This window comes from Anabas testudineus, chromosome 2, assembly GCF_900324465.2.
Source record: "Anabas testudineus chromosome 2, fAnaTes1.2, whole genome shotgun sequence".
NCBI classification, from domain to species: Eukaryota; Metazoa; Chordata; class Actinopteri; order Anabantiformes; family Anabantidae; genus Anabas; species Anabas testudineus.
Window position 1 is genome coordinate 28211709 of NC_046611.1, and position 144179 is coordinate 28355887.

The 144179-nt window shown below is 40.4% G+C and overlaps 6 protein-coding genes across 9 annotated transcripts; 4 read left to right on the forward strand and 2 right to left on the reverse strand.

Moving 5' to 3' along the window:
• The first annotated feature begins 1351 nt into the window (after positions 1-1351).
• LOC113164641 (putative ferric-chelate reductase 1) lies at positions 1352-8932 on the forward strand. The gene is made up of 15 exons (XM_026364025.1): positions 1352-1409; positions 1706-1836; positions 2394-2491; positions 2631-2763; positions 3138-3335; positions 3959-4060; positions 4204-4348; positions 5669-5779; positions 6278-6393; positions 6516-6602; positions 7035-7126; positions 7487-7545; positions 7698-7841; positions 7960-7979; positions 8065-8932. The coding sequence occupies exons 1-15, from the start codon at positions 1352-1354 to the stop codon at positions 8164-8166; spliced, it is 1596 nt and encodes a 531-aa protein (XP_026219810.1). The 3' UTR covers positions 8167-8932.
• A 700-nt stretch (positions 8933-9632) lies between these two features.
• On the reverse strand, positions 9633-37489 carry cubn (cubilin (intrinsic factor-cobalamin receptor)). The gene is made up of 67 exons (XM_026362973.1): positions 37322-37489; positions 36785-36911; positions 35833-35925; positions 35606-35644; positions 35420-35521; positions 35152-35255; positions 34854-34980; positions 34396-34564; positions 34076-34207; positions 33691-33786; positions 33443-33567; positions 32892-33084; positions 32616-32734; positions 32260-32494; positions 31807-31988; positions 31342-31504; positions 30808-30998; positions 30514-30670; positions 30057-30232; positions 29793-29958; positions 29004-29229; positions 28584-28714; positions 28281-28470; positions 27935-28095; positions 27656-27837; positions 27332-27488; positions 26966-27156; positions 26434-26593; positions 26009-26190; positions 25617-25785; positions 25066-25247; positions 24706-24862; positions 24328-24444; positions 24127-24240; positions 23830-23958; positions 23581-23713; positions 23187-23392; positions 22729-22910; positions 22188-22380; positions 21892-22089; positions 21590-21736; positions 21120-21310; positions 20582-20750; positions 20224-20398; positions 19783-19961; positions 19401-19610; positions 19140-19280; positions 18629-18813; positions 18131-18302; positions 17752-17955; positions 17162-17311; positions 16912-17033; positions 16510-16735; positions 15917-16104; positions 15512-15668; positions 15146-15295; positions 14855-15037; positions 14488-14617; positions 14051-14268; positions 13458-13657; positions 13132-13294; positions 12718-12926; positions 12343-12487; positions 11721-11902; positions 10951-11116; positions 10620-10855; positions 9633-10502 (listed from the first exon to the last, which is right to left on the reverse strand). The coding sequence occupies exons 1-67, from the start codon at positions 37441-37443 to the stop codon at positions 10395-10397; spliced, it is 10884 nt and encodes a 3627-aa protein (XP_026218758.1). The 5' UTR covers positions 37444-37489; the 3' UTR covers positions 9633-10394.
• A 1352-nt stretch (positions 37490-38841) lies between these two features.
• On the reverse strand, positions 38842-43860 carry trdmt1 (tRNA aspartic acid methyltransferase 1). 2 transcript variants are annotated; one of them, XM_026361291.1, is made up of 11 exons: positions 43777-43860; positions 43184-43293; positions 43014-43090; positions 42648-42719; positions 42144-42209; positions 41894-41963; positions 41712-41786; positions 40649-40974; positions 40310-40367; positions 39970-40099; positions 38842-39298 (listed from the first exon to the last, which is right to left on the reverse strand). In XM_026361291.1, exons 1-11 carry the CDS (start codon positions 43838-43840, stop codon positions 39198-39200), a joined length of 1149 nt encoding a protein of 382 aa, XP_026217076.1. In that variant the 5' UTR covers positions 43841-43860; the 3' UTR covers positions 38842-39197. The 2 variants fall into 2 exon arrangements, with proteins under 2 accessions (XP_026217076.1, XP_026217077.1); XM_026361292.1 differs by having other exon boundaries at positions 43764-43860.
• Positions 43861-45458: 1598 nt separating this feature from the next.
• rsu1 (Ras suppressor protein 1) lies at positions 45459-72317 on the forward strand. Of its 2 annotated transcripts, none has more exons than XM_026362608.1 (9): positions 45459-45593; positions 45724-45842; positions 46068-46118; positions 51658-51778; positions 53719-53837; positions 55941-56023; positions 56474-56588; positions 56925-57057; positions 71270-72317. In XM_026362608.1, exons 2-9 carry the CDS (start codon positions 45734-45736, stop codon positions 71370-71372), a joined length of 834 nt encoding a protein of 277 aa, XP_026218393.1. In that variant the 5' UTR covers positions 45459-45593; positions 45724-45733; the 3' UTR covers positions 71373-72317. The 2 variants fall into 2 exon arrangements, with proteins under 2 accessions (XP_026218393.1, XP_026218392.1); XM_026362607.1 differs by having other exon boundaries at positions 45729-45842.
• Positions 72318-78857: 6540 nt separating this feature from the next.
• Positions 78858-89281, forward strand: c1ql3a (complement component 1, q subcomponent-like 3a). Its single transcript, XM_026363561.1, has 2 exons — positions 78858-79463; positions 88980-89281. Exons 1-2 carry the CDS (start codon positions 78873-78875, stop codon positions 89157-89159), a joined length of 771 nt encoding a protein of 256 aa, XP_026219346.1. The 5' UTR covers positions 78858-78872; the 3' UTR covers positions 89160-89281.
• A 35733-nt stretch (positions 89282-125014) lies between these two features.
• Positions 125015-129813, forward strand: dtx3l1 (deltex E3 ubiquitin ligase 3L1). 2 transcript variants are annotated; one of them, XM_026361271.1, is made up of 5 exons: positions 125015-125158; positions 126788-126870; positions 127131-127279; positions 128485-128696; positions 129128-129813. In XM_026361271.1, the coding sequence occupies exons 2-5, from the start codon at positions 126789-126791 to the stop codon at positions 129195-129197; spliced, it is 513 nt and encodes a 170-aa protein (XP_026217056.1). In that variant the 5' UTR covers positions 125015-125158; position 126788; the 3' UTR covers positions 129198-129813. The 2 variants fall into 2 exon arrangements, with proteins under 2 accessions (XP_026217056.1, XP_026217057.1); XM_026361272.1 differs by having other exon boundaries at positions 125041-125146.
• Positions 129814-144179: the final 14366 nt, after the last annotated feature.

Consider the following 144179-nt stretch of genomic DNA (forward strand, 5'->3'; position numbering starts at 1 on the left):
AGAGATCCCAGCCACCAGGCGCTCGTCTACGTGCCCCAACCCCAGGCCTGGCTCCAGGGTGGGGCCCCGGTGACGCCAATCCGGGCGACGTATCCGACCTTGATCTTTCACTCGTCATAAGGGGTTTATGAACTGCTCTTAGTCTGGCCCGTCGCCTAGGACCTGTTTGCCTTGGGAGACCCTACCAGGGGCTTAAGCCCCCGGCAACATAGCTCCTAGGGTCATTCGGGCACGCAAACCCCTCCACCACAGTAAGGTGGCAGTTCAGGGAGGGGACTTTTAAAACCTATTTTATATTTTGTGTGCTAAGGGTTGCTGTTCTATGTTTAAAGAGCTGATACAGTTTAGTAGAAGCGAGAGAACCCATGCAGATGCAGGACTTGTAAATTTTAATTATTATTATTTAATAATAATAATAATTATTATTATTACTATTATTTATTGTTTATAATCGTAGTCTGTCTCTCTCTCTCTATACTAATATATATATAATATGTATGTATATAATTAATGCTATTTAATGTACCACTATTTAACATAATTTTTCATATAAACATGTTTATTCTAGTGTCCTGTTCTACTGCTAATTTCCTGAAAGTACACACACATAACATCAGCAGTTTCAACATGGTGAGGTGTATCTGTTTGGCTTGCATCAGTGAAAACAGCGATACCACTTGTTGTTCCTCTGTTTCAGCTTTTTGCTTCAATAGTTCAAAGAAATTCTGCTGTGTCAAGGTGTAGACGTCATTTACTGGCACTGCTCACACGCTTACCCCCACCACTCCACCTGTTTTATGTTTCATGAACCGTGGTGGTTTTGGCTTTCCTTCAAGTTGCTGTTGTTGTAACATGCTACAATCCACAACAGTCAAGCGATCTTAGTGATGATAATCAACAATGCAATCACAATTCTTGATAAGAGCTGATGATCAGCAGGTAGAAAGACTCACAGATACAGAATCACTGCCCTCGTTTCAAGCACACATGAACACACACAAAGACTTAGCAGTTTCATCTTCGTCTCTCCCTGCAGGGAACATAAAGCGGTTGCTAACAACAGACGTATGTGTCAGAGATGTATGCGTCTACCTGTAGCCCCCGCCCACTCTTGTAGCTACTCCCTCCCTTCCTCCCTTCCTCTCAGTGATTGTTTTGACATGGACACCTGAGCTCCTCTCAGCTGAATAGTAGCATCAGTCATAGTGTTGGTTCTTCACAAGCTGAGTTTATGAGCAGAGGGGAAACACATCATTTTATTGCAATGGACCGCGTTGTGTTGCTGCTGCTGTGCTTCACTCCAGCTGTTTGGTGCTATCCCTCAGGTTTAGTTACAGCCAGCTGTGATAACATGACGCCCCAACCATGGGGCGAGCACACAGACTGGATCAGCACCCTACACCGTCACTGTGAGCCAGACCAGCTTCAAACTTGGAGATCAGGTCACAGGTAAGAATCTATATCTCTATTTTTAGATAGTTCTCAGTGTGTCTGTCCAGATTTTGACATATCTGCATCAATTACTACAAAGATTTGTTCACTGTGGCAGATTAACTAGCTAAAGCAAAAGTTTATGAAGAACACCACTTAAATTCAGTTTATCACTAACATCATTATTTAAGTACAAAGCACTTTTCTGTCTAAATGCATTGTCAGTAGAGCTTTTCTTTACATAAATACTAATATTAAATTTTTTTGCCCACAGTTCAGCTCCAGGGATCAAGCTCTTTCCGTGGTTTCCTGTTGAAGGCTGCAGCAGTGGGGAGCCAGACTGCTGTGGGATCCTTCAGCGGGCCAATTACGGGAGCTCAGCTTCTCACCTGCAGTCAGAAATCTGTGAGTATTATTAGTGTAATGTGAACATAATACAAATGTATACCAGGTAAAACAATACTTCGTGTCATTTGAAGTTCGAATATGTATTAATTTATCTGATGGATGGGTTTAAACTGTAAATCTGGGTCATATTATAATGTGTTTACCATTAGCTGAATAATTCTTTTCACTGCCACATTACAAACACACAAAATATGGATGCTGGTTGTATCTTTTGTTGAACATCACTCATCTGCCAAAACTACCTTTAAAATATACCATGTAAATCTGCTGTGCTTTAGTTTTCATGGAGTCAGGAAAGGACTTTGTTTTTTGTATCAAATTGCAAAGATGCAAACAGCAAAATGCATTTGACACTGTTTATAACATTTAAATGAATATGTTGGATTGTTTTTATTTAAAGTCTTAGCAACATGACATCAGTATGTGCTTGGATTCTGCATACACAGCACAGTGTACCTCAATCTGCCAAAGGAAAAAAAAAACAACAAGTGATACACCTTTTGCTTTGTGTGTGTGTGTGTGTGTGTGTGTGTTTGTGTGTGTGTGACATCCAGAACTCAGCAGTATCCCAAACATCTGCGTCTACTAAGACGTCCATTCAGGCGACATGGACAGCTGATGCATCAGCAAGCGGGACATCTATTCAGTTCTCGTAAGGTTCAGTTTAGTAATGTTGTTTTATTCCAGTCTGTTCCAGAAGTAATTGAATAAACTGAGTAATTTCTTTGTCATTACTGCATAATACTTGTGGTATCCTTGATTTATTCAAAGCATCTCTTTTGCTTCTGCAGTGCAACCTTTGTACAGAGTACAAGAACTTTCTGGGTTGCTGTTAAAAGTCCTGTCCTGACCTTCACTGGTGAATCTGCAGGTTCTTCCACTTCACCAGCGATAACTACTTCCACCACATCTGTAAATGCTTCTGTAAGTAATGTTGGCGTAAAGGTTAGAGAAGAGATGGCCAGATTGAAGTGGAAAAAGGCAAGTTTCAGGAAGGTTGTTCTCAGTGAAACCACCTTAATGCAGTAGTGATGTGTAGGAAAGGGGCATGAAACCAACAAGTAGGTCCACCAGCTAAATGCAGCATTAAAAACTTCTTCACAACAATGTTCAATTAAATGGACACTTACTATTCAACTTTATCAACACAAAAACAATGATATCAGACATTTCAATAATTTGTTTAAATAACATATTTCTGTGAAACATTTTCCAGTGTGCAGGGTGAATGTCCGTTGTACTCTCATGAGTATGGTTATATTAACATGACTGTAAAGCTTAAGCCCTTTTTCCTGCAGATGAGTATCTCCAACGCACAATGCGGTGACACAAAGACCTGTTTCAGTCAGCCTTTCAACTGTGATCCTTCAGCCAGCTCAGACTGTTATTTCATGTCAGCTATGATGTTGTCTACCAGCAATGGAGCTATTCACTATGAGATGACGGGTCCTTCTAATGGATACATCGCTTTTGGATTCTCAGATGATCAGATAATGGTAATGTAAAGAAAAAGGATAGTATAGTACAGTAAAGTATATTGATGAAAGGGAACATCTCTATCACCAATATCAGAATATTTTGAATATATATATATATATATATATATATATATAGTCATCTCAGGCAGAGTCCAAAGCGTGGTGTTGACCACACATCCTCACCCACTGCCTCCACAGTTTATCTTTGTAATTACTTCCTAACTCACTCAAACACATAATTTAAAACAAATTTACCATGAGCCTAAGATACTGAATGAGCCACAGTATGAATGTTTGAGTGAATAAAGTTCAATCATTCGTTGGTTAATTCCCCCTTCTTGTTGTACCAAATTCAAACAACGTCAAAATGTCTAACGTGAGCCTAAACATTTTCCAAACTAAATGACACGATTTTTGTGTTCCATGTGACGACCCTATCTGTGCTCTAAAGATGACGACAACAGTTATTTCCAAAGCAATAAAAAAACCAAACACGTATTTTGTGTTTTTTGTTCATGTTCGTGTTCTCAAGAGGTCACTGTTTGAGACATGTCGACAGTACTGTTATTCTAATCTTACATGTTTGAAACAAATGGACCTAAAGTCAGTTCTGATGTTTGTTTTTAACTCTGTCTTTTCAGGGAAACGATGATATTTACATTTGTGGCATGGACAGTAGAGGTCTGCCAACCTTGCAGCATGCCTACTCAACAGGAAAAACAACTCCAAAAACAATTTCTCTGGTAATGATGTTCTTCTGAAACCAGAACTCATATCTGAATTCTTCTTGTCAGACACAATAACTAATGCTCTGTTAGCGCTCTTTCAATAAGTGAACTGTGGATTTGACTTGACATTGAGTTCTTAAGTGTCAACTCTTTATCAGGGGGATGTCTCTAATTTAACAGCAACAATGCAGAACAATGTGATCAGCTGCTCCTTCATCACCACGAACGCTATATCTACACAGAGGTCTATCAGCTCCAACCAAAACTACTACATCCTGTTTGCCTATGGACCCAGCAGCAATGGTAATGTAGACATTGGGCATTATGGGAGGAGAAAACAGTCTTTGTTTGTGTTTGTTGGGCCAGTAGGTACTGACCTAATGAAGTTTACTGGTCTGATCATTTTCACCATAACTTGTGCAATGAAAACAGAAACTCAATTCTATTTATCTCATTTTTATAGTTTTTGCTATGTAAGCAGCTAAACCAACACTTTAATTTAACTTTAACTTTAACTTTAATTCTGGTTTTCTCATCTTAAGATCAAAGGGTTACTGCGGTTAATTATGGCAAATAACTGCCAGATTATAACAATAAGGTTTATGATGAGAGTTTGGTGAAACATTTGGTAAATATGTGGATGTTAGTCACAAGTGAACTGTGAACACACATTTCCTTAGTATACACTACTCAATGCATTGGCACTGGATATAATGTGAGCAATATTGGGCTGATCTGACCATTGGAGGGAAAACCTGTCACAGAGGTCTCAGCTGCCTATTTGTCTCTCTGACCTTTGTCGCCCTTTTCCTTAGTACCTGCATACACCAACAAAGAAACCTGGCCACTCCCTCTTTGCTTTACACGCTCACTCACCTGCCCTTCCCCCATTCGTCCTCCAGCAACACAAACTCTGATGCTGATCTGCTAAGAAAGCCACAGTACTAAAACACAGTTTCCATTTGGCTGTTGCCAGTTGCCCCATCGTCATTTGCACTTATAGTGAAGTAAACCTAGTCCTCTAGTTTGGTTCCTATGTTAATTTATATTCACCTTCTTCCTTCCTGGTTCAGCCCTGCTTAGCCCAATCTCATTTTTTTTTCCATTTTTGTTTGATGTTTGTTACAATCCACTAACCACCTAAATTTATGTCTTTTCTCACCCAAGTCAATCATATTTCTCCTGTTTCACCACATTTAAACTCTCCAGTTTAGGCAAGCTTCACTTCTGTCATGGTTACTTTTACATATTTATGTTCATTATGTTCAGTTCTTCTATTGAAGGACACACTTCCTGTTTCAACGATGCTCTCCTGAACTTACTGTAGTTATGTGGACACAGTTTATCTGCAGAAAGTTAGCTTTTAGTGATATCACTGGACTCCCAAATTTCAGCTGTTTAATAGCTTAATGTTTACACTAATTTGAAACTAACACATTAAGTAGATGGGGCTTATATGCTGCTGTTTGGGATGACAATAGGCTCAAAGTAACATGATTTACGGTACCACAATAAGCAGCAGTTATTAGGAAAATGAAAGGGTGTAACTTTAACCCACTGTCATTTACATGTTTTCAAGAATACAAACGACATTAATGCCTGCTTCATGTTTCTCTCCTACAGGACAAATCACACCCCACACAGGTACCTTCACCAGCTCTGACAAGATAGACTTTTCCAAAGTTCAGCTTCTTGCAACAAAATCCGAAACACCTGCCATTGTCAAAGCACATGGTGAGACCCCGAACATAGGAATAACTAACTGAATCCATACTGTACACTCTTAGTTTTTTATGTTCCAGCAGCAGAACAGACACATGCTTTACATTGATTTGTCAAACACAGCTCCAACAGTGTTGCTGGACTGTGATCTAAAAAGATCATTAGGATTCAGAGGATGAGTCTTAATAATTTGTTGAAACCTGAACTCATCTTAACGCCATCCAAGGGGACAAGAATTGTAGTGAGGACATTCTTGCTTCCTGAAGATGAACTCTTTTCGTTTTGTAAATTGCATGGACAGATTCAGTGATGTGAGTCACCGTCATTTTGTCAATGACTTAATGACACAGAGATTAAATCCCTGGGACCAACAGGATTGAAATATTTATACAGCCACTGGATATAGTGTCATAATAAAATGACAGATATTTATTTTGGCAGTATGAACTGTAAACATACTGGTGAATTCCTGAGTCTAATAAAGCTTTTAACATTCAATTTCTGTTTCAGGAGCACTGATGTTGATATCCTGGATGACCACTGGGTCACTGGGGATGATTGTAGCTCGATATCTAAAAGGAATGGCTAGAGGTCACAAGATGTTTGGCAAAGACCATTGGTTTGTGGTGAGATGATGTTTCACTGAATTCTTTTTTTCTGATATTTGATCAAATATTTGTTTTTCTATCTAGCAATCTCTAATGCAAATCATATACAGGATGAAGTTGTACTGTTTGTGTTCCTCCAGGTCCATGTTCCAGTGATGTGTGTGACAGTAGCAGCAACAATCATCGCCTTCATCATCATCTTTGTGTACGGCCAGGGCTGGGCCGGGGTCAGTAAACCAGCACTGCTGAGACATATTGTTGAGGCTCTGTCTTATGAAACAGTCCACTTCTCACTGAACGCTGTTGTCATCAGAATACACAACGACCCAGAACACGGTTACTGTAGCTTACAATAAAGACTGGAAGCAGCAGGAAACAGAAACATTTAGACCGACTCAGTCCACAGTTCAGTACAGTTACTATCAGAGTAACATTGTACAATGACTTCAATTACAAATCCCATCAGATATGTTTGTAATACATAAGAAAACATCTACTACTGTCAATATAAAACAGAATTTATTATGCAGTATTTCACTTCAGATGTTACGTTAGTCTAATGACTAACACTTCAGTCGCGGTGTTTCACCTGTTTTGTTCAAATATTCATTAATCCTTGTGTGTCAGTGACTGTCAGTGTTGCTGTGTGCTGTTTTCAGGGAGCCCATCCTGTGTTAGGCTGCCTGATTATGATCCTCTCCTTCATCCAGCCCATAATAGCTTTTCTGCGCTGTGGACCCCAACATCCCACGTACGTACCCTGAACAAGTTGGGCCAACCTGAACTGTCAGAACATCTAGCCAGTCTTCAAGCCGCTATGAGCATGCACAGCAATCACCCCACAGTTTGTGTCAGTTACATTTCTGTCCTACTTGATCCCATCATGTTATCAAGTGTAGTCAGTTATAACCTCAATAGATCAGGGTGGCTGTGGTTTATGGAACCACGTCGTGCAGCTGCTCTTCACTAACTGTGAGACCACAGGACATGATGAACCGGAGCTGGAGCTGACCTAGCTTTGTCAGACCACTGTCTTCAGAGTTAAACCACACATGACCAGTGCTGCTGTTCTTATTTCAGCTGTTGATGATTTTCCTCTTTTCTTTGACAGGAGATATGTGTTCAACTGGACACATTCTTTAAATGCACTGGTAATAAAAATCTTAGCAGGTAAGCTCCTTCCTAAAAGCCATTTCTAAAAGTTGTCCACACTTGTTTTTTCATTTTATTAATTTATAGTTGTTGACTACACACACACACACACACTGTCTCCTCCTGTTGACCTAGTCTTAAATACGTTTCTTCTACTTGCTGTCACACAGTGGCAGCCATATTCACAGGCCTGGAGTTGATTGACGGCAGTGACAGCCAATGGATGGTGAAAACTATGAGTGGTTTTACTGCCTGGGAATGTTTATTCTACGTCTTCATGGAAGCTCACTTCAGATGGAAAATTCATACTACAGGTAGATACACTTATTATTTGTGTGTAACTGACTACAGACACAGAACAGAATAAAACATTAAGAAGTTGTCGAAGTATCTTGCAGCAGCTTTAAAACTCGTCTTTTCTTTCGATAACAGATACAATTGAATCGAAAACGGTAAGACAAAAATAAATTATATTAAAAACAATTTAAAAAAACAACATGCTGCTGATTTCTAATGTAAATTGCTTTGTTTTGTCAGACAAACACTGACAACCTGCTGGTGGTTGTTTACTTCCTGGGAAACATTGCATTTTTGGTGGCACTGCTGATTGGAATTGGGACAGCAACAGTGGTGCCATGAAAGAGCACCAAACCCTTCTCAAGCATTTCTGTTATTATGGACCAGGAATTGACCAAAAGTTCAAATATACCTATAAATGAGTAAATGCTTGAACAGAATGTCTATTATGTTATATTTGTTTATTGTAAAGCGAAATAAAGCCACAATTTGTACATTGTAAACATAGTTAAAGTCAAAATGTATAGGTATGTATGCACACATGTGCTTTATTGAAATGGATGAGAATGATTAGGGATAAAAAACTTCTCTTTGATTTGTATAGAATGTACAGATATTTGTTCTCCCCCCATCCTTAATATATTGTTTGTTTCATGTACATTTTCAGGATTTCATATGGTTATATATCAGCTCTGTTTCTACTTTTATTATATATACATGTACAGCATCAAAGAGATGGACCTTTTAATTCTCCTCCCCAAACCACCAAGACACCTACTTCCTCCCAGTACACATCACCTCATTGAAACACTGTCAAACCCTTTGGGGCCACGGAAGTGACTAAATGCAACACAACAGCGTCGTGGGAATTTATATCTCTACAATGTACACTGGATCACAGACTAATAGAAAACAGACCTGTCTGTGTTTTCTCTTTACCTCAAAACACTCCTAGATTACGACTTAATTTAAAATTAAAGGAATCTGGTAACACTGCTGTGTCTACAGGTCCACTAATGGAGCCATAATGACGAGTTGTGTATGTAAAGTTGATCATGAAGCTGGCGCTTCTTTCTCAGAACCCTAATGACTTTCATATAACTAATCAACCAAGTGTCTACTGTATTTTATACTAATTTGATTTTAATTTTGATACCTTATATTTACCTGGTGACATGCTACGTTGTGGGATCTATGAATATATGGAAACCTAAAAATACACTTCTCAGGAATATTAGCGGTCCAAATACATATATCAGTATAATAAAATAATAGAGTTTTGTATTTTACCAAACCTTCTTAATGTATGTGAATATGCAAGTTAATTAAACATGGGAATTTCCATAATGCACTCTGTTTAGTATCAGCAATGAAAATATCTAATTAATAAATATATTTGATTGGCTTTTGATTTGTGAATCAAAAGAAGCATTTTAAAAAAGACAAGAAGACAAAACTGGGCTGGAAAAAAATAATGGTATATATATATATATATATATATATATATATATATATATATATATATATATATATATATATATATATATATATATATATATATATATATATATGTATGTATATGTATGTATACATACATATATATTTAAGATAATTGATCTGCTTATTTATTAGTCACAGATGAATGAGCAACATGCTTTCTGTGTTTTGGTATAAATTATTTTCATTTGTATACTGCTATAGTGACGCTGGTAATCCTGTGGCATTAGGTCATTATGTTTTCAGTATATTAAAAGTTTATAGATATTGATTTTTTAATTGTTTCCTTATGGTTTTGTTGGGAAGCCAACTTTCAGCTAGTCTCGGGTTGTTTCCCTTTTTGTAGTTAGAATCAGGACTAAATTGTGCTTCCGAAAAACAAACGGCAACAAGTCTGCAGGGATTACTCCTGCTGAGAAAAACTGTTCATGCAGAAGGATCCCTGTTACAGTAGTGGAGAAAGAATGTCTCTTAAGAGACTGCAAAGGAAAGTGTAGTGTGTGGCTTCTCTGGAGACGAGTTCGCTGAACAATTTAATATGCCTGTAGAGTTTGTTGATGTACACCAGTCCTCACTAAACCACCCACCTGGTCGAAACTAGTATTGGGTTTGTGCTGTTAATATTAAGTTGTTTGTAGATGACATGATCAGCCAGCTGAAACCTTTGTACCTGTGGCGTGATATTTTTAATAATTAGACTGTGTAGACTTTATCAAGGGCACAATGTGAGTAGCTTTCCACACAATTACAGGATACAGTAAAAGGAGCTGGTTACTTTTCAGAGGTGTGCAGCCTGTCACCTGCAGCTCACTACTCACTTAAGACACTTTATCATTTCTGGGGGGCTGTTGCATTATAAGGGTGTAGACAACTCGCCAAGAGAGTTAATTAGTTACATGTAGTGACAGTACAAAAGCCTCTCTTTAAAATCATCTATTTATTTTAACAATACAGTCACATTATTATTTACATTAGCTTGTTTACAAAATAAATGAACCATAAGTGTTTACCTTTAAAACATTGATTACGTAATGAGTCAGCAACTTCGTGTGTGTGTGTAAAAGCACATCGTTTCAGCTGCTCCAGGTGAGTCTGAAGCCTGAAGGGAGGGTGGAGTACTGGGCTTGGAAAATGATGTGGACTTGATGGGAGGAGGATGTGAATGGAGCAATGTTGGTTTCCTGAGCAAACAACACAAGGAGTAGAAATAAATAACAATTAAGATAATAATAAAATAATGGAAAATAGGAAATCGCCTCATATCTGCTATATTAGAGTTTGTTTGATGAATGACATACCGTTCCACAGTAAGGTCCAACCGGTGCTGAGGTTGTGTCTGGACCATCGTACAACTTCAGGAAGTTGTTCTGGCAATCTCCAGGGTCATCAATACTGATCTGAGTGAAAGTAACTGTCACTACACGACCTCTAGGTGCCAAGATGTCCCATTCACAGTGGGTATTGTTGGGATAGGTGCCTGGGTAGTTGGGACTTGCAAAAGATCCATGGCCTCCATACAGAGTGCCTCCACAGCCTAGTAAATAAACATATTAAACAAGGATTAAAGAATACTATAAGTAAGAAAACAACCTGGTTTAAAATCATTTGTGGAAACAGTTCAGTTCTGACCGTGAGGGGAGGATGTCCATGTCGCGTCAAAGCCGTCTCGGGCACTGGAGAAGTCACTCTTGAAGCGTAGGTAGAGAAGGTTGGACTTTGGGAAGATGGGGCTGGGCAGGGTGCTGCCACAGAACGTACCGATCAGCGGTGAGTCTGCTGTGCTGCCGTTACGGACCTGAGAGACAACACAGTGTTGTTATGTACTGAGTCCCTAAAGGCGCTTTTCCTCTTTTCCCTCTAATGAAAGGAAATTAATTGTAATTGTACACTATAGCGATATTGTATACAGCAGGAAAAGTTTCCTTTTTCTGTTTCACCATGAATATTCTACTGTGGCCAAAGCCAGAGGCTTAAAGACATGGATTTCTTTTTTGATGTTGTTCCTGTGTTAGTGTGAAAATGGCCCTTTACAGATCTCCAACCTCAACCTCATCATCTGTAGGAGGAGACAGCTCATCAGTGACTGATCTCACTAATACGTCTGTTAGCTAATGTTAGAGCAGTAGAGTGTTTCCAAAGTTGGCTATAGTGTAAGATGATGTGACAAACATTCATGTTTATTGAATTGAAACGTTAATATTCTAAAGACTGACATATTTTCACAATGACTAATTCCAGAGCTGTACTCAGGCAACCATACAATTTACTTTCCTATTGATACCTGTATTTTGTTGAAGTGCTGAAAATCCCCTGAAGTGAGGAAAATATGAATAATGTAGAGACGCTAACTGATTAACATCTGTCAAAGTGTGTGTACAGCTTCATTTGTAGTTGTTTACCTCCAAATAGTCAAATCTGCAGTCAGTGTGACTCTCCAAGTCAAAACTGTTAAAGAAGAAGGAAATGGAGTTGTTCTGCGGTGCCTTCAGGATGATGGTGCAGTCTATGTTGTGGGGATAGACGTCAGGCCAGCCCGGGCTCTTCAGCGTACCGTAATCCTGTTCGTAGGTTCGGCTACAGCCTAAAAACGACGACCATGTGAGGCAGAGAACTTATCTTGAACTAGTTTCATAAACTATTGTGCATTTCTGTTGTAACCAATGTAAGGAGTAACTGAGAGAAACAGGAACACTGTCAAAGACTGATGTGAGCAGAATTAAATTCAATCTACCTCCACTGAATAGAAGTGTGATAAGAAATCTCAGAGAGAGATCTCCTAAGACCTGCACAATTAAGCTAAAACTGTCACAACTCAGTTTGGTTTGCTGATGCAGCCTTTTCAGTGTAGCAGATTTCACATCATTTACTAAACTAAAAAGTAATTTCATGGGTTGCACTCTATTGATGGTCAGTTACTGAAGCACAGCATGTGTCAAAGTTTCCACAGATTACATTGTCTGTTTTAAACTAAACCTGAGCATGTGTGTGTGTGTTTCTGTGTTTACTACTACAGGCACCTACCAGCGACCTGATAGGTGAAACTGAGGCCATTTCCTGTCACAAAGGCCTCTGATTTGAAGTTCACGTGGATCGTTCTGCCTTGGCTGTAGAAGTCTGGTGGATGAATGTCTGCTGCACAGAACTTGTGTGATTGGCCATAGTTTCCCTAGAAACAAAAGTATCACCTCATTCAGAATGGATATTGGATAATATTGTGTCAAACGTGCTGGAGGAGTTGCTCGTTATTTGAATGCAAAGCACAGCAACCACAGGACTGGTCAACTGATCATTACTGGCATCACTACTACCAAACCTCACTGTTCACCAAATGATCTTAGAGATCACTGGGATCATTTTTGGTGCCCTTTCTGGTCAAGTCCATCTCTCTGAGCTCACCATAGGCCAATCTTTCATCTCCAGGTAGTTTGTGGAGCAGCTTTGGCTGGGTTGGAGCACAAATGTCTGGACAGACACTTTGATGGTTTCCTGGGCTGGAGCATCCAGGATCCAGCGACAGGAAGTGTAAGGAGGATAGGCGTTGGGGAAGGAGGGTGTAGTCAGGGTCTGGATGGTGGACGTAGCATTCAGAGTTCCACCACAAAACACTGAGAAAAGGAAGAAACAAGAAATCTTTATACATATATAACTTCTTATTTTATATCTTGTTTTCTCTCTTTAAAGTTACCATGTAGTTTAACACACCACTCTGACTAGGAGTGCATATTTTATAGAAAATATATGAGGGAATGATTAAGAAACAGTCTTTGGAAGTTTCTGAAGTACAGTGCAGTAGAGGGAGAGAAGTCTTACATGGCACAGATCTGTAGGTAGCGTTGAAGCCTCCTCGCTGTACTATGCTGTCACTGACAAAGCGAACTGTGAGGAAGTTTCCAGCAGATACAAAATAAGCAGGGATGGAGTTTCCGCAAAATGTCCCAGCCAGAGGGAAATGAATGTTGTCTCCATCATACACCTGTTGAGATACAGACAAATACAGTACTGTACTGAAGACATAAAAAGGAAATACTAAAGAATATAGGTCTCAGTTATACTGTAACAAAGAGAAACATCAACTGAAATTAATTCAAAGTGTTTTTCCCATTAAAACAGTACTTCAGTGACCGAGAGTTCTTTACATTGACATAGTCATAGCGACAAGTACTGGAGCTCTCCAGATCGAAAGACATGAAGGTCAGGTTAATAGCCTTGTTGATTGGCATCTCAATGGTCCACAGGCAGTCCATGTTGGGTTCATAGCGCCCGTCCATGTTTGGATCTGGAGAACCGAACATGCCCATGGGCATCGACAGGTAGCCGCCACATCCCTGTGCTGGACCTGCACAGACCAGACAGAAACAGACCCATGATCAAATCTGCTGTTGTATAACAGAGAAGTGTGGTATAGCACTAGAACTCTGCAGGTGGAAAACAATGACTATGATGTGAAAAATATTACTGTGTAAGAAACTAGTGTCACAAAATAGCAAGTAGTGAGTTATGATGGTTGAATTTATCTTCAAGGAAATACACAAGTAAACAAAAGTTAATCTACAACACACTAATTACAGCACATTTGTTAGGGAAGACAGATCACAGAAGGACTGCATCAAATGAAATCATAATGCTGCATCAACACCTTGTATATGTGTCTTTCAGTGACTTTAACATCGATACAAAACACTCAATCGGACAAAAGAAAATCTAATGATACCGAAGATACCAAACCTACCAAGTGTCTGACTGTAAGTAGCTCTCCAACCAATCCCATTCACTGACGAGTCAGTCACAAAGACGATGAAGAGCTGGTTAGTGGAGGAGCGCAGATTGGGCGGGAGCACTGCACCACAGAATCTCCCAAGCAACGGTGCCAAAGTGTTCGGTCCATCGTAAACTGCTACATAGTCAAAGCTACAGGTGGAAGATGCCTCTAGGTGGAAAGTGTTAAACCTGTGGAAAGAGAAAAAGGAGAACATGAAGGTACGAAAGAAAAAACTTGGAGCTAGTTTGAAATGATTGGCACCGTCATCCTCATTCACAGTTTTAACTAAGATGATGCTATAATTTTATAATAATCTGCTAAGTAATAACAAACATCTCTGTTCCTTTTTTCCTTTCTGTATTTATTGATATACGTATTTAAAAAGTATGTGTGAAGTCCCGTCTTACTTCAGATCTATCACTCTGTCTTCTGTGACCATGATATGGTAGGTACAGTTGATGTTGTGGTGGTAGTTGGTCATGGAGAGTGTCGGACTGCTCACTGTACCCATAGTGCTGTTGAAGAAACCACCACATGCTGTAGACACACACACACACACACACACACACACACACACACACGTGCACACTCAGTATGATTGCATATGCAGTATACCTATACATGTACATACAGTATGTTAAATGTCCAAAATATATATTGATAAATACATCTTAGCAAAAAAACCTAAATATTTATTAACAGACTACATTAACACAGCCGGTCATGACTTAATCTCACACATTAGAACATAACAAGTATTCCTCCTCTACTTACGAATGGCTCTGTATTCGGCCATGAAGCCACTGTCGCCCACCACAGAGTCAGAGTAGAAGTTGAGCAACATGGGGCCAAAGGTGGAGAAGGGTCCTGGGATGCTGGAGCCACACAGTGTTGTAATGGGAGGACCGCCGGCCAGATGAAAGATCTTCAGCCCATCGTACAAACAGGTGGAGTGTGCTAAATAACAGACAGGCAGGACACATACTCAACACATTTATCTAATGTTTATATCATTATTATGATTAGGATTCTTTGTCCGTGAGTAGCTAATGCACAAACGCTTGCCTTCTACTTGGAAGGTCTGAAAGGTGAGGACAATCACAGTCTTTTCTCCAGCGTTTATAGTGTAGTTGCAGTTGGAGTAGTCAGGGTAGTCTGCCGGATAATTTGGAGAAACCACACGACCACTGGGAGCTGTGAAGTTTGCGCCACAACCTGATGAACAGAAGACATTACAGTTTCTTTGGGACTGGCCATTTCATGCCTCATTCCAACACTGAAATGATCTACAGTACAGAAATTATTTTTACTATGTAATATGTCTTCTGTAGTCTCACATGACAAAAGAGTTTTGAAAGAAAGAGTTCACGGAAACATTCAAGGTTAAACCATAATCATAACATAAAGCTGTCTTGGATGGTAAGTTCTTACGGGTGCTGAAGGAAGCTGAGAAACCTCTGCCAGTTCCATCAGTGGCCTGGAATCTGCTTGTGATGATGTTATATGGAGCGATGACGGGGTTTGGGGCCACTGAGCCACAGCCTGTTGACAGCAGTGCCTCAGTGTTTTCACTCTGACCTGACCAGACCTGTAGGAAAATAAAGACTGATTGAGAATGTGTTGTTTTCAGTATACAGTGCATACAGTACACAAAATAAATAAAAGGAACTATTATATCAGAGTATAGCATGAAGTCAAATAACCCTCTGGGATATTAATCTACTCAGTTAAGTAGCAGCGGGTTGTTAATCAGTTTCAGCTGCTTTGGTAATAATTAACAACAGGTGAAGTAGAGGGGCAACAATGAGACAACCACCGACACATTAGTACTGGTACCTTGATGTAATTGTTCTGGCAGGTCCCAGTCATGTCTGGAATCTGGAAATCACTGTTGAAGATCATCTCCAGGTGACTTCCCTCATGGGCAATGATCTGCCAGGAACACTCTACGTTGGCTGGGAAGTTCTGGGGGTAGTTTGGAGACTTGATTGTTCCTGTATCAGCATGGATCACCCCTCCACAGCCTGGCAGAAAACAACTATGGGTGAATATACATTTCATGTATAAAATGACCCCCCAAATAATATGTAAAATAAGTATGTGAAAGTTCTGAAACAAGTGGAGTGAGCGAGTGAATGGACTGAAGTACATTTATTATAGTACAATATTTCTGTTTTTGTTACATCTTAAGGATGCAACTGGTGAAAATATGTCTTACGTTTGTAAATAAGTGAGTTCAGTTTTTAATTCTCAATAATTTTGCACAATTTTCTAAAAATCCAGTTTTTACTTTGTTAATATAGGTTATGGATTGGAGAGTGAGTACAGCTGTGATCAAGTGTGTTTCTTAATACTTTTTGAAGTCATATTTTATCTCAGCAAATCAGATCAGTAAAGATCCTGTACAGCATTTTGATTTGCCTTCACACCTGAAGAATCAGTAGACCATGAGGCCACAAAGCCTCCAGAGGACACGCTGTGGTCAGCTAGGAAGACTACAGCAAGCTTGTTGGATCCTGACTGGATGGTTCCTGGGGATGTGTTACCACAGTACTGGCCAATGATAGGGGATCCAGGGGAGGCTCCATTGAAGATGGTGACAGAATCCCAGCCGCATGTGGCATGGGGCTCCACGTTGAAGTAGGTGAAGGTTAGCTGCAGTAATAAAGGAGAGGAAACCTTTTTTATGTGGGTGAACTATTGAAATGAAACAACCTATATGTGGAAGGAGATAGTGAGGCCTGCCTGAGAGTTAATGTTTTAAACACTGCAGGCTGTATATGTATATACAGTCCTTTCATTGTTTGAGTCAATCTATGGAGCCCACTCACCTTAATAGTGTGGCCCACTGGAGCTTCAAGCAGCCAAGCACAGCGACTGGGACTGGGGTACATGTTGGGGTAGTTAGGACTGGATAACGCCCCTCCCTCGCCTGTCTGCCAGCCTCCACACTCTGCAAAAAGAAAATGACCCAGATAGGTATGTGATGCTAACATCTGCTAGTTAAGCCAAATATTGCTCTCATATCTAAATATAGCGTCTAGTGCATGAAGTTAACAAAGCCTTTATTATCTGTCATACCAGAAAATAAGTATTTGGCCTTGAATCCCAGGTCTCCATTGGTAGTGTCAGTCTGGAAATGGACCCAAAGCTCTGGGGTGAACACCACAATGGGAGTGCTGGGGATGGTCGTCCCACAAAACTTGGCCAGCTGCTCCCCGTAAGCACCACCTGAGGGAGGAGGTAGAAACAAGTATACTGTTAAACCCATCTAGCCATCTCTTGTCCTAAACCAACCTTCTTTTACAGTTAATATTCAGGCATGTGCTGCAATGTAGAAGTCATTGAAAACAGGATATCAGTAACTGGATGTCATAAAACATTTTACAGCTCAAAGCCAGAAGGCTTCTGAATGGAGGGTGAAACATCTTCAGGGACTTAAAGCAAGTCCAGCTGCCACTGACAACACTTGATGTGATAAACACAGACAAATCCAATATGTATTAGGATTCAGTTTTAAATTTGGTTGGCATTACATGTTTCAGAATCAGTTCTATTAACTGTTCAAAAAATGTACCAAGAGGATTCAAAGAAAGACTTCAAAGAGGAATATCTGTGACTTGTGATCTTCAAAAGTGTTGAGAGGCAAACATTTACAGTGTGATATTCACCTATGCGGAACTGGAGGAAGTCTGACTGACAGGTCTGCTGGTTCTCAAGGTGCATGTCTTCTATCAGCACCACAATAGAGGAATTGATGTGGTTTGGGTTCTGGATCAGCCACTCGCAGTTAAGATTGTTGCTGTAGTTGGACACCAGGTACCCGGGGGAAGTGAAGTTCCCACCCGCCGGGTTGTTCAGGATTCCACCACACTCTAATAAATACGTGAGGTTCAGTTTTTCGTAACAAGAATGAGATTTATGGCTCCTTCCCTTCTTGCTCCAACACAAAAAATATTTTGAGGCTGATAGAATAACTATTTACTAGACTCATAGGTTTGATACTGAAGTTACAGTGTTTCCTTCAGTTCCTTTAAATAGAAAGCTAACCTGCCGGCTCCTCAGAGGAGTAAGTAGCCATGAAGCCACCATTGGACACAGATGCATCAGTGCGGAACACAACAGTCATTGTGTTGCCAGAAGAGCGAACCTGGGTGCCGGCTGGTACTGTACCACAGAATCGGTGCAAGCGTGGCGCACTGTCCATCAGCCCATTCAGTACCTACGAGACAGAGAGGCTGTCACAGAGAAACTGTGGCACTGGAGAAGCAAAATTCCCACGATCAATGTTTATCAAACTGCTAAAAGAACGATTAGTAAAAGTAAAACTGTCATTGTCTGAGTATGGTACTAACTTCTCTTTATTATCTGATTTCTACAATGATTATAGAAATGAAATGATTTCTCACATGTCTCTTAAGAATGTTCTTGAGTTTTTAGTTTAATGTGTGATGTGAAAAAGGTAATGTAGGTTAAATGTAAAAAGTTTGTAAATGAGGTACACAGTAGTTGGCAAAGGTAGAGAGTGCACATCAATGAAGGACTCACATCAACATAGTCATATGCACAAGAAGCACCAGAATCCTCCAGCCGTAGGTCGTTGATGGTGAGAGTGACCCGGCGGTCCGGTGACATCACAAGCTCCCAGCGACACAGCCGACTATGTGGGTACAAGTTGGGGTAATTTGGAGAGGAGATGGTTCCCGAAGGAGCGTTCAGCTCTCCTCCACAGGCTGCAAGAGAAGGAGAGAAAAAGTAAAACAAAGAGAGAGACAGACATTCAACACGAAATCCTAAAAGCTTAAGATTCTTATATTCAATGCTGACTGATTTACTTTATAATAGAAAATGGGGCTCAGTAAGTATTTAATTGCTGTTGTAAGCTAGAGGAAAAGTAGTTAGTTAAAAATCATCAGTAATTATTTTTTTAGTTTTCATCCCTGGTGGCTATACTCACGTTTCTGTATTGCTGGTGTACAGTAAATGCCCTGTAAAATGTATTAACAACAAACTATTTGAACACAATCCTTTTCTAATAACCTCTTGTGAGGCATCGTACCTTCAACACTGGCTTCAAATGACAGACGGAAACCACCTGCATTCACACTGGAGTCAGTGACAAACTTGACATAGGCAAAACTGTCAGATGTGTCTATAGAAGCTGGAAGGCTGTTGCCACAGTGTCGTCCTAGTAGGCGCCCTACACACACAGTACAAGATGGCAACTGTAAGCGTAATTAATTTTTGAAAGTTCTTTTACTAGTTAATTAATTTTATACTCAACAAAGAAAAAAAAAAGAACACAGAAGCTGAACCTCACCTGAGGCGTTGTACTCTCTGATCTCCACGTAGTCAGCAGTGCATCCTGCAGTGTTCTGCAGGTTGAAGCTCTCATAGCTAAGGGTGAGGTAGTGCCCTGTGGGCGCCTCCAGGTACCATTCGCAGTTGGAGTTGTCAGGATAATTGGATGCTGGGAAGCCAGGGCTTTGGATTGAGCCACTCTGACCTACGTATGTCCCTCCACATATTGCTGTGTGCAATTGCAGATACAGAATGCGAGTAGGGCCATTAGTGTTTGTAGCAGCAGCTTGAGCTTTTTGGGCCTGAGCCAACTACAGTGTATCAAAATTAAATATGGATTAATTTACAAAAACAAAAAGCTGTGACTGAAAAAGTGCAGGCGGTGACTGTGATTTGTTTACCTATGGAGTACTTTGCCTTGAAGCCCTTGTGCGTCACACTGGTGTCAGTACGGAACCTAAGCATCATGGAGGAACCTGTTGAATGCTGGGTAGACGGTCGGGTGTTGCCACAGAGCCGGGAAATTAAGTTGGCATTAGATGTCGAGCCGTCACGCAGCTCCAAGTAGTCATATGCACAACTGAGAAATACATAGAAACATTTTTTTGTGAAATTCCCAAGAGCTATTCAGTATAAAGCACAATCAGAACATTACACCAAAATAACTGTAGTTTGGAGGCTCAGTGGTACAAATACATTTCACTCCACTGAGGCAGTGAAAATACAGAGACCTTTGAAAAGCCCAGCAAAAATACAAAAAGGCAGAATATGTGTTCATTTTCATATATTATTACATTATTAGAACCTAAGCCTGGAGCCTAAGCAGAAGGTAGCAGCTGTACCTGGTTGAGGGCTCAATGTAGAAATCCTCCTCAAAGTCAATTTGGACAGCTTCTCCTGTGGGCACAGTGATGACCCAGATACAGTCTATGTTCTGGGGGTAGTTCTGAGGATAGTTGGGTGAAGTGATGTATCCTGGAGGATCATTATCACTCAGCTCAATGGAACCGCCACAAGCTGCACAAAGAGGAAGAGCACATTTGTTTATACTTCTTCTATACTTCTGTGTCCCATGCTCTAGTCTCAGGTCCTTGATCACAGATTTTATAAATCCACTAAAACCAAATGAAGTTTATGTGTCTAATTAAACTGTGCTATCACTGGTATGGAAACTATTTCATACTTTAAAATACAACATACCCTGACTGTGGGCCTCAAAGACCAGCTTAAAGCCGGTGGCCTCATTACTGGCATCAGACACAAACTGAATAAAAAGGTGGTTGTCAGTCGTCTGTAGATTTGATGGAGGACTTGCACCACAGAGACGCTGCCCCAGAGGAGGGGATGAAATATCTGGACCATTCCTGAGCTGTGGAGTAAAAAAACAACCATTAGTGAGCTTTATAGTCATTTTTTAGATTTACTCCTCGATCCAGAACAAATGTCATGATTTAATTTTCATGAAAACATCAAAAGTAATCAGTTTTAATTCTAATAAGGAGGATAAAAAAAATCTGCTCATAAGGTCAGTCCTCTGAGTATCACTGTGTTGAAACATTTTAAAATCAAGACATGTAGAGGTACTAAGACAAAGCTTTTAATTGTTCTATAGTCATATAAATCCAGTGAGACACATATCTAAATAATTACAATACTGACTTGTTGAACGTCTAACCTGTAGCAGTATTTTAAACACCTACTCATGAAATATAGAGCTCACTAACTCTGTGTTGTTTACCTGTAGGTAGTCTCCTGTGCTGCATACGGTTCCAAAGCCTTGAACCTGAAAGGGGCTCTGGAAGCTGACAGAAATCCTGAAGCCAGGCGTCACCATCACATGCCAGTGACAGTCCAGATGAGGCAGGTAGTTCTGCGGGTAGTGAGGACTGCTCACCACACCCCTGTCTATATGCATAAGGCCACCACAACCTAAAAAGACAAAATATTGTTATTTGATTATTAATATGATTAAATAAAAGAAATCAATTGCATTTCACCTTTTACCACAAGGTTATTTGGGGGTTATACTTTTTAACAAGAACCAACAAATTACTAAAGTTACTCTGATTTTAAGACAGCAACTAATACTTTAACTAATACCCACTGGGATGCCTGAATTATGTATTATTATACGTTATATATTTTGCATAATACTGAGAACAGCAAGCGCTTTATATGATGTTTAATAAATTGCTTCTGGTGTATGACCTTTGGAGTAGGAGGCATTAAAGCCACGGCCACTGATGACGCTGTCTGAGGAGAAGTGGATGTACATGGCGTCTCCTGTTGAGTGGAGAGAACCTGGAGGATCCCGACCACATACATTGGCCAACACGGGGGATAAACTGTTATCACCTGGTAACAAACACAAGCAGAAAGAAACGGATTATCAGACAACAAGCAGAGCTACCACAGCAGCACTGTGCAGTTTCTAATCATACACCAACATCTCCATTCAGATTTGGTTCACGGTCTTTCACGGCAGCAGGTTTAATTCTAAAAAAATGTACCATCTCTGATGACGAGACTGTCGAAGTAACAGGTGGGGTAGTCTTCCATGTCCAGAGATAAGATGTTGAACTCTACAATTGAGTTTGGAGACCGTATCAACCAGGTACACTCCTGGTTAGGAGGGTAGTTTTCAGGCCATCCAGGAGAAAAGAGGAAGCCGGGAGTCTCTCCTGTCATTATATATCCACCACAAGCACCTGGCGCACAAAGAGAAAAAACATAGACAGGGTCATTAAGATAATGGACGTGAGCTACTGACTTTAGGAGTGTAGTTTCTGTGATTGTTGTGTCTGACCTGGTGCGATAGTGGGAGGTGGTCCAGAGTTTTGGATAGCAGTCCATTCCACGAGGAAGCCTCGTCCACCCACCACTGTGTCAGACTGGAACTGCAGAGTGAGGGAGCTGCCAGAACTTTGTACGGGAGGGGGTGAAGCCAGACCGCAGAATGTCCCAAGGGGATAGTGGTGAACACTGGAGCCGTCAAATATCTGAAGACAACAAGAGCATAATGGATGATGTAGCATCATTATGATTGGATTGTCAACTCCACCACCTGACTCAGCTTCTATAACCTACACTTGTTACCAATTTTTTTTTAAGGGTAGAAGTGACTACAGTGCAGACTCATTATTATTTCTACTGATATCATCAATGAAAAAAACAAATGACTGATCTGAATAGATTAATGAAAATGACCAAACTTATTGTTGAAATGAAGTAGTAAGAAAAACAGCACGATGCAACTCCCAATAGTACAAACGTTCTGACTGTAACTGTTATTTAACTAAAAGTTAAATCATGAACACCACTGGATTTCACATCATACTCAGTCTTACTTTAAGATTATCATAGTAGCAGTCCAATAGGTCCTCAATGTCCATGTCCAAGAAGCGGATCTGAATGTAGCTGTCTCCTGCCACAGTTATGGTCCAACGGTAGTGGGCATTATTGGGGTACGTTCTGGGATACAGTGGGGATGCTATCTGACCATACTCTCCCATCACATCATTACCATACACTGAGAAACAACAAGAAGGCCAAATGTTAGGTCCCACTGTCTCTCAATACTACTTATGTTAAGTAACATAATATTACTTTTATCTATGTCATTTTGGTCAGACGTAAGATCAATTCCTCCTATGATACTATCACATCAGTAAAATGTGATAGTATCATAGGAGAGAGAGCTGATATGTGAGATAAGAGGACACAGTTTTTGAGATTTTCCCTCATGTATATTACATAAAATAAAGGAACTCCTTTGTTCCATGTCTCTCTTTACAGTGACACTCACAGTGAGAGAAGGTGGCTCTGAATCCTGCTCCACTAATCGTTGCATCTGAGACAAACTTAACCCACAGGATGTGACCGATCAGAGAGGTATAGTTGGAGGGGAGCGAGGCTCCACAGAAGCGACCGACCAGATGCCCAGTGGAGTTGCCCTCTCGGATTTCCAGGTAGTCGTTCTGACAGCTAGCATCTCCCTGCAGGTGAAATGTACTGAAAAAAAAAAAAAAAACACAACAAGACTGACTTCCAGAACAATCAGATCAAATAAGTTGTTATATATATATAGTTATATATATATTTAAACCTGATAATACTGAAAGAAAACTGGGTTTGGAAAATCACAAATACTATGCATGTGCCCAAGTCAAGAATAAGCCTCCAAGCTCACACTGACTTACACAAATGAAAGCTGGAGACGGTTTCCTGGGGAGCTTGTGATGGTCCATACACACTCCACATTAGAAGGATAAGCACCTGGATAGTTAGGACTGTTAAATGCGCCAGTCTCCATCACTAGATCGCCACCACAACCTGAGTGGAAGAGATGAGGAGAATGTGCTTACTCTGAAATCTTGTAAAATGTGAGAAAGGACTGATTCTGACTTTGCAGTGATCAGCTGTGAGTGGTGTGTCGTGACATGTCTTACTGGAGGTGGATGCTGAGTAAGTGGCTCTGAACCCTTTTCTGGAGACAGACGTGTCGGAGATAAAGTTGACCACCAAAGCGTTACTGAAGGATGTCACTGGGTGAGGGATTTCACTGCCACAGTAGAGTCCTGACAAAATTTCAACATTTTAATTTGAACTTGAGGCAACAAGCGATGTCAACGTGTTACACTTAACCAAATTCAGCTCAGTAAGGTGTCATATTACAGGCTGGATGTAACATGATGTGCCCTAGTGTACGTACAACACACACAAACACACACACAAGGTTAAACTACCTATAGAAGGTGCCAGGTAGTTGTCCCCATCCAGGATGTTCACAGCATCATGGGAGCAGTTAGAAGTGATCATCTCTAAGTCAAAGTCCGTGAATGACAGGGTCACGTGGTTGACTGGACAAAGGACAAAGTTAAAGTTCAGCATTACGTGTACAACAATCTGTGCATAGCATCACAGCAACCTTGATTAACGCAACTCACATGGTTCCTGTGCTTTGATGATCCAGCTACAGTTCTGATTGGGTGGGTATGGTGATGGATACCTCGGCGATGCAATGGCACCACCTTGATCGTCTGTTATGATGGTGGTGCCACAAGCTGTTGAAAATAAACAATCAAAACGAGATGGTCAGTGTCAGATTGACCTACCTACAATACAGTAATACATTTACTGACTGTGTGTGAGGCACACGCATCACATCTACACCAGAGAAACTAAAGCATCTGAATTTTGTTTTTGGGTTTTCACAGGACTATGCACCTAAAACAAACAACTTGAAAAGAAAAGGGGACTAAAGAATGGCTTGATGGAGTTATTATATAGCTATAGGAGCTATAGAAATAGTTAAAGAGACCCACCCTCTAAGAAGCGAGCACTGAAGCCACGGTGGTTGCGACTGGAGTCAGATCTAAAGCGAACGTATATGGTGTTCTGGGTGGCGGTAATGGAGGGAGGAAGAACGGTGCCACACACACGGGCCAGCAGAGGAGAAGATATGGTGGGACCATCGTGGATCTATAGAGGGACAGACATAGTTTAATTTCACTATAAGTGTTAAGCATTTCTAAATAAGTGACCATTGGGAGATGGACAATAGCTGTTTAACTTCTATCTCCAATTATCAATTCATCAGTGATGTAAGCTGCAACTGACCGTTGAAGGAAGATAAAGTAGCTTCAATATGTCAACTTTTAAATATTCCTACATCAGTTACTTACGTCCACGTAGTCCAATAAGCAGCTGCCATGAAATTCAATGTCCAGGTCAGTAAAGTTGAAGAACACGCGATGGTGGGGATCAACACTGATGACCCAGGAACAGTCCACATTGTTGGGATAGCTATTGGGATACAAAGGCGAATGGATCTCACCTGAAGGAGCTGTGACTGGGCCTCCACAGCCTGCATGAAGGAGTACAGTTTATTAGATGTTAATTAAAGCACTGCTGAGAATTCATGCAAAATAATTCAGCAAAAACAACACATGGAAGCAGCCGATGAATCACAATATATAAAAACAACTGCGTGTCAAACTCAGTCATGTTACATACATTGTTGACTATCAGATATAAAGAGAATTCTGGTTTGCAGTGGTGTCGTGGTATTGGTAGTTGGAAAATGTTCAGTGGCTATAAAATGATTCCTTCGGTCAAAGTTCTGATTTCTTTGGCCCTTATCTTACTCAGACCAGAGATGGAATTTTGATACCAAAAACACTAGCTACTCTGTCCCTCCTGATGATATACGGTTTTGCACTCAATGTCTACCCACCTCCCTGCACTTCAGCCCAGCTGGCATTGAAGCCTCGGCCGCTGACATAGGCATCAGATTTGAAACGCACTGTGAGCATGTTGCCAGTGCTAGAGACCTGCATCGGGTTGGATGTCGTGCTGCAGAGCTTGGCCAGCTGAGGGGCTGACAGGTCTGGGCCTCCATACACCTGAAGGAAAGTCAGAAACAATAGTTGGATTAAAGAAATTAATCAATGTTATATTGAAAGGTCATGGTCGTGCAGAGTCAATAAGTAAAAGTTGTAAATAAATTTAAAAGTCATGCATACAATCTTCAGATTAGTCTTTTTTATTCACAATTTCTCAAAAATGGATTGGTGTAGGAGGTTGGAGGAGGTTTACCACACATTCATTCATGGATCAATGCCTTACTTCTAGCACATCGTAGTTGCAGTCTTGGTGAAACTCCACACTAAACTCGTGGATGGTGAGGGTGATGCTGCTGCCAGCTGCTGTGGTGATATACCAGATACACTCCCTGTTTTCTGGATACTTGTTGGGGTAGCCTGGGCTATTGAAGGAGCCACTGGGACCTGAGTATTCCTCACCACAACCTGCAGGGACACACACCAAGTCAGAGGGTATTGCAGAGAGCCAGCCACAAAATCACCTAATGTCAGTCAGCACAACTGAAACACCTTAAGCAAGAATCATCTGACACTGATTTGTCTTTTGAATATGAATATCTGCAGTATCACAGTGTTGCTGACAGCCTATGTTGAGCTTGCATTGTACAGTTTGAATTGTAAAATGTGGTCTGGCCTGGTCCACAATAGCAACAGTCATGTTACTCTCACCATTCTGGTACCACATCATCTGGAAGCCGGACATGGACACAGATGAGTCTGTCCTGAACACCAGGGTGAGGGATGAGCTGGTGGTGCTGTTGGCTGGAGGGGGCGTGTTTCCACAGAATGTACCAATCAGAGGAGCCTGCTCGTTAGGCCCGTTATAGAGCTAAGTCAGAGATATCAAGAAAGTGAGTGGAGAGTATAATACACACTCATAACAATAAATGGTAAATGTACATAATGGTTTGAAAAAATAACACGATCACCTACAGTGCTATGACACAATGATTTAGAAAAGTTTGGCTTTTTTCCTTTGACAAAAGAAGATGTGATTGAACAGCAGTCTATAAAACTAACAAGCCTGTTTCACCTAGTTTAAGTAGAACAGCCTTTCAGAGACATTTCCAGTTTATTAATAGGTGTGTCTGAATTGTACAATCATGTTGGACATAATATTAATATAGTAATTTATTCCTCATCTGTGTTTGGTATGGCTGTTTTTTTCTATGACATGGTTGAATAGTCTGGGTCTTTGTACCTTGACGTAGTCAAAGCTGCAGCTGCTAAACATGGACTCGAGGAGAAAGGCAGTAAAGGTGTAGCTGATGGTGTTTCCACTACTGGCCTGGATGGTCCAACTACACTGGGAGTTGGGTGGGTAGTTATTGGGAAAGTTCAGTGACTCCACCACTCCTCTGTGTCGGCCTGAGATGAGCACGCCATGGCATCCTGAAAAAAACAAATACTTGTACACAATACAATACAACGCAATGGATTTTTACTTCCACCAGAGCATGTAATATTTTAAGTAACAGTACTTTTACTTGAGTACACTTTTGGCTTCTCTAACCATCTGTGTAACTGACCTGTGTGTGTGTGTGTGTGTGTGTGTGTGTTTTCATACTAGTGGTGTATGATGCGAGAAAGCCTCCAGTGCTGACGCTGTTGTCAGTGCGCAGTTTGATGTGGAGCTCATGCCTGGAAGAGTTGATGGTGGTGGGAGGCTGAATGCCACACAGCTTGGCTAGCTCTGGAGAAGTACTGCTGTTACCATCATAAACCTGTACATACACAAGACACACAGGGCAGATAACATCATCAGTATCAACAGTCATCAATATGACTGGTACATTGCACAGTGTGACTGTAAACTCATTGTAACAGCTGTAACCTAATCACCCTAAAACTAATGCATAACACACCCACACGCTTAGAGATTTGTACTCACGGCAAGGTAATCAAAAGTGCATGTAGAGCTGGACTCTAGGTGGAAATCAGAGAATGAGAGGAGAAGCACACTGCCTTGGCTGGTCCTGATGTTCCAGTAGCACTCAGCATTAGGGTGGTAGGGCAGAGGGTAGTTAGGAGAGGAAAATCCTCCAGATGCAGTTGTCAAAGTCCCTCCACAACCTTAGAAAGAGGGAAAGTACATAAGCTTGAGTGTTTACATGTATGTGTGCACGTGTTGTTATGTGGACAAAGTTAATACAAACTAGTTACCACTCACCAGTCTGTGTGCCGTCCCAGTGGGCAGTGAATCCCCGAAGCGTGATGAAGGAATCAGAGTGGAATCTAACCCAAAGACGGTTACTATGAGACACCAGGACAGGAGGCTTTTCACTGGAACAGAACTTACCAATCAAGGGAGACGTCTCATAGCCACCATCCCTGCGAAACACAGTGGAAGTTCAAAATGTTAAACGTATACTATATATGCTGATCTGTATAATGTACTGTGTGATGTGTGTGCATTTAACCAAGTTTCTGTTTGACTAAAGCAACAGCCTGCAGAGCAACCTAAAGAAATCACATCCAGATGCAACAGGTGAAGTACAAGAACATTTTCGGCTCACCTGATCTCCACAAAGTCAAACATGCAAGAAGGAGGGGAGCCCTCCAGCTCAAAGTCGGTGAAGTTGAGCATAATCTGCATGTTGACCTCCACAATGATCTTGAAGATGCAGTCTCTGTTGAAGGGGTAGTCATCAGGGTAGTTGGGTGAACTGAAAGATCCTGTAGGGGATGTAAACGTCTGACCACAGTCTGTTGAGAGAGAAATGTTTAAGTCACTGAAACTGAAAATAAAAAAACCCAAACAGAACTTGTATCACTGTTTTAAAATCTGAAAATATTCTGTTGGCTGGACGTTTGTGTACCTGTTGCAGCATTGATGGAGACATAGTTGGCAGAGAATCCCTCAGTAGCTAAACTCCGGTCAGTCACGAACAGCAGAGTCAGCAAGTTGTTAGTGCTGGTGATGGATGGAGGCACTGAACGGCCACAGTACCTAAACAAATATAGCGCATCAAGTCTATCACCAACCACAACAAATGAATGGGCAACTTGAAAATGTTCAATGAAAATTAGAGAATAGTGAATGAAGCTTCTGGTACCATATTAGCAGTGTTGTGGGCTATTAGGATACACGGTTTGAGAAACATGTTACACACTGTATATTCTAACTTTTATTCATTTAGTAGTTTAAATAGGCATGTACTAATGTATGAGTCCATAAAAATGGGCAGAAACCCTGAGACCTCTTAACATTTTGCACACATTGTTATACAGTGATTTACCTGCCAACAAGGGTTCCATTCTGCACGGTGCCGCCATCATAGACCTCCAGGTAATCAAGGTAACAGTTATCATGATATTCCAAGTTGAAGGAGTCAAACGTCAGCCGAATCAGGTTGCCTGGGTCAACACTGATGAACCAGGTACAGTTGGCACCATGTGGGTAGCTGGTGGGGTGGCCCGGGCTTGTAATGGTGCCTGAAGGACTGGTTAGGGTGTCACCACAGCCTGGTAGAGGGAAAAAGGGACAACAGCTCGAATTTACTGGTAGAGATTTTGAACACTCTGATTTAAATATTGCTGAATATTTATAATGTTATAATAAACTGGGAGTTTTTTCTTCAAAGAATAAGGATGATATCACCATACATAGCTTAACACAGATTATCAAACATTCTTTGTTGAAACTAGGGCTGGACTCAATGCATCTGTCAATTTTACCCCGACTCAACTCAATAGGTTTGTCTGTCGCTTCATAGAAACAGATTATAACAAATCCATATCAATAAATAATATTTAATATCCAGCTAATACTATTAGATGTACAAAGTGTGAAGTGACAGCCCTAGTTTAGTCTTATTAAAGAACCTCTCCCTACTGACATAGCTGTGAAGGTGTTATAATAGGAGACTGCAGCAAAGGACAGTACCCATCCCTCAAAAGTAGCAAAATGCAAGGAAGCAAGACGTCACAACAACACAATCCATACATTATGGTGCTGTGCATCATGTGGCTTAGTTAAAGTACCAAATCTCAAATCTAATTATATCTCATATTGATGCTACTCCCACCTTGCAAGGCAGAGTCATATGCAGCTTCAAATCCATGGTTGGTCACAGAAGCATCTGACTTGAACTTGATGTACATTGACTTCTGTGTGGACTGGAGCCTGGGAGGCATTTCAACGCCGCAAAAAGTCCCCAGCAGAGGAGAACTAGATGTGGAGCCGTCCCTGACCTGGAAAACAGAACAAGCATAACTGATCCATTATCCTCCTCTCCCATTCTGGCCAGTTGAACGGTGTTATTGTATGAATTGCTTTAACATTCATTTACCTCGACAAAGTCAAAACTGCATGAGCCTCCTTCAACATCAAACGACAGGAAGTTAAGGGTGACCACGTAGCCCTCTGGCTGGTTAATGACCCACTCACAGACCTTGTTGTGGGGATAGGAGTTGGGGTGGTAGGGGGAGCGTAACTGCCCAGTCCCAGATAAGGTACCTCCACAACCTGGCAAGAGAGAATGTTAATGGCTGTTCAGTAGCTAACAGGCCAGACAAACATTACTGTTTCATTTGAATACAACTCTGAAAGGTGAATGTACTACTCAATACAGAAGTACAAGGTTCAAGATCTTGTTCCACTTGCTGACTTGTTGTATCATTCTATGACTTGATTATTATTGCTTTGAAATCTTAACAGGGACAAACTATAGAACATATGTTGTAGGTTTAGTCATTTGAGCTACATACTGACATGACACACGTGTATGTGAATGTGTAAAATCTCACCAACGGTGTACACAGCCCTGAAACCAGCCCAGCTGACTGAGCTGTCGGACCTGAAGAGAACCCACAGAAAATTGGTGGAAGAGAGAATGGGAGCCGGCAGGGAGTTCCCACAATACCTCCCAATTAGAGGGTCAGTCTCCATCCTTCCATCACGTACCTGGGGTGAAGAAAGGGCAAAGGGGAAGAGGAAGGAGTAGCATTAAGAGGCTGTGAGATTGCAGTACGCTAAGTTGTTTAAGCAGATTTTTAGAAACAGATCAGGCCGTCTGCTTGTCCAACATAAACACATCTTACCTCCACATAGTCAAACATGCAGTTGCTGTGACTCTCCAGATTCATGTCAGTGAAGTTGAGGGCCACCCTCTCTCCCGCTGGTATCCTGATCAAATAGAGACACTGGCGGTTGTGGGCATAGTTGTTGGGCCAATTGGGGGAGATGATAATACCCTCGCTGTCCGTGAAGGTACCACCACAACCAGGGTCACCTGATGCAAAACACACACAATTGCACAAAATAGTTTCAATAATCCTAGAGTGACACAGTGGCTGTGCTCTAGACTGTTTGTAGATAGAGAGGGTGGCATTAGTTTAACAGGCCAACAACTGCTCTAACTTTGTATGTCCACCTAAATAAGTTTAGATTTATATTGTGAAAATCTGTCAAATGTTTCCAATTTAACAGTCCTCGAGCTTTGTATAGCAGCACCATTCCTTCTCCTGAAAGCTAATGGCAGGATCACTGACATAATTAAAGCCTAGTGTCGTGCTGTCCGCTTCCAAAAAAATGTCATGTATACATAATGTTCCTTGGTCCGCAAAGGTTCTTACTCGGCGATGTTGTGTATGTAATGTGGAATCCTCCGTCAGAGGTAGTGAAGTCAGAGTGGAAGTGGACCCATGCAGATGGGCCTGTAGTCTGCAGAGGAGGAGGTGAAGCACTACTGCAGTACCTCCCCAGGACTGGGTCTTCAGGGAGAAGACCATCTCGGATCTACAATATTTAGACACACATCACAATAAAAGGAGGAACAACTGCAAGAGGTTATATGGTTTTGCTACATTGTGGGCTTTTTGGTTGGAGAGGGGTCAATAATGAAGTACTGAATACGAGCCTGAATAAACAGCAAACGGTGTAAAAGTACTTTGGACTCAACACTAAGCTAGCTTTTCTTTATATGTAATCCAGTTAGTCAGTTGTTGCATTTGATAAGAATTAATTTACTTCTGAGTGACTTCTATTAATTAATTTTGCCACATGAAAAACATTCTGAAACAAATGGTAACATTTCTCACCTCGAGGTAGTCATAGTTGCAGTCAGGGTGATGTTCCAGGCTGAGAGTCCCAAACGCAAAGGTGATGAGCAAACCGGGATCCATCGTCAGTCTCCAGTAGCAGTCCCGGTTAGGTGGGTAGTTTCCGGGGTAACCAGGTGAGTTAATGTTGCCGTAGGCGGCAGTTAGGTCACCTCCACATACTAAGATGAGAAGGAGACTTCAGGGAATGATGAGCAATTGTTTCACAGTTTTTCCTATAACAGCCTTGTGACAGCTGGTAGGGTTTATCTATAGTGGGGGTTGGGGTTATGTGGGTTCTGCTCAAGGTATCATCTCTGTGTACTGTAAGCATTGTACCAAATTCAAGACCTCTCATTTTATAGACTTTTAGCTTTTTAAATCAAACTTCTAAGTCTTTCAAAGACTGCGATCACTCATTAACCAAAACAAATGAGAAACCCCCCACTGTACCTGGGTCCTGAGACTGCCAAGCAACCGTGAAGCCGCCTGCATTGATGGTGTGGTCAGAGCGAAACCAGAAATACAGAGAATTGTGAGAGCTATACAACTCGGCTGGGTTATTCTGGCCACAGTATTTTCCAAGCATGTGAGCAGAGGCGCTGTCCCCATCATGGATCTGAAGGAAGTCAAAGTTGCAGTTGGCGCTGTTCTCCAGTTGGAAGAAAGGGAAGGTGATACGCACGATCTAAACAAAGCACACATAATGCAAAGGATCTCTGTCATTATCCCACACTGAACAAACAGAATCGCTTATGCAGATGACAGCTGTGTCACTTTTAGCTCTGTTTTGATAAACAGTGACTGACCTTGCTTCCGTCAACACGAATCACCCAGGCACAGCTGACCTCGTGATCGTACTGATCGTGACCTGGTGTGTTGGGATAACTGAAGGAACCTTCAGGGCTACTCAGGAAACCCCCACACTCTGAAACACAAATTCAAACTCACTGTAGCATTTGGTGACATTAGAGCAGTTACACCCTCTGTGTAGGCAATTGACACAACAAGTGTAGATACTCTACAAGTAACATGAGCTTAGCATCCCAGTACCTCCACACACTACATTTCTGTCGTGCCAGTACCTTGCTGTGCAGTCTGGCAAATTGGGCCTGTCCACTGGGCAGTGCAAGTACATGTGAATCCATTAATGGCATCATGACAGGTTCCTCCATTTTGACAAGGGTTGCTTGCGCATTCATTGATATTCTGGTCACAGTTTACTCCTTGCCAACCAGGGCTGCAGTTGCAGATGTAGCCTGGAGATGATGTAGTGGCCTATGGATAGGATAGAAGTAGTGCACTAGTCAGAGGCATTCACGTGTTGTAGAGAAAATCAGTAACAAAAAATCAAGGTGCCATTAGGTAGGTATGCAAAGATTCAGTAGCAATGACACTAAAGTAAATACAAAAAATATAAACACTATGTACATTTTTATGTGTAAAAAGTGACTTACATCCACAGCATTTGACAAACAACTGTGCATAACAACATCTCATAGTATTACTCAAACAGGAAGATGTGGTGCATTTGATGGGGACAACTTTCAGCTGTGGGTTAGTGGTTTTCTAGTCAATAGCACAAAACTACAGAGTGTAATATAGTAATAGAAAATACACAGTCAAACACACTCACCACACACTGTCCATTGACACATGGGTTGTTGGTCTGACAGATGTTGCTGGTCTGGGTGCAACCCGTTGGTCCATAACCATTACCTGTGTAGTCTGGAGGGCAGGTACATATAGGGAGGCTTGAACCTGGTGAATGTGGAAAGAAGAAGTAGAAGATCATGGTCATGCCTCACATTGCAGGACCCAAAAAAGGTACTGCTCAGAAGACACAGTAATAACAATTTCTGTATCCATGATGTTTGCTTTCACCTGGGCTGGAAGAGCAAGTAGCTAATGGGTAACAGCCTCCATTGTTGACAGAGCAGATGTTGACCTGAGTGCAAGTTCGTCCATCACCCTCATAACCTGCACACATGAGCTGCCTTTAAAATCACTATTTACATTTTGGTTAAATCAGCAATAAATTCTAGTATGCAACATCCATAAGCAGCTACACATGCCCAAGCTACAACAGCACCACCACTATGTTTGAAAGAGATGAGAACTTTTTTAATTATGTCCAAGTAGCCAGAAATAGACACAAATGGAAGAAATAAAACAAACAGACGTGCTGCAAAAGGTTGTTAATTCTACATTATCCAGAATATAAAGAATTTCTGTTACAAACACAGATCTCCTTTCCACCCGTCCATACCTGATGGGCAGGCACCACAGTGGAAAGAGCCCATGGTGTTCAGGCATTGCACCATGGGAGTGGTGGAGCAGCCGCCATTGTTGGTCAAACATTCATTCACATCCTGACAGCTGTAACCATTGCCTTGCCAACCTGAAACATATTATACGCAATTAGAACACATTTTTATTTAATCTGGATATACATTGAAGGATAAATCAGTTTTATTATAGGCTGGTGTATTTTTCTAAAATGTGGGTAAACTAAGGCTATAATTCCCTTACAATAAGTAAAAGAGCAGGGTCAGTACAATCAGATGAGATACAAAAATTGAATATTACCAGCTGGACAGGCTCCACAGTAGAAGGAACCCTGAGTGTTGTAGCAGGGAACGACAGGGTTGGTGGAACAAGGCTTGTTGGGTAGGTTGCACTCATCAACATCAGCTACACAAGCCGGGTTCCCAGCGGGAGCCTCCCAGCCACTGTTACAAATGCACTGATATTTAGGCTGTTTATAGGGGGAAAAGAAGACACAGTGTGAAAACTCAAATGTCTACAGTGAAACAGAATCATTTCATTTTAAAGGGGGAGGTTGTGTTAGAATTTAATAGTGACTTCTTCACATGAACATGTTTTACTGTTAGGGCAACATGCGAGGGAAATTATAGGAGTGAATGGTTGTACCAAAAGCACAACTGTGAACAGAAAATGTTTGTGTTGGGTTTAGTTTAGTTGATCGTCATATTTCTTCTGATGGTAAAAACAACGTCCAGTAAACTGCTTTAGTGACTGGTTACCTCTCCAGTTGTGATCCGGTCTGCATCAATACATGTGCCGTGTACACACAGGTCCTGTCCTGCATTTCTGCAGTCATCATAACGCACAGTGCAGAGAGGCCCGGACCATTCTGGAGAACAGGTACAACTGGACAGAAGGAGACATACAGTACGTAGCAAGAAAAAATTCTAAGGATCATCAGAGCGTCCAGTACAGTATATGTCATAATACCTGTAGGACAATGCTGATCAAATTTTCAAACATCAATGCCGTGAGCACCAAATGATACCAATGTGTTCTGACAAGTTTAGGACGTACGTGAATGATCCTGGAGTGTTGGAGCAGGTCGCTCCATTCTGACAAGCTGCTGGCGTTCCTGCATTCACCTGACATTCATTTACATCTGTTCCACAGTTATGACCCTGATACACACACACAAACACACACAAAGAAAGTGGCTGTATCTCATGATATTTCAATGTCCAATATCCACAGTTTTTAATATTGAACCATAAAACCATAATAGCACAGGAACATTTGTATTTGTATGTTTTGGGGCAGGATCTGTCCCAGTCATCGGACTCACAGCCCAGTTGCTGGGACACAAGCAGTGGTACGAGTTGAGGAGGTTCAGACATGTTCCTCCATTCTGACAGGGATTACTGCTGCAAGACACCTCCTGGACTGTCTATGGGACAAAAGAGGAAGGGAAACATGAAACCCCTGGTTTTGAATTTGTGCCATTGTGACTGTTGGCTCTCAAATGTCTTACCAGTTCAAGCGTGGCCACTTTACCCTCAAGTGTTGACGCCTGGACAGCACGGGAAGAAGCACAGGAAAAACTTTTTATGATGTTGGCTTTACAGTGCTTTCACAACATTCAGTAAATCTTATTTGCATAGAGAAATTCTAAATGGCATTTTAGCTTTTATTAAATGAAATGTAAACGATGAGCTGTGCTAATTAGATGGTCCATCTTGTACTGTTTGAATATCCTACCCTGGTATCGAGCTTGTTTAGTTTGTCGGTGACATCAGGGGGAACTGTACCATGAGACCTAATGTCATCTATGTTTTCTTTGTTGGTTTTGATCTGAAATCAGACAAAAGCAAACAGTTCAGCTGACAAGACAAAGCTGTTCCTTGTTCAAAGAAACAAATGCATAGTTTTTTCCTCATTTGTGTAACATTAAAGGCATCTGCTGTAAAAGTTATTATTGTTCAGCAACTAGATCCACATCTAGAAATGCTAAACTCCGGATCCACGTAGTCTGATGCACCTGATCCCTGATCCTTGACCCTTTCTGAATTGCTGTGTCTGTTTCCTAACATGTTAATCATTCATCAACTCATATGAGCAGCAGCAGCTTTCAGAGGTGTAAAAGGTGATAAGAAGTTATAATGAGACACTTACAAAGCAGGATTATGACTTCTCTCCGATTTGTTTGGATTAGCTAATGACTTCAGCCTTAGGCTGATGATGTGCTGGAATTGCACCTTCATTTAACCAGGCAGCATCTCAATAAAACGGACAGCCCAATAAAACAGCAGATACACAACAAACACTCTGTAGCTAATGAAGAATAGGTGACAGTGTGTGAAATATCAAACAGGATATTATAAAAGAATAATAATGAAAAAACATCAAGACTTTTGGTCATTTACATTTTGCACACTGTCCGAAGTGTCTGGTGCAGGAAACAGACACAAAGAAACCAGAAGTCCTGGGATCCATGATCATGATTGGAAGATGAACTCAGAGTTAATATTGGAAGAAAATCATAACACACTGAAACCAGATTTTCCTGATGTCCACAGAAAATCACAAAGTCTTAAATATAACTTCAGTCAAATTTCATTCAAGTAACATCCCTTGTTGCAATGACACTGAATTAGAAATGATCTCATGAACCATTGTATTATACACCATGAGCATGTTTGTTGGAGCTTACCTGAACCAAAAGCTGAGTGAGGTCTTCATTGTTGATTTTAACTTGGCCTGCTGTTGTCTGGAATCGGATCTCTTTGCTTTCCCCAGTTGTGAACACGAGGTGACCATTATCTGACAGTATACGAGGCCTACAGAATTGAACCATCAAAGTGATATTAAAAAAGGACTTTACATTTAGATTAGAGTTAAACCTACACTGTATAACACCTTCAGGGTTTGTTTCTACAAAAATACACAGTCCTCCAGCAATCCCACTACAATAACATTCAAAGAACATTAATAATCAGAGGGATAAGACATCCAAATAATAATAAACTAATTACCATGATTAATGCACAAATCAAATCAAATCAAAAGTTAAAACAGTGCATAACTTTTGAGACCTGAACCCCAAACATGGCCAAAACACATGCAGTGAGGAAGCTGGCTCAGACCTTCATCTCATCAGCTCCTCAACTGTAGAAGTTTCTGCAGTATTGTAAAAAGTAGTATATGAGATGAGCAGCGAGCCACTTTAATATCTACAAACCCAACTCACTGGTCAGCGTCAACGGTCCCCTTGTTTTGTCTTTGTCCCGTGTCCCTTGGCTCTCCCTGAAGTCCCACCAGAAGGAAAAGGAGCACGAACAACAGCCATGAGAGCCTCAGAGTCCCAGCCATAGATCAGAGATGTGTTGGCCTGGACACTCGAGACAACTGTACTGTGGTTCGATGTGCTGCCACACTCAAATGCTCACTGGCAAGACTTTGACCTGTCCGTCCCACAATAAAGCCCATCTCCATTTACCAAAGCTGGTGAAGTTTATTGTTAAGTGAGAATGTCCCTCACATGATTGCTGGAGATGATCAACTTGCTTCGTTTGACATTGTGTGTTTGTGTGTGTGTGTGTGTGTGTTGAAGACAGCAGAAGCAAGTTAACACTGTACAGCTAAATACAGGCAGAAATCTTTATTATTAACTGTTTCTAATAGAAACTTTATAAAACATAACTGATCAATTCTTGAAAGAATGAACAGGTTTATTTACCATCTCTTGTTTTCATGTTTTTTTTCTTTGACTTCTTCATAAGAAAATAAATAAAAAAAATAATTATAAATCACTCTACCTTGTGAATTTTAAAACTTACTGAAATTGGTTTAAATACTACATAACAGCCCAGTTGTCACAAAATGATGGCCCTAATCTTGTCAGTTTAGGTTTAAAATTTTCCAAAACCCATTATCTCAGATTTTACCTTCGTAAATTCTGAATGGATTACGGCCCTGTCCTAATGATTCCTAACAAAGTCATTATTTAAACATCATGGGTAATGCTTTTGGTATTAAACCTTTTTAGCGGTTAAATTTGAAATTGAAATTATAACTACTGATAGTATTATTGTTTTATGTAATTTTTACTGTTGTAATATTTGGTAATTATTCTTGAATGATTACTTTCTTTCTTATTTAGGTAACTTCTGTTGGTTGAGCAGCTAGTATTATGTACTGTATCAACATAACCTTGGAGCTTGTTCAATTGTTCTATTTCAGACTTAATCACTAGCGCAAAGCAACAATCCTGACCAATGTACAGAGTGCTTTTTACTGTGCAAGCTTTACTAGAACAATCTTTCACATCCAAATTTCTTTATGATGTCTATAATCATCTGCGTGCAATGATCTCAGATGGCATCTTGTAACACACATACACTTGGAGGAAGTTCATGATCTGCTGGAATCATGTGAGACACCTAATAAAGTCCACTTTGCTAAACTGAGATGCTTTATGGTGGAAACACTAGGCTGTCTAAAGTACACAACAGCTGGACAGTCGCAGCCAGCAGTAGGGCGATAGAGATTTTGCATCTAACAGTGTCAAAGCCTCCTCGTCTTCATGCATGATCAGCACGTAGCAAAGAGTTAACTCAATTCTAGTTGTTGATCTTGTATATTTTAAATGAGTTCAAACTTCTGTGTGAGTTGCATTCAGAGCTAGATACGGCACAGCAGCTTTTAACAGGAACAGACCTGGGAAAATGTACGGGTGTAAACAGCAACACAAACATTTGACAGGTTCCTTTCTTTATTTTTATTTTCAATATTAGAAAAAAATGTATCATAGTTTTCATAGAAAACATTTATTTTTCACCAAGAGAAACGAAATAAATGTACATCATTTAACTGAATGTTGCAAATATACATTCAGCTAAACACTGTACATAATATTAGTGTATTATGTATGTATATTACTGTAAAGTATTTACAACACAGTCATGTCACCAAAAAACACGTAAAAGCATGTAACACACGGGTTGGGTCCCTGTGAAGTATTTTGACCAACATCTGATCAGTGAACATGGCAGCAACATACATTTTCAAATACAGCCAGTGAGCATGAATAAAATGCTCTTCTTCTCAGCCGTGCTGAGCTGCTGCTAGGACACCAGCAGCTGCAGGAGTCTGGACACCACCACAACATTGAGGCTGTTTCCAAGAACTTTGTACTGCTGTTTGCTGGTGATCTGCTCTGGAAAGGCTGTAAAATACAGTGAAATGCAATAAAGAAAATAAGTCACACCAGGTTGAATCATGTGTTAGGTTGAACACAAAGCTCAGTCACATTGAGACAATTTGGAGAAAAAGATGAGACAAGAGAAGCCTAAAGTCTCCATCCATCCAACAGTGACGCTAATAGATGTAAAGTGTAGTGTAGTAGCTTAAGATACATTACAAGAAATTAAACAGTGAATACGTTCTGAAGCCACTGCATACACTGCCTAAACAGGAGAAGAAGGAAGAACCAAATTACTGCTAGCCTACATGAACGCTTTACTACAGCTATAGCTGCCTGAACTGAGCTCTATGTGGCCAGAAAATATACAAGTTGAGACACTTACTGTAAAAGCATTGTATTGTATTCGTAATGCCTGATATCAGGGGACAATGCAGCCTTGGCACCAAACACTTAGAAAGATGCAGGTTTACATCAGGCCAACCTTGACTCAGCCTCAAATTTTCATGTCTGTAGTTTTCTGTATTTTTCCTAATGTCAACAAAACCCATTTAAAATCTACAACATTAAAGCGCCCTATTACCAAATGTGTGTATTGTTTACTGGTCTGGTGAAACTATTTCTAAATAAAAATAACAAAATTAAAGAAAAACCTGCAGCCTTAACCTTTAAGGGCAGACAAACGTTTAACTTACAGAAGCTCTGAGGGAAACCCATGAGGTTGGCGACTTCTCTTGGAGTAAAGTAACGGAGCTTCAGTGTCGACAGCCGCTGAAGTTTCTCTTCTTCGGAGCATTGGTCCAGACCAGCAAACACACTCTGCATCTGCACAGAACACAAAGCAAAAATCTCCAACACACTACTGAGGAAATGTTGTTTTTGAGACGCAGAGCAGAAATCAGTGAAACCAAGGTGGGATAACAGATGGACTTGGTCAACTAGGTAAAAAAACACCACCTTATTATTATTCATTTATTATTCATTCATGCTCTTTTACACTTCAAATTTACTGCAGACATTTAAATCAAAACGTACCTCTGTTTCCATGCAGCACTGCAGCACTGAGCCAGTTCCCTCCACATACCGTCCATAGCTAAGGGAAGAAAAAAAACATTCTTCTCACAATCAAATGACAAATAACAAAAAGTTAAATATTAACAGCGATCAACTAATCAGATAGAAACACTGTAGCAGACACTATGAACCTGTTTCTCAAAACAGTTTTAGGGCCTTTGGATTAGAGGTAAACCTGACTAAAGCTGGACTGGTCATATTATAATGTGTCTGTCCGGGTATGGTAGGGTCTGGTTCTACTATTACGAGTCTAGAGGCTGTCAGTGTGTCTAGCGTTAGATCTGTTAGTTCTGCACCTACCCTTTGGTAAAGCAGGTTGACCGTCTGCATGTGGGCTGAACAATGTCCAAGATCAGAGCATATCGCAGCAGTGTTTTAGGAGGAAGGAGATAGTGTTCCAGGTTTACTTCCATCTGTGGTTCCAGGAAGTCCTGGACCATCCTGACAGACTGAACGCTGTTTTGCTTCATCTTCCTTTGGAGTTCTGTCCCTGTCTCGAGCTTATACAGGAAATGATCGTGCTGCATTTCCTCTTCAGGCTGGCAGGCAGCAGGGTGTGTAGAGCTCAAGACTGTGGGCTGCTCAGGGGAGTCACCTTCAGCAGGATGTGGGAAGGCATCTAAAATCTAGGATTAAATACTTCTTACTGTATATATGCACACATAAGACTTGTGTCGTGACATATATCAAAATGTCCTAATTAAAATAGTCAGGTCATTAAAATAAAAAAATATCATTACATGAGGACAATTTCTTTGGTAGAAGCAGTTTGTGGATCATCCCGAGTAAGTGTAACAAGTCTAAGTTATAAGAGATTTGCAAATATGTGAACCATTTTTAATTCTTGACTATTAGTAACATCTATAAAAGAGCTGTATTCTTTGTAAAGGGTGGTTCCTAGAGTTTCCAGATGTAGAATGGGAAGCAGAGTCTTTAGCTATCAAGCCCCTCTCCTGTGGAACCAGCTCCCAGTTCAGGTTCTGGAGGCAGACACCCTCTCTACATTTAAGACTGGACTTAAAACTTGCCTTTTTTATAAAGCTTATAGTTACAGTTGGCTCAGGTGACTCTGAACCATCTCTTAGTTATGCTGCTATACATTAGTCTGCTGGGGGACCTCTACTGATACACTGACCTCCCCTTCTCTTCTCCTATCCTCTCATCTATCCATTCAAATGCCACTATTGCACATCATTTACTTTGATGTTTGATATTTGTGTCTTCTCCCTCCCGTAGTTGTGTTTCCACCTCTCTGTCTCCCTCTCTCTGTACTTCTCTGCAGGTATCCTCAGCCTTACAATATTCTGATATATGCAATGTTAGCTCTGAAGGTCAGCTTTGGTTGACTGTCAGCGAGCCTCACCTTCTGGGAGCTAAAGTCTTCTGGTGAAATCTTAGCAATCATGAAGTAACGCAGTCTTGAATTCGGGATCCCAACCTGGGTTTATGACCATAAAAAAAAAAAAAAAATCACAGAAATAGAATTTAATCTGTCACTGTCACAAACAAGTGAATGAATTAAGTTACAAAGTGAGTCCTTCTTACACTTGTGGGTGAGACCATGACCTCTTTAAAAGTGTAACCACATTCCTTCAGTGTTTTCACCAAAAGTTCCCTAAAGAAAAGAAACATGACAATTAGGAGATTAATGCAGAAATCTGCAGTGTGGTCCAGAAGTATTTGGACAGTGACAAAACTTTCACTACCACAAAGAATCTGAAATTATGCAACCAAATTCTTCTTTATTGTTGCAACAATAACCGACTGTTATTGGTTAAACGGTGTCCGTCATTACCTGGCTGAGGAGCTCTCAAAGCCTTTCACATTCTCCAGCAGGATGAAGCGGGGCAGCTTACACAGCCTGGCCACACATCAAACACATACAAGTTGGAAAGAAAACATGAGAGGGTTTGTTAATAGAAACACATTCACCCATGGACCCCAGCAAGTAAACAGTTGAGCGCTACATCAATATACAAACACCCAGTGCCTACATTTGTAAAGAAAAGTAAAAAGGCTTATGTTTGCGTAAAACCATATTAGAAAATACAAAATATACATTATTGTCAAAAACACAGGGAGCTGTAGCAAAAAAGCAGCCAAGAGTTTGTTGTTTGTTTTTTGGCAACTCATGCTATTGTTGATTAAAACAGTGGTGGGCTAAAAGATTTCTTTTATGGCTAAAACATTCATAATATAAGTTAAAGTCTAATATTAAAAAATGTGGTGTTAATATAAAGAGATATATTCCCCTGTTCAGGCTGACCAGAGTGTTAAAACAATTCTAGAGGCTAAGCACCTTGGCAGTAGATCAAGGATATAGAGGAAGCTCTTTGTTCTGGAGTCACGAATGTCCCCCTGAAGTCCGATCCTGCACAGAGAGGAGAAAGGTATAAAATGGTATATTCATTATCTATGATGACAATGATCTGTATTGCAATAAGACAGACATTTATCACGTTACAATTCATTATTCATTCTTACAGACATCATGTAGCTGTGACTGTTTGTTACAGGTCTCTATTGATGTATTACTCTGACGACCTGCTCTAATGCACAGTGGATTATTCCTCCTCTGTCCTCTGTGCGTGTTTGGTAACACTGGAATTTGCCTTTTAGATTCATAATGTTTTGGATCAAAGTGAATAAAACGTAGAGGACCTACCTGGTGAAAGGCTGGCAAGGAGGGCTCATCAAAATCATGTCAAAAGATAATTTATTGAAGTCATCTAGTGATATGCCCTAAAAATAAAACAACAAAATACATTTATTTCAACACAGCAAATCTGACGCTCAAAAGTCTCTTCACGCTTGCTACACACTTAGATCACCCACCTCAATGGTCTTGTTCCACAGGGGGGTGTCAGGGAAATTGTGTTTGTAGATCTGATTGGCTGTGGTGTTTATGTCGATGGCAGCCACCACCTGGGCAGGTATGCCACTCTCTGGAAGAAGAAGAAAGAACTTTGTAAATTTAATTTAGTTACTGCTGTTTTATTACACTTCCTGAGAATAAAGCTGCGTGACTCCTTCTTGCAGAGAACCACTTCTGTTTTTTCTTTTTTACAACGCCTTGTTTTGAGCCCTCGGGGCCACCGTACACACCATGTGAAAACACCGATCGTGCAGATGATGAACATCATAAACAATAAGAGGAGACATACAGGAACAGCTTTGTGCTTTCGTTCTACGTGTCGCTAGTAGATCTAAAACACACAAGTTATGATTATAAACCAACCCACGCTGTTTCCTGCCCCCTCCTGCTTTTGCTCAACCCTTGAGAACACATTTAAGAGCTGAGTTGGTGTAAACCGGTGATACACATGGCGGTCTGCTCCAATAAACCACATCGTGGCAGAGACAATCTATCTCAGTTTGAACTTGTGATGAAATGACAACGTGCTGAGGATCCTACCTGTCAAACTCACCCTTTAAAGCACTGTGCATGCCTCCTATCCCGCTGTAAAGCTCCACAACCCTCAGAGTCTCCATGACACACGACGCAGCCTCGCTTCTGCTTCTTCTTTATTTTTGTGGCTGTGGACACAGATCGTCTGAGTGCGACAGCGCCACCCACTGGTAAGGAGTGTGGATAGCGTCTGAACAGAGCATCTGTGAAACATCTGTGAAATCACGTTTTACTCTTACCTTCTTTTTTTCTGTTTCACGTTTCGGACACTGTAACATCACCAACTGTTCTAATGTTTCTTCTTGCCAACGATAGTTACACCTGCCTGTGTAATTTTTCCCTTAACGTCTGCATTTTATAAAGTTCTTGAGACCAGTGTGTTGTCGCTCCTGTCTCCTCCTGTACATCTCACCTCTCCATCTTATCTTTGCATTCTACAAATCCAATGTCTTATTATTCCATTGGTATCATGAAGAGCACAATGTTTATTGTTGCTTTTTCTGATCTCAACCCAGAAACAGTACAGCCATCAATATATATACTACATAATATGTAACACAGATGAAGAAGTACAAAATATAAGACTGATGATCACACATCACCCCAACAACAGAAAGTAGGTACTGTGGAAGGGTGGACATTATCACATAAACCACTGTGGTCAAAATGAATCATATGTAACTGTAGCTTACATGACCAGATGAGAGCTCACAGAGGGATGCATTCAAAGACACACCAGCACCAGACTCTGCTCTTCTCTCACTGCAACCCGTCTCAGCTCTGCTGTTTGTAACCGTATGCAGTCCTGGCTGCTGTGTTTCCACCTTGCACCTTCCACCAAAATGTTTTCTCTGCCAAGTCCTCCTCTTGTCAGCACAGTAATGTTTCTGTTTCTGCTGTGTACAGTATGAGGATGCATTTTTCAACCCAACCCAAGCCTGAGAGTGTGGTGGCTGATCCCAAATTCAACGTGCTGGAGTTCATGTAGTTGAGTTTGTGTTTTGTTTCTTTCTTAAGCAGCATGGCCACCTCACCATTTAGATTTTTATTGATATTAAACTAAAGCTAAAACATGGATTCATGTAGTCTTTTTTTTTTTAGTTCACAACAAGTGACATTTAGGATCAGCTTCTGGATGTTCATTTTTTTTGTTGCCTTTTAAAAAAATAATCTAATAACATTAAATAAAAACCCTCAAGTCCCTAAAAAGTTTGAGTCACAAAAACATGAGATTGAATGAATATGTGCCCCTTGTTTTACTGTTTGTATTTGAGTTTGGGTTATTATTTATCATCACTGTTTATTGTCTGTTCCTGTTTGTTGCTGTCAGTTCTTCCACTGACTTTTCATTTACAACAGGGCCTTGATGGATATGACTGACAGCACATTGGACCAATAGAAAAGCAGCACAACTTCACCGCGCACAGGCCCCGCCCTTTAGATATTTACCGTAAAGACCAAATTACGAAAAGCGCAAATGAAAAACTACAAAAAACAAAACTAAACACACAAAACAAAACAAACCAGAAGGCAAGATTTACATATTGTTCTCCCTGTTATGTTTGGAGCATGGCTTTGTTTTTTTTTAAATATGAATTTGGTCTGATTTGTTCAACCACAGCTGTGGTCATCCAGCTGTGCGCACACACTCGGAGCATCGTGAGATTTGGGAGTTCACACGGAGCCTGAACACATCTAGGAACAGGAAGTATCCTATTATGGAATAGAGGCTCCCACATAAACTTCCGGTAGGGTGTGAGCTGCAGGCGAAGTCTCTACCAGGATTTTAAAACCTAAAGCTTTTCCCCTCGTCATTCCTGTTTGTTTTTACAGTCGGTGAGCTTCTTTAGGACTTTTCCGTGTGTCCGCACGACTTCCTCCACTTTCTCGTGTCCCTGAACGCGTTGTGGTCGTTATTCAACTGTGCTGTGTGCGAATAACTGGTCGCTGTGCTTTTTGTCTTTGGTCCAGGAAAAATGTCCAAGTCTTTGAAGAAGATAGTGGAGGAGACTCGGGACAAGAGCCTTTCAGAGGTGGAGATGTGCGACAGGGGCATTTCCAACATGCTGGACGTCCCGGGACTGTGTAAGAGAGCGTTACACCCTCAGTTACTGGAAACGCAGCTGTAGCCATTAGTCTGTAGTTTACATGGAGCCAGACGACACACACGCACACACCAGTCCTACTGAGAAAATGGTGTTTTTACACATTTGTTAAACTTGTAAAACTTCACTGTGCACCATTAATTGCAGTCCTGTTCGCATGAGTAAACAAAGTGCTGTGCTGACTTGATGCCCCCTGTCGTTTCAGTCACTCTCTCTAACATCACTCAGTTGGTCCTCAGCCACAACAAGCTGACAGGTGAGCTGCTCCCTCTGTCCTCTGCTCCCTCACACACACACACACACACACACACACACACACACACACACACACACCAGCTGTCACCCAGTGGTGAAAGGAGGCTGGAGAGATGGCCACGAGAAGTGTCACTGCCTTTGGTCTGCAAATCTATAGGACTAGTAGGGAAATGGTAAATGATGCCATCATCCAAACGCTCCTAAACCACTTTAGGATCAGTGAAAGTCAAACTGGCTATTAGTCAGAAAATATATATGAAATATTAGTCAAAAACCTTCTGTTATAGATGTGTCCTAGATCAGTAGACTAATAAAGTTTGGTCAAGTGAAGCATTTTATGTAACAACAACATTAGTAAACAGTGGTCAAAAACTGTGTGGATTCATGTCAGCTCTGTATGAAAAACATTCTCCTATTTGTCTGAATGTTGCCGATGAGGTTGGACGCCGTGCAGAAGAAGAAGAATACATCCACTGTTTATCTCTCAGTTTTAGTGACAAAAAGATAAGACATGGCTTTAAGAACCTGTGTGTACTGTAAACCAGCAGAGAGGAACCTTAACATTCACCGATATGCCTCTCAATCTGGACTTCATAGGTTGTATTTCCATTTCTTGTGTAGCTACCTGTAGCAGCACATATTATCAGCACAACTCCTCGTGTTGTTTTATTGCAAGACCTATTTTGGTCTGAGCTGCTGCTAAGAATGAAGAAATGTGAGTCAAAGACAGGAGGTCTCACCGCTAAAGAGACTGTGTCCCTCTTCTCTACGCTATGTGGTTCTAGCAACATAACATAACATAATGTGCTAGTTTTTAATTCCCCTCTACTTTTGAAGAAGAATACACTTTATTTAAAATATTATTCAGAGACATTAAATTGTGCTATGATAATGCCCCATGTCAAATTCACTCTTCACCTTTTGGAGCAGTATGTGGAACCAAAATATTTTAAGTTAAAGGTCCACTTACTAGCCTTTTGTAGCAGACACTTGCATTTCAGTGAATGGAGCTGTAGCAAGTGGCATCACATGACCCTAAATTTGGAGCTATGTCATGTGATATGAGGTTGTGTATATATAGTGAAGATCGTTGTGTATAGATGTCCTGTCTGTGGCTTTGGAGTCTGTGTTTACTGGCAGAGATTTTATGGTGTCAGATAGTTTTCAATAAGTGCAGCCAAATAAGGGATTCCTACTGGGATGCTTGTGGTGGTCCCTATTGATTTATCAGTGCTCATGCTGGACCCTTGGCTTTCATCTGAAGGACATCAGCAGCACATCCTATGTTCAACCATTAGGGATCATGTGAGTGATGTTTTACACCAGAGTCAGTCCGAATGAGGGAATATAGCACATCGTATCTGACTGTAGTCACAGGCTCTTACAGTCACCGCTTATTCACAGTATGTTGCTAATGGAGATCAGAAACAGCTGACTGGAATGAAGGGATGTAATGGTGATTTGCACCAGCAGAGGTCATCGCAGGTCCATCTGTGCTTTAACTGGGACTTGAAACCATTGAATCACTAAGTAACTTAATCGGGTTATGGTTTATTAAAATAATGTCTGTCACATTTGACTAAACAACATGAAAGCTAATATATTATTATGAATTAAATTGGGTTCACATGATTTCCTGTTTTCCACTGTTTTTAGGTTCTTTCAGTTAAACAATAAATCCATTATTTGAAAACTTTAATTTATTAGTAGCTAGAAGCATTTTTCTGACAGTATACACATTTAAATGACACAGTAGGAAAGTGCATATAGAAATGGATGAATTTGGTTGTTTGCAATCATTGCCTCTAAAGGTTATGCAACTTATTTTGTTTATTTGCCTTTTTCTGTTCTGTTTGTTATTTCACAAGTTCTTTTGTGCTCTTATTTTTCCATAGAAAACTGCCAACAACTTTTTAATCTGTCCCTAAATGTGTAATATTTCAGAATTCCCATCTCAAAAAATATAATGAGGCTAAACAGATCAAAAGATAAAATAACTTGTTGTAGACATTTGATTTGTATTTAGTTTCCGTCAGACTTCCTCACAGATTCAGTGATAGGTTCCGTTTTTGATATATTTTCTAATCTGCTGTTGTAGATGAAAAGATTAAGAACAGCTCACTCTGCCAGGTTATTTATGGCTCAGATCAGACAGAAATGGCGATAACATAATTGGCATAATTAAACACCTGCGGGTGCTCTCAAGAAATGCTCCGTAACTTCAGTCTTGTAAGGGAACTCGGTTGTCCCACCCTGGTAGCAGCATGTGAACACAACAGAAAGTGTTACTGCGTGTATTATTCCATCTCTTCCTCTTCTTCGTATCCAGTATCACATACAGCTGCACTGTAGCAGCCTGAGTGAGATGACCTTGCTGCTGTATGAAGGTGGTCACCTTAATACACAGCATGGCTGAGGAGGCCGTATGGTAATCAATATAATGTACTGTATGGAAGGCCTTATAATTATTGTATGTTTGTCCACCTGAATGGGAGGTTGTGATGTTCCATTAACTGAACTCTGGTCAGTGGCCCATAGGGAGAGAGGCTGGCTAAATGAAATTGATTCCTGACATCCTCTGTGAAACAGTGGGATCTTTAAATCAGCCACTCTGGTGAGATGAAGTCTTTACTGACTCTCACACACACCACAGACCAGGCCGCTTCGCAACATTTTTGGTGCCTTAGGTGAGATGTTGTATTGACACACTGAGGTGACAGGTTTTTTATTAGAGTAATTATGATAATTATTATAATTGAATTGATACTGTATAACTGCAATTTTACTGAGTTTATGTCATCATCTTCTGTCAGTTGCAATACATTTAAAACAATTTAAATAAATAGTAAAGCGAGTGCCTAATTATGCTAGTTAGCTAGTTATGTGTTATCCTGGTTAAAATTATATTAGAATTATATAAAATAACATTAGTCCCCATATAATTTATAATGCATATATATACACTGCCTGTAGAAAAAACTGTCACCACCTGGATTTAACTCAGCGAATAGGTAAGAGCCTCCCACTGGATAATTACTGCATGGATGATTATGTTTCAGCTGGTAACAGGTTATTTAACACTAACTGATGCAGTGAGTAGCTTCTCATTTCTTAAAAAACTATGTCACAAGACACATCCTGTGGTCATAGAAAAGATGTTAATTTTCAGAATTATAATGTTAATTTTTCAGTTTCAGAGGGGTCAAATTATTGACATGAATCAAACAAAGAAAACATCTAAGGAGACTGATGAAACTACTAAACTGGGTTAAGAGGTCAGCTGACTACCTGAATCTACTGAATGACCAGGTTATTCCATCTATGGATTTCTTTTTCCCTGATGATACGGACATATTCCAAGATGACAATACCAGGATTCATTGGGCTCAAATTGCATGACACATTATTTTACACATTGACCACCACAAAGTCCAGACCTTAACCCCACTGAGAATCTTTGTTGTTGTTGTTGTTGGTGGTGGTATTATAAGGCTAATTAGAAATGTTTAAAGCTGTATCGCTCAGCATTGAAAGAAAATAAAATGCTTGTTTCCTGTTGTAATTTCTGTAATATCCACAGAGAAAAGATGTGACTCTTTTCTGCTCACATCATTCACAGCTGCTGTTATATAATTGAAACTGAAAGTAACTGCTATTTTTATATATTTTGTGGCCTTCAGTGTTATAACAGAGCACAGTGGGGAGATTGTGACAGCTGTCACTCCTGCATCAGGATTTTGAGCTGATAGGCTACCTCATAAACAAAATGTCAGGATTTTCCTGCCACTGGACATCAGTGACTTTAATGCTATGTTGTTGATCATTGTTTATATGCTGTCATTTGTTAAATCTAGGACATAGTTCTACCGTGGTGTGGATCATATTATAATGTTGATAAGTCGAATGTAATTTTTACACATCGGTGTGAGTAAACAGCAAGAAACAAACAAACAAAAAATAAAAACAGGAGTCCAGATTTGTGTGTGGACACCAGGTCCCACTTTTCAGTCCACTCAGGATAAACTGTTCAATGCTGTATGAAAACTGCAACTGAAAAAATTCATTTAAAAATAGATTGACCTTGTGAAATATTTGTTCATCCTGATGCCCACGTACATCACAAAGCCCCTTAAGGTGCTATACATCCACCTGCATGTGAAGAATGTGATGATCAACAGGTCATTTCAGTACATTTTGTATTTTGTTTTTATTTGCAGCATTGATTTTACTGACAATCTACCTTGTTATTGGGAATCTATTAGAGCAGTATTTACAATGATTTAGCTATTAGAGGCAAGAATCTTAGATTCATATGTACTGTACATTTATAATTTTAAAGAACTTTTCTGGACATTTATTTTAATCAGGTAAAACACTTTGAGGTGCACCTTTTCATCCGCAACATATTCAGCTTGTTTGAGATGAGAAGATTACACACCTCTCACTGCCAGGTTATTTATAGAAGACCGAGTTAGACCTCATCACTTCTGTTTTGCTCAGTGTCAGTGCACTTTGTGTTTTTCCTCACCTTTTCACTTTAAACTGTGTTGTGAGCTGGTGGACATGAGCTTTGGGCTGAAATGAATTGGTGCAATCCAGCCGCTCTGCTGATGCTTTAAAAAGTCATGTAACAAACTCTGATAAAAGCTGTTGATTCATTATCAGCCTAGAGTTGGCATTATTAAAAAGTACAGTGGTTGGATTTCCTTGTTTCATTACCCTGCTCCTATCCACTCTTGCTCCCCATCTCTTCCACTCATCAGCTCCTCACTCACAAATTTATTTGGGAGAAGTGGAGATTTTGTTTCTGTGTGTGTGTGTGTGTGTGTGTGTGTGTGTGTGTGTGTGTGTGTGTGTGTGTGTGTGTGTGTGTGTGTGTGTGTGTGTGTGTGTGTGTGTGTGTGTGTGTGTGTGTGTGTGTGTGTGTGTGTGTGTGTGTGTGTATCTCGAACAATTGTCAGATGACACAGTCAGATTCTGAAATATATAAAATAATTAAAAAACTGATGAAGAAACAAACTGACACCCATGCACAAACAGATTCCACTAATAACAAATCAGTATGCCCAGAGCTCACCTCTCCAACACTCATCCTCTTGGTAGCATTCAGGTCATGGCCTGGCTAGTTTACTCTTCTCCTCTTCTTTCCTCTTGCTTCTTTTACCTCTCTCCGCTTCCATTGATCAGCCTATAATCCGATAAACTTCCTGCTCTTTGTTATCAGCCCATTTATCTGTGTCCGCCTTGGTGGTTGCAGATCATAGGGGAATAAAATTGATGGTAGGGACGAGAGAAATTGCAAATATGTGTGGTAGTCAGTTGTCAACATGTAGGAGCAGTGCCAACACAGGCTTGACAGAGCCCTGCTGCTAATGACACTGAGCTTGTTGTCAGGAACTGGGGCTGCTGATGAGTGTTAACCACACTCTATATGGTGTAGTAGATGGAGATGAAAAGCTATAGACTTCCTGGACAAGCGCTTGTGTGTGTGTGTGCAAACATATTTGTGATTTCTCTCCTCTCTGTGTTGTGTTTTCCAGCGGTGCCTGCGAACATCTCTGAGCTGAAGAACCTAGAGGTTCTGAACATGTTCAACAATCAGATTGAAGAGCTGCCTACTCAGATCAGCAGTCTTCAGAAGCTGAAACACCTCAACCTCGGGTTTGTCTCACTCTGAGAATGTTTACACACACACAAATTTGTATTCTCTGTAGATCTGTACTGGAGCACTACAGTAGATAGTTAAGTTGCCTCTTGTTTATTGGCTGCTGCCCTAAGGCAGTCCACTTTCTGATCGTCTTTCTGTTTTCTTAAAAACACACACACACACACACACACACACACACACACACACACACACACACACACACACACACACACACACACTCCTCGGTTACTGGATTCCCTTTTCCATTGCTGAGTGTCTCTCAACATTGAAACCTAAATCAGCCCCTCAGGCTGTTCCAGCTCGGATTTGGTTGAAGTAGTTCTGTGGAACCTCTCTGAGTTTCCGCTTGATTTGGTTAATTAGACTGTATAGCAAGAGCGCAACCAATGGAAACCATGTCTACTGCCACTAAAAGTTTACATTTATTTGTTTGTATGCAACACAAAAATATAGGCTGATCCTACCTTCAAATTATATGTAACCAGTTGGTGAGAGGAGGTTTGGGTAGTCACCTGTTAACTAAAATGCTCTATGTGTGTGTTTAGACATGAGTGTAGCCTTGCAGAGGCAGGGTGTCAGTGACAGCAGGATTAGGAGGCGAGCCTTGGTGTGTATTGATCCACAGACAAACATCAGAATAGTGTAAGCCGCGTACTGCTATTCAGGCTGTGCATTCCCTTTTCATTTGTTTATTTTTGTTTTGTCTGTGTATGTTTGTGAGTTTAAACCTGTGTTTAATTTCATTTGTGAAACACATGTAATAAAAATAAAATAGAACGGTTGTCAGTATGACCTGTCGGTTGCATGAACAAACAGGTAGATAGATACAGTATGTTCATAAACTCACCTGATGTTTCTTACACTGTTGGATAAGCCCTCACTAGTGATCTGTCTATTCTCACCTTTGAGCTGCCTCCTACTTATTTGAATATTAACTTGATTGAATGTATGTCTACAAGGACAAGAAACAAACATGTACACATGATCAACAACATGAGTCACTGGAACATGTGACTGGCAGATGTTGTTGTTGCCCAGGTGTGTCCTGTAAGTTTTATTGTTTATATATTTATGCAATATATACAGTAGGTCTAAATGGCTACTCCTGGTTTTAACCCTGTCTTTTATCTGCGAAGTCTGCATTCGTTATGAGAAAATATAAATTACTATAAAACTAGAGCTTCTCATGAGGGAAAAGCAAGCCATTGTGAAGCTGAGTAAGCACTTCATGAGCAGAAACATAGAGGCCATACCACATAACGCAAACACCTGATCAGTAGAAAATCTGGAAAGCAAAGTTGGAATTTTCAGAAAAATTACAAGAGGAGCAAAAACAATTGTGAAGCAACGTTGATGAGACCAACATTAAACTCGTATCAACGTAATGGAAAACCGAAAGTGTGATGGAGGAAATGATCTGCTCATAAGCTAAGCCATACAGGCTCATCTAAGAAGCACACTAACAAACAAAGCTTTTACCCTAGCTTGAGTTTTCAAGGCTGCTTCTGGAACAGGCTCACTAACACTAATTTGGAGCATTATAACACAGCCAGACAATGGTCGGAAACACATGGCCAACTCAGTATAGGAGTGTTAGAACATGGGAATACGTGAACAAACTAGTTTCTATGAAGTGTCATCTGATCTCATAGAAATTCTAGTGTTATAGATTGTAAAACTTTCAAGGAAAGGGGCGAGACAAATGAGGACAAGGTCACACTTATTCTCACAGTCTCTCATCGAGGATGTCCACAGTGTATGTAGCACTTGATTGTTCACACAAATGGTAAAAGAAGACAAGTGAAATTGTCGTGACTAGAATTACCTCAGAGAGAACTGATTGAAAGTCAAATGACTCAAATGATGGGCATTTTTACACTGGTGGATTTGTGTGTGTAATATATGTTGGACCTGTGTGTGTTTGTGAGCGCAGTATGAACCGTTTGAGCACCTTGCCCAGAGGATTTGGTTCGTTGCCAGCTCTGGAAGTGTTGGACCTCACCTACAACAACCTGAACCACAACTCCCTGCCTGGAAACTTCTTCTACCTCAGTAAGTGCTCACTCTCTGACTCACACATGTGCACACGTTGGTCTCATTAACATAATGCATTCTGTAGCCCCTTATCCTAGGCTTCACACACATCACAACTCAAGGTCTAAATGTCAGCCCCAAATCTAACCTCAATGAAATTGTGAGTATGTGTTGTTGTGGACAAGAGTGAGCATGGGAAAAATATAGTGCTGGTCAAGATTGACAGGTGTTAGGACACACAGTACACCACCTATTTCTGTTTATTGGACTGCATTGCAGCAGACCATGATGAGCAGTATATATTATATGGTGACATAAGGATGGAGAGAATGGTGCAAAAATTAATTTGAAAAGCTCTACCTTTCCAGGTAAAACAAAATACATAAATAAAAACCAAATAGCTGCTTCAGCTTTCTGTATGAATGAGGAGGAAATATTGTAAGTGGAGCTTTACACATTTTACCTGGATAGCACACTGACTTTGAATAATGGCATTGAAGACAAATGAAAATAAAAATAGAAATGGACATTGAAACACTGTGGAAAGTTGTAATGATTCAGAATAAAGTACAGTATTCAGACTGGAAAAAGCTCAAAATCAAACACCTGTATTCAAAAATACAGACTTTCAGCAACACTTGTTTTATTTTTGCATATGAAGGGAATGTGTTTTTAAGGGGAACGGGGTAAGAGGAAGGTACTAATGAGATACTAATGAACCCATTTTGAGGAGAGAAGATCTCTCTTCCCCCTGATGGGTTGTCAATTATGGCAGTGACTTGACACCTTAAAGTCTAAAAATACTGTATTTTTTCTTTGCCTTTGTTTTTACTACTCCAGAGTAAACTAAAATCCATTAGTCCTCTTCTGTACTGTGTCATCTACTGTGTGATAGAAAGCCCCAGAAGAAGGCTCTAGCAAACAGATGAGTCAGTTTACCATATGTTAATTTGCAAATACAATCAGTAAATCTTCCCCCTTTAAGTCCTGTCTCTTTCAAACCTGAAACATAATGTTTGGAAAGTCTTCTCATTAAGTGTAAGTCTCACATTTAGCTGGCTAAAGCTATAACTAACATTAGTAAAGGTTCCAACAGACATCTGCTGACACATTAGTTAAATTAACCCGGCACAGTTTGGACTAAAAAGACTGACACAGAGAAAGAGGTTGTGGTTTGAGAGTACCAGGTGAACTTAGGGAAGCCGCTGCTGTGCAGCCATGCCTGGCAGCCAGAAGAGGGATGCTCTCTCCCTCTGGATCCATGTCTCTCCTTAATAAGCAAATCAGGCTCTCTTCTGTACAATCTATGGAGTTACTACAGCAGATCAGGGTTTCAGAGAGTTAGCTGGTAACACGAAGGCACAACTCTATACATCCACATGTAGGCAGTGATGGAGAAGTGGTGTGATCTCAGAGGCTAGGCCAGGTCAGGACACACTGGTAGATGATTCATCATGTCAGATACTTTTCACCAGTGTCACGTGAAACACTAAAATGCTAACTTTCATGCATTGAAACACTCCAAATATTGATGTTCCCAAGTTTGAAGTTATTGCCTAGTTTTAAATACCAGCCTTGTATCACACCAATACTATCTTGGATAAACTGCACTTCCCACTAGTCTGAGCCAGCCTAATTAGCACATCTGATAGTGGCAACAGAGGTGAGGTGTCAAGGAGCTGGAAGCAGGAGGAGGAGGGGCCAGGGCTGTGACTACATTAGTCATGGACAGTGTATTATGGATTTCACATTAAAGAGAAATAGAACCCTACAGCAGACACAGCTTTTGGTTTTATGCTGTAACAGTTTTGTAGGAGAACCTTTTTTCAAACTGTGTTTTAGAAGCTCACAATAGTTTTTAGTTTTTTTTTTTAAGCACAGGATAGTGCACGGATAGGGTAGCGTGCATAGTGCTTAGTTTGTATGGCAGTGGTAGTCAGTCACACAGGACCGGTGGTGTTGGTTCAGACCACATAGGACTAATATTGACTGGTCCAGAAACTGTCTCACTTTCCACAAAATTTCTTACTATGAAGATGCACAACCTAGATAGGTCCTGACAAAGATAGACATACCAGTACAGTCACACGCACAGACTAAACAGAGATGCTTGTGTTGCAGCCACTCTTCGTGCTCTCTATCTGAGTGACAATGACTTCGAGGTCCTGCCTGCTGACATTGGGAAGCTGACCAAGTTGCAAATAGTAAGTCACACTAACACTACTTACGAGCTGAGTCTAGTTGAGCAATCAGTAGTGGTGGGTAGAAAAACATAATAAGGTAAGTATTGTCTTTCACAATCTTTTACAATTCACAAAATGTATTTTTATATTAACATTAAAAGTAGGGAAGCCTTTAGGCATATTTTCTGTCAAGGTTTGAATGTCTGCTGGGGTCTGTTTTCTTTGTGTCTTTCCTTTTGAAGTTGCCAAAGGCAGAAATCTTTAAATAAAAATATTTCTACAAGAAGATTTTTATGTATAGTATTTAGGAGATTTTTTTTACTCACACTAATTAAAACATACTTTTTCAAGACTTAAATTTTCCACAAGGTTATCTGGAAAATCCCTTTGGGGACTGTCTATGTATGTATCAGATCTAGCGTGTTAATGTGTGTATGTGGCCTGTTTTTGTCTTTTCTTCCTCCTTTTCAGTTGAGTCTCAGAGATAATGATCTCATCTCGTTGCCTAAAGACATTGGTGACTTGGGTCAACTGAAAGAGCTTCACATCCAGGGCAACAGACTCACTGTCCTGCCCCCTGAACTTGGTACTGACCCATAAACACACATACATCAACATTTAGGTTCAAAGACATAATTGCTGCTCATATTTACAGGGTGCAGTTCAGAGTGAGTTCATATATTGCTATCAATAATAATTCATGCTAATAAGTGTAAAATTATCATTTTGAAGAGCACATTAATTATCAATATACTGTATTATCCTCAGCTTGACACACTGACATCTCTACAATTCAAACACCTGACACAAGAGATTAAACTATTTATCTTAAGCTGTAAGTGTGTGTAAGAGATCAGTATTACAGACAACACATGTTTGGTGTGATCAGTTCAATCCTGTGTTTGTGTGTCTCTGTCTGTAGGTAATCTGGATTTGACTGGTCCTAAACAGGTGTTTAAAGCAGAGAATAATCCCTGGGTCACACCTATCGCCGACCAGTTCCAACTGGGTGTCTCCCATGTTTTTGAATATGTTCGCTCAGAGACCTATAAGTAGTAAGTACACATATTACAAATATTAGAGTGAGCAAATAAAGGACTGTGTGTTTATTGGTTATCTAAGTAAATCTTTGTGAGTAAACTGTCTGTCGTATAAGAAGGCAGACATCACTTTGTGCACACTCGTGCTGTTCCTGTCTGCGCTGTTACAGTCTACAGCAGCACACAGATGAGCTTCTGTAGAAGAAAGCAGACAAAGCTGAACATGGAGGTTCTATGTTATAGTTTTTGTTTGTAAAGGTTGTACAGCATGTGTGCTGGATTCTGCTTGCTTCAATCTTCTGTTAAGCTAGATCAGTATCTTCATTAACTTATTATTGGTGCATTTGCAATTGGTGCACAAGTGGTTGAGCTGTGGGGGCCGGTGCATTTGCAAACTCCACAAAGTCAAATATTTTAAGAGGCATGCACTGGGTCCACAGCTGGCATTATGTAAATTCTGAGGTTTGCAGGTATGTGCAAGGTTTGGGCAGCCTGCTGCAAGATGCAGGTAGCAGATGCTGGTGAAACCCTGCAATAGTAAATTGAACAAAACATCTGCAGGTGAGACAACATTTTGAAAGACAGTAGAGGTTTTAATATCTTTACCCAATGCTAATCAAGTAGTTACATGTATGCTGGCTACTTGGAAGTATATACAGTATGTGGATGTGGGATGGCAGAAACGCTAAGTCTAAGCAGTCTTCTCTCTGGTGACGAATGTGTCGGAGGCTGCACTGTGAAACAGAAACTTGCTATTAATTCTTTGTTCCAGGCAGAAGGAGATGCTGCAAATCCTTTGTGTGAATTCTTCAAACTGCAGCTCTGAGGCACGCTCTGGAACTGATCCCTGCACTGCGTGACAGTGTGTAAGGGAGACAGAGAGGCCACGTCTTCAAAATATTCTGTTGGCATGTTATGTTTGCATACTTGTGTGAATGAGTGAGTAATTGTGGCAAATACAAATGTTTGGTCACCAGACGACATAAATAATTGCCAGCCCCCCTACGACCTTTGGCACATATCACAAGTTGAAAACGCTTTTTTTATCCAGCCAAGGGTCTTTCTATTCTTGTTTAGTCACTCCTTCTTGATAATCAATTCAAGTTCAGAGATATTTTTACACTGTGTAGCACACACAACATGCTTAACATCTGCTCACAGATCTTAGATTTGAACAAGTGCTTTTGGTCACTATACGGTTGTAGGAGTCAGCTTCTTTTTTGCATGGCTACATGACATTTGCATCTGAACTCTGATTGTTGCAGTTCACAAAAATGAACAGGTAGTGTTTATGGGCGCAAATGCATACCAAAGCATTTTGTATGCTCAGATTCAGTACTCATTAGACAATATGATAACATTCAGTAAGATGACTATGATGAAGATGAATATCCTTAACTGGATCTTAAACAGACTGCTCTCAGTCTGTTTAAGACCGACTTTTTAACGCTACTGTAGGCAATAGCTCACACACAGTTCTTATAGTTGATATGGATAATATAGCAATAGAAATATATGTTTTCCACTACAAATTACATGCACCTGAAATTAACAGGGTTGCAGATTTCTGAGCATTTTCCCTCTTGAGCAATCTTGCGTACCAAAATTGTGTTGTCAGTAGTTAGTGGAGGAGTAAAACCATGTTTTCAAAAATAGAAAGAATTTATCGTGTGGAGAGCTTGAATGCTATTTGATAACTTTTCAGTATTTTTGCTTGGTAATGGTGCTATAAGAAAAAGGTCAGCAAAATTATCTGTGGTACTGCCTACTACTACAAATATGTGAACGCAGCATAAGCAAGAAAAGGCAAATCTGTTTCAGTGGACAGTCACAGTTGAACCTGGATTACTTCAGGCTCCAGCCATCAAGGCATGGCATTTTACATCTACACTGTACAACAGAACTAAGTGCACTGGCTGTGTTATCAAGACATATGGCTGTCTTCAGTTCATTCACCCTCTTGTGAAGACTATCACACTGAATATACACCTACAATTTGTGAGAGTCAGACCCTGTGAAGAACAGCATATCACCCATCATTTGTGCAAGACTAGTATTCGTGATCCAGGAGCAAATTTAAAACTCCACTAATTCAATTTCCTTATATAAGGAAATGCATTTTGTTGCAGTTGCTTTTTAGGCCTTTAATCATAATTTACCTCCACTTGTGGCTATTTTCAGTATGTTCACCCTCATGTGATGACCATCATAGACAAGATACGCCCGCAGTCTGTGAGAACAATGTATGTACAGGCTGTGAGAACACGTGGTGTTAGAAAAATGTGATTGCATGTGAAGAAGTGCAACAGTGAAAGAGAAGAGACACACACTCACACACACACACACTCATGCGCGCATATGAAGGAGCAGCCAGTCTGTAGATGCAGGTGTTAAGCAATTTCCCAAAGAGATCTTTGTGTCTTCACAGCTTCATTTACACCTGACTAAATGTCCTTCACCTTCCACCTCTGTCAACACAGTCACACATCTGTCTGCACCTCCGTTTTCTAATTTAGTTGCCTGAACCTTAAATATGAAAGTGAGAGTAGTAATAATACTTGGCTCTTCAGTCATTCTTGGTATAAAATAGCGTTTATTAAAAGAAGAGTGTATAAATAAATCTAAACACTAGTTGTCAAATTCACGTCATAAAAGCACATATTAACATATTAAATAAAATATTGATTAAAGCGAGCAGCTGATTGACAGTGTCCTTGTGTTCGTGTGAGGTGCAGTAATTGTAAATTATTAAAACGTCAGCTAATGTTAACATTTCCATACATTTAACAATAAATGTTGTTTACAGAACAGTCTGACAGCCATTGGATACACTTTCCGTTGTCCAGTTCTTTAACAATTTTTTAATAAGTGTATTAGCTCCTGACCTCACGGTGAGCTTCCAGTACTAACAATGCAATGTAACAAAAGCAATAAACTGCATGTGGTGATTTTTGTAACTTTCTTAAAGAATGGGTAAAGCAGTAATAAATATATGTTCCTAGTTTGTTACATCACAGATGTGTGTAATTACCATGCAGCCAAATTAGAATTAAGTAAAAAAATGTAAGTGTATAAATTAAGTTTTCAAAACTGCCGTTGTGTCCGGTGAAGCAGCTAGGAGCAGCAAAGCAAGTACTTAATGTTGTAGTTTGTCCAAATTAATAAAACACTTACTAACACTTCATTGCAAAGACCCTTAATGCTTATGACATGCAAATGACAGCAGGGCCTCGCAGTATTTTTATCTTTGGTGCAGGGGTTTCCCTTCAATGTACAGATACAGTTGACTGCAGAATTACCTCGAAATGCAGTATGGTCTGTCAGCATAACTTCATCTGTTTGCTTGGAGGAGTAGATATTGGTAGCTCTTGCAGCCTAAGTGGTGCTTCCAGATCGTCAGTTTAACTCACAAGTCTGCCAAGTGTAACAGGAATCATGAACAAAGTGAGAAAGCACGACTTTGGTGATACAGCATAGGTCATTCTAAATTGTGCTTCTTTGCCGACTGATATCAGCACTAAACTATACTATAATGTAATATATACTTTACTACACTTTAATATGGGGACTTAGACATGCATATAAATTGTATCTATATATACTAAAATACTAGGATCCTCCAACACGTAAAAAAAGACTAAGAATAAGAGAACGATAGAAAGAACAAGAGAGGTGTGTTACCTGTCATACATGTTTCATCAGAAATCCTGTTACCCTGATAGGAAGAGCCACCAGATTGTGCTGCTCATGACACATAACCCGCTGTAGAGAGAAGTTCCTCTGTTCGCCCACCAAAGATCACACTAAATTGTATTAATGTCTTTCTCAGAGGCTACATGCAAACAATCAGGAGACACACACGGCTAAATATTATAGCAGTGAAACAGTTAATGGCGTACAATTTAATTGGGCGCGTCCACAAGGGAATATCGTACCGTAGTGTTTTTCTTAACCACATTCAAGGAGATGCAGACCTTCAGTGGACGATTAGTACAGAAGTACCTGGATGAGTGAACAATAAGTTCAGTTAAATTCACAGTGTAATAAAATTAACTAAAACTAGTGGCCACCTAGAGGGTAGTGGATCATTCTAGAAACTACTGGCATGCTTTATAAAATGGTCTCAATCTTTCTGCCGTTTTCATTATCCTCACAGCAACATGCTCACACATTTTGTCCTTTTTTCTTCTCAATTAATGTCATTCCCATCCATTTCTGCTCCACTAGGCGTGATTAGTTCTGCTGGATGCAGTGTGCAGTCCTTTCCTCTCAGTTACTGTCTAATTATATTCATGCATTAATGCCTAACAGAGATGACTGCACCAGGTCCCTGCAGTGAGAACATCTTACAGTTGGAGGGCTGATATGCCAACCTCTGTCTCATGTCCCATCCCCCTCCTTCCCCTTGTCTGCACTGGCTGCTCTGCTCAGGTGTGGAACATGGGGAGGAGCAGCTGCTGAACAACTCATTTCACTGATTAGACCCTCTAGATTTTTCTATGAAAATGCACCATGCAATTGTTTACCACACAAATCTGTTATTATATCTGAATGGTTATGATACAGTAGTACCTGTTATCATTACCTCTGATGGAAGCACTGTGTATCAGTTAATCAGAGAAATGTTTGTCCAAATCTGCTGGTTTATTCACTCTGTCGGTATCAACTCTGGTCTATTATGCCTTTAGTTGATATTTTCATTGCAGTTTGCAGACACACCAGGAGTGTTATTTCCTTACTAAAGTTGTGGGCACTCAGCATTAGCGTTACTTTGTTTCTGCTCCGTAAGCAACCTAACTGGGTACTGTGTAAAACTAGTGGTTACCTCTTGGGCTATTTCTCAATATATGTCTTTTTACACATATTTCTACCCACTTACAGTAAAATAAAATAAAGCCGAAGGAAACCCTTGATTCTAGGGACCTGGCAATTTGTAGGAAAATTATTTAAATATAATCCTTAAAATATGCAGGCATGTATGTGGGCAGGTTATGGTGTCACTGGGGTGAGTCGAGGTTTCCAGGTTCTTGTGAACCATTCTGGCTCACAAGGAACTGCTCGTTAAGGAAGAACACTGTTCTTTATATTACATCGATTTTTTCATTTTCACACACGCGTGGAGGTTCCTTCCTCTCCCTCCTTCCCAGCTTCTGCTGCCATCACCTCTGACCTCTGATATTAGTTATGTCCCTCTTCTTTGTGTGTCTGTGTCTATTTGTGAAGTTATTTGTGATTTCTACCACTATCCCACTGGTATATAATCATTCTTAGAAATGTGATGAATGTCACATAACTGAGCATTCAGCAGAAAGTCAATTGAGAGAAACATTTATTTTGTTATGAAATAACAGAACACTTTCAGGTGGCACACAGAGACAAAACTAGTATGCCTTCCTTACATATACATGCATTTGTTCTAAGTTAATGTCATTAGCTCAGCCAGGCCATGAATATAGTGTCTACATGCTTGACCTTAAAAAGTTTCACTACAAGAGGCTTTGCTGATTGGAGTGAAACTGAACTTTCTTTACTGTAAATGCTGCAAAATGAATAATCTAATATACCACCGCGTTGCAAACAATTCATTCACTATTAAAGAATAATGAACAGACCATATTCAATCACTGTCAAGCAGCACAAAAGCACGAATAATGATTAGCCAATCACCAAAGACATATTTCAAACTTCAGCACGTAATGATCTGCGGTCAATTGATTATCACATCAATAACTGCCTCCTTGCCTGGTTAGAGATGCCTGATGTCCGCTGTAGGCCTGTCGTCTTCTGCTGTCTCAGCTTAGACAGACAAATTAATAAAGTGTGTAGGATATCAAACAAGGTGCAGTGTGCTAATTGTTTGCCACAGTGTTGTTGCTGATTCTACCCCTGAGGATACTGTTTTGCTGTATGTTCAGTATTCATTATTGTAAAACAGGCATATGCAATTGTTGTGTGCGGTTTCAGACCATCTAATCTTACTGTTATGTGATCAGTACATTCCTCAAATAGAGATATTTAATGGCACATTAGCTGAGATTAATCCAAACGTAGACTCTTGACTTCTTCTGGTTATTGCTTGGAGGTCTCATGCAGACAAATGCTGAAGAAAAATGTGTATTCTTTGTGTGTGGTTAAGTAAGTTAGAGGATATTTGTGTTGTGATGTTCAGTTATGGATAAAGTAACACTCACCTGTGCTCACACATCCCTGAGTGTACTGGTGGGTCAGCAGGAAATGTAACTAACTAATGATGAGGGCAGAGAGCTTTGCCACCACTGGCTTAAAGCCTCCACTATTTGTCATGAATCTTAATTAGGATCTTTTCTGCTCCTCTCTCTTCCTTTGCCTTTTCATCCTCCTTCTTACTCTTCCTTCCTTATCTTGACTGCTACTTCTTTCTTCCTTTCCTTGTTCTTCTCCTTCTTTCTAATGTTTCTCTGCCTGTAAAGGAACCTACTAAATTGCTTGGCAGCTCTGGTAAAGATGAGGTGCTTGCGTGAGGAAGGACCCCCATCAGATCAATGGCCTTTGGCCCCCCTGCACATTTATCACACACACACACACATTCACACATACATATTTTTCACACGCATACACACATGGTTAAAGTAAAGCAAATACAAACTTTCAGTTTCTACACACGCAGAACTTTGCCGTGATTAATTAAGCCGTGAGGAATAGCAGAGCTCTATAAAGACATCATCAGGAATGTGAATCCATTGCCTCTTTTCTTCTGCAGTTAATTGGCTCTAACAGTTCATCACTGCACTTGAATACACACACACACACACACACACACACAGACACGCACCACATACACACAAGTTAAAAGAAAACGGAAATCTTTATGTTGATCTGTAGCGAGAACTGTTAGTGCTCTGTATTGCTTATATAAAAACATTATGAAACTGTTTTAGTTGTTGGTATTCTTGCAGTAAGTTAAATTCCAAGTCTCAGACTTCGTATACAGTGAGTAGCATGGTACAAGGAAACCAACACACGTGTTATAGGATAATACTCTTAAACAACAACAACAATGTACTATGCATACCCACACAAATATGACAGAGCTGGAACTGCTGAAAGTAGTAAATGAGGATCATGGAAGTGTGTTTTAGATTTTAATGACTAAGCATGCATACAGTTAATCAGCTCATTATACAAGTTGTTTCTCATTGTGTTGTCTGGACGTTGTGTCATGGCAACTTCTTGTTCATTCTTTCTTGAAGGAGCTATTTGGATGTGTTGTGAAACGTTTCGACCTAACAGGAAAGAAGTTCAGTTGCCATAGTTCACCTTCCAGATAACATCACCTTGATAACTGAGAATCTTCACTGATAGATTTATTGTGCTGTGTTACTTCATTGCTATTACGGTAAAAGTAAGGAACTTGGATTACTGAGCTCTTAATGCATGCATCAGGATAAACATTAAACACAGCTCATTAATAAAACTTTCATACACATACATATTGTATACTGTACAATATATGTATATGTGGTCTAGTCTTGATTATTTTGTTTAAAAAAAATAAAATACCATAAATGTAAGATGTATTAAAGACGCAAATTTCAGATAGATTTCTGAGAACCAAAATAAACTCAAGGCTATTTACCCTTCGCTCCTCTGAGAATATATACCTTTACTTCTTGCCCCTCTCGACCTGTTTCAGCATCTATGTAGCAAAGCTACTATTAGTGGTTACATAGTTCTGTCTATGAAGAGCCCTGCCTCGTCTGTCTTAGCTCCACTTACCGACTTCGTCTGGCATGCTAGTTATTACAGCTTTAAGTATAAGTACAATTTCCTGCCTTAACTGTAAATGGCAGAGTAATGAATTATAACTCATTCCACGTTTTATTTTACTATTTTAATTTTGTTAGGAACCAATCTGTTTCATTTTTGTGTGTTGCTCTACCTTTATGTGAGGGGCCAAGCAGGTAGGCAATAGGAAACAGGTGGATTTTCAAAAAACAGCTATTCACAAAACATGTTTAAGACATTTCTGGGACTATAAAAGGTCAACAAAACAAAGCTAAACTTAGACAAATTTAATTAAGAAACAAAATAAGGTGTCCAATACAACAGGATGTCTTCTGGTGGCCCCTACAAAAGCCCAGCTCCAATACCCCTTTCAAAGGCATCTGTTTGCAAAACAAAATCTTTGTCAAAATCTGGACTGTGAAGAACTGGGCTCTTACTCAGGGGTTGCTGGATGTCCCAGAAAGCAGTTACTGCCTCTGCTGTCCACTACACCTGGTTTGGACAACATGAGTCTGTCATGTCAGTCAGTGGTACAGCCCTGGCCGAGAAGTTTATGAAACAATGATACAAACCTGCTATCCCAAGGAAAGACCTGAGCTGCTTCCTAGTTTGAGGAAAAGAACATGATTTGATAGCATGGGCTTTGTGAACTTGTGGTTTAATTAACCTACCTCCAATGGTGAAACCAAGGTACTCAGTTTCTGTTCTGGCAAGAGGACATTTGGCTGTGTTGACTGTCAGTCCTACACAATGTAATTGTTCCAGTAGCTCCTTCAGATGTCCAAAGTGCTCTTCCCAGGTGGTGCTGTAAATAACATCATCAAGATACACAAATGCAAAATCTGTCCTTCAACACAATCTCATGTTCTACTAGTTCTGGGGGCCCGGATATTGTTGATATGTTTAATATTTCTTCATATCAACATTTTCACCTGAGTTTGCTGTCCTTCAGAGAGATGACTTGCATCCAACTCTGAGGTGAGGGCAGGTTTTGATCGTCCGCTTCCTCCTCCTCTTTCACACCTTGGATGAGCAACACCTCTACTCTCTCTTCCACTCTTGGAATCCACTCTTTCATGCTCATGCCCATAGAGAAGTTCAAAGGGGAGAAGCCAGTGGAGGCCTGAGGTACCTCCCTGTAGGCAAAGAGGACACAAGGAAGCCACTGATCCTAATCAGATCCAGGATCATTTAAAAGCATTTTATAGATTCACTCACTCACTCACTAAGACCAACTGACCTGAAATAATGAACATACAGGGGAACATATATAATGGCTGATAGATTCCCCCTCAGAGGTGGTAGACAATGGTACATTCTGATGAGCCACCTCTTGCATAAAATAGCTGTATTTCTGGGGCTGCGTTCGCAGCAGCAGAAATACACATATTAGTGGCAGCCTCAGCACTGGTACCTCAAAGATATATATTATTAACACAGGCAACAGTATTTAAACAAACATAAGTGTGACAGTACAAGGATAACTAAGGGTGCGCGCTACAGAAACTAATGTACTGTCAACCATGAGTATATTAACTGAACTGAGGATGTTTTCTTTCTATTCTTCATTACTGTATAAACTTAATATGGTGTAAACCTTACCAGCTGAAACATCAGTGGTTAGATCATAAGATAATAACTTTCTCTCAGGTGGCATTCCTTATGCAAGATACATCAGATCACACACACCTATAAAGTCAAAAGGCACATGTGCTCCCTGTACTCATAGATCAGAGCAAACGATGTGATGTGATAAAATAATCAGGGAGGAATCCATAATCATTAAAGGATAAGCAGATAAATGACCTCTAACAGTACATTATAGTACTTAGCTGGCAGGTAATGATGCACTTGAGCCCGAATAAAGAATTAAACAATGCAAGACATTTTAATTCTTAGTAAGTAAGGACCACGGTGTGCAAATGACACCTAAATCATTAAATAAAAAATAAATGAAAACATCACAGAACATATCACTTCTCTCTCAGACATCTGAGGCGCTATAAACCCCACTCTTTACCTGTTGCTGCTTTGAACAGCTGAGAGGAGATGAGAAGCTGATCTCATGAGATCTGAATCACTCTTTAAGACACTGTGTTCCTCCTCTTATTGTTATTGTCCTCAGAATTCTGTTCATGTTTTCATCTATGTCAGTCCTGACTACACAACCTAATATTACAGCAACACATACAATACTAGTGAAAAGAAAATGACTAAAAACTATTTATTAATATCGACTTCCTGTTTTTTCCCCTTTATCAGGCAACGCTCCATCATCAATTAGACTGCATTATTCTCTCCTCTTCACATTGATTTATTTTTTCTCCTATGACACACTGACTGATCATTCCCCTCCTCCTCTCCTCCTCCTCCCTCCACATCCCTCTTTCCTCTGCTCATCCATCAGTGCTTGGACTCCACAATTATGCAAACACTAGCTTGTTATGACAGCACCAAGTGGACTGCCCTGGCCACTTATTGACTAAATGAATAATCTTGCTTTTCATAAAAGGAGCAACCACAATCAGTCACCACATTCCTGAGCTCCTCCAGCAGCTCCACTCTCCATTTATGACAGCACAGCACCTTCAATTCCCATTTAAACAGCAGTAACGACATGGCCTCAATCGACGAACCATAAACACAATTGTGATGTAATAGTGTCTTTCTCACAGGTATTGAATGAATTGTCATTAATACAATGAAATAAAAAGTAATACATAAGTTAAAAGCAAAACTATAAAAGCATTAATAAAATCACAGCTGAAGAATAAAAGATTAATGAGATGAAAAAAGAAGGAAATGAATACTCAGTACTCTTATTCTGACTTTTAGCAGAGAAGTGGTGTGTCAATATCATTTAGGCATACACTGGACATTAAATCAGGAATTTCAGTCAGGATCTGCACTTTGTTTTGAATCTTCAATTTTTTTTTTTAAGCTTATGAATTGTCTTGAATTTTAACCGTTTATACTTTGGATTTCTCATGTTTTACCGTGAGCAATGACAGGATACATGATAAAGGAGCAAGACAACCAGACTGAGACTTGGTGTCTTGTAGTATCCTGGGACTTCCTTAGCTTTACGAGGTGGATTGAGTGTCAGCGCTGACAGATACAATGCTAACATGACTAACACCGTGTCTTTGAAGTAGCAGCAGCTTCAGTGCTCCATCTGTATTCAGTATTCATTGTAGGTTATTGAATACAGAATACCTCTGTCTGTATCTTCTCTGTCTGCTTTAGGCAGCTCACAACATGCAATCACTGCAGTTTTGCATATGAGATGGAAGACTAAAAATACTATCTTTTATTCTGCTATCTAAAACATCTATGGAAATTTAAAACAGCTTTTGGACTGAGTTTGAGTTTGTGACAAACTGTCGCCACCTTGATTTAAGTAAGCAAACAGGTAAGAGTCTCCCATTGGATAATTACTGCATGGATGATTATTTTTCAGTTGGCAACAAGTTATTTACTCTTGACTAAGTCATTTCTTAATCAACCATGTCCAGTGGTTGTGTAAAATATGCTAATATGTTTCAGAAGGGTCGAATTATTGACTTGCATTAAGCAAAGAAAATTCCATCTAAATAGATTGCTGAAATTACTAAAATTGAGTTAAGAACTGTCCAATGGAAGAAGGTCATGTGGTCTGATGAGTCCAGATTTACCCTGTTTTAGAGTGATTGGTTAATCAGGTTAAGAAAAGAGGCGGGTGAAGTGATGAACCCATCATGTCTAGTACCTACCATACAAGCCTGTGGGGGCAGTGCTATGATCTGGGGTTGATGCAGATGATCAGGTCTAAGTTCAACAACGTTATGTGTCCAAAGAATGAGGTCAGCTGACTACCTGGATATACTGAATGACCAGGTTATTTCATCAATGGATTTTTTTCTTCCCTGATGTCACGGACATATTCCAAGATGACAATACCAGGATTCATTGGGGTGTGTTTCAGGGGGCTTGACACATTAATTTTCACACATGGATTGGCCACCACAGAGTCCAGACCTTAACCCCATTGAGAATCTATAGCGATGTGCTGGAGAAGACTTTGTGCAGCTGTCCGACTGTCCCATCCCATGACCAGCTTCTCTCCCCATCTTGAACTGGGGACAATAACAATAATTATGAACTTGTTTAAATTCTGCTGTTGTCGGACAATATGTCATTCAAATTCATGTCTTTCAGGACCCAAGAACTGCTGTTTGCTAATCTTGGCATAATAACATTGTAACAAGTCAGTTCCATTGTAGAAGAAATCTGGGAAATAAACCAAGATCACTGACAGAAATGTAATACACGCTGAGTGGTTATGTTGAGCTTTTCAAAGGTAACAAGTCACTGCACATGATCTATGAGAAGACAGCCACCTATGAATTGAGAACTCGTTGATATGGGGAGGAGTTCCCTCTAACCAGCTATCTGTGTCCTCCCTTTCTCTGTCTGTATCCTCTCTCTCTTTCTCTCTCTCTCCTGCTCTAGTTTTGATGGGCAGCAGATATTAGCAGGGTTGGCAGCATTTAATTCCCAGTTGAGAGTGTTGACATGGGATAGAGGCAGAGGGAAGACAGGAGAGTACGAGACACTTCAATCGTAGACTGATTTGTGATGTGCTTCACCGCTGTGGCTCTGTATATACTCATACTCAGTGGGTCTGTGCAGTATAGACTGTAGAAAAGCATGTCTTTACTGTCTTTAACATTAGAAGAAGTTTTGTCTTCTACTTTTCCTCTTTCAACCATTTTTGTGGCACCATAAGTCATCATATTGTTTGGTCACAGACGTTTGGATGGAACTGAGGTGGGAAACCTGCACAGCTGCCTGTCATACACCGAAGCACCTGTTCACCATGAAAGCTTGCTCCAAGATACTTCTTATGCTTTAAAACAGTTGCTTATTCCAAAACTAGATATACTAAGCAACATACTGTAAGCAACATAGGCCCACCACCAGTGATTTATGTGACCTGGTCACTCCCACCACTGACATGCTCTGACATTTTCCTGTTTTCAGTAAGCTTGTTCTATAGTCAGGGTAGGCATGAAGTTCTGTAAGAGGAGGAAAAACAAAGAGACAATTATCTGTAAAACAGGCTGTAGGGAGGAACGCAGAGACCGAGCTGAAGAAAAGGTCTTTTCCACTCCAATGAGCTCTCTGGCTGGTGTGTGAACAAGAGACACCCATGGGAGAGGAAAAGTGGAGACAGACAGAGATGGGGTGGCGGGGTGGGTGGGCTTCGAGGGGGAGAAGATGAGGACACTTTTTATCTTGTCCACTCCTCAGCAGTAATGGACACTAATACTGCTAATACTACATTCAGTGTGTGAACCACACTGAATGTGTTTGTTGTTGAACTGACTATAGTGTAATATAAGTGGAATATTTTCCCCCTCGTGCTGGATACAAGGCTTTAGCTGCTCAACAGTCACCATTGTCTGACTACAAATACATTTTCAATAGGAGAGATGTGGACAGCAGGCAAGCCATTTCAGCACAGGCGCTCTGTTTACGAAGCTGTAGCACATGCAGAATGCGGCCTGGCATTGTCCTGCTGAAATATCCACAGCATTCCTGGGAAAAGACATTGCCTTGATGGTAGAATATCTTTCTAAAATCCCAACATATGCCTCTGCATCAATGGTCTTCACACTTGCGCTGCACACCAATATAGATGCTTGCTTTTGCACGTTAGGCTGATAACTGAATGGTCATTTTCCTCTGTGGCACAGAGAACCAGTTTTTCCAAAGAACAAGCAGAAATGTGAATTAGTGTGGCCACTGAACATGTTTCCACTGTCCACTTGTCTGTGTATTTGTCCCATTTCAATAGTCCAAATAAAATAGAATTATTACTAATGTCTTACATTTAGTAGAAGGAAAAAAGAAACATGAAGATCTGAAGATCAAAACTGATAAGGGAATACCTACCCAATGAACAAATATCCAAATATTTGGGTCCACCCCTACTGGAGTTTTTTAACAATGGTACAATCTGTTGACGGCCCTAAATTCTTTGAACTCTTGAGAAATATTTTGCAAAGTTTGGTACAAAAGTTTGAGGCACGATACTTGTGAATCTGTATATTTTTATATATTGATATTTTTATATATTTTCCTTACTGTATTGAATCAGTTGAACCACTTCTACTTCTAAAAGTGCTACAAAATTTTCTTTGTTTTCTTACAATTCTTTTACGTACAAATTTCACTGTTTCCTTCACAAATGACATGCCCATCCCTCCACGAGGTTGATGACATGACCTCACTGGTTTGTCGATTTTTCTGCTTTTGAGAGGTACATCCATAAGCCTCTTATGAGGCATGAAGAGGTAGAGCAGAGAAGAAGGCTGTACTGGTTGAGCAGTGTGGGAATTTTCTGTGGATGGCTTAAATTTTATTATAGTAGACTAGAGATCATCTGTGTTTACTAAAAGTCTCCCTCTCTCCTCTCCAGTCTCTATGGCAGACACATGCAGGCCAACCCAGAACCTCCAAAGAAGAACAATGACAAAAGCAAGAAGATAAGCCGCAAACCACTGGCCGCCAAGAACAAGTAAAGAGGCAACAAGAAGGAGACTCACTCAGCCAGCCAAACACTGCATGTGCCTTTTTTCTTCTCTCTTTTTGTTTCTTAAAACATTTTGTATTACATGGAAAAAAATAATTTTGTTTTTTTTTTCAAAATATTTAGTGTTAAATATTGTTTGGACTGTATTCCTCTGTACGTGAGGTTCTAGGTGGAACTTGTAACTGTTTGCATCTTGGTACTGCGTACTGTACGTACAGTGAGTGGACAAAGAGGTGATTATTGTTTAGCATAACCAGCAGATCACAGGTCATTTAGAAGACAAGTTAAACACGCCGTTACTTACACTGTCTTGTCTCCTGAATTCCTTACTGAATATTATTATGCTCCCTCTCCCTTGTTTCTTGCTTTTGTTGTATTTATATAATGTATGTAAAGATCACACAGATGAGAAAATATCTGCGTGAAGTGAGATCATCTGGCCTCTTGGCTGGTGGACGTCAGCACACCAGCAAGAATGGCAGCATGTTTTCAGTAGCAGGCATGACTGAACCAGTAAACTCTAAGGGAGAGCTCCCTGACAGTGTTTTTAATTGTCAAAGTAAAACAGATTCTTCAGAACAAGTATTTGAACTGAAATTGTTACTACTGTCTCTAAGAGCGAGGAAACAGGCTCAGTAACACCTGCCACGTGTTCATTCCACTGTTCTCAGAGCATTAGGAGACTTGCTTCACTAGTCCTTGTACCCCTGTTTGGACCTCACTGTACCTTTAATTCCGTATTCTCCTTGTTAAGTTATTTTTTTAAAGCTTTATCAAGTGTCCATCACATTTCTGTCTGTTGCAAATATGAATGAATGTCATTTTTTTAATCAGCATGCTTTTATCACAGGCCAAAATATGCTGAAGGGTCATTGTGCTCCCTGCATTGAACATATACATAAATATATATTCAAATAAAAAGTATTCATTTAAATTTGACTTACTGTTATTATTCTCTGTTCTTATTCAGCACAGTTATTTTCACATAGTCTGTCTCACAGAGTGTAGTTGTCAACTAACAATTAAGAATCACCTTTTGAAAAAAAACATATTACCATCAAATAACCAGCTATTAGTCTTGTGAAAACACTATTGCTATTTGTTTGTGTTAAAATACCAATTTTAAACAAATTAGCATCAGATGTGAGGCACACAAGCTGTGCATTGTGCCCATCCATTAATCCACGCCGACTTTGACCTTCGTTGTCCTCTGATAGGAACCTTGACAGCAGCCACACAAACATCCCCAGACTGACTCGTGTTGGAAATTCAATAAACAAAATAGCCGTCAGCATTTGTAGACTTGTAGACATCGTGACCATTCACACATGAGGAGAGTAGTCAGTAGTCTGGATATGGATAACATATTTCTGTTGCTCTATGTGCTTACTTCGGCGCTTGAAGGTGGTTATTGTAGTTTCATTAACAGACCTGTGCAGGTGCAGAGGGCAGGGTTCGCTAAGGGACGACATTCAGTCTGGTAGCCTTAGTTTAAGACCTTCATCCATCTCAGAGAATCTAAAGTAAAAGCATCCTGACTCATCCTCTATTGACTCCCATTTGTTTTTTCAGAGAAGAAGGCAGTGCTTGGGCTGTGCTGTGAAAATGCATCATTATGCAAAATAAAAGCTGGTCAGCTTCGTGTGACTAAAGAGCAGTCAGTAAACTATCATCTCGACCCTAAACCCCAGGTTAACTACAGTCATTCCTCTACTCTTTGATGTTCGTCTTCAACGTCCCTTTGAGTGGATGTTGTTCCTGTTTTGTTCCCATTTCATCTCAATTCATCTCACATTTTTCCAAGGACACAATGAGTCCCAGGCTAACTAAAGCCCATTGATTTTCATGAGGTGATTTATAGGTGGCGTGTGTGTTAGGGCAGGCTTTATTGTCTAAGGTGTGTGTGTGTGTGTGTGTGGGGGGGGGGGGGGGGGGGGGGGGGGCTGCACTGTGCCACTTTAATGAAGGTGGTGACTCAGGGCAGAAAAGAAAGTATCCCTCCCAGTTTCGGATGAGCTTCTTATATACAGCTGTTGCTTCACGTAGTATTGACAGAACCTGTATCTAAACATCTGTATTAAAACATTTTATTGTAAAAAATAAAATGATATTGATGTTTTTGTTAAAAGTTAAGCAGTATTTCCAATATTGAAACAAAGATTATATGTGAGTGGGTTCTGCACTAGTAATGTTTTGAAAGACCTGTTGGTATTTTTAATAATTTGACACGATCCCATTCTTTTCTTACATAATTGCTATCAGTTATGTTAATATTGCACTCAACAAGTTAGATTTAGAAACATAGTGATATTAACAAAGTTACACTCTCCTTTGAAAGTATTGGAACAGTGAGGTCAGTTCCTTTATTTTCGCTGTAGACTGAAAACATTTGGGTTTGACATCAAAAGATGAATATGAAACAAAAGATCAACATTTCAACTTTTATTTCCAGGTGTTTACATCTGTATCCGATACACAACTTAGAAGATAGCAGATTTTGTGAGCAAATGTATTAGAACATGTGACTGACAGGTGAGTTTTGTTGCCCAGCTTTGTCCTATTTTGGACAATAAATAAATAATAATAATAATAATAATAATAAATAAAACTGAATGTCTACACTCAGATTTTAGATTTGACTTTTGCCTGTTTAGACTGCATTTATAGTTAAGAGGTGTAACCAACATGAAAACCAGAGAGCTGTCTATGGGTGAAAAATAATTAATTGTAAAACTGGAAAATCAATCAGAGCCAGTGCACAAACAATGGTCATAGCCAGTACAACCATTTGGAAGGTCCTGAAGAAGAAAGAAACCACTGGTGCACCAAGTAACAGACGTCAAACGTGTAGACTAAGAAAGACAACAGCAGCTGATGACAGAAACACTGGGAGAGCTGTAAAGAATAAAACAATAAAACTGTTAGCGGCATCAGCAACAACCTCCAGAGGGCAGAAGCGAAGGAATCACAATCTACTGTTCACAGAAGACTTCAACAAAAGTACAGAAGCTACTCCAGAAGATGTGAACCATTCATTAGCAAGAAGAATAAGAAGGCCAAGCTGGAATTAGACCAAAAGTACTGAAATCAGATTATCTTTTACCCTAAGGCTACAGTTTGAAGAAAGACAGGATTTGCTCATGACCACAAACATACAAGCTCATCTGTGAAACACTATGCAGGTAAGGTCATGGCCTGGGCTGCAGGGTGTCTTCTGGGACAGACTCAATAATCTTCATGATCATCTTCTGATGATTTAACACATGATGGCAGCAGCAAAATGACCTCAGAAGTCTACTGAAACATTTTGTCTGCCAATTTAAAGAAAGTTGCAACCAAACTGATCGAGAGATCCTTTATCATGATAGGATCATATCATAATGACCTAAAACACACTGAAGATACAACAAAGCAGTTCATCAGGTCCCGAAGAGACCGAAGGGAGTAACCACCAAAACCAAACAACAAGTGAAAGAGACCGCAGTGAAAGCATCACAAAAGAAGAATACAAAGGTTTGGTGATGTCAGTGGGTCAACGCCTTGATGCCAGGATTTGCAACTAAATATCAAGTCTTATTCACTTTAAGCTTTAATAAAAGCTGCAATGTTGCTATTCTGTCTCATATTCATCTTTTGATGTCAAACCCAAATGTTTTCAGTCCACAGCCAAAATAAAGGAACTGATCTCCGTGTTCCAATACTTTTGGAGTGTAGATAGAGAAACATCACAGCATTCTGATGAGGATGACGAAGAAACAACTGACAACAAAAAAAAAGAGAACTGTCATTTCAAAATTGATGTCTGTCTCTGAAATGCCTATGAGTAAACAGAGTAGCCTGAAATGTGGACAGGCACAGAGGAAATCAGGAAGGCCTTCTGCCAAGATCCTTGGGGACAGTGTTTGTACAATCATTGGCAAGTATTACCATAACATTACTTGTTACGTCACTGGTATAAACAACCTGAAAATAAAATCATTGCACCAGATGGACGGCAACAGCCTGGGACTCCCCGCTAACCGTGCACGTGTGCAGCCACCCCCAACTAACTGCAGCAGCATCAATATTAAACCATACACATATAAGATCAACACGCCCATCATCAGTATAGCAACAGAACCACTTAAACATATCAGGACATGCTGTATTCTTCTAGAAAGGTGAACCCTATAGGGTCCCAGACACAGGCACAATAAACTAAAACAGTTCAAATACAGAATGTGTAGCTACTGTGATACCAATTTACTAAAATGGGATTCATGATGAAGACAACGTGTCATGTTCTGATCAGACCTCTAAGAGACTCGTATCACTGTACAGTCTGGCATGGTGGGTGACCAGAGCCTGTAGGACACCAGTCATCTGGGGAAATGTGTCACTGCAGATTAACTTTATGTGCGGTAGGCAACTTACCAAGTCCCCCCCCCCCAAAGAGAAGGAGCTGCTGGCAGGATGATTGACAGCTGAATTAGCATCCACTTGTGACTACATACTGTCTGACGGGTAAAAAGCTTTGAGAACGATGACAGAATTGAATGTTTTCTCGTCCTTGTGGCATTGTCACGTGGCAAACTTAAGCAAAACTATTTGATTTGTTAGAGGCTAAAAGCAAGTAGCCTAATAGGCTCCTGTTCCCCTGCTCTGAGCACTATAGCTGCTGTTTACTCAGTGACCGAGGAGGAGAGACTGTAACAGTCCTGGCGGCGCGACTGAACGCTGCTGCCATGCAGAGACATTATTAAATAGTAGAATAAGAGCAGACACATTACTTTTTAACTTTATTTTGTCTAATCTAGAGGACATGATTGTGTTAATGCATGAACAGACAGAGAGATGCGAGTCGCAGCATGTGTCTAGACTTCAGGTCACACAGCCTCCTTTTGAGAATTCATGGACATGATAAATTAGGTTCAGACATGTCCTTTGACGATACCATCCACCTTGCTCTTCAGAGTGCCAAAGGTCAGAGGTCAGATGTTCTGACACCTAAGGTCTGACTGCAGACAGATGAGAGCTGGATTCATTTCCCTGAGAGCTGAGCTCCTGATCACCCCCCTCAGAGTGTGATGTGGCTCTGGTCACATTCAGGTAGAAGAAAATCACTAACCTGAAAATCTGACACACAGTGTGATCCATGATAATAAGATAATAACTAACAAACCATTAAGTTAGCAAAGTAAGCATGGTTTGCTTTCAGTGAGCTAATGCCAGATCATCAAATCAGTATTAAATAAATAAGTGAAATTGTCTTTAGATGATACATATCTGCAAGAGTCCTTATCCAGAGAAGCACTGGACAGATAATCCTGAGGTGTTCAGCTGACAGCTCAATTTTTCTTTATTTTGACAAACTGACAGACTCGGAGATGTGTTGTTTTCGTGTTCTCACATACTATTAGGAATTAGAATGAATCGTTCCTTTAACAGTGCACGGCAATTCAAAGTTTGTAGTAACTTGTGAATGGGAAAGATTCATGTGAAATGTGCTTTCTTATAATATCTGATTAATGAACGTGAGCACAGCTCCCTTAGCTGCGACAAACGTTAGTACTAGTTCCAACAGTGATTTCAATTTGATCTGTCTTGTAACTAATTTGCTAATTTATCCATTTTCTATGATTGTTTAAAAGTCAGGTTTATCATTTTTAAGTGTTTATTAAAACAACAATCATGTCCCCAGTCCTCTTGTTTATGTTGTTTTTAAAGGTGCATTGAAAAGCAATATCTTAAAGGTGCAGTATGTCAAATTTAGTGAGGGTGTAGCTTGTAATCATCTCAATACCAGGGTTGTGTATTTGAATATTGGCCTGGTGACACAACACACATCATAATACAGGGATTAAGATTCAATATATTGTGATATATTGTGAAACTGTAAGCAAGGTGATGTATCGCTATTTCTTTAATCTAATTAAAATCAGAGTTGAAATAAGTGCAATATACACAGCACTGCCATCTAGTGGTCTGGGGTTTAAAACACTGCAAAAATCCAACATCTACCTTGAATCTTTGCATTTAAAGGTTTAAAAATCATTCCTGTTGTTGAGACTTGTATCACACAACATCATGTTTGATACTCAGGTGTAGTGATATTTCCTAACAGCCCTACTGAAGTGAAGTGAAGTCTATATTTCTCATTCAAAAATTCCCACGTTGTGTTTCCCAAGACCCGGCTTCTGCGCTGAAATGTAGCGAAAGGATAACAACAAAAAGTTAGTCCTTCAAAACATGTAACGTGAGTAAGATGTCGCCATAATTGAACCCTTCTAAAGTTAACATGCTCGTGTTTCTGTGATTTAGTGCCTTTAGAGTGCATTAGAAAGAGTTTTCATTTCTTCTTGAAGACAGGTACGAACAGACTGAATCCTGTAACTGCAACAGTCCATACAGTCATTTATAAGATGATTGAAAACTAGTTTTCTGGGGGACGTGTCCCTTTGGTTACATATTCTCAGGTGAGGCTGGAACATACATCAGGTCAGATCACACAGCTGGTTAATAGAAGACGTTTAAGAACTGAGAAAGGTCCTGTTTTGTGTGTGAACGATGTCACAGAGCAGTGACTACATGTGTGGAGAAAGACCTGAAAGAAGCTCTCAGCACTGAACCGTCTCTGTGGTTCAGATGTGACACAGAGGGAAATAAAAACCAGTTATCTTCATTGGCCACCAGTGTTGAAAGATAAGTGAATTCCGACTTTGTAGATGCTCTGAACCTGCTCTGTTTCTATTGGAGGACAGAGCTTCTGGGTCCTCTCTCTCTCTCTGTCTCTCTCTGTCTCTCTCTCTGTCTCTCTCTCTGTCTCTCTCTCTGTCTCTCTCTCTCTCTCTCTCTCTCTCTCTCTCTCTCTCTCTCTCTCTCTCTCTCTCTCTCTCTCTCTCTCTGTCTCTCTCTCTGTCTCTCTCTCTCTCTCTCTCTGTCTCTCTCTCTCTCTCTCTGTCTCTCTCTGTCTCTCTCTGTCTCTCTCTCTCTCTCTCTCTCTCTCTCTCTCTCTCTCTCTCTCTCTCTCTGTGTGTGTCTTTGGCTCTTGACTCTTTGAGCGCTCTGTTTCTGGAGGACGCTCAAACTGGTCCTGGTCCAGCCTCGGAGTCCAGCTGCTCTACAAACACTTTGGTTCGGGTCCTGTGGATCGAGGAGGAGCCAGACCCCGGGTCTGGATTCGAGACCGTGTGAGATATGCTGAATCCAGAGCTTGTGAACATCACCGAGCAGTAAGAGGCTGAACTTTCAGAGACTTGAATAAGCAGCGCATCAGCAGAAAAAAGTGTGGAGAGGAGAGAGACGAGGACGCAGAGGGGAGGGGGGCTCTGCTTCAAAAAGTTCATTAACATTAGCAACTAAGTGTAGCTCTGCTACATTTCTTTTTTCTTTAAGGGTTACCTCTCCAGCCAGCAAAATTTCACCCAAAAGCAGACAACAGGATCATCCTGCGCTGACGCGGCTGGTCGGCAGGAAGCGGCTGGTGGCGGCGGGGGTCCTGGGGGTCGTTATGGTTCTGGTTTTGGTCATCCTCATCCCGGTTCTGGTTAACTCTGCGGGGACAGCAGCGCACTACGAGATGCTGGGTACCTGTAGGATGGTGTGCGACCCGTACGGCACCAAGTCTCCGACCAGCACCGCCACGGCGGACACGGTCCGAGACAACAGCCTCGTGCAGTCTTTACCCACTTTTATCCAAGGTCCGAAGGGGGAACCGGGTCGGCCAGGGAAGGCTGGTCCAAGGGGACCTCCCGGTGAGCCCGGACCGCCCGGTCCAATGGGCCCGCCTGGAGAGAGAGGTGAACCGGGCAGACCTGGTTTACCAGGACCTCCGGGATCCAGCGCAGCTGCAGGTGCCATCAGCGCGGCCACATACAGCACCGTGCCCAAGATCGCCTTTTACGCAGGGCTGAAAAAGCAACACGAGGGCTACGAGGTCCTCAAGTTCGACGACGTGGTGACCAACTTAGGAAACCACTACGATCCGACCACCGGGAAGTTCACGTGCTCCATTCCCGGGATTTATTTCTTCATTTACCACGTCCTGATGCGCGGAGGGGACGGCACCAGCATGTGGGCTGATCTGTGCAAAAACAACCAGGTAACGCAAAGTGTGCCTGTAGGAGCAAACATTAACCACACAGATGTTTTCCTCTGGGTCTCAGCTGGCTGTGAAGTTGATCAGGTCTGCATTGAATTCACTTGTAGCCATGCACGTCAGATAGAGTCTGATAGAAAGAGATCACAGTGTTGCAGCTCCTGAAACAAACTCCAAGTGATGCCACCATGAGCAGATAATATGTGCAAGTGTCACACAGTGAAACATGAGTGTTGGTTCTGTTTTGATTTCTGTCAGTGAGGCTGGATGGAGAGAAACAGTCTGAGCCACAGTCAGAGAAGTTGTCTTAACTTCAGACCCTGAAGTGAGTTAAAAGTTTCTCTAAACTGTCCGTAGACCTACAGTGGGAGCTGAATTCCTCAGGACAGCCAGGGCGCACAGCGCAGACAGTGAGCTTCAGGACCTCTGATATATGATCTTTACTGGTCTCTCCAGACCTATTCTCAAATTTCATTAAATCAGAACAAGAGCAACAACTTCTCTGTAGTCTCAAAGGGTTCAAATGTAAAAATCTGTTCACCCGATAATCACAGCGGACACATTTTTAGGTAGCTGGAAATACCACGGTGTAGAAAATATTCAAGGAAGGCCCACAGAATATCATTGTGGGTGTGTAACTACCTCATGACATGGCATCTGATCTGCATAAATACATCATGTTTTATAAAAAATGTATGCATAAAAATAAATATGGTCATAAATATAGAATTAGCAGTGTCACTTTGTGGTAGACACCAATCTGTTTGTGCAGCATCCCCCTGAGTTTCCTGTCTGGTAACATTAAAGTGTTCCAGCTTCATTCCAGTTTAATTCATTAGAGGTAATTAGGAATATCACCTTAATGTCTGAAAACAACATTATACAATATTTGCAGTATCTAAATGCTGTTAGAGAAAGTGCCTGGTCAGCTTTTGAGATGACTCTACTCTCAAAAATGTTCCTGTGAGCGCAGATTCTGTGTCTGTATGTATGGAACGGTCATCAGAGTATTTTCTGTGACACATGTAGTGCAAACAGAAAACTACTACTAATAACAGTAATAAGCAAAGGTAAAACACATGAAGACCTGCAGAGGCCATTTGCTGCCTCCTGTCCTCTGTGTTGTGTTTGTTCCATCAGAGTGTCCTGCTCTCTGTGCGTCTCTGTAGTGACTGTCAGTGGCTGTCAGCAGCAGATCTAATCCGTGGGGCAAACCAGTGTAGCAGCGTTGCTCCACCAAGCACATCCCTGCTGCCTGTCAGCCCGCTGCAGTAATGCTGCTGCAGACCACACCGAACACAGCAAACATCTCTGGGATTAACTCAGCAGAGCTGCACACTGTGACAAATCAGATGCTGAAAGACATGTTTCAATTAGGACTGCTGCCACTGAGACTTTCAAACACGTTGAGAGGGGAAAAGAAACACAGCTGAGCGGAAATGATCAACACAAGCTGCCTGCTGTCCTGATTTATCACTATCAATGATCTATCTAATCTATCTATCTATCTATCATCTATATTATCTATTATTATCTGTCTATCTATCTATCTATCTATCTACGATCGTTCGATATCTATCATCTATCATCTATCTACTATCTCTGCTTCGATCGATCGATCTATCTATCTATCTATCTATCTATCTATCTATCTATCTATCTATCTATCTATCTATCTATCTATTTCTTTATGATTATAGTTGAACATTTATTCTTTTGCATTCTTTAGGTCAGTGGGGGTATCTGAAAGCTTCAGTCCCTAAAGAAGACTAGAGGGTATTATATAGAATATATACAGACTGCAATTTTCAGTTTGCAGAGCTATGACATAAAGGGGCGGCACTGGACGTCAGTGACATGCTGGAAAGTATTAAGACCTCTGCACGTTTTGCACATTTTGACTGTGTTGTTGTTAAAATGGAAAGTGCAGTTTTTGCTCATCACAATAAACACAGAATTAATTAATAACAAAAACTAAAATCCCTCAATTACATACAGTAAGTTTTCCGATCATTTGCCATAGAAGTCTGTTGTCTGTCATTTTTCTCAGGGCTGAAAACGGAACTGATCGAACATCGTTTAGAAAAACACCACCTGAACTAGATGGCAAACATAAAATACACAATTCTAATAAAACTAGACAATAATTTATAAAGGCTTAAATAATAAGCAATAAGCAATAATAATAAGAATTATAACAATAATGATAATAATGCAAAACCATTGTCAAGTGCTAAAAACAGAGAAGTACAATTCAAATCATTCACCATAGATTTTACAGTAGCCTCAAATTCAATCTGTGATACTGAATCGTTCAATTGAATTTCCCTCAGCGAGTCAATCTAGGTGACCGGAGCATTAAACACTCAACCAGCTCTGTCACGGACACATGCACAGAAGACAGACAACACTTCGATGCAGAGAGGCCAAAGTCAAGCCTGTCACTCAAACTGACGGAGGATAGTGTGTATTTTAAGAGTGATTAATTATCGTTCACAGATGATAAAAGACAGTTAACGATTTCAATTCAATTCAATATACTATTGTAATAACCATGCGATTGTGATTTTTGCCCAGTAAAGTATAACAGATGATTACAGATGATTCAGAGACTTGTATCTATCACACAGCATTTTATATTAGAATCTATCTCTACGTTTAGTTTATTCTGGAGCATGGGCAAAGCTGCCCAAACACATTTCAATGTAATAGTTGTCTCAGTCATGCAGGGCAGTTATCAGGATTTGCAGAGGTTGTAATAAAAATTCAACTGCTGTTAAAGTCACTGGCACTAATTGTTTATTTACTACTGTACGTTCTCAAACGTAGTGTGGTCTCCCTCCTCTGATCCATTCAGTCATTCTACTGCTCAGAAAGGTCGTGAGGAGAGCTCAAGGGAATGTCTCTTACTGAAAATATTTCCAGTACTGCCACTCCACCTCAGAGTGAGCTTTTGGGAATCCTGCCTGTCAAGCTACAAGGTCCCAGTATACAGTACACTGGGAGTTGTGACAGACTCAAGTGTGTTGCAATAAGTTAGAAATGATCTACTGAGGATGGATACAAATATTGGAAAATACTGATCTATGTATATGGTTCATCTTCAGGACAGTGACACATGTTTTAAATGGTAAAGCAACATTATTAGCACGCAGGGTCAAGCTGTTTACTTCTTGTATTTGACAGAACACAGCGTAAAAAGTAAAAGGAATAAAACAGCATGTGAAACTGCTTTTCAATAACAGTCACGGACATTGAAATATGCCTTCCAACCGTAACAGCCTGTTGTGATGATAAAATGTATGTTATGGATAATGTAGCATTCATTCAGACACACAAAGTTTTACTTAAGTCTAAAAGATCTTCTTACAACTGGGAGTAATGATTTCCAGTAAGAGTGAATTCCAGCAGACTGGTTCTTCTCTGTGATTTTAGTGGTTGTGACAACTTCTGTATTTAATACGTTCAAAAGGCAGGTGCAATCTGCTGCCACACAGACAGTTACTGTTATACGGGTGACGATGAGGCACAGGAGAAATGAAAGTATGTTCAACAGTCATGTTCATGTATTCAAGAGACAACTGTTTGTCCAGCAATCCAGGTTTGGAGCTGTTGGGTGATCTACACAGTCACATTAAATAGCCACGCAATACCTGACAAGCCAACGTTTCTAGCAACTCTAGCTTCCTCTACTGCGTGTGTTCAAAGGATGGACCACCATTAGCCTGAGAGTTATATGAGTGATTGACCATGCACATGTGCAACATATACAGCATGTATGTATGATCATTCTCTAAAATCATCTTGGTGGACACCAGTGAAACATACAAAACTCTCATGTAAATATGACCAGCACCACCATGTTGCATCAATTTCAGAAATGATTCTAGCAATAAATTGAAATAATATCAAATCAAATTAAAATCTGACATTTACTCTGGACAAAAGTAAAAACTGTAAAATCTAGCTAAGCTAAATTTGAACATTAGGGATGTGATGTCAAAGCAATAGCTGACCTGCAATGATTATGGCAGGAGAACTTTGAAACTTGTTCATTTCTCTCTGTTGTGTTGTTGTGCATGTTCATCTCTGTCATTAAAAATCTAAAAAACAGGGAATGTGGGAGAGAAGTAGAGGCCTCAGCTCATAACTGCCACTTATTTCAGGGTTGTTTGGAAAGTCTAGAAACCTGTAGGATTATTTAACTAAGTGGTTATGGACCTATTCAGTCTTCTTTAATTAGTTATGCTAGTTATGTGGCTTCTGTGGTAAAGATTGTAACCCCAGGATTAACCATATTTTCATAAATGTACGGTAGTTGTTTCTGCCTGGTGTATCAACTGATCTATATAGCTGACCATAGATAAATAGCTTGTTAAAATACTGTTTATATTCCAGTAATCCGTTTAGCTTATTGTCTTTAAAAGACAAACATCAGTTCTTCTCCTCCTGGCATCGTGATTTTGTAATGTACGTGCTTTTACACACGTGGATTTAGGCTGCCATAGTTGCTTCTGTCCCTTCGTGTAATCCCAGACGGACTCCGTAATGTACAGATCGGGACTCTGTGGGGGCCAAACCATGTGCTGCAGGACTTCTTGTTCTTCTTGTCAATGAAGTGAATAGTTCTCTTTGACGCTGCCGTTGTTGCGTTGCAGAAAGAATTTGGCACCGATCAGATGTGAAGATTTTAGAGACATGGGTGTGGATTAGTCAGTATTGATTAATTGATTGATTGATTGATTGATTGATTGAACTAAATCACCACCATGTTTCTTTTTTTCATACAAGTTTATTTATAGTATTTATATTTCCATAGTATGTTGATAAAAAATTGAATCTGTATAGTAATATACAAGAGGAGGTTTGAATAAGCACATTTAAATAAACTTTATGATAGCTGATCAAATTTGATTTGTGATTTGCAGCTTGCTGTGTTTTTTTGCATGTATTTTTGTTTTGGTTGTTACCAGAGTTGTAATACTTGTTTTAATGACAGCATGAAAACCTGATGAATTTGATGCAGAAGTTTACATATCTGTATGATTTCATCTCATTGACATGCCAAATTCCAAGTTAGCATTCAACTCTTATTGAAAAACAGCTGGTTGTCATTAGAAATAATATACACAGCAACAACATGTGTCTGGTCACCTATTGTACAGTGTATATTGCAGTAAAAGTGCCTAGTTTGTCTTTCTCTGTTTGGAGCACGGAGGTGCAGTCTGAAAAGGTGGATTTCATCTAAATAAAGTGAAAGATGTGTAGTGACTGTGCTGTCCTGACTTCAGTGAAGAGGTCACTCCATCACAGTGAGGGTAGAACAGAGGAAAACCTTGAGTGACATGAGCAACCCCAGTGTGCTTGGAGTGTCACACCAGCAGATGCTGGAGACTGAACACAGGAGCTCATACATGCAGAGCGTGCATGGTACATCCCCCTGTTTTTCTGCTTGGGCTTTTCTTTGACATAATCTTCTCTGAGTTGTCTTTGGTGTAAAGCTTCTTCATTGCTCTGACCTTTGAAACTGCAGTCGTGGGAGCTCTGAGCTGTCACAGCAGCACTGTGTTCTGGCACAGCAGCCGTTTCTTTCTGGTTTAAGGTGGGGGCGACCATGTTAAGATTTGTGTGTAGCTCACACCCAGAGGTGGCAGAAGTACACAAGCTCAATACTCACAAAGGGCAAGTATTTACCAGAAAATATACTCCACTACAAGCAGAAGTACCACTTCAAAATCTTTAGGTTGAAGTACTCAGTCATGTCTAAACAGTACTTTAAATGGCTTCAGGTTGAGTTACTGATAAATATGTTATGCTTTATTGTTGATGCTGTTGATAACATGAATGTCACAGTCTTGTCCAGGTTTGTTCTGTTTGTGCCTATTAAAAAAGCTTTCTGCTTGTCGTGTACAGATTGAAAGAGAGAACCAATTCAAAAATCTTATTCTAAGGACTAATTAAAAAAATCAACATTGATGTAACATATTCTATTCAGTAAATGATCCTTTAGTTAGTAGGTACAAAAAGCAAGCAAACAGCTGTGAAACTAAACCTTATAAAAAGAAGAACAACATTATTGTGAACTCATTTTACATTTGTGCTGTAAAGTAAAAAAAACCTTAAAATTTGGAAAATTTGGCAAAGAAATTGTCCTAGTAATTAAGAAAGAATAAGAGCCAAAGCAACTTGGTGTCTAACGAAGGCAGCTCAGCTGGTAAAGGTGGAGTTGGTATCCAGTTCTCACACATAGAGACAGACAACCATCATTTCATGACGTGCAGACATGGGCCGTATCAAAAAGCTCTGAGTAAATCTGTCATACAGAGCATTTTGTCCACTTTGGCTGATTTAAAGGTCTCCTATTATGCAAAATCCACTTTTTGAACATTTTGGTACTTTATGTCTCCAGGGTGCATGTAGACACACACTGAGCATGTTAGAAGTGGCGTTCATCCTTTTTTCACATGTTGCTGTTTAGTCCGATCGTCTCCCAGAACTCTCCATTCAGAATCCTTCACCTTTCTGACGTCAAGAAGAATTCATATGACACAGAGACGAACTCGGCCCAAAACTGGATTTCCGACATTTACTGTGGGAGCAAGACAGCTGGGACCTGTGGGTAACTTTTATTATAAATGGACCGGTACCGGAAATGTCTAGTACACCACTTCACCTGGAGAAAGAGGGTTTGCATCAAAGCTGAGGTTGAAGACGGGATCCATTCTGAGAGTCCCTGATCCACTCGCTACTCCTCCAACAGTAAGTGCATTTTTGACATATTGCTGTGTAGTAACTGTGGTGAATCATCATATTATGCTACCTGCATGACAGTGCTGGCTGTCTGCATAGTGCGACGCGTTGTACAACAACAAACGAAAGATCTACTGCGACTGGCGTTTTATTTTATGTATGTAAGCAGTTACACACACACGGTGATGTGTGTGTGTGTGTGTGTTAATTAACAACAGAACATGTGCTTTTTTTTCAAAACCTAAAACGGTCCTTTGATGGGTTTGTTAGTTGTCGGTATGTAGTGAGTTACACAAACACAGTGGTTGTGTCTCTTCCAAACATCAGGTCTGTTGTTTGTGGGCTAACATCTTTATTCCATGGTCATTCCATGCTTAGTTGTTACTTTTTCTAAAATTGCTATTACCACAATGATTTTATAATGATTTAGTGTCTTATTGAAATGATGCTTACCTATAGCTTGTGTAACAGCTATTATATGTGTAGGAGACATACAGTACAATGTAAATGTAGCAAGTGTATTTCTATACAGGGGGGCACATCCCTGTTACCCAAATACAAGGAGGTTTCCTGTCAAACAGAGACATCACTGCGGACTGTTGGCACACAGCTGTGTCTGAGGAGTCTTCAGCCTCACATGAGTGCAGGTCTGTAGCTAACATATTACATTATATTACTTCAACTAGTTAGTTACAGTGTGGATGTGAAGTTTTCTGTTATATTTCATAAAAGAGGAATTTCTGCTAAAACTCTCCAGGCGGCTGTGTTCTGAAAAGACTTCAACACTCATAAAGAAACTATCAGAGATGTCACGTGGACCTTGAGGAGGGAGATCCAGACTGAGTGGCTGTGAGGGAGTCAACAGACATGTGAGTTATTTAAATTTTTTTCAAGATCATCATCTAAAAGAAAGCTCTCTAAATCTAATTCAGCAGTCTCACAACATTTCCTCCCTGTGTAAAGCTTCTTATGTTCTGTTATTTAGCTGTTGTTACACTGTGTTGCTGTTTGCTGACAGATGTTATTTTATCTACTCTAATTTTTGAAGACACACCTGTTTGTATGATGGAGTTCAGCAGCAGTACTGCAAGATGCTGAAAAAAGGATCCTAAAGGATTCTGAGCCTCCACCAACATTTTGCTCACAACAAATGTGAAGGTACTTGAAGTGTTATTACTTTTATCTTGAGAATATTGTCTTTGGTCTGCTGTTAATAACATTTTTGATTTGTTTTTATCTATACTGGACTCCCTGGTCCACCATGTATTACAATGATAATGTTCACTGATCACAAGCAAAACATCAGCTGGAGACCCTTCCTCACAGACCAGAAAGGAAGAGTGCTGAGCCAAACCAATGAGAACTGAGCTGTTATTATGTAATAGTAATAGTGTAATTTATATTCCATACTTTTTTATATCAACAATACCTCTGTAATTTACATGTGGTGTTTACTTTAGTTCTTGTACACATTCAGAATAATTGAAATAAAATAAATACAAATAGTATATTTAAATTTATTTTATAAACATTTAAATTCTCCTCATTCCATTATTTAATGAAGCAACCAGAGAATTAAAAATACCAACCACTTATTTGTGTGTGTCTCATATTACAGAGGATATGTGGATTATGGATCATCTTTGAGAAAATTTCTGTGAACCTGTCACCAGAGGACCTGTGTGAACAGCGTGAGCAACCAGATGAATACGAGGTCATCACCACCTGAGTGTCCTGGAGCAGTGGGGTGGTCTCGCTTGCTGTGAATCCATGAACAACACCGACTGAAATAACAACTTATTTCCTACATCAAGGGAGGCGCCAGCACCACAGGACTCTGAAACATGGGAAACCTGAAAATATAAAAAGATATATTAAATATTGTTAAATTCATTTTTATTTTAGGTCATGTAAAGATTTATCAAAGGTGTGTCACCAACTCTTTTAGTCTTCAGCTCTTTACTATTATTGGTTTATTGCATACTATATATACTGTATTTCATATCATAGCAATGAGTGATGTCTAAGGTTTTCAAACTCTGTCCTAAAGGACCCCCTACCCTGCTAGTTTTCCTACTATCTCTGCTCCCATAGCTGATTTCCTGGATCAGGTGCCAGTCAATCAGAAGCTGGAAGAACACATCAAGTAATCATCTGTGGGCAGGGGTAGTTAGAAAACAAGTAGGGCAGGGGTCCTTAAGGATCAGGTATGAGAACCCCTGGTCTGTGTTATTAGGTTACTGGTGATGCCAATAAATACTTAACAACATCTTTAAAATGTCAAATTTTCTGGGGTAGTTTTACTCCATTAATGGTACATTAGGTGAAGAAATGTAAAGCAGCTTTATATGTTTTAATCATAAACATAAAAATAATTGTAATATGATAAAGCAAACTACACTTACTGCTGTGTTCCTCTTAGCTGTAAATACCCATGCCTCTCGTGACCTAGTGTGAATTTGATCTGGTATAAGAGCCTTTCTGCCAGTATTAAGCATCTGAAACTCTAAACCAGACTGTGTAACTGTGTGTTTTTATCATTACTGTAGCAGCATAAAGTTGCTATGCAAAAGGTCTACACGTTTTTTTAAATTTTCTTTTTATAGACACATTCTTAAGACATCCAGGCCCAACATGAAGCATAATAGGGGACCTTTAACAGTATACAACTGTCAAACAAGCTTTTTGAGTTTTTGATACAACACTTAAAGTCTATATTTTGTGTATGCTTGTGTGTGTGTGTGTGCGTGTGTGTGCACATTCCTGCAGGTGCGTGCCAGTGCCATAGCTCAGGATGCGGACCAGAACTACGACTATGCCAGTAACAGCGCTGTGCTTCATCTCGAGCCTGGAGACGAGGTCTACATTAAACTAGACGGAGGCAAAGCTCACGGAGGCAACAACAATAAGTATAGCACCTTCTCTGGATTCATCATCTATGCCGACTAAACAGCAGCATCGGTGCCCTCTTCTATTTAAGGCCTTGGGGCCAAATCCTTCTACAAATCTTCCCTACAAATAAGATGCTTAGACTTAACACTTTTACACATGTGTGGAGAAACGAATATGAATCAGCCATCATTACCTGTGCGTTATTTCATTTTCTACATTCTGCCTTTATCACTGTCTTCAGTGAACGAGACTTAAAGGGACAAAAACACCAATGAAATGGTTGAATTGTTCTGGTCTGGAATCATCCTCTCTTTAGGCTGTTGAAGTTACTGCTGACATCCCTGTGGTAATGTAGTGCAGTCACAAACTGATGAGAGGGAAAGGGGAGTTAGTGTATGTATTACAGGTTGTTTCAGTCTTAAAGCTGATTAGACAACGAGATGCCAGTCAGCAAATCAAAAGGTGTCTTTCAAAAAAACTTTAAATCGAATAAGAAGTAGAAATACAGCTACTGGGTCAATCCTGTCACCTTAAAATGTCATGTCATGTAAAATGTCTATACAACTACAGTCACAAACGTGTTTTTGGACAGAATGCAGTTGCATCCATTGAACATATGAATAAAATGGTACCAGACAGTACATTTCTTTTCTGCCAGAATATCTGATCTTGCAGTACAAGAGACAACAGTGTTATTACTGACTACAGTATCATTAAACTATTTTATGAGTAGCTTTAGGCACTTCTGTGTCACAGGTTTCACAGTCCAGCACATTATTCGCCAGCCACCCTCTCCAGCCACGTCAAATACAAACGTAGCACTTCATACATGCAAAAAGTACAATATACCAATTCCGTAATGACATTCACTACCAAAACGTAATCACATTTGCAGTTTAGTTGCAAATGAGCGTAGTCGAGTCACTGTCAGGGTACGAGGCAGTGGGATGGTTTTGTGCAATATCTATTATATCTAACAATATTCATGGTGGTGATAAGAAACCCTGCAGTCAGTGTTTGTGTTTTCCTTCTTTTGATTCCAATATGCTGTAAAGATAGTAGGAAACAGCTGGTACAATTGCAGCTAAATATATTCCCATTCTAAATGTGATTATCTCTATTTGTCGATTCATGTCAGCTTTTACAGAGTGAGCATGTTTGGGAGAAATCCATCTGAAAACATGTAACTGATGGGTTATTTTACAACATGGAGCAAATAAGGAATGACAGGGCAGACGCTGACCTATTATTGAAACAACTGGGCTGCAAGCGAGGGTTTGTTCCAGTACCCACACTTCACATGATGGCAGGGAGTAAACTAATGTGTCTCCACTTGAATAATGAACTGACCCACTCACCTAACCCTCCACCTACTGAAAGCAGGAGACTTTCAGTAGGAAAATCCAGCCAAGCCAGTGAAATTTAGGGGTATAAACAAATACACAAACATTATTTGGCTGATTTAGAGTTTCACTTACGGACATTTACTCATAACCTTGACATTTCTGTGCATCCAGCTTATTACAACATGCTTGTCTGGTTTCAGGCAGGGGTCGGATGAGACATGCATTGTGATCAGACGTGTCTCCATCTACCACACGGTATCTACTTATGGTCAGTCTTACAGTCTATTAAAGCACAAAATACAAATGCGGAAATAGATTAGTCCTTTTTTGTTTCTAAAATTCAATTCAAAACATAGGCTAACTTACAAACTGGCTCCAAAAGTGGAAACTACAGTCCGATTTTCTACACATGGCAAAGGAAGGAGTTGTTTACCAGTTCTAACCAAACAGCAACCACCGTGGCTGAGTGGCTTCAATACTTGTACCAGAGGCTTTTCCTGTTGTGTTTCCTCATAGTCATTTTGAGGGTGTTTATTTACGATTCCTCGCATCTCAGCCTCGGTGCTCGCTCTTACTACCTCAGCCTCGCCAAAGCTTCCTCCTCCTTGACCAAATTTGAACTTGCTGGGTCCAGTAGTGTATAATATTAAGATGGGAATGCGTGAATATAAAAGATCTCTTCAGAAATGGATCACAGCTTATGTTATGACACTGTGACTGGTTTTCTACAGCATGTAAGCAAGTAACATGTGTAACTATCAATATTAGTGTGGCGCTGCCAGTACCAAAGTGATCGCCAAATCCTCAAAGACACTGCCCTGATGAGTTGATTTACTGTGTCTCTGTCATAAAACCTACATGACCTCTGTTGCTGCATCTTTGGGGAAAATTTTATAGTCAGCTTAGTAGTAAACTCTGCTTTTATTGCAACTTCACTCATTTATCAGTATCAAGCTATATAAACTATGTATATTTGGAGCGTGGAGTATTGCAGTGAAGTTGCAATGTGAACTGGAAGGACTATGCAGAAGAAGCACAGAATAACAATTTATCATTGTAAAGTGTCATGTATGTTAAAAGATGTACAAGGTTAAAAGGTGTAAATAATGTAGTGATACAAAGTGTTCTTTTTTTTGCCTATTTGATGTAAATAGTGCAGGAAGATCACAGATGATATGTATTTATCAATTTAAAGAATTAGTCAGCTCATTAATTCAGTAATCACTGATTGTTATACGTTATACGTTATAGCCTTACAGTACCAGTGTAATGGTGTAAAAGGCAATCTGTACGTATGGTAGATACGATATCAGGTGTGTGCAATACTATAAACATGTAGCACTCCTCCGTCTGACAACAGTCACTTTGTGTACTGATATCTAAACAATGTCTTCATTAAATGAACAGAAGTACATTTATGAATTGTGTTGACTTGTTTCTTGTGTGTGAACATGTGTGTGTGCACCTTCCATTTAGTGTACTGTACTGACAATATGAAGATTTTCTGGTACTACAGACTAGTATCTGTTTCAATCAGACTATACTACTATACTACTACTAACACTAGCACCTGTCTTACATCTCTTCCATCCACTCAGGAGCTAGTTAGTCAGATTAACACTAACACACCACTGCTCCTCCCCAGAATAATGAACACATCCAAGCTATGAGATCTCGAGGAATGGTCTTGAAAGGCAAATACAGTGTCAGGAAGTATCAAGACCCAAGCCTCTTTTTGCAAGTTACTGTGTTGTGTAAGGTCTTTAAGATAATTTTAGTTATTAATTGATGATCAGCTAAACATTACTCACACTTCACTGTTTACATTCACTGCAGTTCAATTAACTTTGTTAATACAAGCAGAATATCAGAAGGTCTACAGCCTTTATTCACTGGCAATAAAACAACTAACAGACATGTGTTCACTGAGACCACAGTAAACTGGACACAGGAAGCTTTCAACTCATGACATCCCTGACAGTTAAGGCCGAGGCTGAATGATGTGTTTTTCATGAAATGTCTACAAATTCAATTGATAGTGGATATACAGGCAATTAATGTGACAGTAATTAGTTAGCGAAACTGAAGAGAACTCATTAAAACCCTCTGAAGACACACACCTCAGAAAAACGTTTCCTATTTAAATCTTTACTGCAAATATAAAGGAACTTGGAGAATAAGATTGAATCCACAATCCCCCCTCCCTTTTTATCCTGTACATTTACATTATTATTTGAACTTAAACATATCTCCCTGTGTCTTTGTGAAAATGACGTGTAGAGAAGCTATTTTACTGAACTATATTGAGGATGTTCTCTCTTTCTCGGTTTTGCACAATGTGTGTCACACAGTGAGTGAACACTTGTGTCACAGCCGTTTCCCATCTGGAGCATCGCTGAGGTCGACACAGATGAGGTGAAGCTCCAGCTGGCAAAATTCACACTGCACCCAGTCATATACCTCTGCTTCTAACCCTGGTGGTGCACAGTGGCCTCGACTGTTTTCATTTACAGGACTTAATCTCCTCTCTTTTCTCTTCTCCTCTGGGCCCTCGCTTCCTTTCCTGTTCATCTCAAGTGACAACCCTCGCCTGCAGGGGCACCTTTTGTCTGTCCCTCCCGCGGTGCCAAAAGAGGGCGTGATGAGGACTGTCACATATTGAGGAAGGTGTCATGAAACTGTGTTCTGCTATGTAACTGTGGTTGTCCCCTTTACAAGATACATTTGTACGAGGTCACAGAAAAGCACTGGGATGTTTCTGGTGTTGGTACAAGCACTAAATCAGGTATGTGGGGCTTCAGCTGGTGGGGATCAGGAGGGCACTACAGGTGATGCAGCAGGTGCGACTGCTGTGTCCTGAGGAGTGGAGAAGAAGCTACTGCAGGTGGAGTCGCCACAGCTTATGCACTTGGCACTAGTTTCACAATCTGTGTTCAGGAAACAAAAAACATCACTACAATGAAAATATGGTTGATATATGGTGTGGATGTGGGTTGTGTGCAGCACCTTTTCATGTGTTTATTCACAACAACCATAAAAACCTCATAGAACTAGAAAAAGCATGGAACTGGAGTCAGGCATAAGAAAACAAGGTTAACAGTTTTTTCCAACAATAAACAGGTGTAACAAACAACTATATTTACATTCAGCAGGCAGATATGTATAGTATTTAATATATACTGTACATATTCATTTAAACTATGAAATATGTGCTTTTCCCTTTGCAGCTACAGTGGCTGTTGCTGTGTCGGGGTTTTGTTTTTGACACCGCAGCAGATTGCCACATAGTATTTGTAAACTGAACTGCAAATGCAACAAAGTGCAACCAGTGGTGAAGGACAGTGAAGGAGACTGCTGAAGACAATGTTCACACCTCTAGTAGTGCACCAGATGGAGGTAGGGGCCCAGCTGACAGCACAGCAGCACACAGGCCTGCTAAGAGTTGAACAACTGGAAATGCAGCTGAATCACTCTTCCAACAGACGGGTCTACAGGGTCTATAATGTTTAAACTGCTGAAGAATAACACGACACATGTTGTCTGACGGCATGTCTGTATTAAGCCCAACAACTTATTCCCACGTAGACAGAATTGTTGGTACAGAATATGCCCTGTATTATTATGCAGCTGTCAAACAGCTCAGATCATGTGACTTTTAAGTTCCTGATCAAATCTGAAATTACAGAGACTTCCCTTCCAGTGTCCAGTGACACACATCACCCAACACACACTCTCTCTCTCTCTTCCTCAAAGCCTCACCTCTCGCCCTGTTTCAAGCCCTCTGTCTGCCTCCATCACTATCACATAAGAAAGTTCTGTCTCTCTTTCTCTCTAACCTGCAAGTTCTCCCCTCGTTGCAGTAACAGGTTGCATGTCTAGTGCGAGCCAAGTGTGGTCTGAAATGACTGCTGAGGTCTTTAGCTGTGGCTTGAGGTCAGAACCAATGCCACCTCTCGTGCCTACCACGTTGGCCTGTTCACACGTAAACCTCTCTCTCTGATGAAGGAGCTTTTGGTGATAATGATAATGAGTTGTGGTTATGAGTCATGCATGCTGTAGTTTATCACCTAGAACCCTGCATTCGAGCCACTTGTTCCAGCTTTACATCCTTCATGCACATTTTCTGTGAGAAGTGAATATGAACACGTGCTTGAGATCTGTGCATTGAAGTTACCACAGTGCACATACCTGTAAGTAAGAGGGATGGTATAAAGGAAATTAAACTGACTTTTAGACCTTGAGAACCAAGTGTCCATTTAAATGCAATCTTAAAACAGAAGCAATCATATGAGATGTTGCACATAACTAACTACTTTAAATTACATCTCCTGTCCTTCCTGAGTCGATGAAGTTTTCTCAGTTCTCATGGAGATGTCCCAGTTGTCATGACATGATGGTTTGCTTCTATGATCCCATGCTGGACATCACATCTTACCCATTTTCCACGTTTCTGGCGATTGAAGTGGAAGTAATCCACACATATAGTATCCATGTATTACATTTCACGTGTTTGTATAGATAAATATGTGTTGCAAAGTTTGGTAATGTTTATATAATGTTTTATTTCTAATCACACTGTACAATATGCCTTTAAATGACACTTTTTTTATTTATTGTGAATGTACAGATGCCTAACATCCCCAGTGGGGTTATGTTTATAGGGACAAAAGGAAGTAGACTAGTCCTTGTTGGTGTACTGTTTATATTCATTCCAGTATTGGGCTTTCACTGATAATCTCCTTGTCAACAATCTAGCCAACTACAACCTGTAGGCACTTCTGTGTAATGTAGCTAGTGTCCATTATTCCCTGCATGCTTAAGCAAGGCACTGAACTTCTGCTACTGTTTATTTTTCTCTGAAGCCTAAATGACTTATGGTACAGACAGATGTCTTTTTAACAGTTTGTGAAGTGAACAAAAAGAGCTTAGTATTGACAGAGGACTCATGGCTTGTACTATTTTAGTGTCTCTGTATGATGCATGACTTCCCCACATGAACTGAATATTTGCAGCAGAATCCATTAACCTGAATTCTAGCTTCAGTGTCCCAGAAAGCACACAGACGATGCACTTCAGTCTGTCAGCTGTGACTGGAGAGGGTATGTTGGGTTTCAAATCAGGGTCCTATCATCAAATTTTGCAAGGAGTTTGAAAAACCTTATGGCAGGTCCCAGTCAAAAGGATAGGGTCAACCTGTCGCACACATCCTTTCAACCTGGGCTAAATGAGCATTTGTATCACACCTCTCAGCCAATGACAGGACAGCTCCAGCACTCTCTGAATCCTTAGGAGGACAAGTGGTTAGAATAATGGATACATGGATGTTATTAAGCTTCATGCAATTAGATTTATTTGATGTAATGAAAAAACATCTGTTATGTGTGTTGTGTTTACTGACGCTACTGTTTTTCAGTAGCAGTATAAAGATGGTCAGTAGTTGTTGCTTTACTAGAACTGAACTAGTTTAACCATTGCAAAATCAAAGTGGTTAAATGCTTTAGTCGTTTCCATGCACATTCAAGACACGGGATACTTTGCTAAGAGTGCATTTTACACAGGTTAGTCTCAAAATGAGTCAGCTGTATTCAGCTGCCACTTACACCCATGAAAGAACTGAGCTAATGACAAGGATCCTTTGAACATTTCACGCTTGTTTGTCTGAAGTTTTTAATTTTTGAAGTTTTTATACATATACAGAATCTTTTTCTATCAAGACCCACACCCTAACTGATTCATGATGATTGATTCATACCAGGTGCTGTGAGAAGCGGTAGAGTGGCATCACCACCATTAGATGATTCATTTGCTAAAGGCCAAGATGAAGAGTGAGTGGTACAGGAAGTTCCTGGTACATCCCTGGATTAGAAAGAGCAAAACAAGACACTCCAAAAGATTGAATTAAGAATACTTTGTCCATTTACGACATACAGCTACAGATGTATCTTATCAAATCCTCTTATACTAGGTCATGAAACTAAACACACCTTTTAGTATGTCCCTCTTGTAGGAGAAGATGCCCTCAGGTTTCAGAGCAAGCATGCAATACACTGTCCAACAGATTCATTTAGATGTAGGACATTTTAGCTGGGCCTCTTTTGTGGTCCTCTGTTTTGCAGTGATGCAAAGCTAAAACTAGAGCGGGACAATGCAGCATACAGGGAAAAGTTGCTTACTCTAGATTCCAGACTTAAGTCAAACCTTCTTGAGGGCTTGGGCCAAGAAATAGTCCAGTACAGAGTGTATGACACCAGTCTAAGACAATGCATGTATGCAGGATGGAAAGCTACAGCGCCTTGAAAAATAAACTGGCAAGCCAACATTTTTGCTCAGACTAAATCAGCAAAATGCTGAAAGCCTTTCACAGGAAGATTGTTGTGAGTTGGTACTGCTGACAAGGGATTGTGTAGCTTCTCTCAGCAGGAGAAAGTTTTGGGCTAATTACGCAGCGGGATATTCAGCATGTCCTAGAAACGTCCAGTGAAACATTTTAAATTATTTTACTGGCAGTAGTGGATTGTATGGTGGTAACGTAGCATGTTTATCTGACACCTTATTTACTTATAACTTAGTGCAGCTCAGCTGTATCTGCTGCTACCACAGAATCTCTGTGATCCAGCTGCTGTATCTTACGTGAAGTGAAGTGTTTCTGTGTTTTTTTTCCAACTTCATTTTTGGATCAGTCACAGACGCGTCAGTGAAGACGGGGGAAAGTAGAAGCTCCATCTTGTCGTTTTTGAGAGGCTCTGCTCCCACACATTTTCACATATGCACTGTCTCCAGAGGATTAGGTCTGGACATTGTTCACAGGTGTTCACACATGCAGCACACAGCAGGAGAAAGTCCAGGTGACATACATGTAGTAAACATAGTCTGTTGGATTTCAGGTCGGTGGTCACTGTGTAGAGCATGCAGGAGCAGCAATGTGACACAAACAGTACACTGCAGAAATGAATGGTGTATTGTTTACAGCGCATCGGTAGAGCAAATCACATGATTAGAAATGAGTCTTTATATTTATGACTCCGGTGTCTTGAAAAGAAGAAACGCAATCCAAACAGCAAGTTGGTTTTTTAACTCCTAAACAACCCTAGCTAGATGGGGGCCTGAAGAGATGTTTTTAAACTCCCCTCTGCAAGTTCTCTAGTGGCCTCTGGGTCAAGGTGTAGACAATAAAGGTTAATGTCTTCAATTTGCAGCCCAGTACTACTGTGAAAGAGTCAAAAATAGATGAACCTCAAACAACCAGTACCAACAGTAAAATGCTGCCTATTCATTAATTTGTTAATAGACTAGACAAAGAATGTCTTATTAGTCACAGAGGCCATTTCTTGTACTTTTGCTTGTTCAAGCCTGTGACTTTTACTTGTAATGGAGTAACACACTTTGTATATATTTTACCTACATTTGGTAAATGATGGGGTTACCAGCACGCACCATCAAACTAGTCCAGATGATCCAAAATGTAGCAGCACATCTCATTTTTGATCAGTCAAAAAGGACACAAGTTACATAACTTTTCAGATCTCTGCACTGGCTTCAAAGTCCTGACCCTTGCCTACAGAGTGGTCAACTAAACAGCACTGGCCTACCTGAACTCCCTCATCCTGGTCTACAATCCCTCTCACTTACTGAGCCCTGCAAATGAACGACATCTTGCGGTCCCCTCACTTCACCTCAAAAGATCCCAGGCAAATCTTTTCAGCCCTTTGGTCCCACAATGGTAGAACAACTTAACCACCTCTGCACGCTCAGTTGCCTCACTCTCAATTTTTCAAAACCTGGACAAAAGTGCCAAATAACTACATGCAAATGTAAATATAAACAAGTACAAATTACTTTTTAAAGGAAAAATAATACATTGTTGGTGCAGATCAGTGCAAGTCTCAAAGAAAATCAGTGAATTTAAAAAACACATTACACCCTGATAAAGGCAGGACAGCTGAAGATGCTTGGTGCACAAAGTATGTGCATAAGTACATTGGAGATCATTGGTGTGACATGTTTTCATTTTGATATTTCAAAGTTCTGTTTCATAAAAAGATGACTACTGTATTTCCAAACACTATTACTGTACACAATACTCATGTAGGATCAGTTATTCACATCAAAACAATGAAAGCCTTCTGAAAATGAAGTACTGGCTCCTACCAGAGGGAATTAAACAGTGTGTGATTCCTCATTTGAAATCCTCTGTTGTTGTGACACAAAAGCTTGGCTTGTTTTTAGTGACCTTAGAGACTCTGGAGCAGAGAAAGACAATCCTGCTTAAGCTGAGAGGGCTGGGGAGGGTTTAGAAAACAGGCTGGGGACACAAGGGGGTCGCAGATGGGATCTCAGATGGGATAATTACCATATGTCCCAAATCCTGCCTGACTCCTTCCTCTAATCCAGAGAGGAAGAGAAAACACAGAGAAAGTCCAATTATGTTCTGAACTTTCCTTTCTTTTTAACCTTTCTTTCTCTTGTTCCAGCCAACAGTCTCTCCTTAAACTGTACCTCTCACCACCCTATTTCCAAGGTTTAGTCTATTAAAAGTGAGGCATCACTTTCTGTTGTATGTAATAATGATGCAAGCTAAAACAAGAAACTACAACAAGTGATGTGAAATGAAATAAGTACTCGAATCAGCAAAGTCAACTTGTGATTTTCTACCTATATTAAAAAAAACAGCATTTCTGTTGCATTTTCTTGTAGCTCTCTCTCTCATTTGCATGCTCAGTTATGTCACTGGCTTGATGCTGCCTGTCTTGTTTAATTAATGGCATTGTCCACTGCTCAGCTGTTGCTGCACAAGCTTCTAAATGCACTGAGCATCAGCCATACTTTCAGGTTGTACCTCCATCCAGTCAAAGTGGTATCTGAGGAATGCCTGAAGGTAATCTCACCACAAACCCCCACTTAGAGTCATGGATGAACTGATTGTAGCTTACAGTAAGTCTGGGTAGACATGCTTGTAAACTAGACTGATTGCTGGAAGCTTACAACTGTGAAATAATTACAGTTCAGCTACACAGAGGAAACCAATGGCCCTCCTGTCTCAATGGTCCTCTATGTGTGACACCTGAGCCACTGAGGCAATTGAGTTTAGTTTTCTTTGCCACTTTGGAGGCCTTTCATCTGAGTATGATATTTTCCTCATTTGGTTACAGTAACAGTAGAAGAGTTGCTGTTCAGACTCCATAGTGTCAGTAGCTTATGTCGGTGTACAGCAGTTGCAATGTTGCAATTATTCACATGCTGCCTGTCAGTAGTATCGTAAATTGTATTGCAGGGTTTGTCATGCTCCACTATGCTGATTGTTTACATTTAGTGGTGTGAGTTATGGGATGCTTCAAAGTCAGAATTTAAAATTCAAATTTCCGACCTTGTGAATTGAACAGCTGCATAATGGACACAACACAATTAGCTTTCTCCCTGTTGAATCAAATCAGTTTTGCATTCTTCCAATAAAATTTTCACTTACATTTATAACTTTAGTTTATCAACCTTGAACCAGAGCCCTCAGAGCCTATTTTTGTCCACAGCTGCAATTTACATATTTAATTTTGATTTGGTTAAATATGATTATTGTATCTAACTATCAGCACAAACTTGATATTAGAGGGTGTGGCTGTGGGTAGACGCCACAAAACACCCTCGCTTTGTTATGAAAGTGTTTGCACATTGTTGCATTTTTGTGTTTGTTGGTGATTTAGATAAAACTCAGGAAGCAAATAGGACAGAAAATAGGCCAGCTTCAATGTGAGTCTTCCTGACTGAAGAAGGACAAGACTTGTCAGAAGCAGCAATTGCTCCCTATGTTAATGGCCCATCTCATCTACAGGTGTTTTTTTTTTCACAAGTCTATGTAAATAGTATGCAAGCTTGCAATGAACAGACGCACACAGGACGCAAATAATCTTGTATAGTTTGTGGCAGATAAAATGCCAACGAGCAAGCAGCATTTACCTACAGAACACACACAATATAGTAATGTGTGAAGCACAATTCATCATTAGTTATTTGCAGTTTGTATTAGATATAATCCAGTACAAAGAAATACATGTATTTAAGAAGGGCCTCTCTGACCCTCTAAGACACACTTATAAAAGCCACATAAATCCAGTCAGAGAGTTTGAAGTGCGGTACCCAGTTACTTTTTTCTGTGATGGATGATCTGGTGCTAACAATAGGCCTGCCTCTGTGTTTATTCTTGACAAAAGCCGTGTTCGAGGGAATCCATGAGAAAAGAACAAACAGAAGCTCCTGTCTCTGCCTGCAGGAGCAGTTTAAAGTGTCTGTGCAATGAGGCCATTAGACGCCTCAGTGGGTCACTGTGTTTGGGCATTAACTGAAAGTTAATGGTTCTTAACTGGGAATCAAGGAAACATAATAAAAACCACATGTGGACTTTATTTGTATGTATTTTTAAGTCCAAAATCATGTTTATATTTCACATATTATCACATGTGAAATTCAGTTTTACAATGATTTTATAAAACTGATGTTCAGATGTTCATTTCACATCACAAGAGAATTTGTAATGGTTGAAATGTCTGTGACTCTCTGAACAGCACTGTAGGAGATATTTCTAATAAAATACATATAAAAATGTAAAAATGCATGTTTAGAAATGGTTTTAATTAAGCGTTGCTCTACTAAACAATCAGATTCAGTTATTTCTGCTTTGGATCACTCTCGTTTATTGTAATTTTATAATATCAACTACATGACGCGAAGAGTGTGGTGGATCATAGCAGAGATGGATGGAGCAGGCTCATGCTGGTGCCAGCTTTAAGTTTGATAATAGTAAAATAAGTTTTTCAATGATTAGTATGATAGAAGAGCTTAATATTAATTAACATGATTGATGGTTTATCTTTAAAGAATCTATTTGGTCTTGTTATTCTGGTGAAAATTGAATAACTTTATGTAGAAAACCAATGGTTAAATACAAACAGTATTTTAATTATTGTTTGGCAGAAATATATTGACACAGTACATCCTGTAAACTGTGAAATTTTACAAGGACCATTGATAGGACTGTTTTTTTCTTTATGACCTGTCATACCGTCCAAATTCTTTTTCCTCCACTGGGAGTTTTCCTGAAGATTGCACAAGCGGTAGATCTTTATCGCTGCATGTGTGTGTGTGTGTGTGTGTGTGATGGACACACACAGGTCACCAGGTGGCCAGCCTAACCCTGTATATGCAAGAATCGAAAAGACTCAGTGCCACTGCAAAAGTTTGTTTAACTGAAATTGTGCCTCACTACGGAGGTACGATTTTGGATTTTTTCAACTTAATTGAAATAAACTCGTAACTGGAACTGAAATAAAAACTAAAGGAGAAGATTGTAATGGTGTAAAATGAACAGTTAATACTGTATCTTGATGTAATAGGTGACGTTCACAGGCTAGTGGCAGCCAGTTCTATTGACTGGCAAAGCAGATGTTTCCTACTAGCTGTGCTGCTGAACTAGCTAATGCTTTGATTATATGTAAATCTAAATCACAGTAGTTGCAGGATGTTGTAGATGCTTATCATGGCCAGGCTGGGCTAACAGTGGCTAACGTTAGCTCATTGAGTTTACATCTGCTCCGGACAGATAATAGACCTTAAACACTGAAAATGTACGTTTTTTAGGTTACACAGCAAAAGCCAAACTAATGAAATTAAAAACCTTCAGCTAACTTTTATATGAAGTTGTCGAAGACAGTTTAGTGGGGGCAGAGGGGAGGCTCAACAAAGAAGCATCTCAACAACTATACTACAACTAACTATAACTTGTATTTAGTGATGTTTTAAAAATGAAGGACAACACATAACTGGCCATTTGATGTTAAAATGATCACAGTTACAGTTACAATAGCCTGTGTCATTTCATAGCCAGAATCATTTCTCCACTTCTCAGAATTTAGTTTGAATCGAACTTTAGTTACTGTAACAAAGATATGACTACAATCTGAATTTCACAGAACTCCATGTATTTCCTTGTAAAACTCACAGAAAACACCACAGTAGCCTTCAATCCGGCCATTTAAATAATGGACTGCATTTAAGGTTCACTATTTGTTAGATTATTGTTGTACATACATACAGTATGTCTGAAAATCCCTGATGTGGAGGTTGTGGTTTATTCTTACAGTGTGTGCTTCTAGAAGTGGATTATGTTGAATACTAAAAATAGTGTTCACTTTTTGGAAAAAGACAAAATAGCTTTGCTCATTCTGTTTTTTTCATGATTTATTAGAATTATACGATTAACAAAAAATACAATATAAGTACAATTAGTGACAATTTTACCTCTCAGTGAAGTCATTTGACCCAAATATCATTGTTAAAATGACAACTGTTTGTAGTTTCCAAAACACTCAATACTGAACAATTATCACCTTCATGGAAGAAGGGGTGTGTGGTTTAATTTGATAAAAATGCACCTGATAAACTGACAGCAGAGTATCTGCTCTAGAGAAATTGAATAATAAAAGTTTAATACTAATTTTTGATGATTACTGAAGTAAATGTATAAAATAATATAACACAACTGGGAAAACACCACAGGGAATATCTTTTGTAACTATTGAATAATCGATCACGACCACTAAGCTGCTGGTGGAACATCATCTCAAAAAGGGACCAGAATTTGATTTGCCTTTTGTCACCAACATGCAGATTTACGACAAAGACGAGGAAATCACGGGACCAGATGATAACAATGTCTGTACACCTGAATTAATAAAGGTGCTTGTATAGATGTAAAATATAAAAACATAACTTTGATTAAATTGTCACCTTTTACCTGGAAGACCAAAGGCCTTGCTTGCCTTGTGTTGATGTAGCAGCTGCGAGGTGGTCACTAATAGGCAGAAGAACACCAGGCAGACTAGAGACCAGGATCTGCAGTTATATTCTGTAACAGTAGCATTGGACACAGCCCTCCTGGAACACCTGGACTTGGGTTTTACAGCATCTGTCTGACTTTAAATCCAGCCGAAAAGAAAATAGAGTCAATAGTCACTTCACTGTTTCCCAATTAACTAGTACACATCCAAAGAAAACTAATGAATAAACCTACATCCTACACCAACCTTATTTTCTTCCCAAAAGTGTACAAATGAGCTCTTTTTGTATTCCTTTGTCCTCTCCAGCAATGTTATGGATAAACAGGATAAGCCCAGGAGGAGACTGAGTGTTCTACTTTTAGGCTCAATCAATAAATAAAGGCAGTAACTTTAGACATAAAACATATGCACAGATTTCCTGTGCAGCGAGCGTTCATTGTCAATAGTTTACCTCAGTTTGATTTTCATTTCAATCAGTTTCGATGTAGTTAAGCTAGTTTGTTTACATCTGCTATTTTGTGTGTTCTTTTATTAATGTTATATATTATTTATAATGTCCCTAACCCTAACCTCAACATATGTTAACAAAAGTGGACCAACTCTAATCTCAGTTACTAGGTAGTCAAGCTAGCCCATTACATTATTTAAGTAAAATACATAATAATCTTGACATTAAGAATTGGGTGACATTTAAAAACAATAGTCAATAGAAATCACTTATTATTCATTGATCCTCCTCTCCACTGCTGAGCATGTAGCCTCCAGCTGATAGAGAGAAAAAACAAGTAAGATGATGTCAAAAGTTGCAAAAAACAGTATGTAGTATTACAGATCAGGTCATTTGTTGGGTGTAACAGTACTTTGTAAATACAGTACAAAGGTCAAAGGTGTAAAGGTTTTTAAGAATTCATCTGCTTATTTCTGGGATTCTGATGTAAAGTAATACAAGAGAGACAAAGGCTGGGGAGAGATGCTCCTGACCACTTCCTGTCAGGATCTATTGTTTAATTATGATTGATGATCTTAAGGTCAAAGGTCACTGTGAACTTACTTTCCCACGGACCCCCCCCCCCCCCCTTTCCAATAAGGGTAAAATGATGTCATTGTAATGGCGTCTAGATGACCTTTCACTACGTCTAGATGACCTTTTATTGACTTTCAGACATCCGTCAGACCCGTCTAAGACAGGGATAATATACAAAGGAATAACTTAGAAGTTCAAGATTGTCTGGTAATCCGTGAGAACGGTGCCACACACACACACACATTTGCATCAAGCGTTACGCCCATTGGGTCTCGCAATTGGTGGATCTGATCACACGAGGGGTGGTACAACCACCCTCTTAGCCAATCAGAAAACGGCACCACCCACCCCGCGGAAAAACTAGCATTTAAGTTGCCCAGTGTTCGAGACGCCGCCATCGCCATTACAGACCGGTCGTGCCTCAGCAAGTATCGCCATTTTAAGACACCGTTGACTCTGAAAACGGTAAGTTTCTTTACTTTGTGCTAAAATAAAGCTAATTTGTTGTATAAAACTTAAGCTAAATTGTAATTATTTATTAAAACTTAACAAAACTGCTTGTAGAGATGTGATTTTAACGTTGAGGGCTGAGTTGATGTATCCCTATTGTGTTATTTTCCCCCAAAGAAAAAAAAACATGACCTGGGAAGAAAGCATGCCAACATTGTTCAACTACTCACCCATAGAGCCAACTCAAGTCTTTGAGATAGAAGATGAGGACCCCTCAACTGTGAGTTTGTCACCTACGTCGTCAGCAACGCCGTCACCACTACCGTCCCCGGTGTGTGATTGTGGGGAGTGTACCGGGTGCGCCCCCTTACCGGAGCTGCCGGCGAATGTCAGCTACTACCCGAATTCATGGCCCGTGGATTGGACCAGCTGTACTTCCACACACTGCAGACACTGCGGTACCTACAAAGAGTTACTTAACTCAACGTTATTTCCTGCTCCTTCAGATGCGCCTGAATCAGCCCAGCATTCCCCGCCCCCACCCGAGGCCTCGCCGGCTGAGGAGAGTGGCTCTGACGTCACAGATGGATTATTATCGAGTTTATTGCTGGACGTCGTAAAGGCATTGGTCAGTCGTTTGCTGCAAATAACTCTGTACACACACCAGAAAGATATCTGCTACGGCTGTGTCATAGACCACCCGAGTCAGACTCAACATGAGTGTCTCTGGGGGATCCCGGAACATTTCCTTTGGACCCACTTTGACGAGGTGAAGAGAAGGCTGTGGAACGTGAAATTAATCCCCGCTGTGCTCCGACTTCTGGATTCCTACGGCCTACATACGTCAGAGAGTAAAATTCAAGGGGTGATTGAAACTTTCTTGTATGAGTGGAAACAAAAGCCGAATATAATCAATGAGATCGCTGAAATAAATGAAGGGTTAGTGGGTGACGATCTGGAGAAACAAACCAGAATTGATGAAGCTGTGGCTATTTGGCAAGGTTAAAAAATGGGGAATTGTTTTAGAAAATTATTTGTGGTTGTCGGCGAGTACATAGTTGTCGCTGAGCTATCAAATTTGTTGGATAATGTTATTGAAAGACGTGTTGCTGATGTAGCCCTGTATAAAAGTAGTAGTACAGTGTGTGAGAATGAAGTATGTGTGTTTGAAAAAGTAATGGACCTAGTGAGAGAAAGTTCTAAAAACCAGCCTTGGAATAACCTAGTTGAGTCAGCTGGTGAAAACGCTGGACTTGCATTTTGTAAAGTTGTGGATGAATTTCCTGAGAATGAAATCACTTTGTTTCATCTGTTTACCCTATACGCTTTATTTGTTGACACAATGACTTGCCTTGTAAAAAATATGCATACTGTTGATGTGTTGCTTGAGTTGAAAAAACTGCATTCCAGCATCATATGTAAGAACGGTTGTGGTGTGCTTACTCATGCTTTGAAAGTGATCAAATACCATGATGTCATGTGAACCATTATGCTTGTATCATGATACACAATAAAAACTTTATGCTTATACTAACATGAGTCTTCTGATTATTATTTTTTTTTATGAATTATAAACCATGAAAGTCTCACTTTAGCTTTAGTTTGTAAAATTAAAACGTAAGTGTAAAGATGTCTCGTAAACTCAAATCCTTAATGAGAAAAATATATCTGGACCCACGGCATCCAGCGAGTTTCGGTGGAGTGAGACGACTACAGAAAGCGGTAGAAGAAGAAACTGGTAAAAAAGTAAACATCGGGCTAATCAGAGATTTCCTCTCTTCTGAAGACACGTATACATTACACAAGCCAGCTAGAATAAGTTTCCCAAGAAACAGGGTGTTTGTCTCAGGACCCCTCGTACAATTTCAAGCAGATCTTTGTGATATGCAGGCAGTTTCATCTTACAATGACGGCTATAATTATCTACTGACGGTTATCGACGTGTTTTCCAAAAAGGCCTATGTACGTCCTTTAAAGAGAAAAACAGCGGCTGATGTGACAAAGGCTTTTGCCTCCATTTTGAAAGACAGCGGGCTTCCGCGTTTTCTGCAAACGGATAAGGGGAGAGAGTTCCACAATAAGACTTTTAAATCACTTTTGGAAAAACACAATATCAGCTTATTTAGCACAGCCAGCGATACGAAAGCTTGCGTAGTAGAAAGGTTCAATCGAACGCTGAAAACGAGACTCTATAGGTATTTTACTGCCGAAAACAGTCTGAGGTATGTTGACGTCATTCAGGATGTGGTTTCAAGCTACAACAACGCTCATCATAGCAGTATAAAAATGAAGCCCGTGGATGTGACGCCTGAGAATACGCTACAAGTATTTCAAAACCTTTACGGATCATTCCCCATACGTTATAAAGACAAATTTAAAATGAACTTTCGTAAGGGTGATGTCGTCCGAATCTCCAAACTACGCGGTGTGTTTGAGAAGAAATATACACAAAGTTTCACGAATGAGCTTTTTATTGTAGACGCCTGCATTCCACGCATTCCACCGGTTTACAAGCTGAAGGATTATCAAGGGGAGCCGATTGAGGGGAGTTTTTACGAAGCTGAGATACAGAAAGTTAATGTAACAGGAGATAAAGTCTTCCACATAGAGAAAATATTGGGTGAGCGTAAAATTAGAGGGGTCAAACAGTATCTGGTCAAATGGAAAAACTGGCCTGAAAAGTTTAACTCCTACGTCCGAGCCAGCACTGTTGTGGATGTATAAGAAAGTACTACAACTCCCAGCAGCCTCCAGTTTCGCCGTCGCCATGGCTGAAGGGTTTTACATCACACTGCCGTCCAATGCCAGCTGTGATATTTTTAAAAACAACACGAGTTCAAATTTCCGAGTGGATTTAGCACATCACATCGACCTGGAAGGGGCGTGGGAGGTGGCCGTCACTGATATCACTTACCCTCATAGTTGGTACACTGTGAATAAGGAACAGGCATTTTTCCACTATGTCGACTCGTGGCAAAACGGTGCCCCAGCAGTGGGGGTGAATAAACCCCTAACCGTGTATGCAAATTTAAAACAAACCAGTGTGACTTTTCAAGATGGCGTGTACGAGGATAAATTTACGATTCTACAACAATTAAATGATCGCTTTAAAGCACAAGCCACGGATATTCGATTGTCTTATGATGAAATCAAAAGAAAATTTAAGTGGGTGGGGAGCGGGCGTTACGCCGTGTGTTTCTTTCCACCATTGTGTTATGTGCTCGGCTTAAAAGAGGGTGAGATGTTTCAGGTTGGGCCGGGGCCGCACCTGTCCCCCTACCCGGAGGATATCAAAGCAGGGTTCGATCATATGTACTTTTACAGCGACATCGTGAAGCATCAGATTGTGGGAGACGCCTACGCCCCCCTACTACGGTCGTTTAAAATAGACGGCAAGTATGGCGAAATCATCAGTCACTCATTTAATCCACCGCAGTACATTCCTGTGGCTAAAAACCATATAGAAAACATTCATATAGAAATTAAAACGGATCAGAATATTCCGGTAAACTTCAAATACGGCAAGACGATAGTTAAGCTACATTTCAGGCCGAATAAAACAACATGGCTCCAGTAAGTTACCAGCCCGACCCCCACCGCTTTGTGAGTTATTATGAAAATCAGGTCGGCGGAGGTCTAGCTGGATTTCACGGGGCGCCTGTGATGTACGGACGAGGAATTGGATCAATTTTTTCTAAATTGTTCCGTTTCGTTGTACCGTTCTTAAAGAAAGGTGTTTCCGTCGTTAAACCACATCTGGCTTCTGCGGCAAAAAACATTGCGTCTGATTTGTTAACTAACGCAGTACAGCGAATCGGAACCAATAATGGGGACAACCGTCAGGAGGGATCAGGAATCATGGTTCTTTCCAGGAGACCTAGAAAACACCCCCCCGGTGAGCGTGTGAGACGGAAGAGTAAAAAGGAGAAGCGCTCCTCCAAAATAAAGTCAGTTGAGCCCAGCAGCTCAAAAAGAAGGAAGTCTGATTGGAGTAAGAGTGATATTTTTTGAGAATTAACATGGCTCTTTTACATGAGAAATCGTCTGAATGCACCATGTCGGAGCTGGATTTGTTCAGCTGTCCCCTCTCACAGCTGAGTGTAGAAGATAAGCAATATTGTGAAATCAGACCAATATCTGCAATCACCGATCAAGGACCGATCGAGTTTTTTATCCCTGGAGATGGTGAAAAATATCTGGATTTAAACGACACCTTGTTATTTTTACGGTTAAAAATTACAAACGCTGACGGATCTAATCTAGCTCAAGACGCTGCAGTTTCAGTTATTAATTATCCTATAAATACTATCTTCTCCCAATGCGATGTGACGCTGGGGGATCGTCTCATCTCGCAATCGAGTGCGACTCATCCATACAGAGCAATAATTGAAACGTTACTCAATTTCTCTGAGGACACCCTAAAGTCTCAGTTCAGCGCAGGTCTTTTTTATAAAGATACAGCCGGGGCCATGGATTCCTTCGTCGTTAATAACGGACCAAACAGAGGTCTAGTGAAGAGAGCAACATTCAGTGAGCAATCTGCAGAGTTCCACGTGATTGGTCCTCTGCATGCGGACATTTTTTTCTGCGAGAGGCTCCTTTTGAACTCTGTGGATTTGAGAATTAAGCTGACCAGAGCGAGTAACGCGTTCTGCTTAATGCATGCAGCAAATGCCGATTACAGGTTAAACGTATTGGGTGCATCTATGTATGTGAAGAAAGTGACAGTTTCACCGGCGGTGCGCCTCGGACATTCGGCCGCATTAATGAGAGGGAATGCTTTATACCCACTCTCGCGCATTAATGTAAAGACATATTCTATTCCTGAGAATTCCCGTGTGTGCACACAAGAAAACCTGTTTCTAGGTAATATGCCTCGGTATCTAGCGATCGGTTTGGTGAACCACGAAGCGTTTACAGGCCGATCAAACCTATCCCCGTTCAACTTTATGCATAATGATATCGAATACTTGGCTCTGTGTCAAAACGGAAAACAAATCCCTGCTAAGGCCTTCCAACCTAACTTCACCGAGAATCAAGCTGTGCGTGAGTTCTATTCCCTGTACACAGCGACAGGCAGACATCTAAAAGATTTACCTCTATGCATTGACAGAAATGATTTTTCGGAAGGTTATGCTTTGTTTGTCTTCAATCTGACCGGGGATGATGACATAGATGCACTGGCTCCAGTAACCACGGGTACCCTTAGATTAGAAATGAGGTTTAGACAGCCACTACCCCAAACAACTACGCTTATTGTCTACGCGTGTTATAATTCAATCCTTGAAATTGATTCAAAAAGAAACATCCTGGTCGATTATTACTGAGACGCTCATAATGAACAATCAGCAGATTCAAAACCTTTTACATCATTTACTGGGGGATGTTTTCTGCGGAGTTTTGGCCTCTGACGAGTTACCGCTGCTGCAAAACAAAATGGCGAGACCGGCCTACTTTGTGGTAAACACAGATCCACGTGACCGACCCGGCCAACACTGGTTGGCCCTCACTCTGGAACAAAATGGCGACGCTACGTTCTTTGATTCTTACGGTTTTCCGCCTGATTTTATTTATTACCCGCAAACCATTCTGCAGTTTCTGGAAAACCAGGTCGGAACGAAGAGGATTAAATATCACAACATGACCTTACAGAGCCCCTTATCTACTGCTTGCGGTCAGCACTGTATCTACTATCTGTGTCATCGCGCATGCGGTTTATCATATCAAAACGTTCTCTCGCTCTATGACGCTGACTGTGATCTAAATGATTCTATGGTTTCTGAATTTGTGGAAAAATATCAAAATTGTGTAGCTAATCCTAACATAGATTACTATAATCATATGGTATGTTCAATGGAAATGTTTCTACAATGTCATAACTTGTAATGTATAATGAAAATAAAGACGTCGAGTAAACCATAATTACTTTTTTAAAAGCTTCTTTATTATTATTATGAAACAAAACAATGCATATAAAATCACGACAAAGTGAGCCAACGGGGTGATAGAGTGATGTTTTTCTTTTTCTTCCTCTTACGTTTGGATGTAAAAGCACGCGTAACAGGTGCCTCATACGAATCATAACTTCTCATTTGAGGGGGAGTAGAATATGTTAGAGGGGGGTTGTCTTTGATTTGACGTATTTCCAAACGGGTTCTATTATTAGGAATCGTGGACAGAGGTATGTTCAAGTCTGCCAAGGCGTGTAAGAATTCAGACCATCCTGGAGGTTGCTGCTTCGAATGATGTGTGACCGCTAAATGTTTCATTAAATCCAATATGTGCGATCCGCGTATAGTTTTTTCACCGTAGATAAATTCCCCCTCATGGTTCCATCGGGCTAAACCATCAGCGTCAGATATCTTCTGTAAAATGTATTGAGCATTCTTTTGAAAACGAGGGTTAATGTTTGCAAGAACCTCTTTGACGACGCCGTCTTCATTGTCTTTATGCTGTGGAGTGTCTTTTTGAGCCTCCTCCTTCGATACACTCAGGACAATTTCACGGGTCTCAGCTTGTTTCGTTCTCTGAAGATTCAAATATCGCTGCAGCAAAGCGTTGTATTTTTTTATTTTCTCATCAGGCATCAGACCTTTTTCTTCCAGGATCTCTCGCATCTTTTCATCTAAATCAGTTTCAACCCGATCTCGAATATTTTCAGGCTGGTTAACTCTATCGTTTAGACGTTTTAGCTGGTCGGGGGATAGCAGGTACATTTTTCGTGATGCCATATCTTACATCGATTATCTTGAAGCAGCGTTTGATATCAGCTGACCGAGGAATGGCAGAGCGACGCTGAGTAATGGGAGCAGAAATCCACCTGTTTGTAGAGTTTTACGTTTCTTGGATAGACTCGTCTTTTTGTCAGCAATCAGTCTAAGGTGATTCTTTTCCCGTCTGAGTTTTTTATATTGTGTATCTGTGACGGGGATCAAGCCCTTTAAGAGGTTTAAAGCTAGTTCACACACCGCCTGAATCAGATCTGAGGAGCAGTTTGACAGTATAGCTTTACGCAGGCGCGGTGTGCTGTTCAATAACGCCGTCAGCAGAGGCATGTTTCTTTTCATACGGGTCGACATTATTATTATTATTATTTATTTACTTTTTTCCAGGCAGGTAGACGCATGGGAGCTCGGAAGGCAGCAGACCCGCTCTCAGTCTGAAGTCGTCTGGGCAGGATGGCGTGAGGTCGACCAATAAATAACTGTGGGGTTTTTTTGTGGCGTCTTCATAACTTTCTAAAAAGTATGATTTTTTTCTAGGAAATATTTGTTGCGCCAAGATAGACATTTGTAGTTTGTCACGTGGGTTTTTGAAAAGTATAAGGTGCGTACAATTCAAGTTGAGAGTACGACTATATTTTCCCTTATGAAAGATATTTTGCGTGAGAAACATTACAGACATATTTTTATGATGTCTATATTGTGTGAAAATTTTTACCACTTCTGGATTATCATTGGCTTCACATATTACATCGTCTAAAATAACCAAATGTTTTTCACCAGGAGGGAAAAGTTTTTCATCTTCAAAAGAAGCAGGCAGACCTTCCACAAACTTGACTTTTATACACATTTTTTGCAATTCACAATACAGAGGTTGAAAACACGTGTAAATCCATACAATATTGTCAGGTACAACATCCATTACATAATTACAGTTCTCCAATACATTTTTTACAAAAACAGTTTTACCCGAACCGCTTGGACCTACAATCAGGCAAGAGAATGGAGCTTTCAGTCTGAAATCTGAATCTGTTTCCTCCATAATAGTTTGTCTTTTAGTATCCGAATGGAACGCTCTTACCACCAGGCAGCAGACGGCGTTTATCAAAAACCACTCGAAACTTTTTTTCAATCGAGGAGTTTTTCAGCTGAAATCTGCTCTTGTCACGCAGAATCTTGTGCTGTGGCGCTTTAAGGAAACGCTCCTCTGACGAGTCAGCTATGTACCCTTCAACCAGATCCTTGACACTGTCAAAATTAATTGACTCACAGCACTCATATGTCTGAGTGATCCCTTTCACACGCAGACACACTTTACCACTTCTTGTCTGATAGGTATAGCTCTTTGGTCCCGCTGCAGCGTACTCTTTAATCGTGTCACCTGACAGTTCATCCGTGAGCTCCCCGAGCAGATTACCTAAGGGGAGAACATTCTCACCTGGTTTACTTACGTAAATTATGCTGTCTGTATCGTAATAAAGGGCTCGGTCCTGTAGCTCATCCAGATATTCATACAGCCTGAGACGGGCGTATCCTGTTGTGAATGCAGCTATAAAGATGTTATCAGTCCTATTAGGCGGTGCTACACATTTATCACTGTAACATTTCTGAACTATAGCCACTTTATCGCTGACAAAGGTAAAGTATTTTATCCTGTATTCCCCTGAGAACATGGCTGTGAGGAAGTCTTGAGGGTTATTTATTATCTCAGTCTGTGTCATGTTGCTACGCTGGGCAAACTTACCCCACAGGCTGTTAAGGCAGAGTTTTGCCACCTGTCTTTTAGCCGGATTGAGGGCAATTTTAGCCGGATCTAATTTGATTCCTTGTCTCTTGGCATAATCCTTTACATACCTCTTTCTGCTTGCTGCATCAACAGCCTCAGGCGGATAACCGCTAGCCTCCTGTTTCCCTTTAAGGAAACCTTTAATATATCCAGTGAATAAGGTATCGCTTACTTTAGGGAAGTGCCAAACCTCTTTCAATTCAATGCGGTATCCCTTAGCAACAGCCTTGTTTATTTCCGGGGAAACCCACACACCAATCAGAGCTCGCTCTTCGTCGTTATGGCTACAAGACCCGCCCTGATAATTCTCCTCCGCGCATGTGCGGCAGAGCGTGAAGACCAACTTCCCGCGAGATGTCCTGTACGGTAACACAGGGTGAAACAACCCTCTCGGCGTGTAGACTTTAGCTTGAATGAGTCCAAAATAGTGACTCGGGTCCTGAAAGTCTCTAACGATAATTTCGGGATGGCCGATCGGATATGGAAACCTGCAAAGAACATCAGGGTACAACGAGGTAAAATCCACGTAAAAACACTTCTCGTCGTCACCGACAGAATAGCGCAGGCACGTTGGACACGTACGGCCGCCGTACAGGGCGTCACGTGGTATCAGGGGTTGGGGGGCGTGGTATTCTTTGAGAAAGTTACACACACCCACGTCAGTTTTTTTCATCCTGCTCCATTGATGTTCCCAGATAACAACAAGTTTTACACCAAACTCACTCTCCAACAACCTGAGACGTTCCTCAGTACGTCTGTATGCACATTCAAAGCTCTCCCCTGTCAGAGGATTTCTGTCTGTGGGCTTGAAACACTGCGCACACCCGTGGTAAAAACATCCTAGAAACTCAAAAACAGTCTCAACACCATCAACCACGGCGTAGCCGTCAACATAGAACCGTCCAAACTGCTTCTCGCCTCGATTCAGTGCATGCTGAATGAAAATGTTTTTCTGAAGCATGGTGTATTCCAGCCACTGGATGGCAGCGTCGGAATATCGTTTGCATTGTCGGCGGTAATTTTCCGGGCACGGAATAGCTACAGTATCCGCCGGAAGATGATTTTTGCGGAAAACATTCATGCAAGCTGCAGCGATCGTAGCGGAGAAAAACGGATCCACAGTCGTTTCGCTTATATAGCTATCTCGAAATAAGCGACACGCCTTCCTAAGAATGACTGTGTCATTCCGGCAATAGAGTCGGGCCTCTTTCTGAAAATCAAATGTACCGTGACAGACCGAATTATACCAACAGAGAAACTCTTCCCTCTTTTTTGGAGTCATCTGATCTACCCCGTAAAATTCCGGCGCTGGATAGGGCCCCACATAATTCAGGTTTTCAGCCGAGCTGAAACGATGAGGGAAATGGCCTTTCTCCTCGTCCTCAAAGCCCAAACATTTAGGCAGCTGCGCCAGAGGAAAGGGAAGGAAGGAGGCTGAATCTATGAATCTCTGATCATAGTGATTTTCACAGATTAATACAATTTTGGCACCTTGCATCACTACATCTGTGTCGATACCTAATTCAACCAGAGCTCTGATAATGATGTAGCCGTCAAAACCTCGAGAATTATGAGCCACAAAAACCATTTTACTGAACTCTGGTCTCCTGAAAAACCGAATAAAGTTTTTGGAGCATTCAACTCCTTCAAAACACCACTCAGCACCATGATCGCTTATAGCCGAGACATAAAACGGTACGTGGACGCCGTTGGCTGTGGGAAATGTCTCAAAATCATAGTAGATAACTCTTAACTTTTCCTCATCATCATCACTATCTACATCATCATAGTCATCATCGTCTTCATCATCATCATCATCACTAACCTTTACCGGTTTTGGCTTCGTGTTACTTTTGACATTGGGTGTAGACTTTTGCTTTTTATTACTTTTATTGTTTTTCTTTTTCTTTTTCTCAAACACCTCTAGAGGTTGAATGTAACATTTATGAGTTTCATATGTCTCTTTCTCAGCATATTCTTTTCCACAAATAAGACAATGAAACGCCGGGCATCTATGTCTTTGAAGCTGGTGCGATAACGCTGTGTAATAGGGGAGACTACAATCAGGGCAATATTTATGTATATCGCATTGACTCGCATATTTCCCAGCTTTAGGTCGCCATTTTTTCTCTCTGTGTTTCTCCATACAGTAGAGCGATTGACACATACGTCCGCAATCCTCACAGCGGGTGAGATGCTTCGGCTTTGTGTTGCAGGCATGGTCAAGACATACCCCGCAGTGGCCGGGGCAGAGGTGATAGGACTCAGAGGCGCAACCCGTATGACAAAATGTGCAAAAGTACTTCACACCAAGAAACATCCCGACATCTTTGATCCCATAATAGTGACCCTGGAATAAGAATAAAAATAGAGTTTTTGCACTCCGAGGGGTCTGTGTTTCAAATTTCGACATAGGCCCACTTCCTTGGTTTCTGTAAAACACAACTATTTTACTCTGCACTACCGTTTCAAATTTATCAATGTGTGAAAAGGAGACAGGGGTCTGATCTGTTAGACCGCTTTGCTCCTGAATAATTCTACCAAATTTCACAGCATCGTCATCACTACACCCAGGGTTGAGGAGATGCGCTAGATTGATGGCAAAGCACAGCTGATTGGTTAGATTATTCACTATGTACAAACACTTGCGCTTCTTGCTTAGAATCTCACAGTTCAGAGTTTTGTCAGCCCTCCTTTTACCCCCACCTCTCTCATTACGTACAAGCTGACCGACTATTTCTAAACTATCATCACTCAAAACAGACTGATTGGATTGAGCGATGTGATCGAGCACCTCTTGAAATAAACTCAGATCAATACCGTCATCCGTCGATACAACGGCTGCGGCGCTGTTTTGCAATAAATCACCGCGTAACTCCAACTGAATAACATCGTCATTACCGGAGGCATGGGCCTGGATTTCATCAACCAACTGATGGACAGCGTCCATAATGTGAACATACGCCGCTACAAAATCACCCGCACTGCCGCTACGCCGGAGGTTTAATGGCCGTCTAATCTCAATATTATTGAACTGAGGCCGCCTAAGGATGCTACCACCCCCCTCATCACAACTATTTTGAATTGGACGGTCGTGAGCGCCATCTTCAGGGTTCACTTTGTCACTACGTGACGTGGTAGGCTGGGTACACCTGCTGGTTGAAGGCTGACTACAAGTGGTGGATGGACCCGGATTAGAAGCCCCTGAGGCTTGAGGAATACAACTACTTGTTGAAAGTTGTTTACCGGAGTTTGTTGAAGCTTTGACTCCTCCTCCTGTTTGCTGTGGGGGTGGATGACACCCTAATTTTTCAGGAGCGTTACTCCGGTCTGTTGCATTGTTTTGAATCTGTCTAGAAATATTTAGTATTTGATTTATTGTTTCGTCAAGTTCGACTAAAGGAGGCTCGGTCTGTGTGCCAGGTCTCTGAGCTGTCGCAGGAACAAATGAGCCTGACAAAGCTTTTATCTCGTCAATCAAGGCTTGATAGTTTTGTGAAATGTTATCATCGCTAATGTGATTTGCCGAGTTTTCAGGCTGATGACTTATGTTTAGAATCTGATTTAATATATCATCATGATCAAACGGACAAGGATTGGGTTGGCTATGCTGCAGAGCTGGGGTTAAAGGTTGAGATTCAACACTATTATCCAAAGCAAGACTGTTTATCTCATCAAACAAGGCTTGATAAGCGTTTTGCTCAGAAGCTAACTCTGATTGAGAGCTACGGACAGCGAGTTGTTCTAATAGAGCATCTATTTGACTGAGATTATGAGGGGTCACGTCATCATCATCATCGTCGTTGCTAGTGTGGAGGATCAGGTTGTTAGGTTGCTCGTCAGTATGCTGAGGCAGCGTTGGCTGCGATAGAGCGCTGATAACTCGAGCCAAATATTCTCTCAGATTATTAAGCTCCATTCTCTTGACTATTCAACCTACATAAGCAACGGTAACATAAAACACATGAAACAGCTAACAACAGAATTCTTTGCCCACAACCAAACATAGGGCCTTCATTCTATACATTAAATCAATATTGTAACATAAACATTGATGAATTATACATCCACGACACACTCCTGACAGTTTTTTCAGTTGTGTGTACCCCGAGCTACACACCAGGAGAACCTAGAGTAGATGAACAATCTAGAGTTTAGGAACTGATGACACTCTCGCTTTTTTTCATTATGGAAATGTGAGGGAAGACGCAGGCTTACATCACATGATCCTGTTTGCAGGCACCGGACTCATCCTTCGATCGTCATCCAGCGGGGGAGGAAGGAGGCTGGACTGAAGAAAATAAAGGCTTCTTTTCTTCAAAATAAAGCGCCGACCATAATACATGGGGATCCGACCCTAAAATCATATACATTGCATCAGTTTTATGACCAAGATTTTTTAGTTTGTGATTTCTTAAAATAGACTGAGAGGACTTACAGCGTATGCTAGTTTTTTACACCCAGCGTTGTAGACTCTTAGGTTTTTTTTTTTTTCTTTATCTGAAGTCAAGCACAGCGCCGCTGATTGCTAAAAAATAAAAGAATGTGTGCTTCGTCACAAAATTGTAGAACATTGTTAGCTAGAATTTGTACTCAAATTAAGGATAAAACTTTTTAAATGTTTTCATCAGACAATATAAATTATTGACTAACAGGCTCCTAACTCAAATGGTCAGTGGACGTTTGGCGTAGCGGTTAAGCATCAGACTTTTTAAATGGCGAGCTCAGGTTCGTATCCCACTAACTAATGACATCATTATATATTTATTATTTAATACATTAATTAAACCCTACATTTAGACTTAACAATAATTAAACAAACTTACCGTTTTTACAAAGTCAGCGTTGCACAGCATGGACCAGTCTCGTTAGACTCCAGCAGACGGCTGCTTCTATGTCAGACGCTTGAACAGAACTGAGCTCCGATTTTTTGAAGCTTTGACCAAACTTCCAACTTTTATGGACTGGTGAAATTTTGGCGGGCGTAACGCTTGATGCAAATGTGTGTGTGTGTGTGGCACCGTTCTCACGGATTACCAGACAATCTTGAACTTCTAAGTTATTCCTTTGTATATTATCCCTGTCTTAGACGGGTCTGACGGATGTCTGAAAGTCAATAAAAGGTCATCTAGACGTAGTGAAAGGTCATCTAGACGCCATTACAATGACATCATTTTACCCTTATTGGAAAGGGGGGGGGGGGGGTCCGTGGGAAAGTAAGTTCACAGTGACCTTTGACCTTAAGATCATCAATCATAATTAAACAATAGATCCTGACAGGAAGTGGTCAGGAGCATCTCTCTGGGGCTATAACCAGACATCATATTGTGGATGAGCACAAACAAAATCCTCCAAGACCCTTAGGGACAGTATTTTTGCAATAATTGGCACCACTTACAGTAGCGTAATGTTAGCTGCTACACAGCCCATAATGCCTGGAATACACAACAGTACAAGAGGCTTGCAGTGCTGCAGTAACCACACACCTGCAGAGGCACATTTTCTACTGTATGTCAGAGAAACTGCAGCATACGTTCTCTCCATGTGGACAGTAAAACCGAAAAACACAGTGATAATGAAAACAAGTAGCTTACCTGTGATCACTGCACTGTTAGGTCTAATTCCAGTGCAGCCCAATTTGGTTTGGACTGTTTTAGGGAGAACATAAAGAAAAGTGCAATCTGTGTAACGGCTGATGGTCTGTTGTTTCCGTTTTATGGAGTTGACAGAGAAGAGCGATATCACTCCACTATTTGATGAACATGTTGGGTGACCACAGCCTGCAGGACATTGTTCATCTGGGCAAATGTGCCACTACAGCTTCATGTCCCGCAGGCAGAACAGTAAGTGCTGGCAGGTTAATTTAAGGATGAATTAGCATCCACATTTGTGTGATGGGGCAAACAGCACGGGTATGAGAATGATGAACATTAACACTTTTTCTTCCTCACGGCAGTGTCATGTGACAAAATTAACCACTATCAGTTCTTTCACTATTTCTTGGGGCTGAGTAAAAGCAGTTGGCTTGATAAGCTACTGTTCCTCTGCTCTGAGAAAAATGTAATAGTCACACCTCTGCCAACCACTCGTTAGTGGTGTCCAACCAAGGTGTGGGCCAAATGGGCCTGATCTTTCTGGGTGTGGATGAAAAGGCGGCATAATAATCACCCTTCCCTCACCCCTCTCTCAAATCATTGGTCTTCTCTGTGAACATCATTGTCCTCGAACGAGTGTCCTTTGTCCCTAAATTGAAGGTACGCAGCTGATTCAGGTCCTGACGTGTTACTCCCCCTGCGCTGTGCCATCCTCCTGTGTAGCGGCTGTTTGGTTTCTCCACTGTAAAGCTCAGAGCATTCACACTGTATCGCTTATTTTGTGTTTTACCAACTATGTCAAATGACTTATGTCGACCCAAGCCTGTGGATTTGAACCCAGATCCTTCTAGCTGTGGGGGAAAAGGTTCAAACCACCACATCATCATGTCTCCCCAGTTACAAGTCACCACTGGAAACTAAAGTTTATATGTGAGTACAGGTTTAGGCACAAATTCTTGTTAAGGTTAGAAAATATTGTGGTTTGGTTTGAAAGAATTGCTTCATTAAGGCTAGGGGACCTTTATTACAACTGCTAAGACATGCTTAATGAAACCAATGTCAAATTAATCTTCACTTGCAAATGTACTTTCTCATTGGTTCCACTTTTTTTCAAAACAATCAACACAAATTATCCAAAGACCACAAAATTATATTGGATTAACTGTGTCCAACAAAAGGCCACACCTATTCACAGCTGAGAGAAGTTACTTACATAATTATAAATCTGTAGCACAATTTTGTGCAACCCCCGGTGCACTGCTCTTTTTCATTGTTTTGAAAAGTATATGAAAAAAACTGTTGACTATAGTGATAGTGATGGCTTTAAAATTGAAAATGCTGACTGTTGGTTACAAACAGGAAATGAACATTGACTCCGACCTACACAGACTTTGTCATTCTATAATGTCACCGGACTTCTTTCTTTGATGTTCTATGGCTATTTGATTTTATTGCAATGTAAACTGAATGGACAGATTCAGTCTGTCTATGAAAAAAGGGAATACAAAATTTAAAGAGTAAAAATTTGCAACACTCAAACCAAATAATCTAATTGTTGCCAATGAATGGCTTTGAGGCCATGGCATCGCTAATCCCAGAGGACATTTAGCTTATTTAAAATAGCTGCACATAACTGTACTTTGTAGGAGATAAGGTCAATTTCAAATGAATTCAGACTCTGCAGGAAGGAGCTGTCACAGTGGATTGCTTTCAAACACACAGAATTAATGTTTGATGCCTATCTGCTAAATCTCATGCATTGATTGTAGAGATAAATAAAGAAGAAACAGTAAATAGAGCATACCTATCCAAAGCAAGCACACTCACATATACAACATAAGCAAAGTTCCCGTGGGGAATGTCATTTTTACGGAACTTGACTTGTCTGTTGTAGTGTTTGGAAATAGTTTGTTCAGGGAGTCGCTTTAGTCATTGAAAATCATTGGAAGCATTCTGTTGAAGGGGCACACTGGACAAATGACAAAAGCAAATTTAAAACCGAGTCAAGCCGTTTCCATTTATGTGTGTGTGTGTGTGTGTGTGTGTGTGTGCAGGTGAAATTCACACTCCTCTCCTTTAGCAGCAATTTTCCTCTCTCCGAATCAGCCTGGTAGAGCAGCGGCTCTGATGTGATGAGAAGTGACAGCTGCTGTGGACTGTTTCGACTGGATGTGATCCACTTGGCTCGCTGCTGATCAAATCTCCAACAACATACTATTAACTCCAAGCAAATTGTGCCAAGTAGGTTAAAGGGAGCCTTGTCTGTTTTAATATCACTGATATCTCCATTTGTTGTCAGGGTGTAAAAAGACTCATCTCGCTTAGCAGGCGCTTTGATAGCAAAAGCGCATTTGTCACACTCACTTTTCCTCTCTTTCTCCTTTCTCTCCTTCTGCTTTCTCTCTCCTTTCTGCTGGAGCAAATCAGCTCATTGTGTGATTTTAAACAACATTTTATAGACCAGCGGATTTGTTGAACTCATTCCTCTTGAAGAAGTAACTCGATTTTTTCATTCTGTGCTTATGACAGCAGTTTTTTCATATGCAAATCCGTGGATGTCTTGAAATTGAGGTGATTTTATTTAATATCAGTGAACCACAGCCTTGAACCACTGTGGTCAAGACACTGTTTTGTAATAAAGATTAACTTATGAAATGTAAAATGCACGACTTGATCCGCAGGTATTCAAGTTTCTGATTGTGTGGTTTGTGGAGGTGTAGTAGTGAGATTGTGTTCTATCAAAAGTTACTGATTTAATCAAAACCCTTCATACAGATCTCATCAACATTTGTCCAATTTGAACAATGTAAACCTAAATATGCCTCACTGTCTTTGACGCACACCATCTCTGGATGTATTATTAGGTATTCATTGATTCTACCACAACATAAAGAAGCACATGTTGCAGAAATAAATAATACATGATAACATGATCTACAGTTTGGTCTTTCACTGACTTGTGGCTTGTGGAAAGAGTTACAGTAAGTCACGCTCTCGTCAGACATAAAAATATAGAAACTATTCCGCTTTAACACGGCCTCAACATTTCCTGATCTTTAAAGGTTTTTTTTATTTACATGAATGTGTTTTAACAGATTATTCAGACGTGCAAAATACCACAATAACAATAACAATGGAAGTTGATATTAAATGTGCATAATGCATGAAATGTGAGTGCGTTGTATGAGAGATACCAATGTAACATTGGGCTGAATAAAACTGACAGAGCTGTTCATCATACCTTATGGGGCCAGGCGTCCACTTAGCTGATGGTTCTGATAAATGTTTCTACAGTGACAGTGAAATCAATGCACTGCCTACGTTTCTATCTGCCGCTGACAACACTGGAGCTCCTGGAAAAGGACTTCATAATCTCTGAAAACATGAGGTGTACATAAATGTACACCTTAAGGGCATAGTTAATATGTATATTATGTAATGTCATCATATTCAGCATCTGAAGATTTTACATAAAGTTTAAAGCAGTTGAGATGGACGGATGTCTGAGGATCCCATTTGAAGATATTACACAATGCTAGTGTGTGTTTTTCTCCATGCAGTCAGTGGGAAATACGTTCGTCGGTACACATGATCAAGAGGCACCGCAATGAGTAATCAAATGCCAAGTCTTTGGAGCAGAGACTCAGAATTTGCCATCTTATTATTTCTTTACTGGATGGATTTATCGGAGGTTTTGAGTGGAGTTAAGCATTTGTTTTTTTAGTGGTGGGTTTCTCTAAATGAAATGGCTCCCCACTTTCCTTGTAGAGAGAAAAATCAATTGTGACATTCTCCAGACAGTGCACACCACATTTAATTAGCATGGAGACACGTGGGAGAAAGCCAAATTATTCAATAACTGAGGAGAAGACACTGGTTAGTTAAGCCGGGGCAAAGGAGGGCAATGGAGGAAGCAACGTGATGGTAAATGGGAGATGATAGGGAGGCAACAGGACGGCTACAAGGGGAGGCAGGCAAGGTGAGGAAGAGGTGAAGAGGGGACAGGAGAAGATGAAGTGAGCGAAAGAAAGTGGGGGCAATGGGGAAGGAATTGAGGGTGTGAGAGGAAGCAAAGGGGAAAGACAGGGAGGCCAAGGGTAGATGAAGCGGGTGGGAATGACTTCTGTGTGGAAGCACACGAATCCTGTCCATTTAATTTGTAGTTTAGCCTAATTTCTCACTACAGATGCCAGTTATACCTGACAGCAGCTCCGCGGCTAATTGTGCCATTCGCGGTGATAGAGTACCGAGCTTATGCTCCTGCTGAATCTTATTAGATTCTAATCTTATTAGGTGAAAGTAAACTCTTTCTGTCTTCAAGTCTGAGAGGATGTGATTAAAAAGGTTCTCTTTTTTCACTCTCCACTGCAGTCACCTTTACAGATATGGGGGACAATTGTTAACGAAAATGTTGAGCTGTGAGTTTGTTCTCCAGCGAAAACAAATTGATTGTGAAACCGTATGTACCTTTCTCTGCATGTATTTTATCTCTCCTTTCTGTGTCTATCTGCGTCTTTCTTTCCTTTTAACATGTTTTTTTTCCTTTTTCTTCCAGTCATGCAAAAGAGCAGTAGACGCATCATTTTATACTGAATAAAAATAAAACAAAAAAACAATGATGTAAAGATGCAGAATGATGTAAAGCCGCTGGCTTGTTCCTGGCAGAGGATTTTCGCTGCACCTCACTCTCCATTGTTGGTCCTGCTGTTAATTTTGGAGAACAGTACACAGATTTACAGATTTGGTGTTTTGCAAATTTTCCTGCTTCAGTTTTTTGTGATTTGTGATTTTTCCATGATCCTGTGGTACACAGAAGCACAATTCTAAGCATTTTCTATGTTTCAAAGACTCATATTGGTGATAATTCAAATTTATGCAAAGAGTCAACATTTACAGTGTTTACCCTTCTTTTTCTTGACTGCTGCTTTTTACATATTATGGAACTCATGATGGATATGTGCCTCTGGCCAAAGCCTGACTCTTGGAGATCGACTTTTGCCTTAAAGTTAATCACAACTTGTGGACTGGAAATGGTGTCGTTGCCAAAGCTTTCGGCCATGATCGGGTACTTTGGATTTAATGACCAGTGCTGTTTGACCGCTTAACCTGAACTAAAACCCGACTACACCAGCGGTGTAGTACCAGTGTGAGCAAATTAATGGCAAGGCAGTAAAAAAAGCAGCAGCATCCGCTAGTTTCATTAAGTGTAAAATGTAAAACCTGCAATCGATTGTCCTCCTACAGTCTGACTGTAGTCAAGAGCAAAATCTACACACAAGAGTGGTTCATGGTGATACAGCAAAGGGTTGGTGCCACTCTGAAACAAGTTTTCCTGGCCGAGAGCTGGTTCTTTGGCTGTCAAAACGTGTAGAACTGGTTCAAAAGTAAACAACTAGTATCACAACATAAGAGCTGTAAAAGGTTTGAGAGATGGACTACTAGAGTTTGTGATATTGATCTTAAAATATTCCTCCTTTTTAGTGTCCCTCCAGGTGAGTACCTGAGTGGGCAGGCCCAAAATGACCCACTTGGGTATGTTCTATTTGTATTTATGTGCTTTTGACAAAAGTCGAGCTTACAATAGTCATATGCCACACTTCAAACATTCACCTCCCTCCTACTTACCTTTTTTTTATTTAACAGTCAGCCATCAGACAAACAGTATATGTGCTGGTCATTGAGACTGGCCAGTTGGTCAAATTCTACTAAACTGATGCTGAAACCGGTTTCTAGACTTGCATCCCTCTAATCCTTTTTGTACATTAAGAACTAATGCTAACTAAAGCTTCAGGAATTTGTTTATGTATGTTATTTGTAAGAACTGTTTTCCACTTTGATTTAAACATTATTATCATTATAGCGTTGTTGGTCAGTGCTCTTGGCTTCAGTATCACCTTGGCTGGATGGATGAAGCTCAGAGTGCAGATTGCGTCAGGGTATTTAGTCCCTGTAATTCATGCCTGCAAGTCAAGTCATTTAGTTCTTTTTATTTTAGCACTCATTCACCACTCTGCCACACATTCCTGCTCACAGCTTTCGCTCTCTCTCTATCTCATAGAGAGGTTACCTTACAGTAGCCGTCAAAGCTGCTACACCAGTCAGACAGATCACTCAGCACTAAACCACACCTCAGCAAGTCGACACGCCCATCTCTCTCTTCCTCTTTGTATCTGTGTCTGTCTGTCTGTTTCTCATGTCATCATGAGCTGAACGAGACAGCTGATGCCCAGGACCACGCAGGAGTGAGACAGACGATAAGGACACCATTTCACTAAGGTGTGGAGAAGAGAAGCAGCAGGTACAAATGAAGGTAACAACCACATACTGTTAAACAGATTTACTATAATAATTAGAAGTTGAGAAATGTCTTTGCCTGTGTTGTGTCAGCCAAACCTGCATAGACTGTAGTGTAGAAGTGACTTTAAAAACAAACAAAAAAAACAGTCACAAAAACTATAGGTGTCATTCCAAATTTCCAAGTGCCACCTGATTCACTGGGATAATATCTGAACACAAGCTCAACAGTCTCACGAAAACACAGGCCGGTGTTTAACATTGAATCAGAAAATCAAATTCTATTGGTGTCATCAGCTATTTGTGGCATCTAACCACACACTAACAGAGGAGCTTGACAAACTAGATTTCTGCTCACACCCACAGTGAAGCTCCTCCACTATCATTGGAATGAAGTGATAACATCCATGTCGGATGTTTTAGTCAGTCGAGGGTACGGTCTCAAATGTTTAGGTTAGAACATTGACTTTATACGTGACTAGCATTCTTCAATAACAAAGCAAGGAGGTCCACATACTTTAATGTACTTCTGGTTCAGGGATGAGTTGTGCGTCAAGTTTTAATGAAACATTATGTTAGTAATTTGTAATCACCAACTTAATGGCAGCTGGGAAAGTTCACAGGCCACAAAGAACAGTGGTTAAACACATTCATTAAAGAGCTGCTGCTCTGCTAAAAAGGTTAAACCTGTTTAATAGTAAAATATAAATGGAATGCAGCAATAAAATTAATACAATTCATACCATGTCTTGGGGTTTTTCTTCACACTCTATAGTATATTGGTAACAACACACTGGATTTGGATTTAACAATTTAACTACCAAAAACTGGAAACACGTTGAAGTCACTTAAACAGTCCATGTGCACTCACAGTTTGTGTATCTACAATTAGGATTAAGACGAAATAAGAGGAATCGCTAATATTATATTGTCATTACACCAACAGTATGGTGTATGTGTGAATATTACACATTTGATGGTGGAACAACTGCTGATTCCATTCAAGAGTTAGAAGAGTCGACTCTTCAAGCACAGACTGAGTGGACACTGATCTAATGACATGTTTATCCAGCAGTTTCACTCCAATTCACACTTTTATTCACAAGGCGCTAACAGCTCTCTGTCCTTTGACCTTAATGGTTTAAGCAAGTCAGGGTGCGAATGACCAAAACCTCAAAATCTTCAGCAATCACAAAAACAGACAAACTGTCTTGTCTGAATGGATAAATGTTTTCAAGCCTGCTCTGCAAGTTCACTGCTTTTAAGTGCTGCTATGCACTGTGTAAAAAGCAAATTCTTGGCCTCACAGCATAGCTCAAATTCACTTTAAACCCGAGTGTTTTGAAGATATGGGCCTAAACAGCAATAAAGCACAAAATGTAAAAAATGATCTTACTTATCAGAATCAGTCATGGAGTCCTCTTAGGTGATTGGGACAGTTGCTTGCTTGTATATTTTCTTTTCAGAGCTTCCAGAGACTCTGTACAACTCTTTTCACAGGCTGATTAGCACTGACCAGGGCAAGATAACTGACCTCAATGACTCTCTCACTCTTTGACAGTAATCTTTTTTTGTTATTATCGTTGTTCATCAGTCAAACCTGTTGATCTGTTTCCCTCTTGTGTGTTCATTGACTGCTGCTCAGTATGGGATCTGGCCAGAGCAAGGACAAGTTACACTGTAACCGCTATCTGGACAACAAGGGTCCTCCATCACTGGAACAACAAGGTCTGTCACAAAAACACACACCTAATTCCCAGTGTCAAGATGTCCATTATCATTATTATCATTAGTGGTAGTAGTATTAATATTAATATTATTATCATTAGTAGTAGTATTCATATTCATCCTATTACTGTTAGTAATAGTATTAGCAACAGCAGTACTACTGATATTTATCTATTTCTCATTAATAATCATTAATCATTAATAATATCATTAATTAATAATCATTAATAATAATAAAATATAATCTGCTTTATGTGCAGTTGAGGATGGAGTGAATGGGACATACCGAACACCAAATGTCCAACCACAAGGACAGATGACTTGGGTGGTCCTCCACAGAGACCTGCCCGGATTCCCTCATGACAACACCGTGCAGATCAACTTTGTTTTCCAGGATGGAGTACAGACAGTAAGCTAGGTTCAAACCACACTATACATCGGGTGTTGCTAACCCTGGTCCTTGAGGGCTTGTTTTCTAACTGCCCCAGCTACTGACTGGTTGAACACACCTGACTGAGGCCATCAGCAGTGCGTAGGGCAGGGATAGCTGGAAAACAGACAGGACAGTGGCCCTCGAGGACCAGGGTCGGCCTCTCCTGTTGTACATTTATTTAAAGTCCGAGTTACTGTTTGGTGGATCTATTCTCAGAAAATGACTGATTTTAGCAGATGTTTCAGTCATTTTTATTTGGAAATTCAAGCACACTTTGAGTCAAATGGGTTTGTACATGGCTAAATTGTTTGTACCTAAAGGTATTCAAAGGCTAATTTTAAAAGAACATGTTTTACACAGGATTAATTCCCAGTTTGATTCATGGAATGAAGTGACAAGAACAGAAAGCAAAGTCACAGACAACCTTGAAAGAGAAGAAAACCACATCAGAGTTGACTTTAGTTTAAATGAAAGAAAGTGAAAGAGCTCCGAGTGCAGGTTTCTATGGAGACTGGCAGCATTCTTCCCAATAAGAAAGCTGATGATCTGGTTAGTCTGGTTATCAGGGCTACAGGACGATGGGACCTGCAAAGAGGAAAACACTGAAAGCACTTTTAGTCTGTTTAGTTTGTAAAGGGAAACACATGTGTTAGCGCTGCTGCCATAATTAACATATTGCATTTGAGTACTGTATGTATTACATCAACTCATTCACCAATCACAGCACACTGTGATGTATTGCTGTTCCTGCCACAGCTACCTGTGAATGAATGTGATTCCTGCTGTTTGCCAGTTTTTTCAAATTTTACCACTCCACTTAAAGGCCCATTATCAGTTGTTTCACACTCGTAATCCAGAAGGGGTAAAATGCACCAGTACTCTAACAAGTACATATCATCAACGCTATGTGCTATAATAAGGTGACCCACATTTATTATTAACCACGATGACGGTGGTTCAGCACATGATAACAACCTACTAATTTGATGATAATAGCCTACAGAGCTGAGCCATATGCACGCTGCAATAGCCATAGTGGCTATTGCACATGTCTCATATGACATTTTCTATTTACAGTATTTGTTAAATTGACATTAACCTGACTTGAATAGACTTTATGGAGTCCTGTAGAAGACAGTGTTGGGTACTGTGTGACTGAAACATAACTTCTCTTCCTGCAGGAGAAACACCCTCATCCTGGACAGCCCTATTCAGGGATACGGCTCTGTGCTTACCTGCCTGACAACCGCGAGGGAAAAAAGGTTCTCAAGCTTCTTGAAAGGGCTTTCTACCAACAGCTCCTCTTTACTGTTGCCACAAATACAGATGGAAAGGACGTGATCACCACAGCGTTCATCCCCCTAAAAACCCAACAAGACGGAGGAAGCGGAGCGTACGTACATATTACAACCACAGACAACATTATTGACTAAACTGTAGGAACACTTCTGAAGGACTGAACTGACTCAATAAGATGATTCATTTATGTAGTTGTTGTTTATGTTGCTCTTAGCCTCAAACACAGTCAGTCTGGACTGTATGTACAGTATTTTAACAGAAGCTCCTCTCACATTCACTCTTATTGTAGTGGGAGAACCTCATACTGTTCCAAACGAGGCACATTGGGCAAAGTTTTGCTGTGATGTACATTATTACAATACATTATTATTGCAATACATTTGTTTTACAATAATGCATTTTGTAAATATTTGTGTGCGAATTAATTATCATTCTGCTTTTAAAGGGGTATGACAGAATAAATGACAGAAGTGACATAAGAACTATTGATCTAAATGTAATAAAATTGTCTGTGTGTTCTCTCAGTGATGGATACCCAGACCCTGACTACCTGAAAACTGTGAGGACGCTACTGAAGGATAAAGGCATTAAATAACATCTCACACATAATGAAGTCATGGACACAATGAAGGCAGAGAACTGAAGGAACAACAGCAACAAAATGTCTCATAAAACATTATTATTGTTGACTGTGTGGAATCTTGAATATAAACTATGTATTATTGTATTACTGCAGTTCTTATACGGTACAATGTAAATGTTTTAGGCACTTTAAATGGTTAGATTCTTATCCACCACACAGCATCATCAGCAAAAGAATCTGATGGGTCCAAAATTCATACAGCAGCATAAGACATCAACCCCACACGTGCAGTTACAGTCATAATGAACCATCTTCAGGTAAAAGAAGAACAAGGGGATCTGGAGATAGTGGGGCTCCCACAGAGCAAGTTCACCGAGTCAGTGAGGGATGACATGAAGAGCAGCTGAGGATGTCAAAATCCACAGGACTGTGGCGAGTTCTCCAAAATGCTTGGACCATCCTATTTACCAACCTGTCTTGAAAAAACTGTGTGATTTCAGTTGCATTCTTTATTTTAACCTTTAATAGAAGTCACAGCTATCTTATGTAGTGTCTTTAGTTTTTTTGTTCAGATTGTTGTTTTGTTGGTCATAATCAGAGTTTATGGAATAAAGATAATTTTGCACTACAAAGTGTAATGTCTCTTCTGAAATGACAGTGATCGAACCCAACATTGATGTTTTATGAAAACATTTTGAACACTTTTACTCATGGACTGGCTCAGAAATGTTTTAGGTCAGTGGCTCCCAAACCCAGTCCTCAGGTCCCCTGTGCTGTTTGTTTTCCATCCATTTATGTCCTGCCCGCTACTGATTACCTGAATCAGGCGTGTTCAGTCAATCAGAAGCTGGGAGATAACATTTTAGATGAGTGTGGAATAAGGGCAGGCAAAGTGAATTGGTATCTTCCAGTTTGTCATTGACTGAACACCTGATCCAGGTAATCAGCAGTGGGCAGGGCAGAGATAGTTGGAAAACAAGCAAGTTTTCCCTCCTGTTACTTGCCAGAAACAGAAACAAAAACAGAATAACAGCAGTGGGGTGAAGGATATAATGTTTTAACAGGTCTGAAGACAGGCTTTGATGACTCTATATCATCCTCTTCTAGGCTGCGCCATCTGTCTTCTGATGTGGTGCTTTTTCCTTCACCTTCCCTCAAACACTAGAAGGTGCTACTGATGGGCTGTGGGGGTCGGGGTGAGAAAGGATAATCATCAGACATTTACTCACAGGTAAAACAAAACCACATTGTGACTGTTAAAACCTGCAGTTCCACTACTCAGTCTCTGGAACAATAAGAACAAACAAACCTTGAACTTAAAAATCCAAATGTCCACCAGAGTAACAGCACAGCTGAGAAGGCTTCCAGCCATGCAAGCACAGTTTGACGCTTACTTGTTAAATCTTGTTAAAATGTCTGATAGGGGTGTTGATGCAAATGCTGCACGGCACTGTCACTCCACTCTGACAGATATGTTTACAGAAGAACAATTGTTTTCAGTGTCTAGTAGTGTATCCCATTTACCAAGATGCAGGGCAGAAAGTGACCTGAATACTGTGAACACAAAACACTTGGTGCATGACATTTGCATTTACAGCTGAATCACCATTTGCTTGCATGGAATATGAAACAGGTCTACTACGTGAGCATGTTTTGTTTCCACCACAACGCTCGCTGTTGTTCCAAACTCAGGTTCACCATCTGGACAATAGGATACAAGAAGAGTTATTTCCACTTCACCCAAGAGGGAAGATCCACCTCAGACAATAACGCAATATGCTCAGGTCTGTGGCAGATCTGCTCAAATTCTTCAGCTGAAGCAAGTGAATTAGATCCCCAGTCATCAAAGGGAACAGTCTTTAAGAGTACCACATGCGTGCTGCTGAGTGGGAAGTATAGGAAGAACAGGAACCAGACTGACCTGACCGGATGAGGACAGTGACATAAAGAAATCTGACATTTGTCATCATTGTGAAAAAGTGTCTGATTTTAAGAAAGTTAAACACCTACACAGCTGGACTGAAGTCAGGGGGTTATTAAAGTATAAGTTATTATTTAATTGACTAACGGCATGAAAAGTCTGCTGTTCCAGTTATCACAATTATTGCAACTTGGTTTGCAATAAGTTTGATATACACTGTTCCCCACTGAAAAGCTTCATTTTAGTATAAGAACTAACAACTCTCTGAGTCGATCTGAGGCGCAGCAGGGTTTGATGTCATAATATGAAAATGAATTATATCAAGGTAATACTGCTTCTACTAAATGTTAAACGTTAACATCTAATGTAATGTTGTTGGTGAAAAGTGAGATTAATGTGTCTGAAATTAGAGCTGTGTATATGCCGAATACTCCAGTTAATCTATAACAGGACTAACACCAGCTATACCAGAAGAGGTGGACACGGTTGTAGAAGGACAACAACTCAGCAGAAGGACCAGTATCTGCTCTTCTCTGCAAGGAGGAACAGGAGGAACACTGCCAGAGCCCTACAAAATGACCTCCAGCAGACCACCAGTGTGAACTGGTGGTCTGACCAAACTGTGAGAAACAGACTCCATGACTCACAGCTCAACACCATGCAGCTTGATTAGCATTCACCAAAGGACCCCAGAATTGGCAGGTCCCCCACCAGCACTATTTTCTCTTCACAGATGAGAGCAGGTTCACACCGAGCACATTATGCTGCCTGTAACATCATCAAGCATGACGATGACTTGGTGGTTGACCAGTGATGGTCTGGGAAGGTAGACCACAGACTTATGCACAGACTGTCTAGGAACTCACAGATGCCCTGATCCAGGTCTGGGAGGATCCCTCAGAACACCACGCCCAGACGTTGTTGATGGCATACATCATACATGTGTCATGATGTTTGGGCAACTTGAATGAATCTATGATTTCAATTTTTCACTTTAATTTTCTATGTGATTTTAAATTAGTCCTCCATGAGTTGATCATCTTGGTCTCTAGTGACTGTTGTTATATGATCTGGTTCTGACAGGTAGATTCAAGTTTAGCGCTTAAGCTTTAGCTTTATGTCTGACACTCAATGCAGACAGTAGAAAACACAGTGGTCTGTACAGCTGACCTCAGAGAGAGAGGCGACATGGACAGTTAACAGCCGTACCACCACTGAAGAGCAGTCTGGGAATGGCATTTTGACATTTGATCTGTGATTAAATCACCACACTATTCCTTGTTCAGTAGTCTGACAACACAAAGAGACAGATATGTAAATAAGAACAACCATGTTGTGAATTCCGCTGCCTTCTCTGGTGTTTTTGGTGCTTTCACTTGTGCGGTTTAATATAAAATTATAATTTAAAGGACTGAAATTGCAACAGAATAGATGTGGGTGATTGGGGTGCTTGTTGAAACCCTCTCCCTCCACAGAAGAAGAAGAAGTCTCTCAATTGCATCACACAAAAAAATAACATAATAGACGGCAAATAAACAGTTTAACAACAGTTGTGATGTTGCTGGATCACCACTATGAAAATATGTATGATCTGAATTAAGTGAAGACAATATATTGACTCTAATACCTGATCTGCCTACATGCCTTTATCCGGTTTAGGGATTAACCCTCTTAAACATCCTTAATTTCTTCACCACTACAGTGGCAGTGAATTGTCACTTTGGCAGATATAGACATGATTCTGAGGTGTTTATCAATGCAACGTTTGAGACATACCTTCTACCTAATAACTAAAATATCATCAACTCGCTCTGCCTATTTGAATAAACTTGTTTTTCCACCTGTGCACAGCGCGCACTGAGACTTTCATGCTCAGGAAAACACCAAACAGAATAGAAACCACAGCCCTGTGTGTCACACTATCACATAGTGACTTAGTCTAATTCCATAGAAATGAATCTGTGCAGGCACTGTTTTTTTATATGATTTGATTATAATATTTCAAAGTCTTTCCCCAAAGAGCCCACTACTATGTAGTTTTAAGACACATTAGAGAATAAGAGAGGTTCCACTGCACAACTGTTCCAATAGGAGGGAAATGGTGGGAAGAGCGCTGCCGTTTATTGGTCTTATTTTTCTCTTCTACCTTTATGCCCTACTTAAAGGCTTGCTGCTACCTTATTGGTCCATATTGCCAAGTGTGAACTTTCCCAGTTTAATGCAGGCCTGATGTTCTCTTCAAACTGAATTACAGCCAGGTCCTAGCACTCACAATAAAGTATAATCTCATTTGGGAGGCCTCTGTCATCCAGGAGCCTCTTAAACCACTTTCTCCTGGACGCTTGCTCGCACACACACACAAGCGCGCACACGCACGCACACACACTCATCTGTCCACCACTGGCAGGTCACACAGCCTGTCAAATCTGTCTTCACCACAACACACACACACACACACATCAGGGACGCACAAGGCTGTAGTATTGTTTGTAGCTCCAGGGGCAGCTATATACCCAGTCCCAGTATATTCAGCTGAGGGAGGCTCACAATTTTGTCAAAATAGTTCCTTTGCCACAGAAGTATAATCCTTTATAAATTTATTTCTAGTCAACTTTGACAATAAATATCAGTTTAAGCACAAAAATGTATTAGCAACATAGATGTGTTAGCGTTCTCCTTCCTCCTCTGTCATCACTGTCCTTTTGTGACTAGTGATAAATGGTCCACAGCAGTGTTTCATTAAGCTCTTTAATTTAGCCCACAATTAGAGTCCATCCGTTTTGGAAGACAAAGCAGATTGTGTGCCTGGTAATTACAAGACTTGGGGATGGTGGATGGTGGAAGATGGATGTAATCTAGATATCTGTCTTTTGCTTCCAAAGAAAGTCAACATGTGGTTTATGTATATGTGCGTGTGTGTGTGTGTGTGTGTCTGTTCTGAAAATCTTTGAAATCAGACTGCACAGGGATTGCAAAGGCTGGAGACCTTTAGACAAGTATGCTTTCAGTCATCATAAAGCTTCCTTTACATTCATCCTCTCACTCTTTATCCCTCAATAAGCAGCCCTTTTCCAGCCCTGCCCACTCACTCATCACAATGCTATCAGAGCCCAGGCCACAGGCAGCCAGACACTCGCGTTCCCCTGTGCTCCCACTTTATCCCTTCACAAAGACCCAACAATGGCTTGCAGAGCAGCCTTCCGCTACTGTACAAGATCTTCAGTTCTGTGTGTTGTGTGATAGGATCTTTACCCCGTCTTTGCTTTTCTGTTTGAGAGTTGTGATACCATATCCACATGAGAATGTCCTAACGTCTGCCCAGTCCGTCGTCTTCCTCGCTATTCAGACAGCGCTGCAGGAGTTTCGGGATGCTGATTCTCGGTGGACAAAACCATTCATCGTGAGTGAAGGAGATAAATTTGGTATTTGCAGATTTTCGGGAATGAGATATGATTTGGAAAAAAAACCCCATGGGAATCTGAATGTGGTTAAGAGGGACTGAATGTGAGTGCATGAGATCTGATGTCAAAACACATCAAAGTGCTAGTTCATGCCTTGACCGTCTTGTAAAATACTTTTGTAAAATGTAATATCTTAATTATTTATGACTTTGAGGTACAAAAAGAATCAAGACCAATATATGTTTAAAGCATGACTATGTTCATTCTCTAAACTGGCTTAAACTCTGAAGTAAATGAGTCCACTCCACATTGTTCATATTCAACATTTTATTATAACTCTGCTATCTCTGTCTGCCCTGAAAGCCTTATGATGTACTATGGGTTTTTGAATGTAGACTGATGAACATGGAACATGGAAACGTCCCTCCAACCTTTACTCCACCTGCGCAAAAGGGGTCTCTTAAACCTAGCTGACTCACCTTTCCTCCTTACATCCAACTAGGAACTAGAAGAAGACTGTCAAGACAATGTCCTTCTAGTCTTACTAGAAATCCAAGAGTCACTTCCAGCCATACAGTAGTTGGGGGAATGTCAGCAGATTATATTTAATGTACATAACAAAACAGCACTATTTGGGCTGTTCTCATACCTTCTATAATAACTGCTATAAAGTGTATTAATGCCTTTTAGAATGCATAAGCAAGTAAAACATGGGTATTACATCACAACAAATTGCATAAACTAAATGTGTGAAATGGTCGATGTGTGTGAACATCCTATTGCTGAAACTTCTGCTGTAAAAGTGATGCAGACATCCAGGACTCTACAACTCTTTGGTCGGGCTCCACTGTCCTGAGCAAAACAGTTCCCATACCAGCTATGTAGGTTAACCTGTGTTGAATTTAAATGAAACATGATTTAATTAGGATTTAATTAGTTAAGTAGATAAATAGAAGGAATTAAAATAATTTTCTTAATTGGAAGCCCAAGCTTGTGTCCCAAATGTGAGACAACTTACCCGTCCGATAGTTTTTTATGTCCTAGCTGTGAGAGCTTTGGGCTGCTTCGCCGCTAACTTTGTATCCATCTGAGGGCTGGTTCTCTACCTTGGCCTTGCTCTTGCACCTCAGGGTCTGTGTGTGGTGTCTACATCTTGGTATAGATGGATGGGTGGTCATGTTCTGCCTCTAAACAGCACTCCTCCATCCTCCGATTCTGTGATTAATGGTCTTTTAGTTGACAAATCACCCTGGAGGGTCAGAGGAGGGGGGCAGCTAGGCAGACAATGGCTGCTAGACAATCAATGCCACAAGTTTTCTCTTTCATCCCTTTGAGTCAAAAATGTGTTTTCCTACTTGTTTTAATTTCACATCTCAATGTGTCTGTCAGCAGGCTCTATCATATACAACGCTTTACTTTCAGTTATACTGGTAGATATGGCGTCAAGCCAAGGCCTTTTTATTTATCTGTCCGCAACATGAAATCGCAATATAAAAGAGAAGAACAAGAGAGAACAAATAGTTAACCCACACACATTTTTGCATCAAGCGTCCTGCCGTGTGACTGCACTGAAGGTTGTTCAGCTTGTGCTTGTTTCAATGACCACAACAGAAATCATACAAGGAATGAAACAATTGATCCTGCTGAACAAGTCTGGCAGCAACTGCTATAGAAACTGAGGTTGTAGCCAGAAATGTATGACTTATGTAGTGTCAACTTTTGTTTGCATCACTTGGCTGGGCTGACAAACATTTGGCCTGAAACCCTCATTAAAGCATGTGTGATAGAACAGAGAAGTCATCACACCACAATGTAGGGCCCTCAATCCCCATCCAAAGAAACACCACAGTACTAGTTCTACATTGATAATGTCCAAAAAAAGAGTAGTAGGGCCCAGTTAGGCAGCAATCATCAAGACATTCAACAAATACACCAAAACACTAAACATTACTAAAAGATTCAAGGGTACATGGAGCTGTTTAGATCATGTAGGGTTTCTACTAGGTAACAATCATCATATTTTAAGGCCATCAAACCATGGCAGTGAAGACGGACCATGTGGTGTCCATATGGTGTTTGACCATGGCAACATCTTTGTTTCTGGTTCTTCGGTTCTGTGCTCAGAGATAATCAGGTTTCGTTTTGCAAGCAGAAAATGTTGAACCTAATTTCAGTTGATGAGTCACAGTTGATAAACTGTCTATGATAACATTTTTGACTAGTGAGATGATGTTTGAAATATTTCCAGCTATAATCTGTAGTGTTATGACAGTGGAAACATTTGCCACACCTACAGTTGCCTGTGAGCGACAGCCAAGTGTTTCTACTTCACTGACGAGAGAAAATGTATTTCTGCTGCAACTATTTTTTATTTCAATAGATTAAAATTTAATAAACAGCATGTTTGGTACGGTATGTGTTGTTGGTACAAATCAGTTTAACTTTATAATGCCAATCAATTTGTTACAGCAAAGAGAATGGGATATCTGGCTTTGCGAATCATTTTCCAGTCCAATGTACGTGAATATCATATTTCAGACATTTTAGGACATAGGATAAAACCTGAAATTAATAGTTATATAATCTGATAAGAAGCCTGTCTTAATATCATTTTTTCTTTTCATTCTGTCAGAGGTCTTGAGGCAGTCTGTTCTGGCATCCTTCCTGTGTAGCAAGGTGCAAACATCATTTCAAAGTGTCAGTGTTTGAGGAAATAAAATTTACTAAGCTGCCATTTATTGATTGATTGATTTTTTTTAGCTAATAAGGCCTTTTAATCTAAAATGCATCCAACTACCTGCCACGAACACCTGAGAAAGCATTTGTTTCCAGTTGTGAATTGGGTTTAGATAAGCAGAAAGATGCACAGCAGTTGGGAGCATGCTTGTATGTGATACAACACACCAGGTAAGACAATAACAGTAGGTCTACACTGACACCCCTGCTAATGACAGCACTGTCATTTTATACACATTTTTGTATTGTGCACCAAATGTTTTTGATATGTAAATTTGAATAGTTTAACTGTAAATCTGATGGATCAAATTCCAAATATCAACTATGAATTATATGTATATGTGTGTATGTGTATGTTTCCTTTTTATTGTGAGTACACAAGCTGTGCTAGCTGCACAATGATGGAGCTCAATGCCAAGACAATCAGGCAACAGTTGGAATATTTTGGTTCTCCAACAAGCAGTGCAGCGGCACAAACATTTCAGTAATTGTGGGGTTTTCAACAGTATTTGCATATGTAATATGCAAGGGTCAGCTGCCTGTGCATGTTTAATGACGGCAGGCTAAAGGCACAGCTGTATAAATTGCTACCAAAAAAGAATGTATTTGGAATAAAGTGGGAAGTCGAATTACACATTGCCAAAAACTAAATCCTAGTATGTGTCTGTGCAACAGCAAAGTACAAGGAGCTGATCATCAACTGCTCCAGGTGTCAAGAGTGGTTATCAACCCATGTGTCCAATATGTACAACTATTTCAAAGAGTGTGTGTCGCCTATTGAAAAGACGATCAGATGATCCTTAAACCCTAAGAGGTAAGCAGCAGGGAAATAGTGAGAAAGATCACCACAATCTGCTGTTCACAACATGAAAAACAAAATATATATTCATTTAAAATGGTGATCTCTGCCATACTTAGTGTAAAATATTAAACATTATATTATATTTATCTTCATTAGTAAAAACAGTGAGTAAAATATATCCTTCTATCTTCTCTTCTAATTACAAGTTTTACACACAAGGCAGTACACTAGGATTCACTGGGCACTAGAACTTTCATTGCAGTATCAGTGACTCTGCTGGAGAGGCGATTGCTTCTTGAATAAATAGATTTGAGGAGCCATGGAAGGTGGTTGCAAGGAAAAGGAAGGAGACATAATGGATAACGTCACACTTAAGCTCAATCTCCCCTCCTTTATTTCTTCATATGAAAAGTATTCTGCTTCACCCCTAATGGTTGAGATATATTTGATATGTCTCATCTGCCCGGCGTAGAGGCAGAGAGGAAAGAAAGATGACGCTAGAAGAAAGAAGGAAACATTACGAGGACATATTCTGTAGCAGTTGGTCTGTCTTTGTAATGATAGAGGTCTCCCATTAATGTCAGAAAGCTACAGTTCCTTGTGGCTTACTTACTCTTTCCTTTTTCTCCTTTGCGTGTCTTTTTTTTTTTTTTTTTTGGTCCCATCCCTACCACCCATTTTCTACTCCTTTCTCCTTCATTCTCTCACAGCTTTCTCTCTATCTGCACATTCTGGTCTCTGGGCTCCAATAAACGTCACACTGCATCATTCAGCCTAACCGGCGGCCAATTGCAAAGCCAGATGACTCAGAGACGGCTTGTAAGAGGCTATTCATCCTATCAAGGCTCTCCCTGTTTTCATCATGGTCTCTCTATCCACTACATTTTCTTATTTCTTCTTCTCCTCCATGTTACCTAATTCTTTTTATTTTTGTCTCTTGGCTTTTTATTGTTGACACTCTCTCCGTGTGACTCTCACCTACACTAGTTTATTACCACATATTTCTTTCATTTTCCCCTGTTTCAATGGCAGTTGTGCATTGCTAGCATTTAAGGCGTTGCTGTCGCTTCTGGAGGCTTTACTTTGCACCTGTGGGCACGAGGTGAGGGCAAAAGTAATATTTATAGCGTGCGCAAAGGTCTTAATGAATGAATCGCCAGGGAAGGTGGAGGAGCTACTCCTGAGGCTCTGAGGGTGATAGGTACGAAAAAAGTGAAGATTCCTCTGGCTTTGAAATTACCTTTCATATATCACCATCTATCATTGAGGCTGGTTGAAACAGTACTTTGTTTTGCTGGTTGACTACACCAAGATAAAAATGAGCAGCGCCTTGAGGCTGCACTGCTCATTACATCCAACAGTTTAAAACGATGATGGACAAAATGGAAAAAAGACACACTTTACTATTAGAGCGAGGTGAGTGGTGGATCTAAAAACATCGTTCTCTCCTGACCATGGTGCTTATTAGGTGCCTTAAGCCATTTGCCATGGAAGAGCAATAGTTAGATCATTGAGTGAACTTGGCTGGATGGAAAAACTGCTCGCCTGCATCCTTCCATACCAGGCAGTGTTACAACACTTGTTAACACACACTGTGAACATATTTTGATCCAAACTGTGGCTTGAATGCAGCCTGTTTGACATTGGGATAGCTGCACCGCTTTCCAAAACTCTGTGGTTTCTTCTTTCAAAACACGTTTATGTCAGTCTGTCATCATCAGAAAGTTCAGTCATCTCCAACTGACTACATTTGCCGCATCTTTCAGACAATGTGATTCAGCAGTGAAAGGGTTGATGAGGAAGGTGATCTGTGCTCGTTTTTGCTTCATTTCGTAGAATCTATTGGGAAAACTGCTGCAGATTTTCAAGCATTTTCAAGACTGTCAATATTGTGTGCAGTGCTCCCTTTTGAGACCGTAGCAGCTTCTCCACTTGTGTTCAACATGGAGGAAAAATGTGTGAAACACCCCTTTTGAAGATGAGCCTGGAAGAGCTCGAGTTTGTTGACAAATGTGAAAACAGGCAGCTGCTAGAATGCTGTCGGTGACGGTTCGCTCAATCACCACATCTGAACCCCATCAGCGGGTGTGGGAGAAACGTGACTGAAGAGTTTGGGAGCGCTGCTCAAACAGCACAGCAGACCTTTTGGGAAGTGCCGCAGAAGGAAAATCACTTCTGTAAAAGCTGATCAGTAGACAGATTCGTCAGGCAGTTATTGATTTTTTTGATCAAAGTAAAATTTGCCCTGCAAATTTAGATTGAACATTATTCTGTGCTCAAATATTCTTTCTTTAATTTCTATAATTAATTGTTAATTTTGTTTGTGATCTACATGTTCACAACCATTTAAGAAAATAAAAGCACACAAAACATAATAAAAATAACTGTGTGTATGTGTGAGTAAATCTTTAAATAGAGAGAATCCAGTCCTAAAGTATCCCAATCTATCCATACCCTGGTATAAAAGAGTTTGCTGAGTAACACTGTACAGTATGTAACACTGAATGTCTGCTACACCCACTATAAATATGGTGTTGCCTATTTGCCCAGTGGCACATTTTTTTTATTTTGAAAGCAGATGTTTTGAGCATTCTGCTTGCATAAAGAATTTCAGAATTAAGTCTTTCTGTTCATTCAAACCTGTTGTGAGACAGACAACTGAAAAACATGGCTGAAGCGCTTTATTTGTAGATGTGTCAATGTAAAAGAATGTAAATGTCGTAATGTTGTCTTGCTACATTCTGCATACGTTCTTTTGTCCTCAGCTAATTTCAAGTAAGAGCAAGTAGACAAACCACATGCAAGCTCTCTCTCTCCCTCTCTCTCTCTCCCTCTCTCTCTCTCTCTCTACACAAACACGCATACACCCTCTTTCGTGTGACAGGGAATTACTACAATTTGTCATTGTAATCGGCTGGGTCGCAGAGGGGTGAGCAGGGGGTATGAGAAGGCAATCAAACAGGAGGGAAACGCAAATGAAGGATTTTGATTCATCACTCTGTCCCAACAACAGAGATTAATATTTGAATGTAATTATTACTTCCCTGGCTATTACTGACCACACTAAATGAAATCATCTGTTTAAGAGAGCGAGATTGAGTAAGACACAGGTATTTCATTAAAGCTTGGCAGAACTGGAGGAGGTGCTATCCCTTACTGGCCAAGTGAAGGAGTGATTGCATGTATTGAACAGGTAGGAATAAGGAGGCACTGAGGACAAACACTGCTATCTTGAGCAGGTGCTCTGTCTGTGATTCATATGGCTACTCCTCTGTCACTTGGCTAAAATGAAATGAGGCATAAAGTAATGGCAAAATGGCAGATTGTTCTGAGTGATTGAATTGGATTTTATACAATCACTTTGTAGAAAGTAGAAACTAATCAAAATGATGAAAATGTGTCAGTTAATCATTTTCAGAACCCTTTTAAATTACTGCAGTAATTGACGCTGTTAAAAACCATAAGCACACAGATCTTAAGGGGTGCTGTAAACAGTTAGGGATGCTGTATTTGATTGGATTTCAGCAGCATGATAACATATTTCATAAACACCTTCTTATTCCTACATGGTGTAGTTTATTGATCTACAAGGGGAAATTGTTGTTGAACAGCAGCACATACTGTATATGATGGTGTTATTAAGGGGTTTTGGTGTCTTGTCCGAGGACACCTTGACATGTGGTCAGGAGGAACCAAGAATAAAACCACTGGGTAAAACTGGGCCTCAACCTGAATCCCAACACTTGGGATGAAATTGTGACCTCCCATACATCCCAATCATCACCAATAGAAGTTTTAAAGTCTGTCAGTCAGTAGGAGTAGCTGTAGCTAACTGAGATTTCGGATGCACTGAACTGAGATGGGTGCTTCAGGTTTACTGACTGGCAGCGATTGATCCAAAATACTAAGCAATTTGTGTCTGAAAATTTTTACCTAATTGAGCTATAAAATAAAACACCATTTAATGTCATTAGAACAGAGTCTGTGAGGTATTAGATTACATTAGCTCAACAATGATGCTTAAAAGTTAAAGGTTATGCGTAATAGCTCAAACTGAGTCCTGAGCTCTGGGCTATGTGGACATTTTTATTTGTAATGGAAAATCTGAGCAGTCAGAAAAATTTATTCTGCTGTGTTTATCGTCAGGGATACTTTACTTTCGCTACTCAATTTGTGATTACATGGAAGATTTTGAGGACGTGGCTGAACGTACCATCAGCTGCAGCTCATCACTGACATTCACTGATGTAAGATGGATTTATGCATAGCCTGACAAAAACCCTAAGAAAACAGACCATAAATAAAGGAAAATTCCCACTCTACAGTCTACCAACCAGTCAAATGGCAGTTTACATGCATGTCTGTCTCAGATTAATGAAATTCCCTCCTAGCCTTTTTCAGATACTGTGTTGACATAAATGGGAGAGATGTGAGCTCACCTTGGCCTTTGACTCCTAAAATGTTATCAGTTTATTGAGTTTAAATAGATGTCTGTGACATTCCCTTGAGACAGACAGACTTATTTTGACAGATTGTTTGTAACCATTTAAAACAACAAAGGATATTACTTAATATATCCAATGCATATGCATTTTTTTTTGGAGAATAAAGAAAGCAATTGCATGCAAGTTGAAAAAGGTCTTCTCTGTTCCTTCCTGCTCTCCCTGCTCTGCCATACACCACCCAGCCTGTGATAGAGGGAATCACGGCATCAGGCAAGTAAGAGGATGTCTGAGAAGGTTTTAAAAACGAGCAGTAGACTGCTTCATACTGTAAAATAGACCCTGAGCTGGCTTAAATCTGGAAGAGGGTAAGTCCTGTCTTGTCTGACTTGAAAACAATCCTTTTCATTGCAAAGCAGCTGAAGTTGAGAACAAGTCTGCGCTGACAGACTTGATGAAGTTCAAACTGCCTAAAAGAGATCATGCTCATGAGTAATACTAAGATGGCACATAAACATACAGTGAACATTTTATGTGATCGTTCACATTTTAGTCACATTTCACTGCTCTTTATGAATGTCACACTACATCCTCAATTGGCAGTAAAGGCTGTCACTGAACATAAATCACTGATGCAGAAAAGTCAGATATGAATCGAGTTCGTTGGTGCAAGACAGACCTTCAACAAACTGTCATTGCGTGTACATGTACATGCACCAGTGGAAATGTGTACATGTCACATTCATAATCAGAAGCAGACTCATACTCAGTCATTTCAGTACAACACTGCTGCCATTCACACATAAGGCAGTCACTGGGTCATAGTGAAACATCATCCATCTGTTGATTCAGTCTCCTCCTTCCTGCTTTCCTTAGCTGAGCTTGTCATGATTCCAGTCTGACTGTCCCATGCTTTTATTCATTTACTTTTTTTTCTCCTTCCTGTCCTGTTCTGTCTTAGTCTGCCTTAGCTTTACCTAATCACCTAGATTAGTTTTACTCCCTGACCAACTCCTCCTCAAAAACTCCAGTTTATTTGTCATCATGCAATTCTCCAGCCTTGTTACCTAGTCTTGTTACTGCATATGCTTTTATCCAAGGCGACTTTCAAGGGTACAAGGAAGAAGGCAAAGGCAGGGTAAGCGTAAGGAGGTCTTGCTTAAGGAGGCCTATTGGATTTTGAATCCCCGTCACCAGTATACAACAGAGGACGGCAATCTTACCACTACACTATCTAACTTCCATCTTGACCTCACCTATGCTTAGCCCCCGTAACCTTGTTAGTTTCGTGCCTGGTTTTGGACTCACCCTCACCTTCCTGAACTCCCTGAGCTCTTTGATCTGTTCTCTTTGGTGAGTTACTTTCACCCCTTTGCCTACTGTTAAAAGTGTGGTCCTAAGTTTCCTACTACGTGGAGAAAGCCGACCTGGCGTCCGCCATTTTGTCCCAGAATTCCCTGTTTCTTCCAGCTGATCTTCCGGTGCAGTTCTAGGCAGTGACAACAATCGCAAGTGAACATTAAGAGAAACTCTTTACTCACCCTAAGCCCTGTGTACTCACCTCAGATCACAGAACTCGATCCACTGTCCTTTATCCTCCCGTTCACCTTATGCAGCACAAATTATTCCTGCTTGTAATAATAAATAATCATTCTTCACTCTTTTTCTTAATGGTGTCTGCCCTTTTTATTG

What these genes read in the sequence shown, in the direction of transcription:
- LOC113164641 (XM_026364025.1), top strand. Translation starts at nt 1,352, where the DNA reads ATGACGCCCCAACCATGGGGCGAGCACACAGACTGGATCAGCACCCTA. An exon ending in CAGCACCCTACACCGTCACT is followed by an intron (nt 1,410 to 1,705) that starts GTGAGCCAGACC and finishes TTTTGCCCACAG; the next exon opens with TTCAGCTCCAGGGATCAAGC. An exon ending in CTCCAAAAACAATTTCTCTG is followed by an intron (nt 4,061 to 4,203) that starts GTAATGATGTTC and finishes ACTCTTTATCAG; the next exon opens with GGGGATGTCTCTAATTTAAC.
- c1ql3a (XM_026363561.1), top strand. Translation starts at nt 78,873, where the DNA reads ATGGTTCTGGTTTTGGTCATCCTCATCCCGGTTCTGGTTAACTCTGCG. An exon ending in ATCTGTGCAAAAACAACCAG is followed by an intron (nt 79,464 to 88,979) that starts GTAACGCAAAGT and finishes ACATTCCTGCAG; the next exon opens with GTGCGTGCCAGTGCCATAGC.
- rsu1 (XM_026362608.1), top strand. Translation starts at nt 45,734, where the DNA reads ATGTCCAAGTCTTTGAAGAAGATAGTGGAGGAGACTCGGGACAAGAGC. An exon ending in GCTGGACGTCCCGGGACTGT is followed by an intron (nt 45,843 to 46,067) that starts GTAAGAGAGCGT and finishes CTGTCGTTTCAG; the next exon opens with TCACTCTCTCTAACATCACT. An exon ending in TGGAAACTTCTTCTACCTCA is followed by an intron (nt 53,838 to 55,940) that starts GTAAGTGCTCAC and finishes CTTGTGTTGCAG; the next exon opens with CCACTCTTCGTGCTCTCTAT.
- trdmt1 (XM_026361291.1), bottom strand. Translation starts at nt 43,840, where the DNA reads ATGGAGACTCTGAGGGTTGTGGAGCTTTACAGCGGGATAGGAGGCATG. An exon ending in AAGACTTTAGCTCCCAGAAG is followed by an intron (nt 40,975 to 41,711) that starts GTGAGGCTCGCT and finishes ATTTAATCCTAG; the next exon opens with ATTTTAGATGCCTTCCCACA. An exon ending in TCAACCTGCTTTACCAAAGG is followed by an intron (nt 40,368 to 40,648) that starts GTAGGTGCAGAA and finishes TTCTTCCCTTAG; the next exon opens with CTATGGACGGTATGTGGAGG.
- dtx3l1 (XM_026361271.1), top strand. Translation starts at nt 126,789, where the DNA reads ATGGGATCTGGCCAGAGCAAGGACAAGTTACACTGTAACCGCTATCTG. An exon ending in TCCATCACTGGAACAACAAG is followed by an intron (nt 126,871 to 127,130) that starts GTCTGTCACAAA and finishes CTTTATGTGCAG; the next exon opens with TTGAGGATGGAGTGAATGGG. An exon ending in TCCAGGATGGAGTACAGACA is followed by an intron (nt 127,280 to 128,484) that starts GTAAGCTAGGTT and finishes CTCTTCCTGCAG; the next exon opens with GAGAAACACCCTCATCCTGG.
- cubn (XM_026362973.1), bottom strand. Translation starts at nt 37,443, where the DNA reads ATGGCTGGGACTCTGAGGCTCTCATGGCTGTTGTTCGTGCTCCTTTTC. An exon ending in CAGTCTCGTCATCAGAGATG is followed by an intron (nt 21,737 to 21,891) that starts GTACATTTTTTT and finishes GTTTGTTACCAG; the next exon opens with GTGATAACAGTTTATCCCCC. An exon ending in CTTTGAGGCCCACAGTCAGG is followed by an intron (nt 20,399 to 20,581) that starts GTATGTTGTATT and finishes CTCTTTGTGCAG; the next exon opens with CTTGTGGCGGTTCCATTGAG.